This window comes from Apteryx mantelli, chromosome 2, assembly GCF_036417845.1.
Source record: "Apteryx mantelli isolate bAptMan1 chromosome 2, bAptMan1.hap1, whole genome shotgun sequence".
In the NCBI taxonomy this organism is placed as follows: Eukaryota; Metazoa; Chordata; class Aves; order Apterygiformes; family Apterygidae; genus Apteryx; species Apteryx mantelli.
In genome coordinates, this window is record NC_089979.1 from 153,632,755 (window position 1) to 153,753,388 (window position 120,634).

Here is a 120,634-nt window from a genome sequence, read left to right on the forward strand (position 1 = left end):
CTGACTCTCATTAGCATTCAGGTGTTTGTGTCAAGTGAATCTAGACAAAAGCTAATACCTGAAGAGCCGACACACACAGAGGCTGCTCTGGGAAAGTCTGGAGAAAGGTGGGCAATGCCATTTTGCAATGCCACTTGAACTCCATCTGTTTACAGAGAAACGTACCATGCAAAACATAGCCAGGCCCTCCTCAGCATTGCATGAACTGAAGGGAGGGGGGGAACCCCCTTCACACACATGTACACACACACACACCAAAATCCATGCAGACTGACTCTTTCTCATGTCTCTGGCTCCTATTCCTTCTGCAGATTTTCTAAGTGACTGTTTCTTTGCTATCACGATTGTCCATCACATCTGCTTTGTCTGGTGGCCTTCAGCGTTCTGCATTTAGTATTACTTTTTGCCCACACCAAGGATCTGCTCTCCCCTTCCCTGGTGAACTACATTTTAGTGCAATAAGCTGCAAGACTTACTTCTATTAAAAAAATAATTAAATAAATAAACTTGATTCTATTTGTAGTTCTGGGCTTGCTGAATGCAACATAGATTTACTCTTTCAAAAGAAAGTAGTAGCCAAGTACCTTAAACTCTCTTGTATGTGACAACTCCATTTTGGGAAGTTGTAGGAAACTAATATTAGAATTGCCATTTCATTCGCAAGGAGGGGGGAGGGGAAAAGGCCAAGTTCCCTCTGAACGTCTTTCATGGTTTTTTGTTACACAGTGTGATCTTGTTTTACAAGTGCTCTGTTTACAAGAATACTATGAAAAAAAAAAAAAATGTTCATTTAAGTTCCACAATCACATAGGGCCACTTTTGTAAAGGTCTGATCCAGTCCCACCAGCTGCTTGCCCACAAAACTTTGCAATTGTGAAGGCTAATTAAGATTCTTCGGAGGAACTCTCCTCTCCCTGCCGGCTGCCGAACGCCTCATTAGACAGTCTGTGCCTCCCCCTTTGCCCCAGCAGAATGCTCCACTGTGCTTAGTTTAAGTTATGGCTTGTGAATTAACCAACTGATTCTGAAAATATCATTACTTTGTCTCTAAATAAAGCTCTTTCCTTTAAGGGGGAAAAAGTCAGTGCTTCATATATGAATTATCTGATGCTCCAATAGTACCTACAAACTTCCTTCTCTCTCAGACTGTAAAAGCCAAGGATTTACTTGCCAGAATACAATGGATGCAATAAACAGGGCATTTATCATGGCTTTCAGGGAAGATGGTGAGGAAAGTTCAGGCCTGGCTAGTAAGCACGACCTACAAACTTGCACTCAGGAGGCTCCATTTACACGCACCTCTGATTTAAAAGCACTTTTAGTCCAACACGAAAAGGCTATATGCATTTGGCACATCTTTGTGCCTCTTTAAAATGAAGAAACTCACCACTGGTATAGATCAAGCAAGTCTAAGAGTTGCTCTGTAGTAATGCTATGAAGCTGAGCAGCTCTATTACTGGAACAAAATTTGAATTGGTATCAGTACGTAACACTAGGCCTCCAGTACATCTTGAGTGGTTATGTCTGAAATTGTTTATATTCAGTCTTAAAACAGGTTTTAAACTGGAGCCAAATCTGGTTTATATATTCCTCAGTTTGAGCTTTAAATTTAATTATATTTCATCTAATACAAATGGCTTTCCCTTGGGTTCATGCAAAAATCTGGTTTTGATTTTAAAAGAAAACTAACTGTAGGATCAGCAAGACAACATATTTCACCTAGTAAAGAAACTCAATGTGCTGACATAAAAAATTTCAAGTTAGTCAAGACAAGCATACCATCAGCTTGGACAGTCTCCTCTTCCTGGAGTGTTTAGCTACTCCTCTTTCAATAAAATAAAATAATAGTAATAAAAAAAAAAAAAAACTTTCACCTGGCCAAACTTAAAATGAGAACAGTAAGACTTAAGTTTTACTACACAAAAACATACTATATATAGTAATAACAAAAAGCTTTATTTTATGGGAATACAAGGAAAAAATGTTATGTTCATCCTCATTATCAAATTGTTTTTAAAAAAGGCATTCTTCTTTTGAATACAGAAACACTCATACAGAAAAAGTGATCTGTAATGAAGCAATCTCATTTAGCAGTGGGAATTCTGTTTTTTATTTTAAAACTGAAGTTGGTATTTGAATACCCTACAACAACAGATTTCAGCTGCGTTTATATTTTCTAGTAGACTGGGGCACACCTGCAACTCAGCACTGTTCCTGTTGGAAAGCCTGACAGGAGACTGAAAACACAACACTGAGATGTAGCTATCACAATTCTCACCCAGGTTGCTTTGCAACAAACCACAAGACTTCACCATTACCACAATAAGACAGTGAGAAAGCCACAAGGTAACTTGTCTTTTCTTTTATCTACGTAGAACTTCATGCAAGTCTTAGGGTCATGAAATTCTCATATTGTTCATCTGATCACGCTTCAGTATTTCACCACATATCCCCTTTGCTGTGGAACTTTGTTGTGAAAAGCATACAACAGATCAAAGGTGAAATAAGTTGGGATATATGAAATAAGTCAGCATATGTTTTAAAGACTGCAAATTTATATCCATAAATTACTTCTGCCCTCTCTGAATCTTATGACAGAGTTAAGGTTGTTAAAAGAAAGGGACTGGGAGATTCCTAAATTTGTCAGGTTATAAAGTAAGTGTTTGCCTTCTAATACGGCAGGACAACTCTCTGCTGTAAGCAGCATCCATGCTAAGCAATAAGATACAGCAGTCTCACTGTTTGAATGGGGTCCATGTCACCTGAACTGGGAATGGCAAACTGCAAAATAACTAATGGTTTTCTTTATTCAGGTTAGACATAACAAATATGTCAGATACAGCAGTTAGTCTAGAAAAATACATTTAAAAAAATCTTCAGCAGACCATGCTCCCTGTAACAAAATCTTTCAAAACTAATTTTTACAAATTCTACATTAATGTAAAAAGAAATTCTTAAATTTAGTATCATGGATTCCATCAAACATTATCTATCAAAACATGAGTTTCACTATTTGTAGATGTTAGAATTCATAATACATTTTTCTAATGTAACCTGTACATATTAAATAACCTAAAAGGCTCCTCTTGTAGTGCATTAATAATTTAGCAAGCACACTCAGCATTTTTCCAGTACCATTTGCATTACAGTTATTTGCCCGCAAATGTAATTAACATCTAAAAGTGCACACAGTAAGGTCCCCCCTCCCTCCCCATAACCTGCTTCGCTGCTGAAACCCAGACATCCATGGGAAACATTATGCTATTGTAGCTAATCTACCCATGATTAGAAATGTGTGACTAGAATGTTCTTAAACTATACAACAACTGAATTATATACAAAATCCAAAAAGACAGCCTGTATTTACATCAAGAAACTTCCACTACCACAGGATTATACCAAGAACTCGGTACAGTGTTACAGTCAGCATTTACTTAGGATTTTAGCTGTAAATCAGTATAACACAAAACTCAGGAAATATCCTGGGGAAAAAAAAAAGGAACATGTGTATTAAATACTTCTTCTATTATGCCACAAAAGAAATATCCGCTGCTGGATATTCTTACCAGTTCAGTGTTTGAAATAGTGTGCTGCTCTATAAAGCAACTTGGAAGTTCCAGAAAGACTGTGGGGAAAAAAGTAAAAGAAAAGAAAGGAAAAAGAAAAATAAAGTTAAAAAGAAAAAAAAAGAAAAGGAAAAAGAAAAAGAAAAAATGGGGAAAAAGGAAAAAAGAGAGCAAGTATCAAGTGAGGGATGAGATCTGAATAACTAAACCAAACTGTTAGCACAACTTTAAGATATTCATTGCATGCAGAAGCCCCATGGAAAGGTGTCATACAGATCTGTGTAGGTTGTAATACATAAGCTTAGGATGCAACTTCATGGAATTTTTTTCATAACCAGTTGACAGGACTTCTACCTATCAAGTGGAAAATTTTTTAAATAAAATTCCAGACTATCCAGTTTGAGATTAATACCTTTCCTCTCCCAAGAAATCCAGTGTATGAACCTATATTGCAATTTTCAGATGTTACTTTAAAAAAAAAAAAAAAGGCAAACTATAAACTTTTCAACTCACTTTTTACATTGAATTTTTCAAAGAAATCCAAAGTGTTCTCTTTAATTTGCATTCAACTGTTCAAACGTTTCTCCCACTTTCCCCTCCCCAAAAGTGCAAAATCAAGTTGCTGCTTGGTCCACAAACGTAGTACATCATGTACAGTGAGAGATTTGACTTCTGATGGATGGCTGCCAGCCCATCACTTCCAGTTTCCACTCTTAGAAAAATGTCAGCGTCCAAAGACAGAATTCAATTCCAGTAGAATTAATTCTACAATCTGATTCTGGTATACTGTGTGAACTGCTATGTTACCAGTCTCTTTCTCCGGTTTTAATAAGGTCGGACCAAAAACGATTGCTACGCTTTGATAGGTCATTCGGTTCTTTTCTCCATTTTCTACAACTCTAGAAGTGAGGAGTGAGGAAAAAAAAAAAAAAAAGACTTATCAGTGTTAGAGTAATGGGATGGCAAGAAAAAGAAACAGACCAAAGCAAATAAGTATTCACAATATTTATTTAATGACTACTCTTGCTATTAGGACATACAGCTGCTGTGATTCTCTTCTCTAAGGAAAAGTTTTGTTTTGAAATACTATTCTTGATACTCTCACAATCCCTCTAACATAAGGACTTGGCAGCAAACATCATAACTATGACACATATTGTCTAAAGTTGGTTTGGTTCTCTGCAAGCTTGTATAAATACAGACTGATATATTACTTCCATCAAGTCCAATATACACAAGAATAACATAATGGGAACTATCAGCTAGTAGTTTTAATTTGATTATTTAGATTATCAGCAATACAAAGCTTTTCCTTCCATCTGATACTTACCTTTTCAGGTGTCTAAAGAGTACCTGCATAGTGTCCTGATTTGGTTTTGGCAACTGTTTGATTAAATCTTTAACAGCATGGACACGCTGTCTTGGTTCTTGTTCTGCAAGAGGAAAAAGTGTAGAAGCAATATGTCATCATTTTCGTTTAAAACTTTAGCATAAAACTTAACAAATTGGAAATAAAATCTACTATTTTGCAGCACTAATATTAGATAGTATACTGCCACCTCCTGGCCAGATTGTATATTACTGACAAGCAATTTTAGGTAAGCCTTACAGATACTCATAATCAAAACATTCATTTTACTGTCTAAAATAATTAAGTGAATTCTGCATATTGAGCAGGATTTATATAAAAGTCACATGCATGTTTTCCAGACTTACTAATTGCATTGACGAAGTCATTGAAGTGATTATAGGTGAAGAGTGGCTCTGGCAATTCTCTGAAAAACATCTTTAAAGCTCCTGTAATGACATGTATATCTTCCCATTTACTGTCATTCAGGTCTAGTTTCTCATCTACAAGAGAAAATTAATAATCAATGTTAGAAATTTAGTTTAAAAAGCCTTTTTCCTTTTTTTAAATTAACTACTCTTCTTTCCTATATTTTTTGTTTTTAAAGCAGTGAAAACTTACTCCACTTCAGCCCCTTTTCTGCTGAGATACAGGAATGTAGCAGTGTAAAGGTGATGCAAAGGCTCTGTATCTGGCTGGGAGACTCCTTCTCAGAATTAGCACTGTGAGAAATACTCATGAGGCTGAATTATAATGACAGCCATCTGTGCTCTCTTAGAAGGACTAAAATAAAACATTGTCTACAGGTCAGTTCTTGTAAGAACTGCTATAATTTAGACAAATGGGCCTCAGACTGCTCAGGAAAGGGACAGATGAGAGAAGTCGCAATAGAAATTCCACCTCCGCTTGCAGACAGGGTCTCTTCTGGGCCACAATGGACCCAGATGTGGCCCAACTGCCTCTAGCACCACATACAGCTTCCCTACCATGGGGGCTTTCCAGAGGGGAATAGGAACTGCTGACATGGCACACAGCCAGTCCCTGTCAATCAGGAAATGAGCTGTCATATCACAGATGAGCTCTTGTCCTCTTCCTAGCTGCAAGTTACCTACCAATTCCCAGCAAACAAAACACTAAGTTACAGCTCCATTAAGAGGTTTTTATACAGAGAGCAGGGTCAAGAGGAGCTGAGGATCCCCATACTAAGAGGCAGTAGCAAATCTTGCCAAAAGCATTAATTTACAAGTTTAAAGCTAACAGAAGCTTAATATGCTGGGGGGGGGGTTCCCCATATGAAGGTAATTTGAAATTATTTTCTTCCTCAAATTGCATTATTACCTTTCTTTAGGATTATGTTCTAGCAGTTTCTCAGTGCTTCAGTTATGACCAAACTCCAGGATGCTAGATATTTAACTGATGTCTACCTATTATACACTAAATTCCGCAATTTAGAAATGATTTTACTTTGAAAGATGCCAAGCATTTCTCATGAAAGACCAAAGTTATACTTTAACAAAAATTTTTACTGAGTTTTCTATGAACTTCAACAAACAAGCTGAAGATAGATACAAGAATAGTACAGCTGAAAAAAACTTACCATGATTGACTGCAAATCTTAGCTTCTGTATCACTGCAAGATTGCCACTAACTCGATATAAGCCATCAACATCTAATCCTAGAACAAAGTTAAAATCCATTTTAATACCTTACATACTTACGAATTCTAAAATCTGCATTAGGCTGCTTATTTACAGGTTTGCTTAGCAAAAATAAAAACAAAAGCAATCCACGTAGAAGATAACAAAGAATACCTGAAAACTGTAGCTAAACTAGTTTTTTCAGTGGGCAGGGCACATCAGCAGAGAAGGTTTAGTTTGCTGACACAAGTTTGGTAGCATCAAGCTCAGAGTAATGTCTGAAACTTCTTATGTGTTAGAACAGAAGTAATGAGGCAACAGCTCCAGGTTTTCCCGACGAGATTAGGGGTCTCACTTAAGATGCTCTTGGCAGGTAGGCATGGGGAGTCCAACATGCAAGGACCACGTATTTTGTGTATGTTCCATTTTTTAATGTACAGTTAAGAAAATCAAATTAATTCATGCACAGAGAGCACCTCAAAGTTGACAAGTGACTGGTTTTGCATGGAGAAGGAATGATGTGCATGCACACTCATCACTATGCAAGGGATAGCCCTTGCGTTTACAGTGTTGTACACTTAACCAGGCAAAGAAGAAAAACTGTGTCCCTGTGGTTGCTACTGCAGATCATGAAAAGTGATTAGGAGGTAAAGAATTTAATTGAAATGCTACTTGAAGGCAACATGTGAGTCAGTGCCACTGAGAGGGTGAGTGTTGCCAGAATACCTTCAGTCCCTGCAGCTCCTCAAGGAGTTGTCTGATGCAATACAGCACAGTTACCAGCACCATCTGAAATATCCCTTTTCCCCACAATCCACTAGTCATTCCTTTATAGAAAGGACTGATTTGAAGTGTGTTGGCAGAAGAAAGAAGAGTTGGAGAAGTGGGGAAAAAGCTGTTCATTTCTGTCAGCTTCCCCTCAGGTATTTAAAAAAGGAAAACTTCACCACTATCTTCACTGCAGTCCTGTCTTTAAAAAAAAAAACAACAAAAAAACAAAGCAAAAAAACCCTTTCTCAAACTGCAAATCACAAAAGAGAAAAGCGGCTCACTGTTACAAGCGGGCTGCCAGTTTGTGAAACTGGAGTGAGGCAATGAAAGCAGTTATTCTTTCCCTTCCCACACTAAACAATAAAATAACAACATTTAGAAAGAAGGCTACAGGTTCCAAAAAAATCCTAAATGAAGTTCCCATGGAAGATGCCTTAAAATTCACTTGTAGTATTCCCCTTTAACACTTACACTGATTTTCAAGAGAATGCTCTCAAATGAACAGACTGGTATGCATCTGCATGATGATTATGGATATCCCATAACCCACTCTGAGTCATCTTTTCAAAGAGATACGGCAATGACATCAACAGCAAGAAACCATCAAGAAAACCAGTCCAGACCAGAGCCAAATCCAGCAGTGACAACCAACAGAGTTTTAACAAAAAAGCACAGATGTCCTTTACAGCAGACAATCCAGAATGTCACACACAGCTTTCAAACATAGCACTTTCTCAGTTATGTAGGAGAAAAATATTTCCCATGAAAGCAAATAAAAATTGGGTCAATATGTGGACAGCGATAATCTCCAAACTTGGATAAAGCGTCACCTAGCAATCAGTGTAACTGGATAGACTTGTCTTCAGGCAGTCAAAGTATATGCAGAGCTAGAACACAACTTTTTCATAAAAGTTTCTTTCAGGTAAGTTTTAATGTAAATGATTTTGTTAGCATGCTTAAGCCTTCCAAAAATTAATGGCTGTGCTTTGACAGTTTCTCTTTCATCTGAAAAAAATTGACAAGATGAGTTCTTCTATTGCTTCTTTTAACACCTCTTTCTTTAGACCCTTGCTGCCAGGAGACTGTCCTGCCTTTTCCTCACCTTGGAAGACACTGAAGTAGACCAATTTCTCAGTTTTAAGATTCCTCCCACTCCCAGGATGGGATCCAACCTACCTCCCCACACTTGGTAACTCATTGTTAACTACAGATATGGGTTTCAGATTATTTTTCCAAAGGAATCTATAGAATTTTAAGGATTAAAACATCCAAAATCAGATAGTGTGACGCACAAGAGATTTGGAAACAAAAAAATTTCACCCTACCATGTTCCTCAACATGCTCAATGCACAGCTTCACGAACTTTGGCACCGTGCTGTTTTCTCTTTGACACAAGCTGGTGAGATTGGAACCAAACACTTGATCTGGAACCAAGTAAAAAGACATTTACAGTGGAACAGGGTTCAAGTGACAGAACTAGTTCAGGTTAAAACAGTCTTCTACAAAGGGCAAAGACTACTGCATACAATCATCATAGCATTAAAGTGAAAACAGTTTAAATGAGTTCTCAACAGCTCCCAGTAAGAAAAGGTATCAGCAGTTATCCAAGTGTGAGTGCTTGAGTAAGGAACTTTAGCTCCAAAAATCATTTTAACCCATCTTGAAAGAGTTATATAGTCGTTACTGTAATGAGAAAAGGAAAAGGATTCACATGTTCTACTGTGTTGAATTCTTGTTCTGAGTATAAAATACATTTACTGTAATCTTTATTAACAATCTGAACAGAAAGATAAGAAACTTTACTAAACTTAGAAATTCTTGGCATTACTTGGAAAAAAACTGTAAAAGATAATCTTTCACTGCAACTACTGTCTAATTTACCATTAGATATTCATTTACAGAGGAAGGCTTTAATGTAGTCTAACTTCTAAATGGACCTTTACATCCATTCAGAGCTATGCATAGGCAACCCTGTTGTGGGGTTGGAATCTAAATATAGACACTTCTGCACACTGATTATTTTGACATTTGTCTGGACAATCCAAGGGGTGAATTTTCTATAAACTGATCTATATACTGAAGCAAAAGTGAAATAAGGTTGGGCAGAGAACAGATTCTTGTAATGTTGTGAATTCCTCTTGTTCAGATTTTATGTTATCACTGAAATCTTTCCCAGTCCTATCTCCACACTTTCTTTAAAGATGCTTGAATGACAGACTAACTCCTCAGTTCAGATCCATGAGACTACCTCTCTATTTCAAGAGAAATATTTCATAGTTTACAAATATAAAGGGAAGAAAGTTTGTTTTGTTTTTTAAATAAAGTATGTAAGTGAACTTCTTTGCAATATCCAGTAGGCCTTATTTCAAAGCTCGCTCAGGAGAGAAATTGCTCTTACATTTGTATCATGAATAGCATCTAGCCCATTTTTCATGTTTAGTAGTTTAAGCAAATGAACAACGTTTGCATCTGAGAACTGCTCTGGAAATCCACACAGCACACCAAACCAAATATACAACATCAAAACTTGCATATGTGTGAAAAACTTCACATTCAAAAAATGGTTTGGGTGGCTGGGAGGCAGGGAGAGGAGGGAGGGAGATTGAGTGAAGATTCCTTTAGCCTCACCCTGTTTGCCTGAATATGTAATTTCTTAAGAGATGGCACATGATTGTCTGGTTCCATTCAGACTGACAAAAACCCCTGTGAAACAGATGAAGACATGCACATGTGTTCAGCCCCATCCTGAAAAAACAACTTTTCCTTCCCTTGTATGGACAAATGACTATTGGCTAGCCAAAGCTTCCTGCTCAGCACAGCAGGCCAAATGGACTCTCTAGTTCAGAAGCTTTCCAAGTCCAGACAGGCGCCTGGGCCCTCATTTTTCAGTTCAGTTTTGCCAGTAACGAGCTGAAGAAAAGGATACCCTCCATGAAGTTTAGCAGCTAGTAGCATTGCTCAGAGGAATGGCAATCACCAACTCCACTATACAACCAAGACTTTTGTTCAGCCAGCTATGTACATGTTTTACTCTAAAACTAGACCATTTAAACCCCATTTCACACCCGAATCATGAAATTCAGCTTTTCAAACTATTTCCTTTATTTAAAATGTTCATTTACCCTTAATGTAGCCTTTTTCACGGACGGCTTGTAACGTAGGGCGCCGTGTAAGAAATTTCTTCAGCTTCGTTTTGGTCTTTTTCTGTTCTGTGGAATCTATACTGCTAGGTGTTTTCACTGCTGAAAAAAATGCATTTAGTGTGAATACTCACAAAATTAACATTGCGTCTATCTGCCAAAAATGCAATAAAAAAATTTTTTTTTTAATTTAAAGCTCAAACACATCAAGACAAAACCATTCAAATTTGCATTACATCCACATTTTTTTCCTTAACTTTCTGGAACTCATTGTATATACTATCCATTTTTCAAACTGTCAAGAGACACCACCTTCCCAAAAATCTTATAAAACTTGTGTTGTTTGTAACACTGATTAAATGGTAACTGACGTGTATAAATTGAGCATGGCATTTTAAAAATACAACAGTATTGCAAATCCAGTCCTGCCTCTTCTTGCAAATTAAGTATAAGGCCAGGAAGCAAAAGATGGAAAATAGTCTGCTCGATTAATATATTTCTGTGGCTAGGGAACAAAGAAATTAATTTCTCAATTCTGAAGTAATAATTAAAATTTATTAGTTTCTCTAAATGAGCTGTTATAACATGAATTAGCAACTCAGTGAAACTGCAGCTTAAGTTAAAAAGGTAATAGTGACAATATTTACAGATGCTGCATTAGAGACAAAAACTAAGGAATATAATCCAAATCAAACAGATTTGAATATCTGAATGGCTAAAAAGTCTTATCCCATTCCATTTTTAAAAGTTAGAGAAAAAATGTCTATTTCTGTGCATTTGACAACACACTGAAAATAATCCATTTTACTACTGCCAGCTTCTCCTATTGTTTGTGCTCCATATAGTAAGTGCTAAAGATGTTCGGCATTTTTGTTCATTTGTTTTTAAGTGTTATTAAGTAAACGCGAGTGAACAGTTGCTAACTGGCACCACTATACAGAGTGAACTATATCAAAGCCTCTTTCCAAACTTGAGTAGTTTCATTCTCAAAGGCCTTTGGAATTCTTCTTTTCTAGTAATGACACTGAAGTCAGGAAAAAATATCATGATGATTTTTCTTCTCTTTCTGTGTACTAATAGTTCTTTGGGGATTTTTTTTTTTTAATTTACATCCACTTCTAATCTTAATTTGTTAGACATAACTGAAATCCATCACTAGAAATTTTTAAACTCACAACGAAGTTTCTTAGAGTCTTTATTCTCTTTCTCTTTGTCTTGTTTTTCCACTCCGGGAGAATCTGGTACTTCATCTTCTAATGCTTCATCAGACTCTACTACCTATTGATTTAAAAAGATTCAGCAGTCAGTTTGTCAGCACATAGAATATAGCATGAACAACAGCATTTCTTGTAGAGTTCTACAGAATACTTTTTTCCCTTTAATGATAGTCAGTTGGTTCCTTCCTGAACTCTAGATGCTAAAAATATCTTCAAAGGTGATACCATTCTCACTGGCAAAGTGAATAATTAATAATAATAATGTTTTTAAAAATACCGCAGTGTTGCATACTCCAGACCACTGAATAAGTAAAAGCATAAACATATCAACTAAGTTGCACTTTAATTTGAAGGGCAATGTTAGCTTAATCAGCCCTCTTTCTTAGTTGCTTTTCAAAAGCTTTGGATAGCCCTTTTACATGCCAAAAGGTCAATATAATCAGCCTCCCAGTTAACGTCCCAGCTAAGGATTCTTCCATCACTGAGATCATTTGGACAGGATTCTCTTCAGGAGGCCTCAAAGCATTTCAGGATTATTAAATTTGCTTCAGAAAAATCACCATATATTCATATTACGGAACAAGTATAATCTAATAACTTGGAAGCTTCTGTATGTAAAAGAACAGCTACAATATTCACAGACTGGTTTACAAATATTCCGCTTGTATTGCCATAATAGCATCCTGAAGGAGCAAAGAGACTAGAACCTAAATAATAACCTTCTTTTGAGGAAGATTTCACCACACTGGAACTAGCCATTCTGGGAAAGGTATTTATGGCCACTACCATCAATTGGAAATTTGCTTCAGATCTGAAGGATTTGTGTGCCTGAAAGCTTCAGTACTCCAAATTATCAGGTAGTCTAATAAGGTACCTTTTATCTTTCTCCTTGTAATCTTTCGTCTTTCAGCTACCACCACCTGCCAGTAATACTTCACACTTCATCAAGAGTTCTGAAAACTCTCCCTATTCTACCATTTACCTCCTCAATCTAACATGTAATACCTGAATCCTGTCCAAATTATGTCTCAGCCTTTTCATCTTCATATACACTAAAGCAGGGAGGAAACAGCCTCAGTTGTGTTACATGGATCAGACAGGAGAAAGGTACTGTTGAGTGACTGCCTTGCTTGTTCATTAATGCTCATGACATTTTCATACCAGGACAGAATATTCAAAGCAGAAGATTAGGGTCCCAAACTGTGAGTGCTCAAAAAAACCTAAACTATTCATATTAGCCTGCTGTGTTTGGGTTCTCAGATGTGGAAAATGCTATCAGGGCTACGAGAAATGAAGGCTGCTGACTGACAAAAGCATCAATGTTAATTATCATCCATAGCCTGGAGACTAAATAGTCAACATAAATGCAGCTTATGGGCAGCCACCAGGCTTGTAAGCACAAAAATTAAGAATACACATGAAATCATCTTGAAATTAGGGTAATATTTTCTCCATCTTCTGAATTCAAAGATGTTAAATCTTGTTTGTCAGCATCAAGAGCAAACGCTTGACCACTTTTCTGTTTATAAGAAGTGGGCATTATGCAGTCTGGTGAGAAGAGATAATACATTTTGTCAGGGATTTCAATTTACACGCTAGTGAAGTCTTAAGTGAAGAATAATAACAAATTTTGACTGATGTACTTTACAAATCACTCCCCTGGTCATCCTTCCCCTCCAGTGCCCCTCCATCAGCACCTTTCAGGTCACTGGGACAGAACAAGCATTTGGCCGCAGAAGGAAGCTCACTTCTGAGCTGGAGACGTAGTTCACATCTCCTGATTCTCAGTCCAGTGGACCATCTTTCTTCCTTCATCACTATTAATTCTATTTCCCTAGTCATCGGCAGGAACTGCCATATCCTCAACCTCCTGCCCACACCGAAGAAAATCAGGAAACGAAGATGTAGATGAAGCACTCATGTAGATAGTGCACAAATTATTTTGCTAAATAATAGCACCCTGAAAACAGAGCCTTCACGATTCAAACACATACCTGATTGTTGATGGTATAATTAAGAACTTTATACCATTCATTAATAAAGCTGTCATTATCAGATTGAATTAAGAGCTCAGTTCCTTGGCGGGTTTTTAGCTTTAAAGAAACAAAAAGAGACATCAGACTTGGTAAACACGCAAGAATTTGAGAGTGAAATTATCTAAGACAGTGTAAACTTCTACCTGGCATAACTTTTAGATAATAAATACCAGCTCAAGAGCACTTACCAATAAAAACAGTAACAGTCTATTTATAACTCAAAAGTAAATCCCATAGAGGTACACTAAGAATGCACAACCCTTGCAAGTATTAATGTAAACTTACATATGTATTTGAGAGACAAGAGGACATATAGAATTTTAGAACTGAGCTAACTGAAGGTTTTCAGTTTAAATTTAGAGAAAGTATATTTAAGTAATTCTGCATTTAAATAAAATAACTCACCTCAATAACATTCTTTTTGCTGGATTTGTCCTTTGAAGCCCAATCAATCAATGCCCCTTTGAGATCCACAGTAAATTCTGGCTTAGACTGATTGACACCAAACTTCTGAAATAAAAGGAACAATGATGATGAATTTATTTTTTAAAAGGAACTCCTAAGGTGTACCAAGTCTTGAAATTCTGTAAGTGTAACACACTTTATTTGCAGTCTACACAATTTAACCCCAAAACAGTACTTTGCCACAAACCAACAGAGGCGATAGCAGGAAAGAAACAAAACAAAACAAACACCATGAATCCTTTAAGTATGCCTAATTAAAGCTACTCAGCTTAAAGTCTTTAAAATTAAATAACTTTAAATGCCAACCAAATTCCAGCAATTTTTTGTTCCCATAACAGACTTTAGTCAAGATAGTCCAAAGCATAAAAAAGAAAAAAAAAATCCTGGCTAACAAACAGTTTAACAAAAATCATACTGTCAGTTAAACAACATTTATATGCAAAAGCAAAAAATCCAATCAGAAGTAGTAGCTTTGCTAGATAGGAATCACTACGCTCTTAAATACAATACATTCCTCTTGCACTGAAAGAAAGCTTTCAGTTTTTACATTTTCAGAAGATTTATTTTAATAAATCCAACAATGCTTTTTATATTAAATTTATTTCATATTTTCCTTCAGTGCTTCCAATGCAGTACTGCAGCACATCCTTGAAAGTAAACAAAAATCAATTTCACTGTCTAGATATTACACAAACATCAAACAACCAAGTAATAATAATAATAATAATAATAAAGCATTTAGCTCAGAAGCAACCCTTCAAACAATTTGAGGAGAACATCAGTGAGCTACCTTTTCCTCCTAATTCTACATGTATCCTCAGTAAATTTTTAAAATACTTACTAGAATTTCACCCCACACAGTAGCTTTAAGGTGCCATTTATCAAGGAAATAGTGATCCAAACAAACAAAATATAGCTCTGAATAAAATAAATAACTAAAAAGGCAAAGTTATAAGCCAGTTGGTTTTGGTACAGAAATTGCATGTTGTACCAATCCTAGGGCGAGCTTGTAGCTTCAGATTCATCAAAAAGCTTGTCCTCTATTTCTTAAAAAATGTATATGCTGTGTGAATGCTCTTTGTGTGACGGCTCTAAGTGACGTAAGCTTCAGGACAAGCTCCTGGCTGCAAGCAGAAGGTTTCCATTCTAGTCAAGAGGAACTTATCTAAGGTGAGAAAAACTGCCTTAGACAACAGAACTAATATGCCTCTGATTAAATTCCCAGCAAGGATGTTAATTAATGCTAATTATGCTTTAGACAGGCTGTTTACCCCCGAAAATCTCCTCCCTTGGTTCCTAACAGCAATTAGATGCTGAATGGGAAGTAGCATCCTAACTTCCTTATTTTACCTTTAAAATATCAGGCTAGTGGAATATTTCAAGTTTGCCCAATGCAAAAAAAAAAAAAAAAAAATATTAGCATATGAAAAAAAAATTTCAGCTTTCTAACATAATTCTCAGATTCCTCATCCAAGAGCGTTTCTGAATAACCACACCACAGCTCTTGACAGAGGCCCCGCTCAGACATGGCATTCATGGATACATGAACTGGGAAGAGTCTTCTGCACCCTTATGTTCTCACAGTTGTGGGCAACCACGCAACAGCTCTCTATTTAAGATAGATTCACACAGCTACTTCACACATGACCAAAGTACACCAGCCACAAAACACTGCTGGACAGCCTAGAACAGTCTTGAAACATGCTGCAAAAGATCAAAACCTATTTATAGTGTTTGTGACTGGGGAGAGGAGACTAGTGCCAGAGACCTCTGCAGGATCGGGGGGGGTTGTTAAAGAGCCCCCCCCCCGAGGATACTAAGCAGCACAGAAGATGATCTGCTGTGCAGGAAGTCAGAGAACAACAACAGAAACTGTAACGGTCACTACTCTTTTGACCAGAGGGAAAATTTCCCTCCTGACTTCCAGTATGTTGTTTTTTTGAATGATGAGCAGGACAGCAAGATCAGAATGCACCTTGAAATACCAATGCACTCTGCCCATGTTTTTGGCCCGACTACCTTCAGCATCTCAGAGAAGCACAAAACTCCCCAAAAATCAAAAGCCACATTTCTCAGAGGGGGAAAGGACTTCTTCCCCAGGTCCTTCACACAGCCAGTGCTAAACCCTCAGCAGTGGGCTTCAAGGAGCGTGTGAATGGGAAAAACCCACAGTGCAAACAATCCAGCCTCCCTACAAAGCTCCTTGATAACACCAGTATATCATATACTCCAACTTAATTTCTTTGTTCAAAAAATTCAAAGTTTAGCATTCAGCCTGTCCTGTGAGCTTCCCTTTTTAGTTCTCTTCTACCCTGTACATTGGGAAGACCACTCAGGAACTTCATGTTGAGAGCTAAAGAAATCCTTCAAACTTTTGTTGTAAGTTTACTTATGACCACATGTACTTGCTTCATAACTTACCACTATCCTTTAAAATAAAAGGTTCCCTTTCTTCTTGAGTTTTGACCTGCTCCTCCCCAGCATTAACTAGGATCTCACCCAGATGCACAAGGAGTGGCTGTACTCCTTCTGAACTTCATTTGGTTTCATTAAATAACCCAGGTTCAATTTAAAAAATAAATCTTGTATTTCTCTAATCATCCCAAGTGTCCTTTGCATTTTCACTAAATTAAAGTCACTTTCCCTGGCAACTAGAACTGCACGCAATACCACAATGAAGTCTGATGAGTGCCTTGCATAACTCTTCCTTCTTTCTCTAAAAATACCGTGCCAAATGCAATATGAAGTCAACTGAATTTCCCTCTTTCATATCTGCACAAAACTGGTATCTTCTGATTGACTAAGAGCTCCTTTTTGTATGCTATAATCCCCTACTGATGAGTGTTCCATTATAAAAAAAGGCTACTATTATTTAATAGCCCAAATTCCATGCATTTCAGGATCAATTTCAACCCATTATATTAAGATAGAGTCAGCACAGTCATTTAATTACTCCTGCATGAGGATTCAGTAGAGTCTATGGCAAGCAAGTATACCTGATGCACCAGAGGAGTCTTATCCTGTCCTGAGGTTTTTTTTGTGAAAATGAGAAGCCAGCAGCCACTTCACTCCTGGAAACCTTCCAGGGGCGAATCCACCATACGGCTGCTCAGATGCTCTGCGTATAAGGGTTAACTAAAGGCAACTGGATGCTCCTGAAGCAAGCAGGTTTTGTTGGGAGCAGTAGTAGGGAGAAAACTTTTTCTTTAGCATCTGCTACCACTCAGTCATAAATTCTGCTTTCCCAAAACAGAGTGCACTGCCAAAGTCAGCACTAGCCAGAATAAATTCAGTTCTCACTGATTCCTCTTTTCAGCTGCCTGAACAGTTTGGAAAAGAAAGCACTTTGAGACAGAAAGAGGGGAGAGGTCTATTCTTGGCGCTGCTAGCTGACCTATATATGAAGCCATCCTACGCTCACTTCTGAGGGTTTTTGGGGGGCTGGGGGGTAGGAGGGTGCAACGATGAGATCTGCTTACACTATTTCCATGCCAGAGGTAACCTCTACTTTTTAGAGAGAAGGGATTTTTTTTTTTTCTTCCCCCTTCCAGACACAGTAGATATGAGCAGTTTAAGGGCCATGCTGAAAAATCTGCGCTGATACCAATAGATAAAAGGCCTCTTCAGTCTTGCCGGAGTTTGTGATAAGTCTTGGAAGCCCCCACAGGGCGAGCCATGCAGTCAGTACTGTGATACATTTTAACCAGCATTCTTCAGAAACAGAATTGGGTATTACTTATGGGAAGACTTTGGCACGTACATACGATACCTGCCATTCTTGTAATTTTGCTCTTGATTAGAGCTGGGTAGAACATTTAATTCCAAGTCTTCCTCACCTACGGATGGAAGGCAGAAATAGTACTGAGGGGACACGTGCCTTGTGCCTGGTAACAGAGCTTCCAAAGTTGCAGCTTTGGCAAAAAAGGAAATTCAGTATTCATAGAGACATTTCTGTTTCATCGGTTTGTGTGTTACCAATACAGAGTTTCCAGTAGCTGCATTGTGCTTTTTATATCATGATCAGCTGTGGCAGGTGACCAAAAATAACACACAAAGTTTCTCCAAGATCACTGAACAGCTACTAAACGGGTTTGAAACTTATTAAAATACTTTCTGGGTATGAACACCACTTCCTTTATTTCCACCTTTTCTGAGCAACTGGAATTCACTTTAATTCTTATTTTAAATCCAGGCTGTCGTTCCACTCTTCTTTCACTGATGTAACTGAAAAGCACACGCAAAAATATGATCTCCAGTAGTCACCTATGGTAATTTGGACTAACAATTTAGAGTAATTTCCATATATTTCCAGGATATTTGATGCATTTATCAGTACAGAAGAGGATCCAGAGTGACTAGTATTTTCAAATATGCCATTGAAGAATCATACTATATACTTTATTGTCACAGCAAAATGACGGAAGAAAGTTTTGCAGCTTGACTCTGGTGGAAGTATTTGCAATTCAAACTTTTCACAACAATCATCTGAGCTCCCGTATGCTCAACTGTGCAATAATGATGAATTGTAGTAATGTACATATAGCATCTTTGCATATAAACACAGCAGTATAACAGAGTAAAATGAATTTGCACAGTTCAAACTTGAAGAGCATTTATCTCCTTAATGTTTAATTGAAAAGTTGACCCACTTTCTGATTTACCACTGCCACCATACTTGATATTGAAGAGATGCAGCTATTACAGAAGTTTGGCAGATGAACCTTTCAAAGCAGTTACTACTTGCTGTCTTTTATGAAGCTGAAATGGATGTTACAACTCTCTCACACCAGAACTTGAGAGAGGCTTTCTTTCAATAGTTGAAAATTTAAATTTCTCTGAAAGAACATATATAAAAAAGAAGTCCGCAAATTTCCTTATAGGTAACAGCATTTTAAAGAATACAAAATTTGTACAAATTATCTGGCCTGAGCTCCCACACGCACAGCAATGCATCTGAAGATGAAAGGAAAGGCAGCTGCATCATTTTTAGCACAAGGTTAATTAAAATAAGCCTGCAGTTACTGGCCCCCCAGAAAACCAAGGCAGTGATCACCACAGTGGTCATTCTAAAAGTCTCAGGAATCCCAACTAAACTCCAAATTTATAGCTCTCTTCCTACTTTTCAGGGGGATACAACCAAGATGCTAAAATGGTTTTATAAGCCACCAAAACTTCAGTCCTCAAGAAGCCAAACTGAGACATTGTTTTTAATGTTTTCTTCATGATTTTTTCCACGTAAGCTTTAGTTTGATTCTGATTATATTAAAGCACTGAAAAAGGGAGATTAAAAACCAATTGCACAGCCAGCCAGCCTGTTTCATTCCTTCAATGCTAACATTATTATCTAAATGCCTACTTATCCACCTTCAGCAACAAACTACCATATCAGTTTCTGATAAGCAGCATTTCTGCACTTGGTATCTATGCCATATAACTATCTACAGATGCTTAAATTACAAGTAAAGCATCCTACAATTTACATCAGCTTTCTACATTTGATATATAAACAGAACATCTCTGAGCTCTTTTTCTTTCATCTTCTTCAGAATAAGACTTATATTTTCAGGTATTTTAATTATAGCTATAATGAACCAATATCATGTACACCATTATAACAAAGGCATCATACATATCTTACAAACATACTAAATTAGTTGTGTTAGAAAAAATTAGACATAAAATATCTGTTAAAAACTGACTGTATCATGCTCTTTATTAGTCAAGACATTAATGATTCAAACAGTAGGCAAATTTGGGATTACAGTTCTGGCACTGATGAACCAGATAATCTTTGCAGTTTGTTCCATTAGAATAATTACAAGGTCATTACAATCACTTGTGTTAATTTGTTTCTTAGACAGCCTTCACAAAATAGCAAACAGGACACATGAGGTGTTAAATGAAATGACAAAACAAACATTGGAGAAGTTCAAATTTACTTTCAAGATTAGTGGCAAATAGCCTTACAGTGACAAGAGGCATGCAACAAGAAAACATACAGTGATAGCTGAAACTTGGTCATAGTATACATTGGTGACAGCAGGCCGACGACTGAGAGCATTTTTCCAAGAAGAAAGCAGCAAGAGCGAGAGCTCAGGAATTGAGCCCCGTTGGTAAAATGACTTGACAAGAAAAAGGAGGAAGAGTGATGAAGTCACAAAACAATGCACATAAAAAAGATATGGTTATATCAATAACCACTCAAGTGCTAAACAATTATTCTTTTAAGATGAAGATAAAATGTAATTCTCACCATATGAAAGACTGTTAGATTTGATTTCACCATATTAAAATATTGACGCAGATCTGTTTTAAATATTCCCCAAAAATATTTCCCAAGCACAAAGCAAAAAGCATGTGCACTGAATATTTACTTATCTACCAAGCCAATTGTGAGTAGGCAAACAGATATGCAACACAAAATCCTTGAAAGAAGTTCTCCCTTAACATTTTCAACTTCAGTTTATTATATCCATATTGTTAATGTTTATTTTGCTGACAGTACTTAGATATCTGACAGTAGAGAGACCTGATAGTCTCACACAGAAATATTCTTATTATACAGTGACCATGATACTTTTGCTGCACTTATATTATCTAATTGATACTTTTTTTTCCACTGAATGACTGTATTTATTTGGAAGGTACAACACAATTTACATTAGTCTCCCTAAGTAATAAGCAGAGTTGCATGAGTGTCCTTTACAGATAATTCAGTGCACCACACATACATTCCTAACAATATCAAACATTCATAAATAGACTCTTAGCTTAGTGTGTGTTTTAATGATACAAATCATCATGCTTTTTGATCTATGGTTAAATTTGGAATGAGAATATTGATAGCTGTAATCAAATCTCTGGAACTTGACTGATTATGCAGGTGAAATAAATTATTTTCCAGATAAAATATATACATATAAAATTAAAATACATTTTGGGTCTTTAGCTACAAGAATAAATTGCAAAGCTATCAATTTACATCATTAATGTTAGTGTGCTGCAAAAAGTGGAAATAATCTTTATGCACAGAGACTAAATATCAAGCCTGGGATTTCCTGTTTTATCAAGTAGGTTGATGAAACTGAACTTGACTAAACTATGGACAATGGTTGAAGGACACAAAGGGAGGCAGAGGAATGAATTTAAATCACTTTCCTAATCCCAGTATTCCTTGCTTCAAAGCTCAACTTAAGGTTTGCCAATAATTCTTCAACATATTTTATTATGAAATTTATATAAAAAGGTAATTCACAAGTTCTGTACATTTATTTATTGGCATATTTTTCTCACTCATGAATATACTACTTACTTTTACCTAGTGTCCTAACGTTTCCAGGTGGGAAAGTCAGTTACTTTCAGATGTATACACATTTCCATTCATTTTGCTGTGCTTCCTCTTTTCTGCACACCTCCTTCTCTTTGCCCTCCCCAGTTAAGGTGTGAGCAGATCTCTTTCAGTCACAACATCCACTTCCTACTTCCTACTCCTGTGTTGTAATCCACGTTATCCTGTACCACTTTCACTTTTTCCTTCCCTTCTCCTCTCCCTTCTGCTTGACCATCTTGCTCAACCTTATTCCTTCCATTTTCTCCTATCCCAGCGTTGTTATTCATCTGTCCTCACCCATTTTCTGCAACCACCCCTTCTACAGAAACAGAGGGCAGAAAACGTCATCTACAATTCTGAAATGAACTTACTGCTTTATAAAAGAATGGTCAATACCAACTCACTACCACCCTAAAACAAAAAAAAATAAAAATAAAAATAAATAAAAGAAAAAGGGGAAAAAAGAAAGTAAGCCAAGTAGAAAGTTCAGTAAAGCAGTAAAGTGTGGCAGAAGAGCATATATTATTCACATGTAGTTTTGCTGGAATTAGCATGACAATTTGCTGGAATGATCAATAGCGTATCTGACCTTCCATTAGTTATTATAGGACATCCACATGTAGTTTAAAATCAGGATTCCCAAAGTGGGTAAGTAACCCACAGATAAAGAACAATTTCTACACCCATTAATGCAAGAATGCAGCTGGATAAATAGTCAATTATAAATGCTATTAAACCAGCGATAATATTAAAATTGAATAATTTATCATCTTGAGTGTAATATTAAACAACTGGTTCTTACTTGGGGAGTATCAAAATAGATACAAATGTTTGTAATGCATTATATAGATATAAAACAAAATATGGAATTCACAACAGCAAAGAGTAAGTGATACACAAGACAACAACACTACAAGCACACCTTCTCCCTTGAGCTTCAAAGCACTCCTGCCTACGCATCCTCTATTAGAGCCCTTTCCGCTTACATTATTATTCAGATATTCCAATGCAACAAGCCATGCAGCAGATTGTTTTCTTTATTATATATATCACATTCAAAATTACCTTGATTTTGTGAAATATATCCAAGAACAGTAAGACAAAAAGAACCCTTTAGACAAACACATTCCTAAGGAACACAAAAATACTTGGTGTGGAGTAAAAATTTCAGTCTATATACTTTTCATTCAGTTAAAATAAGCTACAGGACATCTGAATAGCCCTTTATCAGTTTTTTAAGCAAATGTAAAAATGTTTCTGAAATACAAGATAGCACATCTGGTTTTCTTCTCACTCTACATCACAATTGTTACATTAAGCTATTTTCCTGCCAACTTCTTTACATGCATGTGCACACACACACACACACACCCCGCCTCTAAATTATACATGCATCTTAGTATTTAAGTCCTACAAATAATACATGAACTTTATTGTGCTTAACGCGATTAATGTTAAAATGAGGTGGGAGGGGGGAAGGGGTTGTTCTTGAGCTTACCCAGCCAGTTCCGCTTCCTTGGGTTTTAGTGAACAGCAGTGATGAACCTTGTAATACTGCCCATGAAGACATCCAATTCTTTCTGCAAATATTTGCAAACAAGTATCAGATAGACTGACTTAGAGAGTAGATATTTACACTGTCAATATTGTTGGCCAGCTGACCTGTGTGTTAATATACTTAACCATATATCCAGTCATTAGTGCCATCAGTAAGTGTTAATTGCTATTATATTTGTGGAAGGGACCATATATTAATAGTTCCAGCCTGACCAAAGCCTAAATCAAAGAAAGCTAATTAGTAGCAAAAGCAGTTCAGCAGGAGAAACACCATACATGTATAATTTTAAAGAGGGACACTGAACCAAATAGATTATATCAAAGTACTGCACAGTTCTTAAACTGATTGGTCACTGCTCACCCTTAACTGGGATGCAAATGACCCACTTTGATATAATAGACTAATTTACATTGGCAATAAAATGTTACGTATCTATAAAATATAGAGTTGTTCCAGCTGTCTGACAAATTGTTTTTATGCCCGAGCACCTGTCCTGCTGAGGTTAAAAAAATAAAAAGCTTGTCAAGCCCTGCCAGGCTATTTCCACTGCCCAGACCTAAGTTATTATCGAACAGCTCTACGTGACAGGATGGCCGTGTTGCCTCTTTCTGTACAGCAGCGCAGTAACCCAGGTCAGTGATTCCCAAGGAGGGTGCCATAAAAGTGGTGACTATATACTGTACCAGTGGCAGCTTGCACGAGCCACTGTCCACTCTGTCCTCAGGGGCTTTCAGCTCTGGTTGCAAAGAGCAGCTCTGGGGAACCAAGACAGGGGAGCGCTGCTGCCCAGTGGCGCTGCACCAGGTCAGAGGCACTCAGGAAGATCAGCTACGTTAACCATTTAGTTATCAGCTATGCTAACAATTTAACCCGCAGGAGAAGGAGGCCAGCTAACACAGATCTAGATACACACAATACTAGACCTAAAAAATTAAATTCAAAAAAATTAAATGTAAACAAAAAAAGGGGCTGGGGAGCATACCTAAGCTAGACAAAGGAAAAAAACATACTTGTTCAGTATCTGATACCGACTATTTGCAAAACAGTAGAATTTAAGTTACACAGCTTTATCTGTTATGATTTATGCTGTAAGCGCCTCCCTGTGAGACAGATAAAGAAAATGAGAAATGAAGTCATTAACTATGGGGGGAGGTAACGGAAAAGAAGTCATTACCCACGGGGGGAGGGGGACACACCAATGTTTGGTGATATGTGGTATTGGAATCCCTTCACGGGTGGCCTGTAAGAATGAGTTACGTACGCATAACGTACACTCCTTGGAAATCAAGGGACATGAAATGAAAGCCTGAAGACCCCTTTTACATTGATTCTTTCAAAGTAAAGAGACAGGCTGTATATAACCTGCTTCGATAGATTCTTTGTCTAACAATTGCTCCCGATTTTAAAAGCTCTCTGTCAGCGGTATGCCGTCATGAAACCACGGCCCCGTACGGACAGCAGCTGAGCGCTTCCGACCAGAGCTATGGGTTCTCCAGAGACCCGGCACACACAAGCCTCTGGCTCTCTGAAGGCCAGGATCTTTAATTCACTGGCACTATCACATGCTTTACTCGGAACAGGGAAATGTTGTGTCCTACATAAATAACTAGGGCAAATTCAGACAAAAAAAAACAAAAAAAACTAATTGCAAAAATTGATATGCTGTAAATACTAGTATTAAAGTCAAAAATCTTACACAAACTCTTATGCACACGTACTTCTAGAAGTCTCCGGGTAGACTTACCGAACTTTCTTCCCATTATCTGTAATTTTTGTCACATTTAATAACCCATACTTCTCTTGACCCTGTAAGATGAAGTTAGACATAAATACAGAAGAAAATGTGTTTCTATTGTCATCAAGGCACTGAATTGAATCCCCCCAAATAACCACTTCCTGGCAATGAGCCACATTTGTCTACATTACAACTTCAAGAAACTGCAATAAGTGTATTTAAATATGAGGAGATCACTGAAAACAAAGTTTCTCTGGGAAAGTATTCATTCCCATCCGCAAGGTTAAAAAGCTTTCCTTCTGCAAGGCCTAGGTTCCTTGGGCCAGCCAAACTTAAACTCTTTGTGGTACAATCCAGTGGAAATTTTAAACATAAAGGTGCAATGATTTGTGTGCCAGTACATTGGTACTTGAAAAATAAGATTACTGACAATCAGCCTTAATTCTGAATTCTTCTGTCAAAGTTATTCTAACATAATTGCATATTTTAAATAAAACATGCTTGAACTGCATAAAAATATTAATATATTCTTTTTTAAAACAGATGAGTGAAACATCTCTTTGATGTCCTATTTTTTCCTACCCCCAAGCAAAAGATTAGAATTTTAAACTACTTAGTTCTGTCTTGTTGATGAAAATCATCTAAATTGGTCTGCCTCTGTATAAATTTGGAGATCAGTTCATGAATGGTGGAAAAAAAAAACATCGCTGAACAAGTAGGGTACTTTGCAAGTGTCAAGAGGTAAAGACATCTAGTTTATAAGAATATATAAAGACCGTTTGAAAAGAATATTCTATATTAAAAATGAAAATATATTTGTACCATTTGTGACTCTCAAAATAAGCTAATAAATTCTATAATTTTCTCATATCAACCCCTCTTTGTCCTACCAGTGAATGGTGCTAAAGGAACATTCAATTATTATTTTTTTAAATCAATTCCTTTTCAGTAACTGCAGAACTGTTCTTAGCAGTTCCTAATTTAAGAACTAAGCTATTAGCTGAAACAATCAACTGGGGAAAGAATCCAAATTAGCTTTATCCTAACAAAATGTCCTCAATTTTAGATCCAATGGAAAAAAGAAAAAAAAAGAAACACCCCCCACACACATTCTCTCTACCATTCTCTTCTAAATCTCAAAGTTAAATGGACTATAACTGCAGAAGAGGATACTGAAGAGAAATTTTTGCTGAAATACTCTGACAACACTCTTACCAAAGACATAGGTCTGTATTTCATGAACCCTATAGATTTTATCTACACGTTTTATGCACAGTAGAAGATGACATGCTTTCAAGGAGACTAATGTTTAGCCAATGCTTCAGACACTGCTTTGGTACAACACTAACTGCTACTCCTACTCAATCTGGTATCTCTATAAGCAAACTCTTTCCAAGCCAGTGACAGATGTACTTAATTTTCTAAAACTCACAATTTGCCTAGAAGAAATGAGTTAAAATTAAACTCTAAAACTAACACCTTCTTTAGATTACTTTACTCATGATCCATACAGACCACCACTAACGATCCTACGTGTTGCACCCTCCTAACAAACCTTTGCCTTTAATAAGTTGAACAGTCTATTCCTACCCTCACAGTGACTGAGCAACCCTGGGAACGTCCCAAAGGGGAAGAATTATTCAGGGGAAAAAAAGCAGTAAATATCATAATGCCCTACTTAGCAGCAACACTAGGGGGTACTAATGGGAAAATTAAAATAATATTTAATTGGAAAATAGGAGAAGGAAAGCAAATTAAGGATCAAAATATGCAAAAGGTTCAGAAGCTTTATTTGTAATATTTAAATCCCAGGAGAGAAAGACGAAGAAAACACGGAGTTTTTCTATGCTCTAAAACCAGCAGTGACTTCTTGTACAAAATACAATTTTAATAACTGAAGGTCTGTGCTATATTTAAATCAGAATATATGCAGCAATGATTGCTTGTGTGTAAGGCTATCAAAAACTTTTGCTTAGTAAATAAAATATGTTGATTTTATTGTGGAAAACAATATGAAAAGTCATAAGACTAGATCAGCACATATAAGGCAGAGAACCATTCCTCTGTGCACACAGTGAGGATGAAACAGGAGAAATCGTGCCTTTAATGCCCTGAACTACCTCCTAAAGAACTGCTAAAATCGAACAAGGGACACATTTCAATGCTACTGTAGTTCTTAAATTCAGAAGAGAAGTGCTTCACATTCTGAATTATTTCCCACCATTTAAAAGCAATGATCACATTTAAAATTCAAACTGAATTGAAAATGCTGTTAAACATTTGTAACAGAGCTGAGTGAGCTTAAGCTTCCACCAGTACCACAGAACTAATCAAGCTCATGTTTTCCTTCCTGTAGCTAATCTACTAAAGAAGACAAGACAGGGGTTACTTATGCTGAGTTCTCATGATTCCCAGGTCTTTTCAAGGAGATTGAAATACAAATAAAGACATTGCATACAAAAAACCATTACTGCCTACTGACAGTAAGAGGTTTTGAAGGGAGGGGTATTTTGGTTTTGCTTTTACCATCCAAGTTGCTAGGCAAGGAGACATAACTGTCAAGAGGAGATAAATCTGAGTCCAACATAACTTGATATAACTTTATTCTACTATTAATTTCTAACTCAATCTCCCTCAACGCCAAGCTGTATTTAAATCAAGCCTACCTCCTTTTCCTTTATTTCTTTTTTTTTTCTTTAAACACAGTTTAGATGCAATACATTCTTTTAAAATGTAAAACCTTAGCATAATTTTATCCCATTATTTTTCTCAACACAAGCAGGTTTGTCCTCAAAGTATCTAATTATATACAGTCCAGTTTCTACAACATCTACTTATATATTAAGACAATATGCATACTGACTGTGGCTTGATGCTTTGGTGAAGAATGAGAGGACTCATTTTCAGGAAAACTCGCCTTAGAAGCAGTTGATGATTCCTATAAAATTCAATAGGCAATACAAGTTATTCTCTTTCTTACAGTGTTTTTTTTTTCCTCAACATCAGAGATGCATAAATATGTACAAGCAGACAGAGAAATATATTTACATTCCTGGTTACAAGTTTTAGTTTAAAAAAAAAAAAAAAAGTTTTTTCTTGAAGCATACATGATATTCTGAAATATTTGTATTATAAAACTGGTTGCTAAATAGAGTTCTTAAAAGATTTAAAGACTGCAATCAAACTGGGTTAATAAGCACACGTCCACTTGAAAAAAAGTGTTAATAATAATTACAATATCTACTAAAGCAAAGCTTTCATCCTTATTAAGGAACAGAATTTTTGTATGACATTGCCATCAAATTGTAAAACATGTTCATAATGCTAACTTGTTAAGGGATACTATGTGATAAAATACCATGATTTTAAAGAAAAGATTACATCTGTGTGGTTAGCAAATATAAGATTAGTCCAATAAATATTCTTCCATGTAGGAGAGTACATACAAGCTCTATTAATATTTGTAAGTCAGAAAAGGTAATTCCCTTGTAATTGAGAACTGAAATTTTCTAGATATTGTTTTTTGTCTTAAACTAGACATTAATTATGGATCAAAAGAAAAAAGCACTAAGTCTCTGAAAACTTGAGAAATTGCCCAGCTGGAATCAAAAAGGCATGTGTGTTTCCTCTCAAATAATGATTGCTTTGCACAACTAAACTGCTGAAAATCTGGTAGAGAATTTCAAATAAAAGAAAAACGTCACTTGTTCTTTGTTATTGTTAACACATCCCCCTCCTCCAGCCCCCCCGTTTTTTAATACCCTTGATACGTCTCCCAAATTCTGTGCTACAATTGAGCAAAATGTTTGTTTTTCCAGTATTACATAACAGTTTGCACATTTGCACTTTAAAATCCAGTTGTAAATTTACCTGCACACTAACTCTTTTCCCGGTGTGCTAATAAAGAACATTAGCATTCTTAAAAACAGACCAACTGTTCCAGGCTTTCAGAATTCCATAGAAAAAGTTTTCACATTAAGGGTATTGATTTTGTCCCTTCCAGAAAGGTACAATTTTTTTCTTTGCTTACCAAACTATTTAGCTGGGTAAATCCTGCTGGCTATGCACAAATGCATACAACCGCCCATAAACAGTTACCAAGTATATTTGATATCATCGAATTCTAGTCAGCTATGGCAATCCATACATTACTCGAACATGTTTCAAGCACTCTTTTGACAGGCCCATTTTCAGAAAATTGAGTTATGTTGTTTTTCCAGGAAAAACGGAACAAGAAAAATAAAATGAAAACAACTTTCCTAGGAGTCAGCTACAAAGATAACGGGGGGTTGATGTTCGTATTTAGCCAAATACCAGTTGTCTTTTCTTCTAATTCACTCTGAACTTTACACAGCTTTCATACGATAAGCAGCTTTGGAACAAGAAACCTAGTAGATGTGGTCATGAGCAATTTCCTTTATCATGCCCCAGTTTAAACCAGTATACATAATAGCGTGTCTGCCAGTGGTGATAAAGCACGTACATTAGTGCACTAAACAAATCTACAGTCTACATGCCCTCCATGAAATACTATTTCATTCCTCCACTTCATACTTTTAATATTCCCAAAGCATTAACACGTGCTGTACATGAAACATACAGTCTCCTTACCGTTAGCCAGTGCATGCTGCCTGCATGCTCTGCAGCTGTTAAAATTAGAGAAACTTTAAGCTATTGGCTCTGCAAACATTGCAAATGATATATATTACAATTTGGTTACCACCCTAGACACTTGTTCGCTTCATTGGGTTCTAGGTCTTGGAACTCTAGCACTGGGTCTTGAAGAAAAGAGTCATAAAAAAAGAATCGCATAATAAACCATTCCATTTATTCAGTGTTTTACCATAGCTTCCTCATTCAGAGCAGAGGCACCTAGAGGCTATTCCAAAAACCAAACTAAATCTTATACCAGAAAACAAAAAAAGTAAAATAAAGTCTTTCATTAAAACTGAGGCCAAAATATTAAGTTTAGCTCCAAGAGAATCGTTCATACGTGTGAAGTATAAACCTGGCTACAACTGTCAGCTGTGATTTTGAGGACTCCATCCAGCCTCTTTTATGCAGCGACAAATCACATTTGGTACAGAAAGATGTTGTTGAGGAGGAGTACAGAGGATGAAGGAGCAGTAAATGGACCTCAGAATTGCTCAAGCTAAACTAATGCATACAGGTGCAAACTGTGCCTTCTCCAGCCAAGTCTGGTCCACTGGCTCCTCAGCACCACGTACGACATATTCTAAACTGACAGCTCAAAAGCTTAAGATAGAATCCAATAAAACCTCTTCTGAGCAACTAAGTCAAATCTGGACACCCACAACCCTCCTTTTCCATTAAAAAAATACTCCATTTCAATAAGAAAAGCTATTGAAAAATAAAGAAAACAACAGGCCGAGCACCTAATATTCTGGGCAGCAGATCCATTTTCATTACAGCTGCTTTGGTTTTGTCAATTTAAGTTCCTCTTTGGCATCTGTAATTACAGAGGCCCATTTACAGGTCTTTCTCCATTCCCCCAAGCCTACACTCATTTCACTTCATTTTTCCCTATAACTTTACAAAAAGGGAGCTTCCAGTCCAGTTCACTGGTATCGAATTCTGTGCTAAGATTTCAGTACTGCAAAATATTTTGCAGTTTCCATGAATCCCAGGATTGACCGCTGCGAAGTTACAGAAACCAGCAAGCCATCACCCTCCGCTGCTGGTTTCAGTTCCTCCCTACCGACATCCGCACTCTTCATGCAGCGACACAGTGCTGCAGCCCGAGCAGAAAGGACTGCAACAAAGCAAACGGGAGAGAGGCAGCAGGGCAGCAACGGAGACGTTCTGTCCCCCCTTTGCTTCAGCACATCTGTCACAGGATAGTCCAGAAGAGACCATCAAGAACACGCCCTAAGAATGCACTGAAAACTGCTTTTGTATTTCTGGACCTCAGTTCTTTTCAGACTAAAATCCCAACTCAACTCTGGACCGGGATTAAATGTGAGCGTTTTAGTGCCATCAGTACTGTCCTCCGTCCTTCAATAACAGTATCACACCCCTGCCGTAACCAAGCACAACTTCTTCTCCTTACTAGAAGCATTACAGTGGAGATCAGTTAAAGGAATAAGCCCACTATGTAATACTACTACTACTTCCATCTTTGAAATGCAATTTTTAGTTTAGCCAGTACCACTTGCTAAACACTGCACTGACTTTCCCAATAAAACATTTTATTTCAATTATTTATTTGCAGTCTGAAAAGTGTATTTATACTTGATGCTTCCAAAAATTAAAGTATTCAGATAGTAAATATCAATATACTTTATATGAGAACCATGATCACAACCATAATTTTTAAATTCAAATCCTGATTATGCTCCATAGCATAAACTGAATTACAGGAAATTCCCAATTATAAATAAAATGGCTTCACACAAACGCTGAACTAACACTAGCTAAAATATTTCAAGGATAACAAGAAAAAGACTATTATTACAAAGTAACAATAGCAAAGTTATCAGATAGACCTTGATTTTACTGAATATTTATACACAAAGATACAGAAGAAAAATGAGATTTCAGAAGTTAGTGCATACTGATTTCTTATAGAAAAGGCAGAGACAGTCAGTATTGCAGCATGCTGTTTAACTCACTCCTACCTTATCGTTGGTGTCCAACACAATTGTACTGTGCCTCCATTTTGTTAAAACTATTGGTTCTTGTAGCCTCCTGTCCAGACTCCTACTCTTTATTATATCTCTTTGCTGCTGTGGTGAAGCATTATACTAAAGAAGAGAAAAATCAAACTATAAGTAGAATCTAATTCATACAAAAACTGGACCATTCATACGTCTTAACAGTGCAAACTTTCAGATTCCTGATTTCACCCTAGAGGAGGAAAAAAAGCCTTCCTTTTATTTTGCATTTAACATTCAGATCTAACTTGTCTACAGTAGTCTTCTCTGAGGCAGTAATTAAAACTGGCCTGTTAGGACAGTGCTTTGTTTTGCCAAAGAGATATTTGATTTCTGGCGTAACAGCCTACTGCCAGTTTTCCAACCAACCAGCACACTGAGAACCACCAAGAAACTACAATCTTTCCAGTCACTATACGATCAGAATTACTACAGGGTTTAAACATTCACTCTTTGTAGTGCACAAACAGTACTATATCACCTGTTGAGCTCTTGTATAAGAAAAGAAAAATTCTGTAATTTTACAGTAAATCCTTTAGATAGAGACTTATGACCGGCTGTGGTGGATGCAATTCTCTTTGACCCAAAGGTTTGGCAGGCCTAGGAACAGAGACATTAGGCAGTGGGGACTTACTTTTTCAGAATGAACTACATCAAACTACTAAAAAGGATTTGTCGGTGTGGAATGTACTTAAGCACAGAACATAAATATTTAGCAGGAAATAATTTTAAGATTCGGGGGAGCTATAAAAGCAGAAGAGATAATGGATGTATCAGAACAGAGCTTTCTAATAACTCCACAGCATCCAAAGATGCACAAGTTGAGAAAATGCGAAGTCCACGAGAAGGACCCCACATTTAATTAGACCTCAGGATTGCAGCAAACACATCATCAGTTGCATAGCCATTTTAAATGATCACCACCAACATACATGTAGTATTATAAAGAATTATGAAGATATTTAAAACAAAGTTTAATATGAAAATAAACAAGAAAAGACAGCATTGATAAGTTCCCACACACACACACCCCAACAAGTTGGTAAAAATCTCATTCTTTCTATTCAGTGTTCGAAGAGTAAAATCTGCACATTGAAAGAAACAGGAGGCAGTATTTGTGGAGTCATATACAGGACTAGAATCCACGGGGTAAGACATAACAGAGGAAAGTCAAGGGTTTTATTAAAAAAGGCCAAAACATTGATCTTTAAAAGCACACTAAATTCTACAGTATTGCTAATAATTTACTGCAGTAACCTCAGAGCCTCAGGTCTTCAAAGACAGAATAATGCACACTTACAAAGTACGGTAAGATTAAAGCTAAATAACATACCACAGTTATATTTAGTACCCAAATAAAGAGTCAACATTACTACTGCCTGCCATGGCAGACATTCTGCTTGTGTTAGCAGCTTCGTATTTTACTATGAATAGAGCTCCAATAAGTCAATAGATACTTAAATGGTAAATGATAATTTTAGCAGTTCATTTAAATTATTTCAATATGTGTAACAGTAATTGAATGGATATTGCAGTACTAAGAATAAAATTTGGTAGTTCCTGTACAAACACTGCACAGTATTGGTCATCACTGTAGAGATTCACATCTGAGATTGCACTGACATGTTTATTTGCTTTGGGTTCAGCACATCTACATTCAGAAAACAGCTGCTACATTACAATGGTGAAATGTATGCAACTCTCAGTTTATTTCCCTTTTTAATAAAAGCTGAACCATCATTCATGCCTCAGGGTATCTAATACCAGCATACTTTCTTGTTATGGAATCCACCCTGCAGATAACTCAAACCGTATCAGCAAGCTAAGCATTATGCAGCAAAATTGCCCATATTACAACTAAAAGCTAAATAATTTTCAGTGAAGCTACGTTTAAACCGCTGCAAACAGTGTTCTCTGCAGCAGTTCTAAATCATTTAAGTGAACAGGTCAAATATTTCTTGCTATGAAACAGAACTATCTATTTCAGAACTGTTTATGCATTTCAGTGACACTGGTGAATATTACTTATGGAAATTCTTCATACACTTTGCATTTCATTAACTTAAAAAATTTGAATTCAAACAGTCAATGACTGATTATAAAGCAATTTATCTTGAATTTAAATCTATGTTAAGGGTTGTAATATGGGCAGAGCCTAATTACAGGGGATCTATATTTAAAAGGTGCCTTTGATACCATCACAAGCCATCAGGAGTTTACTTAGCTAACAGACAACCCCATCTTGAAGGAGAAAGGACTTGCAAAGCAATATGAAATTCCAGTTTTACAAACTTATTTAGCAAGAAAGCAAAGGAACTCATCAACAAAGCACTGCTAACAACTCAGAAACACGGAGCCCTGCATCTTAGCAGCTTAAATACTTTGCACTGGTGATATAAACTGTGTTAATAACCTGACAAGTTTTCAGGGGAACATTTGCCATTTTTTCCCCCATTTTCTCACAACATAGGTGTATAGGTGTCAAGTATACATTTTTCACTCAAGTGTTTATGCTTTCTTTCCTTTCTCATTACAAACAGTAGAATGTACTATTAGGGGGAAATAAATCAGAAAAAGCTTATGTATTTCTGGACTCAAGACAAGACTCAATCTTTAAAATAAATAGGTTCTGATTTAAAAGAATTTGTATGGGATACAGGTATTATTTCAGACTCTGCATTGTCCAACTGAACTAGCCATGCTCTAGATCCCTCTGGCTAAAGAGATCAGGGTGATCAGGTCAGATGCCTACACTTTGATGAACACCCCCTCTACTCTTTGATCTCATTTTTTCTTTAGTATTCCCAGTTCAAAATGCCTTGCAAAACAGTTTCAGGTCAGATTCATTTATTAATACTCTATAGCACTACTACCTGCAGAAGCTGTTCTTTGTTAGGGGCACTTACTGTGATATTTCCCACATTTTATTAGCAACACTAAGTGACCAAGTAGGGTTCCCCTTCTCTCGTAGGGAATGGTATTCTTACATAACTAAGTAGACTTTCTGTGCCTACACTTTGGCATAATCTTCAAGACAGATTTGGCACGGGTCATTCATTTTAATAAAATTGACATGTTCCAGATTACACACTGCCTAGTAGCATGGTCACTATGACACCATGTGCCTTAATCTCGCACCATCAGAAAGTGCTACTATTCTCTTACTTCTACAGCTTTTGATAAGCTGGCACAGCGTTCCAAATATGCACATTACCATTTCTTGAAAACTCTTCTCCAAACTCAGTTTCGGTACCCTTACATTAATCCCTCTAGCACATAACCTCAATTTGCTCCCCATTTCATTGCCAGTTTCTTCCATCAGTAAGCAAGGACATCATTAAAGTGCTCATAATCTGTCCACATACACCAAGCGACACAGACTTCTTTTTATAACAGGTATTGGTGTAGGGTAAGGTGTTGTAAGTTTAGGTCACGCTAGGTTATTCCCATTGTTGAATTAATTCAACACCTTCACCAACTACTTAAAAGCTTTCTTTGCCTCAGTTTAAAATTTTTTAACCCTCTCAACTGGCCAAGTGATTTACATTTAATTTTAACCTGATAATGTGGCATGGCTCAAGGCTCTGTCCTAGCCTAATTGTGAGTGAAATAAATATAGCACCTCTGAGTTATTTGTAGCAGTCACCCCCCATTCTTATGGCGATAACACAGATCTGTCAGCTTTAAGAAACAGAAGAACGAAGATTTTTCTTTGTTTGCATTAGCATCATCCATAGCCAATTGAAAGGAACTGGGTGGGTGAAAGGAGAAAAGAGTGGGAAGCGACTGAGAAAGAAGCTTGGTAAAGGCCAGAAGTTAAACATTTTACTCTACTTTCCTGCAGTCAAAGATTAGAACAGCAGCATTTAAAAGTATTCTGATATCCTAGAACCCTTCACCACTCTGGATAGTCTACCATATTACCTGCAGTTCTCCCAGACTGCCTGAAACTGAAGATTAAAAAAAGAAAAAATTGTGTGTATGTGTGGTTGGGTTTTTTTTGTTTTAGTTTTTTTTAAGTGTTGCTTCAGAACAAGAACATTTTATCTTTGGCTTTGAATTAACTTTCTCATTGGTGTGATTGACGTAACACCTATGTTACAGGCTTTCCTTTTCTTATTGACTAAATCAATAACTAAAACTTGTTTCTTCACAGAAGAAAGACTCCCCATTTTTTGCTATAATATATCTGTACGGCAGCAGAGTTTGAGGCATCAGCTGCACTAAAGCAATAGAATCTGTCCATAGTGGGAAGACAGCTACCAGAAAAAGCAACTAAACCTCTAACGTAGAAGTGACTGAAAGACACTTTTGGATAACCCACTTCAACTGCTCTACAGTCTTGGATGTTCACTGCTTGACCTTCTACCCTCAGAATTGCCTCAGATTGCTGATCTTTGAAGACTCAAGAACAGCTCCAAGTCAGTACTGATTGCCACAGGCATTGCTCCTTTGCTAGCTCAATTTCTACCTAAGCAAGAATTGGGGGTACTTTTCTCCCCTTCATCTTATGGGGGGGCAGGGAGAGAGGGAGGAGCAGGAGCAATGAGGAAAACCAGCCCAGGTCTCTTGGATAGAAAAATACATATGGGAGGGATGACACTACCTTCTTAATCTTATCTCAGGTTTGTCATAATACACAGCTGCAGTTACTACAGTTTTGTCCTTAAAAAACTCTCAATCCTCCGATCGACTGAGACAGCCTCAACCTTCTCTGAACAATCCAACTTTTACAACAAGAATGTGAAGATTACTCACTACTGTTAAAGACGAGGTTTGGTGTATTGACTTGCAGTAGATACTAACGCCAACACACATGGTGTGTTATCTCAAATCAAGTAGCACTGCTCGGAACAGGACCAGTTTACATATGGGTAGCAGTAACAATTACTCTTATATACACCGGAAGAAATTTAGGTGTACTGGTTACCTTTCATATCTGTTGTAAAGCAGCACACATTAAAATCCTGCAATCAAGGACAGGTTCAGTGCTTTGCATCCTACCTGTGGAAGGAGTAATCATAACAGCTAATATTGTGCTATGATATTTTCAAAAACAATAGATTTACCATCTATGAAGCAGTCTTCAGGAACAATATTTGAATTACTTTGAATTTTTTTTTGAATATTACCAGTCTGCTACTTACTCAGTAGTAGCCTAAAACCTTTCATGCCTATTTCAGATGCATAAGCTATTCATTCGAGCAGTGAAGCATCCTAAACCTTTCATGCAGTGCCACTGTAGACAAACCATATAACATCTGGGATCATTCTACAATTTAAAAAAAAAAAAATCCTGCCATTTAAATGACAACTAACCTTAATGCTTAGAAGAACTGCAGTATTTTTGTAATTACAAGCGACAGTTAACGTCATTAATTTCCACATGAAACTGGATTGTCTAATATAAACTAACAGCTGATAAAGTAAATACAGCTCTTTTCCCCCCTCAGCAAATGAAAAATGGCCAATAGACGCTGAATTCTCAAGAAGAGTTCTTGCTTCTCATCTCAAATGGAAGCATTTGCCTCGTCATAGGATCTACTACACTGGATCAGACCAAAGAGCCATACAGTGCAGTATCCAACCTCCACAAACATCTACAATCAAGTGTAGTACCTATGCCTATTATTTTGAAGTCAAATACATCCTCAAGTTGGTGGTTTGATATTACATGAATTTTTGCAGCTGGGAGATGGTCCAGGAACTTCTGCACCCTGTTATCACCTGGTATTACAGCACCTCCATGAAAAGGAAGAGAGCCTCTAAGATCAAGAGCGACACTGTTTCTTACCAGTTTAATATCTGACAGGCCCTCAGCAAGAAGGCTTATGGTAAAAAGGCTGTTGGGAGCTGGGAAATGGCCCAAGGGCTTGCTCTAGCCACTCCATGCATCACCCCAGTATTGAAATGCCTCCAAATGAAGACAGTCTCATGCCAGCTGCCTAAGTAAAGGAGGAAGACTACAGAGCTCCTTTTTCCATATAGCTCCCAGCAGTCAGCAGACCAGGAGCTGTTCAGCAGGCACTGCTTGGTGCGCCCTCCGTTCATTTAGGGAATTAGTTTTGGAACCAATTCATAGGGACATTTACAACACCTTGCGATATTGAGTACTCCAGATTTACTAACCACTGAGTGAACAACACAGTCTTAAGCTTGCCTCTTTTTCCAGGCTGTACATCTCCATTTAATCTCTCCTCATATGGAAACTGTTATACACTTCAAATAATCCTTAATATCTTGTTTTGTACTTTTTTCTAGTACAACTACACACTTATTGAAATGCAGAGACTAGAACCGCATGCAATATTGAAGATATGGGTGCACCATACACTTTAGAAATGGCATACTTCTTCCTGGAATTTTTTTATTCTATTTTTTTCCCCCATAGTATTTCCTAATGATCATTACTTGGATTAAATCGGTATTTTCAGAAAAATACTCACTAGGTTTCAAAAAAAAAAAAGTAATAACTGCTTTAGAGCCTGTCATTGCACACGTACAATTCAGTGCATTACTCTGTATTTGAAGGTACTGAATTCTATGCACCATTTTACCAGTCACTCAATACTGAGACCTTTCCACTAATCTTATAGTCGATTTTGATTCTGACTTCCCTGAACCACACTGTACAAGCAGATTTTTTTAAAATTAGTCCACAATCTGAAACTTCCTTTTCAAGTGGCTTTTGAGAAAAGAGAAAACATGATTACATAAAATAACAGAATATTTCTGATCAATGCTAAAATCTGCTTTTCTTTCAAACCTGCAATTACTTCCTGACTCTAATACATTTTTTGCCATGACAGTAAGCTTGATCAGTCTTATGTGGGCTTGATTAAAATCTGACAACTAATTTGCCTTGCATCATCTTTACTTTTAATATGTTGGTGCTTTAGACTCCAAAGCAAAGACCACAGCTGAAACACTGAATGCAATGGTAGCGTGGTAGTCACTGCATGTGGCCTTGAGACATCACTGCCTGCACACACACAGTCAAGAGATCGCATGCAAATTAAATTTACTTAGGTTAGAATGAAAAGGAAGTACAAGGAAAGTGACAGGAAAGTTCACAGTTCACCATTTTTCTTTTCTTTTAAAAGGAAGACAAGCTCCATTCACAGTGTAATTATGCAGCTGGCATGTTTGCTGCTGAAAGAGCCTGCTTAGAAGAACCTACCTGTCATTAGCCCAAAGATCTGATGCTTCCAGTCATGCAAAGAAAGCTGCAGTACACCTGAGCTGATACACCGGAAACCAGCTTAATCTCCACTATGCTAGAGTCTAGAAAAATACATTTGGAGGACTGCAATTGCAGCTCTGATCATAACAGATTTTTACCATACTCCATTTTTAAGCAGGACCTTAACTCATTTGTAGTGCTGAAAGGAGCAACAGGAGATGTCAACAAACTGATAAGCTTAGCTCTATAACTGATCTAATGCAAAGGTTTTTTAATGATTAAGAATACATCATTGCTTTATTCCAATATACAGAAATGAGTTAACTGTCAAATTGTACTTCTCACTGCTTGCTTAGTTTGGTATTTCCACATTCCTTTTCTCCTCATCTTTATTTTCTTTCTCCATTTGATTGCACGATCTCTTCCTGATACTACTAGCATCTTGTTTATCTTTCACAATTTTTCAGCTAGCACACTGCGTGACAGTGTTCAGCTCCCGAGCTGAGAAGCCATTCACCTGAGTGTCAGAACGGAGGTCCCTGAGCTCTTACTTAAGGCTAAGAGTGAAGAGGGTGAATTAACAGACTGCTGGTCTAAAAAGATATCCAAAAATAAAGATCTTCTACCTAGCGCCTCCCCTGTGGATACAGTGAGAGCAGCTAATGCTGGACTAACTTTTAAGAGAAATGCAATTATGATATCAGAGTTTGTGTAAATATTAACAGCAAAAGCTACAAGTTCACCCCTGATGCTTATAGTATAAGCATTTTCTTTTCACGTCTACTCTTGAACTAGAGAACTCGGTCAGAGGATGCCTGTAATACTATTATACTGTATGCGAGCCCAGGAATGCATTTTGAAAACTTATTAATCTATATCTCATTTTTATTAGGCTGTCCTCTCTCTTCCTCAACTATTTTTTCCAATATTTATTATATAATTTTCCTTGCTTTTTGTCATTTTGATAGTTTTTTTTAGTTTAGAAATTAGACTGTTCTCATTTCTAAGATCAATTTAACTTTTTTTTCCTTAATACCGATTTCTCATTCGTATGAACTATAAAATTCATATTAGAAAACTATTAGTTTTCTGAAATAGGGCTATGTCTTTCCTCAATATGATTTAGATATTATTCATTCACTATGTAACAAATAAAGCTATTTTATCATAGTGAACAATTCACAAAAGAACTATAGATGCTGTTTTCTTTTTTAAAAAAATAATCTAAGAACTGACAACTGAATTCAGCAGAATGCATACAGGAAAACAAAGTGTTTTGCAAAGTGTACTGCAAGCTGTGGGTAAATATTATTATCCAGTTTAAAGAATAATTCAGTATGTTTTTCAGTTCCACTACAAAAACCCAGGTCACACTCTTCAAAAGTCTTAACAGAATTTTCAGGAGCTGTCAAAGCTACTCCATCCAAGACACCATTTTTAGCTAGAGGCATTCTGCTATTCACAGGTGTCATTTCATATACATGACTGAAGGGGTTTCTATGAGACTGTCTAAAGTAAATTGTTTTCCAACTATTTTTTCCACAGGAAATGTATACCCTCTCAACTTTTTTTTTTTTTTTTTTTTTTTAAACACACACAGAAGAATACTGGAGGTGTTATTTCACAGTGTGTTCACATTTACTCTTATATATACAGTTACATGCTATAAAAGTGAAGATTTTTTATAGTATAATATTAGTTAAGCTATTATGTTATTTCTAGAACTAAAAATTATCTGAAGGTTTGCAAGTGATTTCCAGATGGTGTAGAAAGATCTAACAAAAGAAGTCTTTTCTTTTTCTAGTTTAGCAGCTGTATATGATCATGTAAGCCCACTGATTTATTGCACAACAAATTTTGAAAGATAATATATGAACTAAAAATGTTGGGGGGAAAAGTGACTTAGAGTATTAGTACAGACTGCATCTAATTTCTTCTTAAAGATTTTTTTCTTCAAATAACACTGTTAGCTTTCATATAAAGTTCATAAAAATTAAAAACACAAAAAAGTTACAAGTCTTTCTATGGTCTTCTCTCTCCTCACTCATAACAGTTCTCAATATAAATTTGTTTTTTCTTCAAAGCAGCTCTACAGTCTACATTGTCTTTCCAATCCATTTGTTCCTAAGCACTTTTGGAACCCGCTTCAGTTAGTTTTTCAAGAGACTAATCTTCAATCACACTTTAAATACTCACAGGTTTCTAACATTTCTATTGTATATTCTTTGGATACATAATTATAAACACTAGCTAAACCTTTTGATGAAATTTTCAGTCTACTCTACAACATTTAAAAGTTAAAAACTAGAGATTGCAGGCAATACACAGGCCATTGGCCTGTGATCCAAAAATCAATTGTTCATTTACTTCTATTAACCTTCTATTTGTGGCCACCCAAGAATTAGTAGTTTCAAGATCATTTAATCAAAAAATATATATTATATTTTGTACAAATAACTCATAAAATGAATTTTCCTTGAAAATTATTTAAGAGCAATAGTTGATGATTTTCATATAAACAAGAACTAAAGCATACCAAACCACAAACTCTGAGGCAGAGGCTGATTCTCATTCTGTAGGTGGTCATTAATACAAGAGAGCCTTAGGGGTTGGGTTATAAGCACTGGACTACGGTGCATAAACACACCATCACTAGACCTTGTCTCTTTATACTAATATGCCTCAGACAACAGCTCTGGATTATCTGTGTGACCTCTTGCAGCTGGATTAAAGCTAACTCAATTAACTATAATTCAAATCCAAAACTGTTTTAGAGGAAAGCAACTTTGTCACAGTCAAAACTTTCTGCATTACAAAAACAACAAAGACCCTGGAGACCAGGGAGAAAGTCTGGAGAAAGGAAGACTTTCCTTTGGTTGAGGAGGATCGGGTTAGAGATCATTTAGGAAAACCTGACATCCACAAGTCCATGGGCCCTGATGGGATACACCTATGAGTGCTGAGGAAGCTGGGGGACGTCATTGCTAGGCCACTCTCAATCATCCTTGAAAGGATGAGGAAAGGAGAGGTGCCTGAGGACCGGAAGAAAGCAAATGTCACTGCAGTCTTTAAAAAAGGCAAAAAGGAGGAATCAGGGAACTACAGGCCAGTCAGCCTCACTTTGATCCCTAGAAAGTGATCAGTGTGGTGATCACTTTTCTGAAAAATCTGTGATCAGTGGCACAAAATCTAGTTGGAGGCCTGTCAATAGCAGTGTCACTCAGGGGTCAGTACTGGGGCCAGTCTTGTTCAACTTATTCATCAGTGGCCTGGATGAAGGGACAGAGTGCACCCTCAGCAAGTTTGCTGATGATACAAAACTGGGAGGAGTGGCTGATACCCCAGAGGGCTGTGCTGCCATTCAGAGGGACCTGGACAGGCTGGAGAGGTGGGCAGAGAGGAACCTCATGAAGTTCAACAAAGGGAAGCGCAGAGTCCTGCACCTAAGGAGGAATAACCCCAGGCACCAGTACAGGTTGGGGGTTGACCTGCTGGAAAGCAGCTCTGCAGAGAAGGACCTGGGAGTGCTGGTGGACAAGAAGTCCACCATGAGCCAGCAATGTGCCCTTGTGACCAAGAAGGCCAATGGTATACTCGGGGGCATTAGGAAGAGCATTGCCAGCAGGTCGAGGGAGGTGATTCTCCCCCTCTACTCAGCCCTGGTGAGGCCACATCGAGTACTGTGTCCAGTTCCGAGCTCCCCAATACAAGAGAGACATGGAGCTACAGGAGCAAGTCCAGCAGAGGGCCACTCAGATGATTAAGGGACTGGAGCATCTCATATGAGGAAAGGCTGAGAGAGCTGGGCCTGTTTAGCCTGGAGAAGAGAAGGCTGAGAGGGGATCTTATCAATGTGTACAAGTATCTGAAGGGAGGGTGTAGAGTGGATGGGGCCAGGCTCTTTTCAGTGGTGCCCAGCAATAGGATGAGAGACAATGGGCACAAACTGAAACACAGGCAGTTCCGTCCGAACATGAGGAAAAACTTCTTTACTGAAGTGAGGGTGACTGCACTGGCACAGGTTGCCCAGAGATGTTGTGGAGTCTCCATCCTTGGAGATATTCAAAAGCTGTCTGGACAGGGTCCTGGGCAATGTGCTCTAGGTGACCCTACTTGAGCAGGGAGGTAGGACTAGATGATCTGTAGAGGTCCTCTCCAACCTCAACCATTCTGTGATTCTGTGTGATTCTGTGAATGAAGTACCCAAGACACTGTTTGCAAATAATAACTTAAATTATGCACAATGAACTAGTAACTGCTTTTGGTAAAACCTGCTCTACCAGAATTTCAGACCTCTAATTAGTCTAATTAAGCAGCTAATCAATAACTATGTAACTTTTAAAATCAATAGTTACAGATACATTGTCAGGTTTATAGATGTCACAAAATTTAAGATACCTAACACATCACGTTGACATAAGAGAATCCATAAAAATAATTTAACTTTTCAGTGACTCAGATACAAATTCTTTTGTTGACATAACAAAGAATGCTAGTACATAGTTTCATTCATAAATCAGTTTAAAAGTAGTGTTTTCATAATATCTGTGCAAAACATTTATAGATAAAGGTTGCCCTCTTCTAAGGGAAAATGCCTTAGGACACTGATTTTTCAACTGATGGAATAAAATAATTGAGCAACATGTTCTTCTGTATACTTATGATGCACTTCTGTGTGAATCACTTTTTATTGTCATATTTCTATTTAGCATTGAGCAAACATCCTAGTACCAGGAAAAATGTATACAACTACATCATTATGACAAGTGCCCTAGGTTTTGAAAGTGAAAATGAGAATTTAATAGTATTAGGTACATCCTAACACTGCCAAGTCTTCCTAGCTCTGTCAATTACCTACAAAAGCTCCGTTTTCATTCCAAACTGAATAAATAACACAACACATTTGCAGTAAAACTATCAGTGTCATCTTCACAAGTGTATCCTCAAGATACTGGACAAGTCCGTTGAAATTTTTGGTTTTCAACCTCTTCCCACAATAAAAATAAATAAATAGAAAGCACAACTATATAAAATCCAAACAACCAAATTCAGAAATACATGACAAAAATTTGGAAGGTACTAAAAACAGACTATAGTTTTTCAGGAACATTTTAGAATTAAAAACAAAAAAAACCCAAACCCCCAACTTGTTTCCCCCTATCTGTCATTATCACAGCAAAATCACAGATATACTGCAGCCTTAGATGAAAAGCTCAGTTCAGTAGAGATGCAAGATCTTCCTTGATATCTTAATACTGTTACCTACAGGTATTTTGATGTCCTTTAGTATAACGTGTTTTTCTCTTCACAATCAGAAATTCCACAAAAATGCCAGAAATAACTAGCGGCAATGTACAAGTCCTCCTGTTGTGAATAACTCCCAAAAGATCTCACAGAACATGTACTGGGGAGGGGGGAAAAATCCCAAGTTGTCCAAGTTTCTCTTTTAGGTCACTCACCTTTGGTAACTCCCATTCCGATCGAGAACCATCAGCACTGTAGTAGTACGGTCTACCTTGTTCATCTGCATGTTTTATCCACTGCAGAAAAAAAGGTAATGACAGGAAATGTAATGAGAGTGACAGTCATAACATAGGAAATCTCTGATAGTCTCAAGGTCAAGAAGCAACAATAGCAACCCATTTTACTTTTCAGCTCCCTGAATCAGATGCACTATCATTTTTTCATTCTGTAACTTCCCAGAAAATAGTCCTGCAATATCATAGTTACTCAAAGTCTTGAAGACTCACATAACCTACCTAAAGAAGTTGTGATAGAAAGGTATTTTTCAAAAGATGACATATCAAACACTTCTCAACATTATGATGTCAATTTAAGCACGCAGTCTTTGCACCAAATCTGTGTCAAGACTTTATACATAAAATTACAAAATTACAGGAAGCTCAGTCAAGGTCCCCGATAAGGCCAACCAGCAAGCTGCTGATAATTTAAGAGATTACTGCACAGCTTGTTAAACAATTCAACACTGATAACAGCAATAGGCACATGAGATGCAGTTCCTAATTCAGTCATGAAGGAGATAATGCAGCTATTTCTATAACCTCTACAAGCAACTCCCAGAACCACACAAGAACTACAACCACCTAGTTCTGCAAAAAAGACAGAAATGTAATGGGCAAAGATCTACAAACTGATCATACAAAAATATGCACATGAACACTCACAGCATGGCTCTTGGGTTAAACAGGCTTCACAAGGGTTACCTTCCAATAAATTCTTTCCGATAGGAAATACTGCTTTCTATCAATCTCGGTGTAATTTTTTAAAAACTTCTATGTGTTTCCCTAAACAGAGGTAGGTGCTTTATGTTTTTAGCATAACTAGATTAAGCAGGATAAAAATACAAAATTCTTTGGGGCAAAAAAAAAAAAAAACCTACATATTTGCAGATTGTGTGAAAAATCCATTAAAAGACTGCACCCAGTGCTAACAGAGGTAAGTCATTTAAAAACTGACATAAAACTCAACTATTTAAAAGCTTCTTTAAAAAAAAAAAAAAAAACTTGCATACATCAACTGAAGAGCTAGTGCTATAATATGGTAAATATAGCACTGTTTCAAATGACACTTTTTGAAGTTAAAAAAAAAAGAAATCAAAACACAACTTTTGTTAACAAAATTAAAAAAAATAGACAAATCTAAATTATTGTCATTTTTCATACATGGAAGAAATTTTTGTGACATGCCCAGAATCACAGAAAGTCGTCAGCAGCAATTCGATAATTAGAATAGAAGTCTGCTGATACTGCTATTAACTTAACAACTAAATTTGACTACATCTGAAAACACTATTGAAAGCCTCTAAAAAAAGTACAGGACAAAATTTGATATTAAAGCAGCATTATTTTCAAATTGAAACCACCCTATCTGGAAGCCATATGCAGAAAAGAACAACTCCTTTTAAGAGACAGCAAGAAGAGCATTATATTGGTAGGAACTTCAGTCCTTAAGTGTAACAAAGAGGATAGGGGGGAAAAAAAAGATTAATGATATGTTCATTTAAAATGATCTGATACCCAACTGGAAATAAGAAAATTTTTCACTGCATAGTAAAGGAGATACATAAGGAAAAAAAAACATTAGCTCAGATGCCAAAGTTCTGGGCACATTTACAAAAAAAGAAGGCACCACTGAGGAATGTTTCTTCACCCCTAGAAATAAAAACTCTATTTCTAACAGTGAATTTACTGAAAGGATTTAGAACACTTGTGACGAGAAGAAGGAAAAAGTACCTTTTCATTAGTATAGTCATTGGTATATAAGGTTTGACCATGTTCATCCAACTCTTCTGACCAACCCTTTGGAGGAGAACCATACTGACTATCTGACTGGCTGTAACAAGAACTGTGGTCGTTTTCTTCTGATGAAAGAGGCTACAAGTAGTCAGAAACACACAAGGCAGTTTTAAGAATGGAAATGCTTTAAAATCTGAAAGATCAAAGATTATTTGGCTAGAGAGAGAACAGTAGTGATTTGCAGGGAGTTCACACTTAAATCTTACAATGGAAAATAAGAGATGCATTTTTAAAGCACAGAAATATTTGATAACTGCTAGGTAATTCAAAACATTTTCAGAAAAACTGAGATTATAGTGATACAGCTTTATCTATTCCATGACACCAGCTTTCAACTATCCGAATTCATACTACACCATACAAGAGTTTCAAATCAACTAGTTTTCACTCCAAATTTTTTCCAATATAAATTTTATTCCCATAAATTTACATCGAATGATGAAAAGAGTTAGCTTTAGTAATCTATATTGCACAGAGAAGCTGGAAGACCTGATGCCTTGGTTTTCTTGCAACATCCCAGTTGTTCATACCTAAATCCTTCTCATCCCTTCCCAAACAGTATACAAAACCACAATAAACATTAAGAATAACTTGAAATTCCAGCTGCATCTGTTTAAGTCCCAACACTTCACAATACTTATGCAATGCATCCTAAAATATTAGAAATTTGCACACTCATTCTTCCAGCTGTGACAGATGGGACAATGAACAACTGAAAAGCCAGATATTATACCAACTGAAGTCACAAGTACCTGAGCTGTAAGATTATCTTCTGAAGGTAGAAGTGAATTATAATATAAAGAACAAGAAACAAGATTGACATGCAAAGTAAAAAATAATAATAATAATAAAAGTTTAGCACACACACCTCAGACAATTTCTGTCCCATAATACTCCTCATTCACCTCCTTCCTAAAGTAATGCAGCATTACTGGAAGTATCCATTCCACGCATCAAGGATCTTCCTGCATGTGTTTCATCTCCAACAACAACAGTATCACAATGCCACAAAACAATCTCCCGAGGAACTCGGGGCAGATTTCTTTTGGGACTATCTAGCTCCCAGGCTAGTAGCATGCATAGCTATTAAGAGAGAACACATCTTGCTATTTGAAAACGATGATAGTAAGATATGGACAAAAGTTCTACAAGGCAAGTATAAGGGTTATAAGGAAAACTGCAAAGCAGGAGAAAGACAGAATTTCAATTTTAAGCTATATAAAAAATCCCCTCCTGAAAAGCTTGTCTTGCAAGTCAGACAGTTTTTTAAAGACTAAGTATTCAGTGAGATTTCCAAATGATTATTATATAGGGTTGTTTTTTTTTTTTTTTTTTTTGTCCTGTCATTCGGAATAGCTTACAACTTGCATGAGAGGGACTCCCTAAACAGACATGAGCTTGCTTATCAAGCACAGCAAAACCTATCGGAAGTCTTTCAGTCATTAATAAAGTAACATGAAAGATGTAAATGTCTTCAAGGGCCTACAGAATGTGAGCATGCATCAATGTCACCTTTCTTGCACATGGGGGAACATGAAGGCCTGAACTGCTAATTTTAAACATGGGGTAAGGGAGTCCTCAGTCACCTTTTTATAGTTAAAAAATTGAATTTGAGAAATTAATAATACTGATTTGAACAGCTGTTTTATAAGATAGATATACTATATGCACATAATGTTTTAATGATTAAATATCATGTGCAATTTGTTCAAAGTAGAGACTTTGGACTTTTCTATTTACAGGAATTACTGCCAAATAACATAATGCATTTGTATTTGCCTCTTCCAAGCAACTTCTGATACCAAAGTACCACCATACACATTTAAAACTAACACAGAAGGCTAACAAGTGAAAATCCTGCTAGGAAAGAAAGGGGGGAAAAAAAAGTGCTTGATAAGAAGGATTGTTAATGTCCATCTATCTGCAATGCATTTGTATAGTAATAGTCTGGCTGTTTCGAGGCTTAACTAAACCCACCTACTCTACAATCTAGGAATTTAACCTTTGCAGATCTAAACATGAACAAAATTCCTCAGTTGTTACGCAGTTTATCAAGCCAAGGCTTTGTTTATCCCTCAGCTAGTAGGACAACTGCTAAAGCTGCTTAAATAGGGGTTAAAGAGGACTCTGTAGTTTAACTCTGGCTGAACCACATTCGACAATTTTCAATTTCACTTTCAACACTTCAGCATTAACTGCCTACATGCTCTTCACCTCACTGTCATTTAATATACCCTCCATGCTTCTTCCCAGAGTCCCCTTCCCAATGCCATCATACCACACTTTGCTGAAGCCATCGTAAGCAGCCCACCACCAGACCTTACACCTCCTAGCAACAGAGCTGTGGGACGAAAGAGCTCATTACGAAAATGCCCCCATGTCACCTTTTCTATCATCTTTCTTGTTGTTTTTCCATTTACATGGGAAATTCTTCACGGCATATAGCACCTAGAAAAAAGGAAACACTCTCAGGAGGCATTTCTGGTCTCCCTTCTATCACTTAACCTGTCCAGATCTGAAAGTGTTCCTACTATTTCCAGGGGGGGGGGGGGGGGGGGGGGGGGGGGGGTTATCATTCCAATACATTTTGCTGAATCTTGAAACAAATAAAAAACAAGGAATTAAAATATATTTTGGTCAGATATTTTAAATGTACAGTTTTCAATTTAAAGGTAATCCAGTTGTCTTTATACAGATTATGTACTTCATCGATCTCTACTTCATGTTATGGTCGCCTAGGTACATCTTAGAGGTTTGCCTTTCTCCTCAGATATGCCAAGGCATCTCATTTCATACGCATACAGTCCACCTTAATTAAATCAACTGACTGTCTGACAGATTTCTCCCAGTTAATGTTTAGCAGTCTTTCTTTTCTCAAATACTTTAAGTCAGTACCTCTAAAATACTTTATCCATAATTCCAAAATCTTTTGTAATTTCCTATACTCCCTGTCATTAGGGTTTCACCATTTTCCTCCCAAGCTGTAAATAACTGCCATAACTTCCAACTGTTTTTTTTGTGCCATCTGTTAAGTCATCAACTTCCTTGCCAAAATTGAGTACAATTTTACCTGTTATTAGTTATCCAAAAAAATTCCATTTCCTAATAATGACATTCTAAGACCAACTACAAGCTACTTCAGGTTCTAATATTTTTAAATTATAAACAGTCCTCATATTTACTCACCTTGCCATTTTTGTATCTAATAAGATATAAGTTACCAACTCCTCTGAGGACAAATTATTAGAGATGTAACTGGCATTTAACATTCCTGCATATGCTTTTACTACTGTCTAAATTTGAAATGATTGAGGATAACTCAGACTAGACCTGTAAAAGTCAATTTAACTTACTCCATTAAAATAAATTACATCAGTTTTTACTAATTATTACAAAGACTGAAAACTTGGTAAACAAAATTATCTGAAAGCCAAATGCATTAAGCATCACAAATTAATTGAAGAACTGAGCTGTCTGCAAAATAAGATATGGGCAATAAAAGTAAGGGTTTCTCAACATGCAACCACATGATGAAGTGGTGGTACAGAGGTATGAGATATAAGACAGTCAGATGCCTCATTTGCAGATGAGAGCGGAGAAAAGACAAAGACTTATTGGAAGTCCTCTCCATGAAAAAAAGGAAGAATGATGACAAAAGAAAAACAGTTACATTCATTGTTGAGGAGAGTTAACACTCCAAAAAACAATTATCTCACCCGTAATAAGAACCGAGGCCTTACACAGCAAAAGGTTGAGTGAGAAATTAATAGACAATTGCCAGAGATGGCAAAGCGACAGTCAGAAACATTTCACAAATTTCACTGTTGCTGCCAATAGCCAAAGACAAGCCCCCAAGGCTGCCAGTGAAGAGGGGTTCCTTTTTCCGTTCTTGCCCGTTTCCGGCACTAGTGACCCAGAGACAGACTTCTACAACAGGACTCTTAGCAATCTAAAATTTTAGAGCAGCTCAAAATTAAAAACTATACAAGAATAGCAGCTCAGGAGGGAATCTGTCTAAACTATATATATTTTTAAAGGGTATACAAAAGTGAAATAAGTGGAAGATTTGTTGATAGATGTTTGCTTTGTCTTTCAATCAGGAAGCTGATTACCCTAAGTACTATCTGAATACAAGAGTACTATTTTAAGAGTACTATTTTAAGCATGTTTAAATAGTAATCTGCATCTCTCAACCATTACTTTATCTGAACCACCGCAGGTAAATTAACACCATTGCCTGACTCTCCCTAGCAACCAGTTGCACACAATATATCTGCACTTTAAAAGATTGTTCAGGATAGTATTTCTAAAGTAAATAGCTTTGTACTAAGTTTTAACTGTCTTAAGCAAGATCTGTGGCAAAGCAAGAAGACAGCTTTCAAAAGTACGTCATGAACAAAAGATTCAGTGTAAAAGGTTTGCATAAATGACAAAAGAAATCCATTGATCTACTCAATGTTTATTGTCTGAATGCAATCTCGTCAAAAGCTCCTTAGCCAGACTGCCAAAAGCTGGGATGAATCCTTTCCACCTCCTCCTCTCTTCCAAGCATTTGCACCATTGGACCAAGACACTTGGCTATGCAGACCTTTTAGCATGGCAATTTTTGTGTTTTAAGATACCCAGACATCATTCACAGAATGAAGAAAAGGGTTTTCCTCAAAGCTAACTTAAAAACTTTCATAACAAATATTGCTCCTTTAACTGCCTTTTCTCTTGGTTGTTCTAAAGTTCTTATCTAAGGTTCTACACAGAAGTCATTGACAAATGTGTAAATTCTAATCTCCTAAGCAAATGCTAAGGTAAAATGCCATAACAAGTCATACAACCAAACTCACTTTTTTCTATTCACTATGATTATTCCACCTCTAAGAACTCATGAATGGAATATGATTCAAGCTTAAACAGTCACATATACCCCCCTCCCCAATTTTTTTCCCCTCAAGAGAAATGTTCAGTTGCCCTTTCCACTCCTCCCCCAAAATGCTGCTTCTGAAAGCACTGTCATGCTCAGAGCTCTGAATACACCGAGAAAGAGAATGCACTCCATGGCACAGAAGTTACAGTGGTCTCATCTCATTATCAAATCGAGTCCTATTAGGTTCAAAATTTCTTAGTAGTTTCTGCCTTTCTTTAAAAGAAAAACTGCAATACTCAGCTGAGGAGCTGTAAAGCATTTCCATAACTGTAAGTACTGATGTTTTGGATCTCTTGTACACATCATATACTCATTAGTACACATAAGTGAACAAAGAGATAAACTGTTTGCTTACTACATCATATCAAGCCACATGGCTAAGCAGACAAAGGAAGATGCTCCTTGAAACCTCAAAATTCAGAGATACGTGACTGGAGATTAAATCATTATCAAATTCCATAGAAAAACAGTAGTCATATGCATTACAAGCTCATTGTTTGTGATCGCCAAGAGAACTACCTCATGATCTGCATGGCTCTGGGAATCCCCTTTATTTATGCTTGCATCTCGGGCCCAACGTGGAGGTTTCCAGGTTCGTTCCTGCGTTCCTCTGTTGTAGTAATAATAGCGTCCTGTAGTATCTTTATGGGTTTCCCATTCCCCATTTATTTGGACTGGAGCACTTGTAGGTAGTGGAGGAAGGGCAGACTGAGATATTTTCAGTTCTTGTAAATTAGCATAAACTGGTGAATCAGGCCTCCCTTGGCTTGGTGGAGTTGTTGGCTATTAAGAGAAGAAATGTATTAATAAGAGCAAATGAGTTTTACAATGCTCCCTTACAAATCAAAATATATTATGCAGTAAAACAAACCAACAAACTCCCTTTCTTTTTGTTGTTATATATAGAAGAACAAAAAACTACCACAAGACATTGGGGCATGAAAACATTAGATTGTTAGCTATAAGGTTAATATCACAAGCTGCATCTACTTAATACTGAAACAATCTTTCAGCATTTCTCCAGATGACAGCTGATAATTATGTCTTGCAATAGATTTGAAATACACTGGAATCAAAATAATTATACGCTTGCCTTGTTAGAAAACTTCAGCTTTACAGTTCAAGTATTGCTCAGTGACTATAAGTAATGTGATCTCGTTCGAGGTGAAGTGTACTGTTTTTTAGACACCAGTTGTTAAGCAAAGATGGTTCCCCAACCTTTTCCCCTCCTGCTATATAGATGGTGAATATAAAGCAGCACTTCTATCTTGTCAGCAAGATCTAAACAAACACTTCAGTTTAAAAGATAAGCAAAATGTTGTGACTCAAACTCTGGAAAACACTGGATGGCTTACCTGTAAGCCTTTCTAAGTAGATGCTTATTGAGAAATATTTTATATAATATCACTAACAGTATTCTGATTACCACCCCTTTCTTACAGAAATTAAGTGAATACTCTTATCTACCTAATTTTATTCATATATATGAACACAAGTAGAATGGCAAATATCTACAAGAAAATAAAATATCAATGACAATGCCTCATTAATAAAGAGTTTGCTAACATGAAGGTCAGCAGAAAACATGGTTAAATGTCTGCGGCACTCACCAAAACTATGAATACTTTTAAATAAGTTACAAGGGCATTTAGGAAAAAAATATCCTTTCTGGTGTTCAGTTTTTAAAACAGACTACAACCATATAAAACACACCATACAGAATGTAACAGCATGTGTTTTCACTAGAACTGTGATTATAAGACTATGGTTCAGTAACAAGCTGCTTCCAAATTGTATAAAGTTTCCTGTTAATGCACAACTATTTCTCTATTTTAGGGCATGCTATACAGGAGCTCTAAAGGAAGTAACAACATAATTTATACCATTCCTTCCCCTTGCTTAGTTTTAAAGTGAAGCCTTGCTGGAGGCAAGTCCTTGCTCCTCTTGTTTCCTCTTTCAAAGGAAAAAAAGAACATCCTGCTTTACATAAAAGTTCTTTTATTATGTGCTTTTAAACATTAAAATCAAACTGCTAATCTAGGCCACATCTAATCACAAATTACTGGGGTTTGCTCAGGCAAGACAGCATATTGTACCACACAACCAGACACAAGCTGATTGCACCACAGCTATAACCAAATATGGCTAATACCCACAACCAAAAGGGGAAATTGCTGGAGAGGAACTTAATAAGATTAAAACAGGCATAGACTTGTCCTGTGCATCTTTAAAATAGAAAAGACAACTTACTAGACATGGATATAACAAGTACAGTATATTTAACAGGAACACAAGGCAAATCACATGGGAAAAAAAATAATGAGAAGTTGCCCCACCGGCAAAACTAGTGAGCCAAAACAAGTATCCACTTCTGTCTAATTCAAAGAAAAAAAAAAGTTACAAAACTTGACAGAAACAGTAAAACACTTTACTACCTCTCTCCCTCTCTTTTTTTTTTTTTTTTTTTAATATAAGAAGAAAGAATCACCCCACTATCTTCAGAGATGAGTGGATCCCACTGGATGCCATGAGAACAACTCTGATTAACTTCCAACGAGACCCTGCTCAAAGCCTCCCCTAGGCTGTACAGTCCCTGCATCTGTTTCTTCATAGGCTTGGGGAGCTGCATTTCCCACCTAAACTGGGCTACCGTAACTGGGCTTGTCATCTGAACCAATATATACCTGCTCTGGAAAACATAAAAACCTCTAGCTTCTTCCTCTATTTAAAGGAAGTGGCAAAAGCAACATTAAGTGCCCTTGCTGCTACCTAGGCATTTTACTAAAATTTGGAAAAAAAAAAAAAAAAAAAAACTAGGGGCAGGGGAAGAGAGAGTTGATCGATTCAGTCTCTTCCACAAAAAGGACAATGAGAAAACTTTTCTTTCTGTCTGGTTTGCGTTTACTAGTTGCTTTTTTTTTTTTTTTTTAACTAAGAGAATGAAGAGCATTATTAAAATAACAGTTCTGGGTATTAATAAAAGTGTTTTCCAAATATAAAGCTGATGACACAGTATGCTTAATATTGTTTTTAAACCATTTTCTCAAGCCACACACAAGAAGAATGTGGCTGAGGAATTTCACATGCCAAGATTTTCAAAGGTTTCAGCATTATGACTAATGCAGCTCCAGATGAGACTGCAGGATACATGTTATGCTAGGACAACAGAGGAAGCTGATGGCCAACATACTGCTTGCTGTGTAACTCAGGCAACATAGTAGGTAAAGTTTAATGAGCATTGGTCTTCTGAATGCTTAGTATTTCTAAGTTCAAAATACCAATTTCTGATTTTCAAGCAGAAAAGCCAGAGTAAAGAACATAATTTGCTTTTGTCCTGAACAAACGCAACAGTTAAACCACCCTGCCAAACAAATCTCCAGCTACTTTCATTGCCTGCTGCTCTCACTCACCATTCCCACAAAAAAATCTTACAGGAGATTTTTAAAAGGCACCCTTGTAAGTCATTATTTTCAGTGAAGAAAAAAAAAAAAAAAGAACCCCTACGAATCTAACTACAAGACACAGCTCAGCTCATAAGTACATCTCTGAGGGACAGAATAATCTTATCAGAGGCTGCTCCGAACAACCACGCGGCAGGCAACACCACTTCCTCATACCTCAAGGCAAGCAAGAAGTCCTCCGGTGTTGTCTGCACAACGCCTCCGTTCAACAGCACTTCTGCTTATCAAGACTGATTTTACGCAATACAAATTTATCATTTATTGATGATAAAGGCAATTCTTAAAAAGCTCCAAATTCCGTGAAATTAGCTCTAATGTACTTTCTAAATCAATGTTGGCAGTAATGTCAAGCAATGTCAATCCCACCTTTTTTGAGAGAAAGAGTATTAGAGAGATGCACTTCCCACTAGATGTCACTGTAGAGCTCCAGGACCTCGAACAACTTTGCAATTTCATTTAAGGTGAAAGTGTTTTGAGTTAAAAAGAATTTGTATTCTGCAAAAACCTTCAATAGTTAAATTAATTTTTTTTGACTTGAAACTGTTTCTTTCATTTACTAAATCCATTACTTACTGCAAATTTATAAGTCTAAATAGATAAAATATTAACTACATAAAATAGTTCTAACAACTTCCATGAACTTTTCCCCAAGCCAGACACGTACAGTTAAGGGAAACTTAAACGCACATTAAACATTTCTGTATGTATATGAGGACTTCCAGTTAGAACTTCCCTCCCTGAGCTTCACTGTTGCACTAAAGAGCTCAGAAAGCTCATAAACATGAAATTAAAGCTACCGCAATTTGAATGAAAATTCTACAGCCTGCTAAGCACTCTGACAACTGTATGAATATAAGGATCTCTCACTAAATTCAATAATTTTCTCTATTTCAACACTGTAGAAATCTGCTGCATTTAAATTCAGTCTTAATGCAGTATCTACACAGAAAAGTCTGCTAGCTGTAAACCCTGGTAAATTGATAATGAAGAGAGTTTCACGAAGGCAGGACAAAACTTTCAGGATCAACACAAAACATTCTTCAGATGTGGACTGTACACACAGCTTTTCCAGAGCCTAGTTTTTATACTGACACAGTAGGAAGCAGATACGTGCCTTTAAATAAAACAACTTGTTAATCATTCATGAATGCACAGTCAACATTTTCAATGAAGGCCACAGACTATCAGGCCTCTGAACCTTACTTCAACTCTACGCAATGAAAAGCAAATTTACTATACTTGACAAGGTACATTTCAATACCAACGTGTGCATTAGCTTCTCAGAGAGCACCTTAACTTTTAATGTTATTTTATATAAATGGGTTTTAGGTGACAGTATTCATTCAAGCATTCAAAATTAAACTTTAAAAGAAAAGGTCCAGTGCACTCCAACAGTATACAACTGCAGTTCTGGGAGAAACAAGGACCACAGATCTCTACTTAGCTAGCCGCTGCCCAGAAACGTATCACTGCATGCGGCTAGAACATCTTGCATCGAAAATGCCAGCAATTAAAAGACAGAAGACAAAATTTCCTTGAAACTGTCACCTACATTTTTTCCTTTTACAGCACTTAAATCCAAGGCAAAAACTGCTAGAAAACAACCGCTTAAAGTATGATTGCAATGCTAGCTTTCAAAACGTAAGCTGCTGTAATACGATTTTGCCTGGTACACAAATAAATAGCTTTAGTTGTCTTGCTACTGTTTGCAGCTTTTCTGAATATTATGACCTTGAAGATAAGAGCTTCCATTTCATTAACAGCATTCATATTGCTGAAAGTCATCGCCAAAGTGACCAAAAAAAAACAAACCCTAAATCTCACCTTAATACTCTTTAAGAAGTTACATATAACAGATTGTCCACACTCATGTGGAAGAGCAACAGAGCATGGAAAGCAGAGGGAATACTGCCTCTTCGCAGCCCTGGGAGGAAGGAAAGGGGCACAGGCATAGTCTGCAGCATCCAGAGACAAAATCCCAATTTCCTCAGCAACTGGGCTTATTGCCAAGGTATTGCTACTGTCTTCTTAGTAAGGCCTGGGACTTTAATACCAGCTTTATTAGTCAGGAATGATATCAAAGAAATCTGAAAAACACTACATTTTATCTTTCATCAAGTGACAGCTGTGCTAGGAAAGAAAGTCTTCAACTAGAATAATCAACTAATCTCCTCTGTCCTGTTTCTGCTCTTGGCCTATGTTTTTACAACCATGTTCTGGCTCACACTGTCTAACACATTCAGGCACATTTAAAACTTACTGTGACACCGAACAATAGGAGAGAGATTTTCCGCAAGTCTTCTGCTACTTAACAGGTGAGAATAACAAACTAATTCGAAAAGCTAATTTAAAATGGGAATCCACAGCAATTCTTTATGCAGTAACCTTCTCTAGCCTAATACCTAACTGGATAATTCAATGAGTAAGTCTAAGCAAAGCATAAAACAAAGACAGTGAGTGTTATAAGCCTATTAATAGTTCACTGAAATTAGGACAGGCTCTACTAGTGCAAATATTATTTAACAGCTTTAAAGTTTTCATGTTCAGTTGATTTGACATTATAAAGCTATAGGGAAAAAATAAAATAAAATTCAAAAGTACATCCCTCAAATACATTTGCTTAGTAAGGCCATTCAACAGTTAACTTTTAAGTGGGTCATTTTAAACATTTAATTAGATATTCTCAAGAAAGTAACCTAAAAAATGGCTAGCCAATAACTTTTCCTCAGATTAAAAATAATAAAACTAAGCATTTGATTTACTTCGGCCAATTTTATTTTTTTGGTCATTTCACATTTTACTTCCATGGAAGTATAGGCAGAGCTCTTACTTTGTCCTAATTGTACGTAAATAACTACAGAAATAATTTTAATGGAAATATTTCTATTAATATTTTATGAAACTAGATTATGAAACAAAGTGTCTTAGTACATAGAACATGATGTTCTGCCAGAAAGCTCTTGTGTTACTTGAGCCATTTAAGTTCCCTTCTGCTTTAGCTCTCCCATAACAAAACAAACATGTCTCCCAAAGCTGCTGAAAAGAGAAATCTTTATCGGTGATATTGGAATGCCTTATCAATTAAAAAAAAAAAAATTATAGAAGCATAGCAAAAAGCCTCCAACACTTGCATTTTGAGGACAATACTAAATAAAAACTTAGAGGGACACAGTGAACTGTTTGATTAATATCAAAGGAAAATACACTCCCCTTTCTTGGTAGCCTAAAACAAGTGACTTAAAACACTAAGTTTCATAGTCACCTAGACAATGATTCATTACAGCGTTCTGCAAAGCTCCTGCAGCACAGGGAGCCACGAGGCTTGTTCTCCCGCCACATCTGCAACCAGTTACGAGGAGCCCTGGAAAGCTGCTCCAGCGAGGCAGCTCCCATGCGCCTGGGCCTGCTTGCGGGCTGCCAGTGGCCTGGGACGCTGAATAGCAGAGACAGCACTCCCCCATCATCTATCATAACCAACTGAGCAGAGAAAAGGGACAGAAAGCCTTTTTTCTGCACGCTTTACAGATTTCTCACTCACATTTATATAGCACTCATGATCATCTCAATGAGGAGCACTATTATATATGGACTTACGAGTTTTATGGCAAAATAGGAAATATATAATTGATCAAAGGACTGCAATAGTGATGTCAAGTATTTTATAAAAAAACAGAAATAAGATCTTACAATGAGATCCTTTGTAAAATATGCACAAAGATGACAGTGTTTACCATACTTGTACTTTGCCACTTGCACATTCTAGCTTTTCCCTTTAATAAAAAAGCTTTTGTTCAAAGATATAGATGAAGTTGCTTTTCCTATAGTAGCGAATTTAAATAACACTTAAATAAGCACTTTGCTTCATACACGCTTATACAAAAAGCTTACCCAGATTAGAAAAAGTAGTCAAATTTAACATATAGAGAAGTCAGCCAGTAAAACTCCTCCACTCCTTTTTTACTCCGTCTACTACTTCATACATATTGATACTCTTCAATCGACATAACGTAGCATCTGTATCATACTTCACAACTTCAGCCAGCATTTGAACAACCTGGCATGTGCATCGTAAATGTATAGTAATAGTTTTTACACATTTTTTTTCCTCCCCTCACAGCTTCATGAAAGTGGTATAAAGTTGGTTGTGTAGTGCAGATGTTTGAGGAAAACGTTTGTTTTGACTTTTAGTTTAACTGGTGTCAATTCTTGACCTCTAGGGAAACTGAAGTACATGTCTGAATGCAGATTTGCGAAGAATAAAGCTGTTCGGGTATCACTGTGATATCTAAGGATTAAAGGATATTACATTAAGAAAATACCAGAAAAACATAACTTGTTTCCTCCAATGCAAAAACTGTCCTGTAACATCCCAACAGCTACTGCTTCTCTGAGGCAGTAGTATTCATTATCACCATCCTTACAGCTGCATAATACTTCTAAGTAAATGGAAAAATTCTTCCACTGCTAAGAGAAACCATACAAAGCAGAAATAGTAACACTGACACATTTTACAGTTATTTAGTTTTCTACATTATTTGATTGACATTTTTGCAAAATGAACTTGAAGCATTTTAAGTACAAAAAGGACACGACAGGGCAACAGAGAAGTTTCCTCCTATTGTTCTGCAAGTTATCACCAGTGCCACCATGGAGGACCTGTGTCTAAGTACAGACAGCGCAGGCTGAAACCCATTAGGTCTGTTTCTTTCTTGCAGAGTCACATTTGTGTGTTTCGGAATCACATACAGCGCTTTGACAAGGAGGTTCTCAGTCAATAAACAAGTAGTTCAATAATAAAAATGCAGTTTTTCAATAATACTGATGAAGCAGACATTGCTATCACAGGAGCACAAGTTCCTTATTCTTCTGTAACAAATGTGAAACAACTAAGTGTAGAATCTTTATGCAAAGTCTCAAGAGTAGTGGACAGCTCTCACTTAAGTCATTTATTGTTTTAACCATTTTAATGTGTAGCCCTACATCTTCCTTGGAAAAGTCAAAGTAAAAAAAATTTTTTTTTTTTAAGATAGATTACTAGCTTTGTATGGACTTCTATGTTGTCAACATTACAGTATAAAAGCACATCTAAAAAGTTAGCACCTATAAAATATGACTGGGAGGATGGGGAGAGTGTTATTTGAACTTACAATAGGTTAATGGTCAAAAAAGTCTCCATTAGTTTAAGCCACTTCAAACGGAATAGCTATTTTTCCTACATTTTACAATTCAAAATTACAGATCCAAAAGCATTCAGGGGTATTTTTTAGGGTACAGTGCTTGTGCAAAACAGTGTAAAGCTGGGCACCCATGGAAAGGGCAGATGAGAAAGCAAACATCACCTCTAATTAGATTCACAAGTTACTGAAAAGTTACTGAAGCTATATGAACAAGCACATTCAAAAAGCCTAAAGGACAGCTTGGGCACTACGTGATCAAAGGTGTAATGAAATTAACTAATACCACTTAAATTTCTCTCCCCCCCTCCCCCAAAAAAAAACCTCATTAGAACAGAAAATATAGCGTTCTACTATTTGAAAAAAAGAGCATCATTAAGAACTAAAAAAAAAAAAGCAGCCTCACTTTCCAAATATTTAAGTTTTCTTAAAAAGGAAAGAAAACAACAATTTGCAAGACACTTCCAAAACACAGCAGTCATCAAATCTGTGTTCTGTCAAAAGGGCATTCAATCCCAAACACTTTACAAGAAAATGCAGAACTCCCACAGAATTTACTTACAGCTGTTGTCCTTTTACTCTGCTGCAAAAGCAGATTTCACTTGTGTGAAATTCTGCTTCAGTAAATCTTGTGGCAGCAAGTTCTGCAAACATTTGTTACGCTAGTATTTCTTCGTCAGGTGTTAGCATAATTCCAAGATGTTTTGTTGAACTTAACTGCAAGGTTTTAAAGTTTTTAATAACATATGCAGCTACAAGACATCACCAATATTCAAATGGTATGAAAAATCCTGCTGAATCCATATACTCATTGCTATACTGAAAATACAGTAATAAATTAAGAAAGCAAAACCTAGTCAATGCACAGCTAACAGGCCTGGAAAATAATCAATGTATGGCATGAAATCAGATACTAGAATAATTTCTGTTGGCTTAGCTTACTATGACTTAACAAGAATATATTCGGTTGTGTAATGAGTAGGCATTATCCTTTCCGTAACAGGCAGGCAGCTGCACTTCACACAGTTTAATAGACAGCTGCTACCCCCCACATCCACTTCTCAGACTCTTCTCAAGTTATTATCTACAACTATTATCAAACTACTGCATTCCCCAAATCTCCCATGGGCTGGTTACTTGATTAGAACGTCTCACTATGAGAGAATTCACTTCAGAAAACAGCTATTACAGCTATTTTCTTTTGCTTTTGTTAAAAAATAAAAAATAAAATCCTGAGAACCAAGTTTCAACACTGAACAATTTATATACCGAGACCAACATCTGGAAAGCATGCTTTAAGGATTCTAAATGGCTGTACAATTTTAAAATATGACTTGAAGTGCCACATTTTACATACTGTTATATTAGCTTTGAATCTCTGCAAACCAAAAATCAAATTATACACCCAAAGTCTGGAAAAATTATGATAAAAATGTTTCATCAAGTAATTTAGTCATACTTTAAAATAAAACAGATCTAGGTTAGAGCATTTGAGTCTCAGGATGCAATTGTTCTTACAGTCCGTATACACAAAGTCACCAATTTTTCCATATTTCTGACTTCAGACAAATTATTCAATGGCTGCCCTTTAACTCATCAGAATATTTACTATAAAAAATTGCTTTTCTGCTCTTCTTTTTTGTATTTTTGAAACTGTTTGGTTTGCACATCTTAACAGAAAGGGAAGCCAAGAGAAAAGTAATCTGCTGTTTTAAATGAGTTAGTTACCCTAACTCCCCATGCACTGAAGAAAAGAATTTCCTTTGTGCATAAAGGCAGGAGCCACAATGACACTTCTGCTTATACTGAAAGTTCAGCAAATACTTTTGCTAATTCAGTTCATGGCACCAGATTAATAGAGCACACAGTTCAAAGGACTCAGCCAACAATTCAATGTTTAGAAAATACAGGGGGGAAAAAATTCAGAAAAAAAAAATAGACTAATACAGTTTTAGGATACTGCTAAGCTGGTAGCTGGTGGCAGGTAGATCACGAGGAGCAACCCCACTTCCCTCCCCCTTAGCTATGAGCTACTGCTGCCCCTGTGGCATCAGCACTGATGCTCAGGAGAGCCTGCAGCAAGCTGATGGAGGAAACTGGAGGGGCAGAAAGATAACTCTTCCAAGTTGGGTTTTGGGTGGTTTTTTTTTCACCTGTTTTAAAACAAACATTTAGCCCCTTTAGGATCTTGCAAAGTCATTAAAGAGCCAGAGAAGCTCTTGAAGTGTCTTACTAGCTAAGGAGAGTGAAGGGCAGGACCTTCTCTTTCAGAATCTCTTCTAGCTCTTAGGTAAGTTTAGTTGCATCACGAAACCACATTTGAAGGAAGCTGGGAGATGGACAGTCTTCCAACACCTAAAACAGAATCCGTTTTAAAGACAATAGGAAGTCGAGAGTTGCCAGTTTCTGCTGGGGACAATAAATAACTGGCTTAATCTTAAAAAGGTTTACTTAGGTATGGGGGAAAGTGGACAGGGTAAAAGGAATGAAACTTTGGACAGTTTAATCAGGAAAATAGGGGACTCTTCTTCCTCAAGGTTTGTTTGAAAGCAGGTTAGCCCACAACTTTCAGTGGTGGTTTTGGTATACTTGCTTCTGTCTCAATGCAGGGAAAAGGACTACTTCGCAGAGTCTTCTCTATTTTTATTTTTCTTGGAAGGTTTCAACATGTTCTTAACCCTTATTCTGAAGCACAGCACATTTTCATCTCAAGTTAGAAACAGAAATGGAGCAAGCTATTGAAAATGTACAGTAAGAAGCTGTTTTCTTGTACAAGTATGCACAATAAAATGCTGAGCTCAGGTTCTTGCTTCTTCATAGGAAAAATTATCAGCTTATAAGAAGCAATGTAGTACAAAAGATGTGTTCTTTAATGCTCTAATTGCTAAAGTAGAAGAGGCCACATGCAATCAAAGGAAGAACTGCCACAAAGCAGCTCAGAGAATAACAAAGGATTAAGCTAAATAAGGACAGCTGTTCCTATAAGCAGAGAGTATGAACACATTAATAGTATGAATGATAAGAGCAAAGAATAGAAATATAGTTTTGCCTACTAGCCTAATTAAGTCCTCCACTTGGAGAGAAAAAAAAAACTTGACAGCAAAAGAAACAAAGTGACTTTGTTAATGTTTAGAGAAAAGCTGTTTTAATGTATATTGGAACACATGCAATACTTTATATATGCAATATAAAATATTTTCTTCACAACCACACAAGCCCTTCCAACCACAGGAAAAGGGTATTGAACTGACAGTTGAAGTAGCTATGAGAAGAAACTTCATGATAAGCTTTACCCATGATGACTATCTCAGGAAACAGGTAAACCAAGGTACCTGAAAATCAGCACACCTAGGAAATTCAGCTATTGCACAGACTAGGACACGAGTTGATTGTTTACCAGCGAGGCACCCTCTGATCCTGGTCATGCAGCGTCAGGTACGATGGGAATATCAATTTAAGCATGAAAAGATGCTGTATTTTCTCTCCTCTGCAAATCTCCAGGGTCTATCAATCCTTAAAATAAGTTACAACCCAGAAGAGTTATAAAACATTCAGAAACATACTGGTAAAGAAAGGAGAGATTTATTTCAAAAGCTGAGACAATTTTCTTCAGTTTGGAGGAAAATTACATGGATAAAGCAAGAAGCTTCCACACTTCAGTCATGCATTTCAGACACTCCTGTAGCTCTGAGAGCCGGGTTCTGAAGAATCAAGCTTCTTAGATTTCACACAAAAACATGTCCCCATTTACTCAGCCAAGTCAACTCCATCATGACTCCTGTCCTGTTCTGCAAGGTGGTTAACCAAGAAATTTAGTAAGATGGCAGCAAAAGAAACCAGACAGGAAAATATACACAACACTACACTGTGCAAAGTTAGTATGTAGATTTTTCAGAGCAGGTAAGTTCAACAATGGACAAACCCACATTTGTGTTTTAAGACAATCATAGAGGGCAGTGAAATCATGCCTATATTAAAGAGTCTTCTAGAAAAGAACTTAAATCACCTGAAGCAAAATACTGAAGACTGTCACACAACTGGAAACATCTGTACTTGAATTATTCTTCCTTAGTTACATATTATCACTTCATGACCATCAGCAATGGAGTTGGTAAGTCAATTCCCAGATACAATTTGCAAAACACATGAAATGTGAAATGACAGATGGCAGTACGCATGCCCTGCATACCCGCATGTTCGATGAAGAACGATTTTACTGAGACCTGTGGCTATTTCCCACTTACTAGCTTTCACAGCTGCAGCACTGACTGGAAACTTCATGTCACTTGTCTTCCCTGAGAAGTTACAAAATGCAAGTTGTTTCATCATTCGCTTATTCGTAATACAAAATACAGCTCTTGCAAACAAAGTGAACTGGGTTTGGCGGGGGTTGTTTTTATTTTTTGTTTTTTTCTCAAGTTTCTAGGCAACTGCAGGGCAATCCAAACTGAAATATTTTAGCTTTTCAGAACTGGTTAGTTGTATTTTTTTCTGTTTCAAATATCAAATCACAGAATAACTGAGGTTGGAAGGGACCTCTTGAGATCATCTAGTCCAAACCCCCTGCTCAAAGCAGTGGCAGGGCCAGCTAAAGCAGGCTGCCCAGCACTGTGTCCAGTCAGGTTTTGAGCATCTCGAGGGATGGAGAGTCCACAATTGCCCCAGGCAATTTGTTCCAGTGTTCGATCACTCTCGCAGTCTTTTGTTCCGATGAAATTTCCTGCATTTCAGTTTGTGCCTGTTGCCTCTGGTCCTGTCACTGGGCACCACTGAGAAGAGTCTGGCTAGGTCTTCTTCACTTGCTCCCATCAGAAATTTAGTATTTATACACATGGGTAAGATCCCCCTGAGCCTTCTCCTCCGCAGGCTGAACGCTCCCAGCTCTCCCAGACTCTCCTCACAGGAGGGATGCTCCAGTCCCTTACTCATCTTTGTGGCCTTTAATGTAGCCACTAAGACAAAAAATTCTGTGGACTGGGTGCTACAGCAACTGAGAAAAGAACCATAAAAAAGCACAACATATACAATGTATAGCAAGTTACTACACAACCTTTTAAAGGAATTAGTGAAGGGATGAAGGCAATGTTACATAGTCTGAAAACTTATTTTCTGACAAGCAAAGTGCGTGCCAAAATATTCAAAGAATAATAATGAATGGATTTCTCAACAGTGGACTAAACCCTCTTCCCAGAAGCTCTGCACAGCAATTCATCCTCAAAAGCCAAAAATAAATCTGAATAACTTCCAAAAAAAAAAAAGTGACCTTCCTTAATCATACAAGTTACAGGTTTCATACAGAAAATTACCGTATGATGTTCTCTGGTATGTTTTACAAAAGATGTGTCAGAACAGATTCTAATGGTTCCTTTGGTCCTTAAATATGTAGTATTGTGCAATTCGAAAAAAAAAAAAATCAAAATTTAACATTCTGCCAAAAGTTTGATGACTGCAAGGAAAAAGAAAAACCCACCGCCATAAACACTGACAGCCTTTCTATTGCCACCCCAGCGTGACTACTTTTGAACGGGAAGCCATATAGTTTAGCAGTCCAACACCATGAGAATCAAGAGATTACAGGTTCATGCCACAGAAAAGCCACTTGATTTTAAATAAAAATTTAGGCTTTTTGAGAATTAACAACTCCTCATAAAGTCTTCAATAATCAAATTAAAATGCATATTTAATATTCTGGCTCCTCCGATCTACTTAAGAAAACACCTTCGCTTTAGTATTTCCAACCGTGCCCTAGCAATAAAACCCAAAACAAAGGACAGTTAAGCAGTACAGAATGTCAACCAAGTTTCCCATAACATATTCCAGTATAAAAAAAATTATACATTGGACTACTGTTTCACTGTAACATTTTACATAACCTTAGTGACTAATCAGACTATGCAGTTACTTCAAATATCACTGACTTTGTGATATATTTCAGGTCTCTGACACCTTAAAAAAATAAAATAAAATAAAAACCACAAGCCACTACCTCACATTTGGCATCCTAGTTTGAAAATTCTTATTTAAAGGCCTGCAACTATCTGTTCAACATAAAATGTTGCTTTTGCTATAGAAATCAACTGCTAAGTAACAGTACACAGAAATAAAAATTGAAAAAAAATAAGTCTTATTCCAGCTTTCTGTGTTTATTTCACTCCTTCAGGTAAGTGTCAACAACTAACCTGAGTTAAATGTTTAAAAGAAATACTCTTGCTTGTTTGCAGGCCCTTCTCAAACGAAGTCTTCATAAGATGGAAGATCTCTTACAAAAAGATCTCTTACAAAGATCTGTAAAAGAGAGGTACAGCCTGCCAGAAATATCAAAGAGATTCAAGTATTTCGATATTTCAGTGAAGGCTCCATCTCCAAAGGTCAGCTATCGCAGTCAGATCAACCGGAAAGTGTCTCTTCGCGATGTGCCCAAAGGCAACATCCTGTCACCCCATTTAGGGTACTGCCTGCAAACCAGGGCCCTCCCGATTACGAACAGTGCTGCTGGACTTAAGCTGTAACAATCTCTCTCAAAGCCTGGCTCCAGAAGTGAGATAAGACTCTCAGCTGTAAGAGATAAATGAGTTAATGCAGCTGTGAGGGAATCAGATCCTGCAATAAAAATGGGAAGCTTTATTCTTTGCCACATTTCTGACTGCATCACAGACCGCCAGTACTGTCTAGCCAGTAGCAAGCTGGCAAGTGGGGAAACAAAGAGACCTTCCAGTTTCTCCCATGACTATGGAGACTGACTAGTTCCACAAATTAATAAGAGAGATAAAACCAGGTAACATAGTTAAACTGGCTTTCTGCCACATAACACCAGTTTTCACCATTCACAAGTAAAAATGAAAATCTCTAGATATTGGAGATTCATTCTGATCCATCAGTAAAATGAAGAAGTGATTAAACTGCCACAAAAAATAAAAACGAATACTGCCTCTACAGCAAAAGGCAGAGAAGCAGTAAAAGAAAAAGCAGGATTGAGGTACTTGGCACCAGCCCCCCTGAAACCTACTGCTGAGGGTCTGAGTGAACAAGGCCACGCTGACACCCCGTCCATCACGTATCCCAGATTACAAAGCATTTCCTAAACTACAGGGGGAAAAAAAAAAAGTAGGAAAAACCTTACTAAAAAAATCTTTGGACTGAAATAAAATGTTGCCAGGAATGTACTTTACATAATAAATTATAAATTAAAATTATGTAGAAAGTTTTCATGCAAGAAAAACTTTCCTTGGAAAAAGAAACAAGTAGGTTATCAGCATTTTGTGTAACAAGAGTACAACAAATGCATTCCTGTGTGTTACGCGAGGGAGTTTAGAAAATGCTGTCAAACTTCATTAAGTGCAATGTTATGCTACTTAAAATTACTGAAACATTCCAGACTTTTTTTTTTTTTTTTTTTTTTACACTTTACTATGCAATAAAGCAAACCTATTAGCAGTATGTTATAGCTGAGATGGCAGGAATTTGCTAATAGTTTCATGCTGATTAAGCAAGCAGCAGCAAGCGGGTGCCCTAGCACTCACTACCGCAACCACCACCCTCCCCCACGCGAGCGAGCAGGTTGTAACTCTGTGCTCAGCATTCAGAGGATCAGCTGCAAGGCCAAACCTTTGGAGAACCTTCTCACCACAACGGCAAGTAGAATAAAGCATCACAGCACCATCCGCCAAGCTCTTGAGAAAAATGCTTTTGAGGATACGTATGCAGCAGACTTTCTGCACTGAGGTACACAGCAAAGCCTAGCACTTAAAGCTTTTCTTAAAGCTGACAGAAAGCAGCTGTTCAGCTACAGAAAACACATGGGTTAAAATGGAAGCTGAACTTTCTGGTAGTCTCCAAGAAAAATATATAAGAGGGTAAAGAGCATGTTATTTTTCTACTACATATGACAGTAAACGATGTGTCCTTAGACTTTTGTTGCATTTATTTCATGAGTTAGCTAAAGGAGCTTATCATGAACAAGTGAAAAATATTTAAAGTATTACTATTTGTGGAAAACGGGATAATTTGCCATGAGTAAAACAGAAAGGAAAAACAAGATGTTAAAGTATTTAAAATTGCTTTATAAAAGCATTTTCACAGAAATGCTTTGCCATTGATTTCCATGCTTTTTTGTAAAGAGATTTTCAGTATATGCATTGAGTTTCTCTAGCAAGGTAGCTATTGGCAACTGCAGGCATTCGAGGAGTTCAAGGCTCTAGGTCCTATGATGGTCAGCAAAAGAATTAACAGAGCTGCGATTTGATCAGCCAGCTATCCAGACAGCATTTTGAAACATCGTTGTCATTAAATAAAGCTTATTTTGACTGATGACTGTTAAAAGTTTGCTGTTCAGTCACAGCTATATTAAAAATGTAAAGCTTAATAGGCTTTGAAGTAAGATTACCCCAAATTCTTTTGTCTTCACAGAAGTTGCAACTGAGTATATGTGGCGATTACCTATGTTTTCTCAACAACAGTAAATGAAATTACTAGAATTTGTGTTTTTAGAATTCCACTGAACTCAGGGGGTTAAAAGATGAGCAAACAGTCTGGCACAAAGTCAGTATAGCAACCCTAAAAATACATACAACTGAAGCCGTTCAACCAGACTCAATGTAGCATGAGCCATGCAGCCACCATGCATCTCAGAGGAACAAGGAAGAAAAGCCCTAGGAAGATTTTACACTGCTAAAACACACGTGCATACTTTATGCTTTATCATACAGAGTAGGCTAGGAGCAAAAGCAGAAGTTTTATGCCACTTTTAGCTTTTGGCCATACTGACATATAGAGAAATGAAATTCTAGTAGTAGCAAGAAGTTACAAATATCAATTAAAGATGTCACTTCTGTCACTACTAAGCATACCTTTATTGAAGTGCTTAGCATAATACATTAATATGAAAAAAAAATCCTCACTTAGAAAGGATTTGGGACAAGAAGCTGTTTAGCATGGCTTTGATCGCCCGTTTGATAGGCTCTTTTCTCCACATAAACCTTCCCCCAAGCATCACCGGAGCAATATATGATACAACAAATATTTGCACACACTATTTATAATTTTTAACATATATAGACGTGATTTCAATTAATGTGGGTAATCATTTGACTGTTTAAACTAAAATTAGATATTAAGCTCCCACTTATTAGTTTAGCTCATTACTAAAACAGATTATTTAAAACATCTGTATTTCAAGTCAAATCTCTTTTACCTGGCAAATTTCAAGCAACAGTGAATAGCTAAGTCTCCCTGTCTTTAAAAACGGCTTGCCACATATCAGTCCCTTTACTGGATCATCCTTTACCAAATCGGCATTTGCAGCCAATATCATCTCACATTCTCACTGTATAACACTGAATATAATCAATGGGTTGCATTATAGACAGCAAGATTTATAGAAGGTATAAGACAAAGTCACTTGTGAAACAACTTGGAGCAGTGATTGCTACTTAATATTCAAAGGAGTCAGCAGGATACTGCATTTCTTTGTCATCCTTACTGGCTTCCAGTGCTTTGGACCAGGACATTCACCATCCTGCCTGAAGGAAACCTTAAGGCAACAAGCAAAACGGGGCAAAAGCATGATCTCAGCTATGCATTTAGAATTAAGTCAACACATGTTCCTTGGTTTTTTGCAACATTTTAGATTTGCATTTTGTGTTTAAACCTCTCTGAGCAGGAAAAACACTAATGATTTTGGATGCCAACATTCATGTTATAAAAGACACTGTTAATTGACCTTACCCCCCTTTAATGAGGTTTATTAGGAAAATGTCAGGTACTTGTGTCAAAGTTTACAGCTTCACTGGAAAAGCAGTTCAAAATTAAATTCCCATTATAAATTGGGCTCTTAACAGGACATCAAGCTGGCTACTTATATTGTCACCTCCAGTATACACATATGCTCAGCTTTTTAGTCTGCATGATAAAATTTTCAAATAAACCATAAGAATTTTGTGTATACTAGTATCTGTCATTTATGTTTTCAAATATATGGAAATATGGAACTGAAGAGAAGAAGAAGAACAAAATGCCACAAGTCCTACTAAATTCAGAAGACACTGCTTCCACAGTGGATTTGCTCCAGAGCACAATCAAAATTTTGAAGTTTTGCTAGGCTGCTCAAAACCCCTCATGCTCATATGTATTTTATGACTTAAGACAAACATCATCTACTATTACATGATGCGCAACTCATTTTTTTTGGTAATGAAGAATCAGGTACAAAGCCAAGCCTCATGCCAGACAGGACATACACACACCTGTTTAAGACAAGATTTCAGTTTCAAATTCTGAAAGATTTTAAAGACATAATAGGATGAATAAAATAAGTGCTAGTAGTTGGCACATTTAGATAAGAGATCCTTTATCAAAATTTGAGCAAAGTAAGAATACTAACTTTACTAGCTGTTTAAGGCCACACACAAAAAAAACTATAAATAAGTTATGTAGCTTCTACTTTTTTTTTTTAAATTCTCCTCTTTAAATGAGCTAGAATAGGCTACGATAACTCAGAGTTTAACATTCTGATTCCATTTTGCAAAGTGTACAAAACAGTAAGACAAATTTCATTAGAAATGTATCCAACCCACAGCACATAGCTTCAAGAAGTTAGCAGAGATTTTTAAGATCACTTTTCAGTTTTTGTTAAATGCAGAAGAGCTACACAATTGTACTATTAAAGATTACTATCTCAAAATCCCAGAGACATGCAATCATTTTACTCAGCAACAAGCTGTATGTACTAGTTGAAGCAGAACTAAGTACAGCAATAATTCTCACAGCAATCTAAACCAGGTTGCATCTTTTTTTTTTCCCCCCACAGCAACTAAAAATATATGCAATTGCCCTATGACTGTACTTCTTAAGTCTGTTTCTCTATTTGCAGACAGTTTGTTGGCGCTCAGTTTTAGGGCAGAAAACATGAAACTCAGCCACACATTTCCGTACTTTCTTCCCCTTTATTTTCCTTACTCTAGCAAGAATTTCTTTCATTTTTAAGAACACAGTTATTTCTGTAATTCAGTATTCAGAGTAAATAAAGCAGAGAGCAGGAAAAGAACATGAAATTCTTGAGACCAACTGTGGACACAGCTTTTAAACAGAGTCTTTCAAGCTACAATGACCAGTTTGTCTTCTCATTCCCAGCTGACTGCCTAGTTAGCCATTATCAACTGGTGGTGTTCAGTGAGAACCACCCAACATCAGCTTTGCACCTTTCAGCAAATGATCAATGGGTAAAAGGTAGATGAATCTTCTAATCAAAAGGAAGACCTACCATCTGGTAACGCAGTTGCTACAGATGAGTGAGAATGAGACTTCCATTGCAGAACTTGGAGCTTTATCATTACATGTTTTAGTTTAACTTAACTGCGTCTTTCCGAGCACAGTTATGACCACTAGGCAAGACAGAGGAATTCACAGAAGTGCAACATGATTTTGCTCTATCATTTCCACTCACTGAATGAGTGAGTGGAAATCACCTTGGCCAAGCATACAGTATTTAAAAAAAAAAAAAAACAAGTCTCATCAATATTGATTACATTTGTTACCAGAGCTGAAGATTGTTACAAGAAGCCAAGGAGGAGTCATGAAACAGACAGTGAAAGAGCAAACAGCCACAGGAAGGGTTAACCCCAGGTGTGGCCCTTCTCACTGGCTACTAAATACCAGAGGAAAAAAAATCTTTCCTCAGAAATCAATTGCAAGGAAAGAAATTGCCAATGTAACTTCTTGTTTCCCCCTAAAGTTCTGTGTTTGTTTTAATAAGAAAGTGTGCTGAAGATATGCAACTGCGACAACCTGCTGGAACGCACTCTGTCTCCAGCCCTCATAAATGCTATATGGGGTTTCATCAAATCATGAGCTTGGACAAAACCTGCAGAGTCTGCAGAGGTTTACAAAGCACAAAAGAAGAAAAAGTTTAGAGCTAGATTTTACCAAAGCAGTTGGGATTTGGGTTTTTCTGTTTTTTCTCCATAAAAGAAAAGAAGTTGAACATGGGAAAACCAAGTTTTTCCTCTACTGATAGTTAAAACAGCAATTTAAGAGCATATTCTCAACATTTATATAAAATGAAGCAGAGAAGAGGGATGCAGTGCAGTTTTTACACACACAGTTAACTTAATTGGAAAGTAAATAACAAAATTACAGGAAAATTTCTATCTTGGTACATAACAACCCACACCTTGCTATAAGAACAAATGTTCTCAAACTCAGGGAGAGGAGGAACGGAGACAGGTCCCTTAAGGAGAGAGGCATGGAAGAGTACCAGGAACGTGGCCCTCTGAGTTGGCCAAGACAAGAGGAAAGAAAGCAAGTAAGCCAACAGTGGCAGTTCATAACTGTGAAGGTAGCAATGGATCACTAATCAGGATCTGCCGCCGGCACAGGTACGAGCAGCTGAGCTGAGAGCGAGCGAGCGAAGGGGCTGGAAGGAAAATGCAGGGCGACGGCAGGGCCGCTGGCAGGGCCTCGCTTCCTCTTGCGGGGGAGCTCAGGCTCAAGCTCCCTGGCTAAAGCAAGGCAGCCACAGAGCCAGGCTGGGAGAAGCGTTGAAACCCTCTGGGATATCTGTGTAGGCAGGGAAATGGAGATTAAGAAGTAACAAGGGATATGGTGCAAGGAGTACAGGGCCTTAGGATAGCATGAAGATACCATTAAGAGTTAGAACAGACCACCTGAGAAGGAGGATAAGGACAGATAAGACCTCAGCCAGGACACATGTCCTTCACCCCCTAGCCCCCCTCTTCCCCCGCAATACATCAGATACTGATGGTTATATCTCAGGAAGTCACTGTGCAGGAGTGCACCTCGAACATTTTGGGGGGTGCAAATGAGGATCAAATTGCTACCAAGGAACAGAAGAGTGACTCCCAACCTAAAAAGTCAGGGAACTACTGTAGCAGAAGAACTGCCAGCCTTGGTTAGGCTGGTTACAAAGCAGTTATGTTTTGCTCAAAAATACAAGAAAACAAATACACACACACGCACGTACATACACACACATACAAATATATTCCCCTGCATCTAAAAGCACTATGCAATTATGCATGACACAGATACCAATTAGCTCTTTGAACTGGATGCAGATAACCAGGAATTGATATGGACAGTGCTAAATGTATTGACAGACCCTCAGCAGTGGGGGGGGGGGGGGAAAGGGGGGGGGACACCTTTATTCAATTTCAGTGGGAAAAATAGTCGAGTAATTACTCAAGAACCTCATTTTTTCTAAGCATTACAACACTTTCCCATAGATCAAAGTTTCTTCTAAAATAACTTATCAAAAAATATCTTCCTGAATTCTTAAAGAACAAACAATGACTAAAAGCAACATGGTGTAAAGTTTCTGTTGTCGCACAAATCATTTCTAAACACCACCCTGGCAATTTATCGGGCTATTTAGAAAAGAAATATGTGTACACAACACTATTACATATGCTGAACAACCAGCTGAGAGTAAGCAAACTTTTTTTTTTTGGTAAACACTTTTTTTTTTTAAATCAGACATAATGTTTTGTCAGAGTGTTTCTATACATTAGCACATTTGTAGCAGAAGTCTCATCATATAAGTGATACTAAAAAGGCAAGTGTGTCCTTCCACCTGTGAGATTTGCAGAGCTTTGCACTTGACTATTTATATCTATTCAATTTGTTCTAAAGGAGTATGGCCTTTGCTATTACTGCACCAGTATTTACATACTTGGTCACAACACTGCTTAAGCCAGCACCATTCCTCCTCAGTGCTATACTGGCAATAAATATTTGTAGAGTCATGTGGCGACTAGAGCAGCAAAGTGCTGCAGCTGAAAGAGAACACAGGAAAGTAAAAGAAAGATGACAACTGCTTATACTGGCCACCACTAAAAACATACATAAAACTCCACTTTTCAGTGGTGAGCTTAATGGAATACAGGGAAGCTACTTAATTTAACTGGATGATCTGAAGATCACCCAAAAGCCTCAGGCAAACCATTTAAAAGAGGAACAATTAAAACTGCGTCAATTAAATTCAAAAAAGTCATATGTAAGATTAAAGAGAGGCGTCAGTAAATTCTAATCGTGAACTTTGATTACAATCAGAAATTGAAGCCAGATAACAACATCAAAAAACAACTTAAAGCAATAAACCCAGCCCATTCAGACAGTTCCTCAACTGCTGGCTTTCATTTACAAAACTGTTTTATCAGAAGGAGAACTGGAATTCATCAAAACATAGACTTTGCTTAGCAGAATACCTATGCCAGTCTTCAGAACATCGTTGTTCTCAATGATGCTCTCAATCTCTGAAGAGTTTACAACAGAAAAGACAGAGCAAGGAGGGAAAAAAAACTAGAGAAAGAAAATAAAGTATCAAAAATGAGGTTATTTTACTTCTCAACATTCTTAGCCATTTCAGTAGCAATACTTACAATATACTACCTACTTAATTAGGAGTTTTCTGTATGCAGTACTAACTGTGCATCCACCAGAGTGAAAGTTTTTTGCATGGTTCTTATTCAAAGCCTTTGACATCTACCAAATTTTCAAGAATTAATGCTTTTCCTACACTCCCTTATCTTTCTGATACCAGGGACACAACTGTGAAAGGCACTAGGTTAAGGAATAAGAAGGACCAAACATCCATCAATTGCAGTTGCCAGGGAGGCATGGGAGGCCTGCACTGACATCCCAAATGTATTCTTAGTCTCAGTTGATCATAGCTCAAGTGTCAGCTAAGCCACAGGAAAGGGTTCTCTTCTTGATAGCCCTTGATAGATTTTTCTTCCACGAAAGTATGAAATCAATCCTTTAACGCAGGTGAGCTTTTAACATTCACAATTTCCAGTGGTTGTAATTTCCAGAGCTTAGCCAAGTGTTACATAAATGTTGTATGAAGAATTTCCTTTTTTGTTTGCTGCCACCACATTAATTTCATTTCATAAGCTGCAGTTATTGTATTGAAAGATACCATGAACAATCACACTATATTCAGCTTCTTCAAAGTCAGTCACATTTCCATTTCACTCCTGTGTTTTCCAACCTGAAGAGCTGCTTCTCTTCACACAGGCACTGTTCTATGCCTCTGTTCATACTTTTCACCCTTCTCTATGCTATTTTCGGCTCTGCGAGAGCTTCTTTTCCCCCCCCCCCCAACTTCGCAAGATGAGGGGGGCCAAAAACTGCACACAGTATTTAAAACACAGAAATACCATGGGATTAGTTGCAAAGTTCTGCATTTTTGTTTTGCTCTGTTTCCTACTACCAACATTCTCTTTGTTTGTTTGACTGCTTCTTTGCGTTAATCTGACACTTTTTCATAAAGCAATTTAGTAAAAAGTCAAGATCTTTCTTGAGAACCAGCTCAGAAGCCATCAATTGCATTATATAAAGAGCGACTAAATTCAAAATTGGTGAGTATAATCTACCACGGTATTTCCCAATCACTCACCATCACAGAAGTCTTCTGAAACTCTTGATCATCATCAATTCTCACTATATTGGAAAAAGACTCCGTCAACAAATTCAGCATCAAAATAAAACCTACGCAGGAACAAAACGCCTTTCTCTGATCATGTTATTTTTATTAAACATATCCAACAAGACACATCAGAGAAATAGCAGCTGTTTGGGCACTAGATATGCACAGATTTTATTTTCCTTTTTTAAACACAAATGTCTCTACTATTCCAGAGAGAACAGCCTATCTGAAAGAAGCGTTGTGCATTTTACTCTGTCCAGTCATACGTTCCCCATCATTCTGCCGCACTGAAGTGAAACAAGTGATACTTTCTCTAACATTCTACAAATTAACAGCATACTTGTTTAATACACAAGCACTGCAATACTAAACAACTGCCTAGATAGTAACTAGGTTAAATGATACAGAATATAATTGTTTACGTTCACAGTTACGTAACGCATAAGAACAAGATATGATCCCATATTTTCCAGCAGTGTGTGTGTTTATTACAAAGCAGGTTAGAGTTCATCCTATGTCTGCAGGTTCTCAAGTTAAAACTGACAGAAGAGCTGCGCATGAAGAAATCTCCAGTATTTCCAACTTCTTTAATTTAGGCAGCCGTCAGCCAAAATATCAGCTCGCTTTCCTAGCGCTGCTTTTCTATTTAAGCATTTACTCTGCCTTCCATAAACATGCTGCTATTATTAATGCTAAGGGTGGTATTCTGTACTACCTAAAGAAAAGGCAGGTGGGACAGCAGGCACTAAAACTCATATTGCACACTAGAAATGACACTTTTCTGGGTGAAAATCAGAAACCTTAATTCCATATTATGACTATTATTCCTTAAGCAGTGCAACTTGAGCTTCATTTGAGCTGTTAAAGAGTTCTACCAGGATCAAAAGCATAAGTTTAAAGCATTTATGAATGGAAGCTGATGTTCTGGAAGTTCCACTTCATCATTTTCTGCATGAAATTAAGGTAAATAGGGGTGGAAAGTCAGAAAACTGTGTTGGCACTTGCAGAATTTTAACAGTGCTCTAGACCTGTGTTCCAAATCTGAATTCATAAGACAAAACTGCATATACCAAGCAGATTTGCGTCTTACGCAGCTGAACATTCAGACACCAGCTTTTGTGTCAGTATTAGAACAAGCCTGCCAACTAAAACACATTTTTCTCCCAGATTATGATTTTTCCACAAATGTCTTGTGGCAATAATACTTGTTTTTTGAAAAGGAGGACAAGCTATTTGCAGCAGGGAAGTTCAGAGGAGCATACGGGCTACAGGCAAGGTTAGTGGGACATCAAGTTTTCTCATTTTAGGGCACCTAGTTCCAGAATTACTCATCCTGACATAGAGGGACAGTTATCTGCTAGCTGACTTACATAGTTGTTCCACATTAAAAATATTCAGATCTGATCAAAAACAGCACTCTTGCAAATTCAAATTATCCAGACCTGCTAGCACAGAGTAAGAAAAAAGAAAGAAAGAACCCCCCCCCCACACACACACACACACACCATTCCTGAAAGGTTCTGGAGAGATAGCATTCAGAGTTCCCAATACAATTCAGAAAATATTTCGGGTTGATTAGGGTTCTACCAGCAGTTGGTGGGGGCGGGGGGGGGGGGGGAATGACCTTAGTGTTAGTGCTTTACAAAATTCCTTAAATTATAGAGCTTTTAGTTCCTGTCATCAAAAGTTATGAAGTGTTCTTCACCTCATTATAATGGGCCTATTTCAGCATTTAACATAGTTATTCTAATGCTGATTTTAAAAAGTTAAGAGATTAAATGAGGTTTTAAGTACCATCTTTTTAAAATATTACATTATACATACTCCCACAAGTCTGCAAACATGTTCAGTTTCATTAAGCATAAATCTTTTATAAAGCATAAGAATTAAAGTTTAAAAAAAAAAGCAGCACATTTCTTATAATAGAAGCAAATTAAATCTGGGGCCTACAAAACCAGTAGTTATTTAGAGGGTTCATATCTGACCAACAAAAATGACTGGTGGAAAATCATTAGTGTTAGGTATCAACTAAATGGCAAGACAAAGCCAAGAATGCCAAGATCTGCAGAAGAAGCACTCTCACACTTTCTATAGAAACACAACACTTTTTTTTTTTTTTTTTTTTTTTTTTTAAGCTGAGCAAAAACAAAGTTATAGCAATTCCCAGAGAAACTGCAAAGGTAAAAGAGAAAGAGCTCCATTTGTAGGATCTTTACTACTCAGAATTAATCAAAGCAAAACAGTCATCCTCGTGATAATCCCCTTCAGTGCTTCACAGTTTATGCAATAGTCAATTACTAAAGAGGATGAAAGAACAATCTTTGCAAACAGGTCACTGTCTATGTTTACAATGATTAAAAGCAGCCTGCTGTTAGCAGTATCTTTTTAATAAGCATAAAATAGTAATATTAAGTCAGTGCAAATATTTTAAAATGTTATATATTCCATGTCTTTTATGACAGAAGAGGAGGGAACACTCATCCTCACCTGAAACAAAGTATTTTAGGTAAGTTATGCATTAGCATTGCTGAAAGCAGATTCTAATGCCTGTCTGTTAACTATTTTATCTGTCCTGCAGTACCATTCTTACATTCTCTTGTGAGAGGATGTGAGACCACACCATTCTCTCTCTCTCTCCTCTTGGCATGACTTCCAAACTTATCCAACTCTTTCTCCCTGCATATCCTCTCTCAAAAAAATTAATAGAGTTTTACCTGCAATCACTGAGCAAAGTTCCTTTTCAAGACCATTTTTAATTTCTCCCAGTTTTGCTTCAATTCTTCTTTCCTGAGAAATTAGGTATGCCTAAATATAGAATTATTTCTCCAGAACAATTACTCAGGACTCCATATCACCGTAACCTCCCAGCTGCTTCTCAAGTATTGTCCAACCTCAGCTACAAAACTCTCCTCTCAACTTCCTTCTATCCTAATGTTAGCCCCTCTGAGGAGTATTTTCTGCCCTTCTCACAACTGATACCATTTTCCTAAAATTTTGAGTAATGTCATTAATTCTTACAGCTTCAAGCACTATAAGCAGTGATTCTCAAGCCTATTTGTGCACTCCTGATCCAGTCCATTCAAATCCAGTTCTACTTGCAGCTACCATCTCCACCAGAATGGATTGCTATTAATTTAAATCTGGTTAAATTGGAATTTGTTTCTGCCCAAGCCCTACTTCCTCTAATTATCTCTATCCCTCCTACGATTCAAGTCCGTAAGCAATCATCTGATTCTTAGAACACTTTATGCATCAGAGTTGCACCCAGTTGTTGGTATTTCTCTGCATAAAAGAGCACGAGCATTCATACCCATTTCTGTTCTCTTGACCAGGTCATTTGCTCATATCTTCATCAGCAAATTCTTTTGCTCTCACACTGTCACCTCTCTATCCTTCATTTCATGCAAGATTTCAGCTGCTTAAGAAAAAAAAAAAATCCCTTTCTTTGTGCAGTACATTGGAGAACGTGGCTCCTCCAGCATTTCCACAGCCAACAAACCTCTGAGCTGGAGACTGTCCAGCTACAGAAGCTGCACTTTAATCTTGGAAAAGAGTTGTAAAATAATTTTCAGAGAATAATGTAACCATTTCCTAGAATGATCTTCTCATAATACAAGCACTCCTTTGCATCTCATATATTTGTACTCAGGATACAGACAAAAAACACTGAAGGCTGGACTAAGGATGAGTATTATCATCTCAGACTAATCCATCCCTTAATTCTACAGCTGTCTGGAAACAGAGCCATGGAGCTCATTCGATTTAAAGTCTCCTTCTCCAAAAAGACACAAATACAAAAAACAGGCTCCTTAACTCTCAGTCTACCTCTATATCTGCTCTGTCCTGCATCAACACTAACTGCCTGTCAATCCAGATAGCTTAAACCATGAGTTCATGTAGGCAGAAAATTTCATCTACACAAACATATTACGGCCATTCTAGCCTCCACTCTTACAAATCTAAGACAAAATACTATTCAAATCTCATTGTAACTTGAAGTTTTTTATGACACAGACTGCATAAAACTAAATTCCGCAACAGGCAGAGAGGATGGAGATCCACAGTCAGCTTGTCCTGCAAAGTGAAAGTTGTGTTTGTGTGTGAATGCCTGGAACTTGATGTTCTCACTACAGACAGAGCAATAAAAACAGCTTTCTAAGCCATTAATTTCTGCACAGCTGATTTCTGCTAAACAATGCTCATTATTGAAAGAGTTATAAAAAACATGGGGCTGTTCCAGTGGAGAAGACTGGCACTCATAATATGTAGACTGAACTAACAGTGACATCAGTGCTACTACTGCTTTAAACACTATGGCTACTAAATGTCTCATATTTTAATTGTGTTTAAAAAGGCTGTGATTCCACATGATGAAATTAAGTTACTTTGGAGTTTTAAAATAAGACAACTGCAAAACATATTGAGCATCCACACTCTTACTGTCCAAGACGAAAAACAGCAATAGTTTCACAGCAACATTAGTAAAACAAGGCCATGTTTTTTCCGTAGATGAAATGGGAATTTTCCTCAAAGCTTAAAAGTATGGATCCTAAAAATGTTACATCTTCAGACCTTGCCTAATACAGTGAAGTCTGTAAGTATATGTGCCTATCTGCCCCACTCAAATCCAAACTTATAAATAGGTTTTGGTGTTGAGTCAGTTAATTGGGACAAAAAGTTGAAAATAGTAAGTCTGATACCAATATTGACAAAGTCACCTGGAGACTAAACCACAGGCCATATATTCATTATTGTTTCCCAAAACACACTCATGCAACATTAATTTCATCTACTTTAAATACAGAAGGTGACACATCAAGTTATATTCAATACAGCAAAAGGAATGGACTTGACATGCAATATAAATGTAAGTATGGTAAACTATTCAAAGCAGGATATAAAGAAATGCTCTCACTAATTTGGCAAATAGTTACTAGAACAGTAGATGGGCTAACAGACATGCCTCTAAAGTAAATATCAAACAAATATTTTATCCTTACAAGTTTTAAGTGGCTCAAACCAACTATAGTGAGCTAGGACACTGCTGTAGAGAAAGTAAAAGAAAATTGATCAATCCTCACATTAGATAAGTATTAAGAAATGGAGGAATTAAATACAGCAATCCTATTTACTCCTTATTATTTGAGGGGGGAAAAAAGCATAAGTGAAATTAAATTTGTCATAAAAGTTAACTAATATTAGAGGCATTAAGTCCTGTACCTAGAAAAACTCAGAATTTCAAGAAAGAGGTCAACAGTACAATAAGATATATAAAAAAAAAAATTCCAAGTGATTGATATGCATAATATAAATGAGTTCACTCAGAGTATAGTGAGATAAAAAAAAATTCTGAGTGTTGATTAATATGTATAATTAACATATATATGTATGTATGTACATATATGAGCTAACACAGTTGAAGACTACATAAATCATCCATTCCATCTTTCCCATATGCACTCATGTTAACTAAGCAGCATCGTCTTAGTGGTGTCTTATTAGCAAACTGGTATCAGTCCACAGCTCTCCATGATAAGATTTTTATTGCTAAAGCTAAAATCAACTTTTACTTGAATATGACACTTAAAGTGAGATCCTTTCATATTCTGAGCAGATGCTGGCAAGGTTTGGTTTTTTTTTGGGGGGGGGGGGGTTGATTTAAAACATAATTAAAAAAAATTTTTTTTTCAACCATTTTCCTAAGTAAAAAGGACATCAATGCTCAGTTTTAGCCTAAGGAGGGAGTATATCATTCTTGAGATTCTTCCATGCTAATTAATGAAAACTCATGTTTGAGTTTTATCCAGAGTAAAGTTGTAGGAAGCAGAATTAGCAAGGCTGACTCATTACAATAAGAGTCTACAAAAAAATAAAGCTGGAAATTAAATTCCATACAAAAGCTAAATGTACCATTTTTAAACTATTAAATTCACTAATACATTAATTTACAGCTCATAGGACTGTCTGTACACATACTTAGAAAAAGCTGACTACTGTAACTGGCACCATTATCTTCCTCTAGTTTCTAGGCTTGTTGGACTTTGAAACAAGAAGTTACAGCAGTAGGCTCCCTGACTCTGGAAGAGAATCACTGTACTACCTAAATTCAAGGTCACCTCAAAACAATCTTAATAAAGAAAAAAATTTAACAGAAATATTCATATAACATTAAATCACAGGATAATGTAAATCAAATTAATCAAACTATTTTTGCAAGTAAGAGATGCACATCAATTCTTTAAATTTGAATAATCAGGAGGCAAGACTTTTTACTTGAATATACTTTTTAAAAAAATCTTAATTTATTAGGAAGAAAAATCAAAACAGTAGGAAAATAATTACAGTAATACTTGAAAGAAAAAACAGAAAACTCCACAAATCTACAGAGATCATTTTTTAGCTTACCTGCACTTGCTCAGTGGAGCTACTACTGAGTTCATCCCCAGATTCAGAATCTTGATGGATTTTTTCTGAGCCTTCTCCTGCAGAATCACAAGATTGTTCATGCAAGAAGCTAGTTTTCTCTATTTCCAAGAACTCTGGACACGGGAAATGGCCCACAGAGAGGGCTCTATACTGATTGGAAATCTTGGGAGACTGCAATTCATTGTTAAGTTTTCCATTATTTTGAGTAAGGTCCAGACTCAAACCAAGAGTTTGACTGGGGCTATTGTTTGGTCCCAGATTTTGATTGGCATCTCGAACTAAGCAAGACACTTGAACTGGAGAAGATTTTCCAAAACTAGAAAGCTCTGGTAACTTATTCACATTTTCTGTTGATCTCTGTAATCCATGTGTCAACTTCAATGCACTATTTGGCAGCATACCTGCTTGCTTAACAGGTGGCATCAGTGCTTTTCGTGTTATTTCCTTCACATACTGCGCTGGCACATAAAAGGGTTTGGAATTCTCGTCCCTTTTGACTTGCCACCAATCATCGTTAGTCTTTTTCACCAAGATGTATTTCTCCCCTTGTTTAATCACAATTTTCTTGTCCTTGGTCTCATATTCATAGTCATACTCCACTTCAATGTACACTTGTACTGGAAGTATCTTCACACCTTTGTCAGCCATTTCTGTTTGAAAGATTTCACCTTTTCAGGCAAAAGGTAAGCCGCATTCTGTTTGGGAAGTAGTTTTTTCCTGCTTTTAATCAGAGCTGTAAGAAAAAGAGATATATACATGTAATGAAATAATTGTCTAAGAGCACTTCAGAGGAAAATAGTTTCAAAAGTACCACTACATATTCAATTTATGTCGACATCAGACTAATAAATTAACAAAAAATTGCAAGATTTTCAGACACCTTTCTCAGCCTTGAACCAGAAAACCAGTAGCGAAACTTGGTAACAAATTTAACCCTCATATGCACACAAACTTCTTGCTATCTTCCAGTTACCCATTAAACCTGTTGCTTTTCTTACTAAGCAAAGTTGATCATGTTTGGGGGCTTGGGGAGGGTGAGGGACAGCTCCGGGGGAACAGTTGAGTCAATCTCTTGCTTACATACAGGCTTAATTTTGCTTAAAAAGCAGAACACTAACACGTGAAGAAATATTTAAAAGGAGAGGACTATTGTTTGCTTATTTCGAATCCTCTTTCTGTTCAAGAGTCCTTCAGAGTGCTCAGAAATCCTTACAATTCTCCCTGCAATGTTACACCCCAGTCATCAGTTCGGCGTGGGCTAGCAGTCCTTGTCACAGGCGTGCGGCATGCTCTCCAAAACCTGCCAACCTTCCCCTGACAGAAGAAGCTGTTCACTAGGGAACAACGCAACCTACTCTGTCTCTGGATACAGATTACACTGCCTCTGCATCCAAACAGTCTTTAAAACTGGTAGTATAATTACTTGTTATTTATTTAAATTGCTAGCATAACTGCAATTTAAGCGAATTTTACCTATAACCATGGCAGTATTAAATAAAAATATTTAGAGTTTCCGAGATGCTTTGATTTTAGTGGTCTAAATGCTACCATTTATTTTGCTTTTAAAAGCACTTTTAAAGATATTTACCTCACAGAAAATCCAAACTAACCAAAAGTTAGAAGAGCTTAAAAACAAACAAACTTAAAACCAAAACATAATGAAACAGGAATAAGAACCAAAACCAAAAATGGACAATAAATAGATTGAAAGGATAATAAATGAAAATTTTGGAAAGAACTTTTAGCATCTCATAGTCCCGATAACAACTGTATTCCCATCCATGAACTCCAAGTGTTCTCTGTTCAATCATATAGCATCAAAGGCGCAATTCATGAGTTGGTAAGAACGAATATTAACAACTTACACTGAACACTACATAACAAGTTAACAAGAAAGATCTGATTTCTTACTCTTGAAAAATCAAGCATGTAAGTAAGAGTGGAAGATTCATAGAGTGGAAGATTCAGACAGAATTTTCAGATAGAAATGCTGCCGTGGCTAATTTTAGAAAGATTAACAAATACATCTAAAAAAAAAAAAGTTTTTCTCATGAATAAGGCAAATAATTTAGAAACCTGCAGTTCTGCAAGTTCAGACTTTATGATGAGATCTGCAGAGCTCATCCTGCAACACAGTGGAACTAATGCTATTCCATGCAGGCACAGAGATGCAGGTGAACTCAGCTACCATACTAGGGCCTAACTGCAGAAACAGTCACTTAGTGATAAAAAAAGACTTCTATGGAGAATTGAAGCAGAAACTCCTTTCTGTAATATTTATTCCATTTTTCTTTGACCACTTCTGCTATTTGGTCTGATTCTGGAATACAATACATTTCCCATTTAAATCACTAGGAAAAGAAAAAACTAAAAAGCTGAAGAACACAGCCTTAAAAGAATCACCTGTGTTTAAATGGTCTTCCCTCCCCTCCCCTCCAGTCCATCTTGTTTTACATCCAGAAAGCAATTCCTACAGGTAGCTTTAAAGCTGTAATTGTTTCCAAGACTCCACATGGAATCACAAGATCAGACTTTATTGGAGGCCTAGGCAGAAAGAAGATAGTACCACATCCAAGCAAAGCTGGCTACAACAAAAACAAAAGAAACACAGAAGAGTAGAAAAAAAATACTAGGACTGTCTGTTTTACTCTCTCTGCCATAAAGCTAGACATTTAAATATTTATAGTCTATTTACAGTATTAGTACAAAATAACTAGCTTACCTGCTGTTTTACATAGATCTACAATTGTTTAGCAACTGTAACAGAAGGTAAACATATACAAATTGTAGCCATTCTCACTATTATCCTAGTTTTGGAAGCTGTCTCATTCAAATGCTATTTTTTCTTGCCACTAAATCTGAGTCATCCCAACACCTTCAGAACTGTTACCAATCCCTTTCACAGCCTCAAGGTCATACACCAGAAAAATGCAAGTGTTTCCGAGTTACAGTCTACCACTAAGCTCTGCTGTGTTTGAAATGAAAAGGTAAGAGGACTCACTCACAGAGTTTTCCCTTGTCCCATACAGAAACCAGAGAAAAAACATCAGCCTATGTTTTCCCACAGGGCTACCAGGGATTTAAAAGCTTGGATTTTTTTCATTTCTCTTTTGCCTACTCCATATATCTATTCAGTGAGGGAGAGAGAGGAAAAAAAACAATCATTACATATAATTATACACATAGACATGCACGCTTAATGTTGTTTCAAGAGAGGCTCAGTACTCGGTGAGATTTCTTAATATCAGCTTAACTCCACAAGTCTACAAACAACTACCCTAGTCTTGATTTCACAGACTCAAATGCAGTAAGGTTTTTTTTTTAATGTTATTTTTATTTCTTCTACCACAGAAGACAGACTTCCTGTACCCTACCTGTACCCCAGCGGACAGCTACTTATAATGCTCTTTCAAGGGTCCAAGCACCCATCTTGTGAACTTGGGCTAAAGAGGCATCGCAGCCTTGGCCAGACCGCTGCTGTAAAGGGCGCAGAACGATTAGAAGCAAGCGCACAGTATTGACACATGGAGCATATGACTTTATTGCACCCCTGGTCAACAACTGAAGTGATACTGTGGGACAGACTTTGTCACCTCACAGTATTTTTTCCTGTTCCATTACTTGTAATGCAAGACGACACCCACTTCAGGAAAGAAGGTTCAAGAACCTTAATTAGAAAATGGTAAGTATGAAACAAAGTTATTTGCTTCCACAGAGGACATCTGTAAGCTTTAACACCTTAAATAGAGTCTTTGAATTCTCTTACCTGATTAAGAGATTAATAATTATGAAAAGACCCACTAACAAACACATAGGAAAACATATCATGAACACCAAAAAAATCAGACTCAAGCCACACTTGTCTTTCACTAAAGTAAAACCTGAATGCTACAGGTAACTCATTTAGGGTGGACTACATCCCCACACGGAAATGCATTCCACCATTTCGCAGAGCATTTGCGCACACAGAGAGAAAGCACACTTGTGATTATATACGTGGCATTGGCTGCTCATCATCTAACTAAGAAACCAGCTGCAAGCCAGCACCCAACTGTTCTCCCTACACTAAAGAAACAAGCTGTTAAAAGATCTTTCACTAGGTATTCAGGCATAGATTTCTTCAGGCTCCAATTTCCGATGGGAGCCGTTCCCAACTCTTACTCAGCTCAGACTGAGTAAAACTGGCAATGCTTGGTATTTACAGAGGTCGGCTCCTCCCTTCCCTTCCGCCTCCCAGCCCTACCTGGAGGGTGCTGCTGCTCCCCTGCCCTCCGGCCGCCCGGCCCCCGCAGCGGGGCCTGCACCCCGACAGCAGCGCAGCACAGCTCTGCGCCTTCCCGGGAACATACCCTCCCGCTCTCGCCCAAGATCTCTGGCCAGGGGGAATTAAACGCTCAAAGAGGGAATAAAGACAAAGTTCTATTTTGCATGGTAGCACTTGACACTAGAGAGATTTTACATATTGCTAAACAAAGTGGGATCTTTTCTAATCAAGCCTGAACTACTGCAATGACATCTTCAAACATTCTTAGACTGGTTTGTTTTGGATATCTTTATATTTGTTTAGAAGTAGGCCTTTTCTAGTCCAGAGTAACCCTATAGTAACATATTCACCTATTTAAAGTACTCAACCATAACTGCAGAAAAATGCTTGCTAAATTGATCTTAAAGCCCATTCAAATGGTCTTGAAAGCAGCATGGTCCTAACATACACACATATTATACATAAAATATTTATATATTTTACAGTCATGCCTAACTTCAGCATCCTCCTAGAACTCGGACCAAAACAAAACAAAAAACAAACAAACCAAATGCAGCACGTACACAACAGATGTTTCATACCTCTCTTTTGAAGTTATCATACACAGAATATTTTTTTTCTGATCTTCCAGACCAGATTATTAAAACTTTGCAAGGAAGTCTTTTTCTAGTTCTTTTATTTCCCTCTCAGAAAAACCTTAATCTCCACGGCTATGGAATTTTATTTGCTTCACAATACAAGTGATAAGTTACAGAAGAAAATTGAGGATTTCAACTGATCTCCTTAAAATTCTTCCTGTGACCTTGTTCATGATGGCCTACAAAGCAGCAGCAGTTGACTTGTGTAATCTTTTTCCATTTTCAGTATCAAACTTCACCCATTACTGAAATGAACCCTTCCATGATGCTGATACAGAAATAAACTCAATTACTGAAGCTAAATTAGGATGAATTCTTATCAATTCAGGCCACATAAAATACTTTGGCTGCAGCTGACTAGATTCATGATTTTGTCCTCCACAGTCAGTTTTGTCAAGGAGATACAGTGCATGCCCATTTCTTGGGAGACTGATCCCACAAAAATCTTGGTTTTCAGTCAGAGTTTGACCCTATTTATACCTTTCTTCCAAATGGGCACCATTCTTTATCTAGCAGAACTAACTTTTCAGCCAAATTTTCAATTCAGTCAGTGACAACCAACCCTCACTGAACTAGTGCCTGTGAAAACATCTGCAAAGTGTAGGTTTTTAAGTATGCAAGCTTGGAGTAGCACTTGTAACACTCATCTAATATATGCAGAAACCCACTCTCTCTTATCACAGAGTATCACAAAGCCAAGTTCTTCATATGCTGAAATTGCACAAGAGACATCGACTTAAGATTTCACAGCAATCATTTTTAAGCAAGAGTCATTTAAAAAAATATCAGAGGCAAATGCAAACAACAAATATAAACAAAACACAGGCAACTCGTAAACCTTTGAAAACAAGCCGAATCCTTTACCCTTTCCTCAGAAACAAGCACTATTGAGATCAAGTACTGTTTCAAACACTAGACTCCCAGAGCTCTGACTTCCTTAAAAATTAAAGGCATAATAAGTAACCATTTAATAATTGCCTACTGACTCAGAGCCCTGAATAAGTGATGTATTTTAAACAACTGTCAGGGCACCTCTTAAAGCCACGCTACAGCTCTCAGCACCTTAACGAGCTTACGGAGACCCCAGCCACCACTGGCTCCGTCGCGCCGGGCGCTTTTGTTAAGTTGTTGACTCGACCGACCAGCCATAAATAGCTCAGCAGATCCGAACCTGCTCGCCGGGGCCCGGCACGCACCGCCGCCGCCTGCGACGTACCCACAGGGCACCGAAACGCCAAACCGGCGGGGCCGGGGGCGCCGCGGGGCCCTTTGTTCGCCGCCGCGCCGAGCCGCGCCAAGCCGGCAGGTGAAGGCGGCGGCGCGCGGCCCGCCGAGCCCGCGGCTTCCGGCGCCCCTGGCAACGCGGGGCCGCTCGCCTGCCCGCGGCCCCTGCCCGCTGCCCGCGGCGGCGGAGGGTCGAGCCGCGCCGCGCCGCGCCGCCCGCACCCCGGGGCGGCGCTCCCCGGCGGTGGGGGGAGGGGGGGCAGCGCCACTGGCTCCCCACCCGCCCGGGGCAGCGCCGCACCGAGCCCGAGCCCGAGCTCGAGCCCGAGCCGTCAGAGAGCGGGCGGGGCGGGGGCGGGCGGCCGCGGACGTGCCCTCCGCCCGCCTCACGGCCACCCTACCCTACCCTACCCTACCCTACCCGGCCCGGCCGCCCCGGCGGCGGCCCGCGCTCCCCCGCCCCCTCACCTGCCTCGGCGCCGCGCCGGGCCCGCTCCCCGCTGCGGCGGCGCTGGCGGTTGTGGCGGCGACAGCAGCTCCCTCGCGGCCCCTCCGCCCGCCCGCCGGAGTGTCAGCCCCAGGGCACGGCGGCGTCACCGCTCCCGCGTCACGTGCCGGGCGCGGGGCGGGGCCAGGCCGGACCAGGCCAGGCGGGGGTGTGTCGCGGGGGGGTGTGCGCCAGGCGGCGGGCGCTAGGGCCGTGGCGGCGGGAGCGGCCGGGGGGTGCTGGGCGCCCCGCGGCGGCGCTAGGACCGGCTCGGACCGGACCGGACCGGACCGGACCGGAGCGGGCGGCGGCCGGGCCTGCGCGGGGCGGGAGGCACCGGCCGCAACCGGTCCGCGTGCCCCAGTGGCGGCGCCGAGTCCGGCCCCAGCGGTGTCGCTGAGGGCCCGAGGTCGGAGCGCGCACGGGCTGTCCCGGCCTTCTGGCCCCGGTCGCGCCTCCGCCTCCTGAGGCGATTCGGGGCCGCCGCCGGCAGCTGCTGGCTCGGGTGGCCGTGCGAGGTAGCCAGCCCTGTCCGTACCTCGTGGAAAGAACAGGTGGAAAGGAAGTCTCTGCCCCTTAAATGATCTGACCAGAAAAGAGTAGCCATAGTCGTAGTCGTTATTCAGAGCCAGCCGGCCTGGTATCTCCAATTACATCAGTCAGCGATCCAGGCTGGAAGCACTCGAGTTTTAAGTAATCTTATCTTTCTCCTTAAAAAATAGTATCTAGTCCTCGTGGTTGCAAAGGCTGCCTTGAAAGCATGGGTGACCCTAAGAGATGGGGTGGTGAGGGCGCAAGCGGCCCGACCTGGCGGCACTGAGGCGCATGCACGGCCTACTCTATTCAAGCTCACTGCAATTTATCTACTGATATGCCTGAGGTATACATAAAAGCATCTCAAAAATCAGTCACAGTAACCACACTGTCATTATCCTTCCTTACTGCTAAGGCTTCACTAGGGTGCTGCAGGATATGGCATTAATGATTCAGTGTGAGGCACTCTTCCCTCTGAGTCAGTGTTGAACTGATGCTCCCACATACTGTTGACATGCATAACAGAGCTGAAGGTGCCAGGAGATATGTAATTTTGAGTCCCTGCCCAAGTACAGTCATGAAAGATTCCATACTACTGTATTACAAATGAACTGTCCAGCACAAATTCCACTTTTAGCATCTGTTACACATTCTGCCTGTGAAAAATAGCCCTATAATTTCACTGGAGTAAAAAGAGAGTTCAGAACATTTATTCATCGTGACTTGCTTTTCCTGGAGATGTGCTAGCGCAGGATGGCTATTGTACTGACACCTCAGATAGGACTATATATGTACTTTAGCTGAAAAGATCCAGTACATGGAGTGACCTCATGAATTTCAGATCAAAAGAATCACTAAATACAAATGCTGTACACAGTATAAGTGAGTTGTGGGAGAAACTACAGGAGTCTCTAGTTCTTGCATCTATTGCATTCTGAATATTTCTATATTATAACTCACATACTGAATGTACTGAATCTCTGTCTTTGCAGACTGATTCCACGTTGAAAGTCAGTGTTTGATTTGAGTCTCTCTGTCCTGTCACCTCATATCTTTCAAAACCATTGTCCACATTCAACTGTGTTTGCCAAAAGGGAATTGTCTTCAAAGATAATTAAGCTCCTACGAGTTCTGGGAAAACAGGCAGCCATAGAGGAGTGCAAGAGAAGCCACATAAGAAAGTAACATTATAAATGGCACCAATCATGGAGAAAAGGTTGACCCAATACTTGCAATCTTTCATAAAACACAAAATCCTTTGGAAACAAATTTCATAGTTGTGAAAATCCAGTCTTGGAAAATTGAATATCTGGCATTTGAATTGGACATGGAAAGGATACTTATTCACCTTAGATTCAAAATTTAGAAATATCAGGTTCACATGTATAAAAACCTGAGTCCATTAAATTGGAAGGGCAAAATCCCATTTTACTTTTTTGCCATTTTTTTCCCCTATGAGTCCTCTAATTCAAATTTCTACAAGTTCAGCTGTCCATTATTGTACACCTCAGCTGCAGTAATCTAGATGAGTGTGATATTCTGACTCATTTGAAATGCATGTCTAAGATGCGTTGCCATCCTGTTATTCATAATGCCAGAATTGATGTTAGGCAAGTAATAAAAATGTGCTGCCTAAATTGTGATCATTATTAAGTCCAGGTTGTTAATTCATTGTTTATCTCCCCTCCCCCCCACTTACCAAACAGACTAATCTTGTTATGAGGTATGTTGATTCTTTCTTTCAGAACCGACTGAAAAGGCAAACACCAAAAGCTTTCTCGCGTCTAGCAGACAGATGTTGCAAGTATCCACCTTACTCATTTTGCTTTCTCATTTGTTTTTCGTTCCTTTTTTTCAGTGACTTTTTCCCTCTGTTTTATATTATAACCTAGATAGTGATATGCAATAGAGAAACCATTCTGAATTTAGAGAAAGAATTGCACTTAATTAAGGAAACAATTCTGATATAAATAGAAAATATTTTTATTTCACAGTAGCTTCAAATACGACTTCACAGTTTATTTTTAAAAATGGTTCAATTTGTCTGATACAAAGTACATCTCCTGGGGCATCTACTGTCTACTCTGCTCCTATTCTCAGTTTTTTGACAGGCTTCTAGCCTCTCACCTCTATCTAAAAATAGTTCTACCACCTACACACATACATACAATCAATTCCTCCTTTCTGTTCTTTCTAACTGCTACAAAAGCACTTTTGAACAAAGTGCAGATACTGTGGGTTTTTTTCATGAACTTGTCAATTTACTCCCCATCTCCTGACTCAACTAACAGATGAGCCATTTTTATTTATGTAACTGTGCATTATAAGGAAAATCAAGTGAAAAGGGAACAAAGAAAGCAAATAATTTAAAAAAGAAACCCAGATTTCTCTGAAGTTCAGCAAAGAACTTGTTCCACCATTATAATACCAAGGAATGTTCTCTGCCTTAAGGAGGAACGGTTGATCAAAAGTTCGGAGAAGATGCTTGTTTTACCATGAAAATTCAGAGGGCAATTTGTCTTCCATCTTTGCAGCAGATTTTTTTTTTACACCATGTGAATTAGAACGGACTATGTTTAACACCTACCTTTTTTTCTTGTTCTGTTCATTTGCCTTGTGGGCAATGTGATGTTCAATATTTCTATATTTCTCTGAGTTCATCCAATGGGAAATGTTACAAAAACTCACATCTAATTATTGTTTATATAGCAGTCTCAGTTTCAGACTAAAGACCAATTTGGTACAACTATCTGATTGTCAGCCTTGTTAAAGAACAAAGTAGTATTTGTTTTGGTCCAATATTGGTCGGAGTTGGAACAATTCTGTTCTTTCCAAAGGGAAGCTCATTAGTTACCTGTTAAGTAAAATTGTGTATCATCTCTTTTCTCTTTTTGAGCATAGTATTCTAAAATGTATCACTTTTGTGTTGAACATGAAAGTATTTCTCTGAGTCAGAGGACAAAATTTAAAATGGAGAAAAGTACCCAATGCTTTTCTGATAGAATCACTAAAGCAAATAACGGGTGAAGAAGGAAATTTCTTTGTACTACCTTGACTTAAGACCTTGCCTTAACACAGAAATACAAAGCTAAAACTTTGTCAAACCAGTCAGCTCTGCACAACTAGTTTTGTCTTGATCTAGGCAATGCCTTCAGCTAGCAGACAAAACATACAAATGCACAATTAATCCTTTAAACAGTGATGCCTTTCTTGGAGTAAACCTATAATGAAAGGTATTGACATTCAAAAGACTGCAATGTAAATGTCCCTTTATACCCTGGAGAGTTAAGGAGGGTCCTTCACCAGTCTGTGTAGTTTCTAAATAGCTTTTTTTTTTTAATCTAAAGAAGAAGGAATAGTTACATTTATGAATTACTGATGAGCAGAAACAAAAGAAATACAAAGATATTACATCATAGCTGTGCCAAAAGAATAAAAATAAGCCTTTTGTGTTAAATGAAATTTTATTCATATTGAAGTTCCTTTTTTAATAATGCACAAAATTCAGAGTTAAAGAAGAAACATGAGGTTGTTTTCGGTTCCCCAAATCATACGAGTTCAGAATTCTCTCCAGTGCAAGGGCCCAGTGTGGCTGAGCTAGCGATGTGCTCACTTCTGGACCAGACATTTTGGAGTCCAGTCTGAAACTAGGATTTCAAAATTATGCTGAGCTTTACTAATCCCATACACCAGCAGAGGGTTCACAAGGCTCCATGAAGTTCCCATGGGCTGTCAACACAAAGTTGTCCAAGGTTGTCCAGTTTACACTGAATGTTGTTTCTAAGGAACAGCAGAAATAGATCAGACGATAGATAGGATTCATCTCACCTTAATAGGCATAACTGAAAGTTAGAGGAGAGATTCATTTTGCCTAGGTTGAGGTGTCTATTAGTATGTATCTACATCTAAGCTAGATGTCTAAGCTGCCTTTATAAGCCGTGGAGATCTGTTCATTACAGTCGAAGGAGTATGGAGAACACTTCATCTTCAAGCAGGCACCTACACATGGTCATTCCAGGTGCACTCTAGATTCTGTTGATGTAGTTAAACAGTGGAAAGCATTGTCATGGAAATTGGTGAAAGCCAAAAGTTTGCATCGTTAAAAACAATTAGACAAATTCATGAGAGACTTGAGTGAGGGCTGTTAAATACAAAGACAGTTCTACCTTGATAAAAGCTGCAGATCAGTGAAGCCTGGGAGAATATGCTGTAGAAATATCACCATAGTCTTCCCCTGTTCTTATACCCTGTTCTTAGAGTCAGTTATTGGCTACAGTCAGAGGGTACTGAGTGGGATGTACTGTGCTTTGACAAAGTACAGCTGTACTTGTCTTCTGAATTACTCTCAGGAGGTGCCTGTCTTTCCCTACTAATTATAGAGAGACCATAGGAGACTTAGATGTTGAATTTCCATCTGTCTAAAGTGAATTTAATCCTACATATTCTCAAACAAAATACATAGGCATGTGTTATTTTTCAGATTTTCACTGAAATCTTTTGTCCTAAAAGCATGATATTTTTTTCTTAAAGACTCTGCTTGGTGACCATGCTAGCTCCTGGTGTTGGTCTTGAAGGGGATAGAACTAGGGAGCCACCCCGATGAAAGAGGTTTCACTCTGTGGATCCAGGTGATTCAGAGAAATATTTCATTTGGTAACTGGGATATTCAACTCAATAAACAGTCCTGCAAATAACAATCTAAGGCTGTGTCTGTGCTTGTAAACAAACAGGGCCAGCCACAGTGTTAAATTATTAGCATGGTCCCCGGTATGGTTTTGAAACGTGCCAAACTGAATCTCTCAGACAATGCACGAGCAGTTTGAGGATTAGCACAGACTGGGGACTGCTCCCATCAGGCACTTTGGATGCATCCACTCTGTTTTTCAGAGTGAAAGGGTTCGGCTGATGGATGTTGCTAGTCTGCCTCAGGGCCAGAGTAGAGCCCTAGCCTGTTTTATTTCCTGGTACAGGCATAGCTTTAGTGTCCAGAGCTGTATATGGTACCGGGCAAGCTGCTGCTGCATGTAATACTCTATGTGCAGAATGGCTGTCCTATTCTTGCTGGAAATAGATGTATGATGGAAATTAGGAGAGGCTTTCTAATCATGACAGACAGAGGAATTGAAATTACTGTTGCTGGTAGTGGCAAGGGTAAAAAATATCTATCTAGTTTTAATATTCAGCTTGTCAGTCCATGAAAGAAACTATTTGACACAGTGGTTTGAAATAGTTGAGTGGTGCAGTCCATCTCCTGGGAGGTTCCCAGCCATATCCTTTCTCCTGTGTTTAGTTGAATACAGCAAAGGTGGAGAGGGGTTTCAATTACTCTCTGTAAATATGTGAGGGGACAGACCCAAAGGAAAAAACACTGACAAAAGCTTTTCTCTCTAAGCAAAATGGATGTAAATTGGCCTTTAAATTAAAAAAAAAAAAAAAGAAAAAAGAAAAAACACTCCTTGCTGTCAGGAGGGTGGAGATTTTAAATGGCCTTCAGTAGGAGTGCTGGGAACAGGAACAATCTAGCTCCTTCCAAGATGCTGTTAGATACATTTAGAGAAAAGATAATGTGGCCTGGTTGCTTGAGTCAAAGGAAGGGTGAATGGTGAACGTGCAGGCCCCTGAATTTGCTGTGCCTGTGCCTCTACCCCTGAACTGCAGAAGCTGGAGGCTGCTCTCTGGCAGCGAGGCCAGCTGGCCCGCAAAAGGCCCTCAGCCATACTGAAAATGCTCCTATTCTTCGGAGTCTGCTTTCACATCTAAACTGCCCACTGGGACTGAGCTGTCATTGCAGGAGGTGTGTGGGCCGTAGCAAGCGAGCCTCCAACCAAAACTGTAGCAAGGATGGTTCCCACAACTGAACTGTACAGGCAATCAAGTTCCAGTGCCTGTGACCATGTTTAATTTACTAGTATAGATGTCACCTTTTATTCTTGCTTCTCCAGTTCCTTTGTTCCCTTATAACTCCTGCATTATCTCTTGTCTGTTTAATTCTCTATTTCGTAAAAGATAAACCCAATCTTCTGTGCCAATACATACAGAAAGAGGCAGGTACCAGATTATGACATTTCCATGACACACCATATTTGTTTCTTTCAATTTTGTGTTTTGCTTCTGACAAAAAAAGTTATTTCCAGTCCCTGAGTGGGCTGGTATGAAGGAAACTATGTGCTGGCTCCGAGACTTTAGTTATTTCAGCATATCACAGCCATTCCCAAGGAGTTGCTGCAGTTCGGGACCAAACCCTTTCAACTCCTGTCGCTCCTTCCTCAAATAGAGATTATCGTCAGGAATCCAAGTCCTTGTTTTGTCTTATGTTTGCTTTTCTGCAAGTTTCTCTGCTCATTTTCTTTGCTGTTTCTGTTTGCCCATTTGTTTTCCACTGAAAATGGAAAAGAAACCCTTGCAAAATATTTCATTGCTCTGAGGCTGGAGAAGCCATAAGTGATACAGCCAACACTGCCCTTAGTTCTGTTGTCTCAGCTGGTTTTAGCCAAAAGTGAGTCATTGTGGTTTTTCACTAGAGAGCAAACCATGAAAGAAATTCATCAAAAGACATTGGCTGGGCTTTAATTATTTGTATTTTTTTTTAATAGTAAAATTGATTTGTCATTAGCAAGAATGGAGAGTTGTAGTATTTTGACCAGAGCAGTGCAGGTTTTGAGCACCAAGCTGATGTGTAAGACGTTTGGGCTAGATCATAGCGTGACTTTATGGTTACTGCAGCATGAAGAAAGGGGGGAAAGAAAGACTGTGTTGGCCGTGGCACAGCATTGCTCCCCTTTGCCATAGCCTTTCTCCAGTTCCTTCTCCCCCAGCCTCAGTGGTTCACTGTGCTGCAGAGGCAGGCTGTAAAGAAGGTGCAGCCAGACTCTTCTGAGTGGTGCCTGGTGACAGCACAAGAGGCAGTGGACACAAATTACGTATAATACAGCTGTTATTAAACCAATCCCAACTCACTCACTTGTTATTAAAACCACTGATTCATGTAATTGCAAACTTTATTTTGAAAAACAGGTTTCAATTTAATAATTGCTAAAGTTTTCAGTGCCTGGACGTGATCCTGTGCAACATGCTGTAGGTGACCCTGCTTGAGCAGGGGGGTTGGACTAGATGATCTCCAGAGGTCCCTTCCAACCTCAACCATTCTGTGATTCTGTGATTCTGTGAAATGTTAGTGGCAAATATTCGTGAGCGGTTTTGGCAGGGAGAGAGGCTTGTGTCTGCTTTGAACCCCACGGAATAAAAACATGTCCAAAATATGGTCATTTTAGCCAGTTCTAATTAGTTCAGTCCCTAATTAGAAAGCCTAGAAGCACTGTTCATACTAGGTCATGACTTTAGCAATACATAATATGTGAGTTCTATCCACTGTTTTACATAACTGAGGTCAAGATCTTTTCCTGCAGGGCAGGAAGAAATATGGTGCAGCACCTGTCTGCCTAATGACAGCATCGTGCTGTGTAGGATGCTGGTTTCGTTCATGATGAAACTATGTCCTAAAAGGGAGGAGTCCCAGAGCTGTAGAAAACAGCTGAGCCAAGATAAAAGCTGTGAACACCAAACCAAGTTCACAAGGAAGTAATAGCTGTATGTATAATACAACTGATAAAAGAATACCTAGAAAGTGCTCCCAGTTATGAAATAAGAACTGCACCTTAGGGATGAATAAACTCCAAAACCAAGGGAGAGGTGTTCACTGGCTTAGTATTTTGTTATCATTATGTTTACAGTTAATGAAAAGGGGGAGAAAGTTGTTAGGCTTCCTGCCAAGACAAGAAAAGGAAGGGGAAAAAGAAGATTAAAAACAAAACTAGCCTTCAATCTGGGTCGAAACAAATTCAGCTGTGAGAGTTTCTATGCCAAAACAAAGACCTTGTAGTTTAGTTGAAATGAAGCAGAAACAAGATTTAAAATCGTGTTTACCGTTTCCCTCAGATTAGCATCCTAACCATGAGACAGTCACTTTAAAGTGGGCCACCTTCAATCTCTCTGCTCAGCCCAGTTTTGGTTTGTCAAAAATATACGAAGCCATTTAAGCAAAGGACATGAATGCTTCTTAGCTTCATGTCTAGGGCACTCATCTGGGATGGACGATATCTGAAGCTCAGTCCCTCTGGCAGTGAATATTTAATTATTAATGCAAAGTGAAACAGCAGCAACAGGAGAGACTGCAAGCACCCCAGAATATTTGATGGCATGGTGGTTCACGTGTGAAGAAGTACTGAGAAAGAGGTGACAGAAGAGACTTGAGTCTCCTAAGCAGACACTGCAGCCGTCTTTCACATTTAGAATGAGCCTTCAAAGAGACACCACCCCCTCCCCGAGCTGTGATGAAAATATAGTGACATTTCTTTTTCTTTTCCCTCTCTAGGCAGCATCATTCAAATGAATTCAGGTCAAATTTACAATAGTTTTGGAATGAATGAAACTATGTTTTTGGTGATTTTACTATTCACTGGAAAATATATCATCCATACTTATTTATTACTTGTTTAATGGAAATAGTTTAAGTGCCTTAGTAACCACAAATTATCACTGGTGAAACCCAGTATTTACAGGCATTTTGTCTCTTGATCAGAAAATAAAGCACAAAATAGTCAGTCCTGGAGTGGGTCTCTCAAACTGCCATTGTCTGTGTCAGTCCCTCTGGCACTGAATGCTCTCACCTCACTGCATCAGCTTTTCTTACTGAATAATAAATTAAACGCAGAACTGGTAATCTTGACCACATGCTCCATCCATGCCACAAACAGGATGTCTCATTAGGTGCTGAACACACAACAGTTCAAAAATAATCATGAAACAAGTTGTTGCTGTGGATGCCAAGAAGCTGTCATGTCAACAGAAGTCAAAATAGGTCTGTTGGCACAGCGGTGGGTAAATAATAAAAAATTACTCTATTTTAGCAGATACAGGTCTTTAACTATTGAGCTTTCAATTACATTATTATTAAGATCTGAATCACAAGGCCACCAAAACCAATTATCTTTCTCAGCCCTTTTTGTGTGCTTCTTGGGAGTGGGCAAAGGAGATGTAAAAAGGGAAGAACTGCCTCAGTGTTACTCTGCGTGTTTTGTGAGCAGGCATTACCCATTCTTTCTTACCACGTTATTTTGCCTTTTTTTTTAAGTGACTGAAAAAATTAAAATGTTTTCTTTTATGGGAGGGGCCAGTACAAGAAAACATGATAAGAAGAAGTACAACATCATGGTAAAGAGAAAGCAGATCAAGAGTTTCCTAATTACTCTGTCTCATAAAAAGAAAGGAAAAAAGAAGGGAACATTCAGTGATACTGAAATGTTACAAATTAGAAACTGAGAAAGTTTTTCACACAGCCAGAACCTGCCACTTGTTGCCAAAATCTTTCACTGAGTCCAAGAGTGTAGCAAGGTGAAAAAAACAACAGGAGCTTTAGACAGGTAGCGCTGTAATAACAGTGGTTATAAACTCTCAGGTTTTACAACATAAACCAGTCTATAGTACCTCCCCCTGGTGAAAAGAAACCCAGGGTATGTCATCTTATTTACTATTCCTCCAAAACAGCTTGAATTTTTTGACTTTTAGAGAAGGGATAATGGCGCAGATGGACCCAGATCTGACATTATGGAACTGTATTTATGTTGCTTTCTGTAATCCCAATAAAATAATAATTGTGAGGCTTTGAATCTTGACAAATGTTTGACATCTTGACAAATGCAAGATATAGGTTTATCACATAAAATTGTCACTTCTAGACGCATACATGCTTGATTCCTGAGGAATCATCATTTATAGATTCTGGATTAGCCAACCTGTATTGTTCTCTCTGGTTTCATTGTTTATTCTGCAAGAACACAACAAAGTTAGATCTGACAACAGCCAATCTCACGTTGACTAGATGGCTTGCAAAGTGAACAGGATGATGAGCAATAAATCAGAAGACAGAAATTCCTCCATGGTATTTTCAGGAGCTATGAAATAGCCATCCCCAAGACTACCTGAATTGTTTCGTAGTCTTCTTAAAGCTTCATCTTCTGCAGTCACCACTTTTGCCTGCAGTGTCAGGGGCTGTTGTCCTTTCTAGGTCATGCTCCAATGATGTCCCTTGCGTGACCAGCCACCAGACACGTCCCCTGGCAGACAGCACAACAGGAGCTGGGTCACCTTTGCGATCTAAGGCACAGGTGAATGAACAAGAACACACTTAAAAAAAGTAAAACTTCAAAAAGAAACAAAGGGAATGTGCAACTTGTCTCTCTCCTTTATTTAAAATTCCCCCACAGCAATTATAGATGAATTATGCACTCTTCCCCTCTCCTGTGTATGCACTTTCCTAGCTGGCCGGATTTTAGTGATCTATTATTCATTGGCTGGCTCTCTCTCTTTCTTGCTTCTTCCTTCTCTGGGGCACCCCGGGGATTTGGTGGTGCTGGGCCAGAGGCTGCCGCCCCACCAGTGCTCAGGCCGCGGGCCGAGCGCCATCCCCTCGCCCCACTCACCCACTGTGGGTTATTGCCATCTGCTGGAAAAACTGGGCGGACCACCCAAAAACCTTGTCTGAACTCCTGGAAATAAAGCCAGGCCATTTAAATTGTTAACAGCAGGCATTAACTGGTTTTGTCATCGCTGCTTTGAAATGTGCACGCTTCAAAATAAGCATTTGCTGCCGCTGCACGCTTTGCTTGGCTCGGGGAAGCTGAGCCAGCGGCAGGGTTTTGGGGCAGTGCCGGCGGCATCCCGGGGGCCTCTGGGAACGAGCTGCCCCAGGCTGCGGGTGAAGCATAAAGCAGCCATGGCCCAACAGCGACAGAAGTATCGCACGGAGCGGGGCTGTTACACAACCGGCAGGCTGGTTTTTAAATACAGTTCTTTACACATCCTTTGGTTAGATGTACAAGGAGCCTTTTTTTTCCCCCCCCAATGGTTAATTCCAAAAACAAGTGCGAAGAAACACTTTTAAAATCCCTCTAAGCAACCAGATGTTTTATCAGCAATAAGATCCTTAACATCTTACAAAAACAGAAAAAAATCCTCTTGAAATAGGGATGCGCTCCACTTTCAGGAGCTCCTGAGTTCGAGAAAGAGCACTAATACTGCCTTTCTCCAGCCTCTGGCAAACCACTTCCCTCTCCTGCTATGCCAAATGTGAAAAAAATCTACCGCACATTATGGGATCCAAGCAGATGACTACCAGTACACACTTTTAAAAGAAGCTTTTATACTTTCCTATTGTGTGTCTTTATGTTGAAGCTCAACTGATATCACTGTCAAAGGAAAATCAATTAATCTCTTAATGTGAGATGAAATGACAGCTCCAGTTTGCTGTGTTACCTTTTTTCCCTCACTGTATGTTAGTCATTTAATATCCCACAGACAGATAGCTGTTTTTATAGAGATATGCAGATTACTTTTTATAGTTCTAAATCTTCCTTTACCTATTTACTTACAGTTCCAAATAACTTTAATTGGTTTGTCAGATAGCAGAAGGCTAAGTAAGGTACGCAAGGAGGTCATAATCTTGACCAAGGAAAATAGAATTCAGATGGGAGACAATTAAAATTACTGGACAAGCCTATGGTGTATCACAAAGGCTTAGTTCATATTATAGATAAAACTGTAAAATAATTCCACATGATAACTTAAAAGAGGATGGATCTAAGAATCCAAATGCTTCCCCTGGAATAATTTTTAATCAAAAGTTCACATATTTAAATAGCCTCATTTTAGTTTCCTGAATGCTTGGCTTGGTGTCAGTGCTGGGAAATTTAGGAAATTGCTAGACCACAGACAGTGTTCAGATAAGCCTTCTAGGCTGAGGAAATCTGGCGCTCATTTGTCTCCAGATAAATCACAGTTTGACAAGATGATCTGCTGGTTACTTTTTTTCTGTAAATTCTGCATTTTTAAATTCTGTGATTGCAGAGCGAGAGAAGGACAAAAGAGCTTGTTAAACTCAGTACTCATAAAAGCCTTTGATTTGTTCAAGACCTTGTCTTATTTTCCAGCACTTACCTGTGAAGGCTACTAAAACTTTCCTGTAAATTTATTTTTAATCCTCATAAGGAGAAACAGAAAATTGATTCTGTTGCAGGGGCTTCTCACACTAGAATTTTGTCACATGTGTTTCATCCATGAATTTATTCTTGTTAATTGACAGTACTAAAATTCAGATTATTATTTTATTGTCCACCAGTGTGCTGGAGGCTTGTACACGTCTTTAAAGGAGAGTATATAGTGAGACCCACAGGTAAGTAAGGAATTCAGAATTGTTAGCATTTATAGTCTGCACTGCTGTGAATAAGTGGCAGCAGGCGTAACGCAATGCAAGGTGGATCCCAGGCTGAGGAGTTAACACACGATACAAGAAAGAAGTGGGACAGGGAGAGGCAAAGATCCTGTGGGAGCTGCGCGGCCTTGCTGCTGGAAACACACTGCATGACAAAGAAACACACGGCAAACTGATCGGAGCTGAGGGAGGGCACCCAGCTTCCCCACTCCCCTTGTTTTCTTCCAGTAAGGCTCCAGCTACAGACACAACAAAAAACACTGGGACTGACTGACAGCATTGGCCTTACACCGCTCGGTTCAAGGGATGCTTTACTGCAGTGTTTCATTGACTTTTAGCAAGAATTAGTCAACTAATGCACCATAAGCACACACAGTCTACCCTGTCAGTGGCCCATTTAGAGGTATGATTTTTTCTTTTTTTGGAGTTATTGATTTTAGAAATGCTTTAGAGTAGGAGGTAAGGGAATGAAGTCAGTGTAGCTGATTCCCACAACTTTCTCTGCGTTTGCTTGATGTAGTGGCCACCTGGCCGACACGGAGCGGCGTTTGCGACCCCTGGGCTGGGCGCAGCCAGGTTTCCCCCTCCCTCCCTCCCCTCCGGCGCAGGCAGAGTCCGGGCAAGGACGGACCCGCTCGCTGCCTCCCCTGGTGCTGAAGTGCCTTTGGGGTGGGAGGCAGAAGGAGTTACTGCTGGACCGTGCAGCCCGGCGGGACCCCGGCCGAACAGCGGTGGGACGCGTTGGCCAGGCCAGGGAGCGGGGGCTGCCGAAACGGGGGCAGGTGCAGAAAAGAGGCATTGCCCCTGCGGGAGGAGGCGACGGGGCAGGTGGCAGACTCCTGCTGGGGCTCCTCCCTGAGCCCCCTGGGAATTACTTTAATCCCGGGAACAGCACAAGTGCCGTCCAGTCCCTAACGCGCCTGTCCCACGCAGTGCAAGGCTGCCTTGGCACGCGGGATTAAGATACCAAAGAGCTGTTTACAGGTGCCTGTTTCAAAACCTGAAAGATTTTATATAGCATGGTAGGGATTTTTCAGTCGAATCTAATCCAGGCCAATGCCATGCCATAACCTCCTAATTGTGCAGTGGGATCAGGCTGCCTAATCCTTAATTAGATCTTTGCTTGGAAAAGGTTTTATCTCACTTGCAGCATGGTCTCTATCTGCCCAGAGGAGCTTCAAAATTGCTAGTGGTAGTTAACTGGTGGGCCTGGGCAGTTTCTTAAAATGAAATTGTAAATTCTGCCCCAAAAGTAATTTCAGGCATCCCCAAACTATTCATAAATTTGATCCAAATAGTTCTTTCTGGGAAAAAAAAAAGTCATGATTAATTGCTGGTGGTAATTCTCCTCACCACAAGCAGGTCTGCAGACGCAGGCAAAGAGAAATCTGTCCCCGCAGAGACCCGAGCCCCCAGGCCTCCTGCGGGAGCGTGCCGTGCCCATCGGCGCATTGCAGGGTCCCTTCCGCCCCTCGTCGACGCTCTTCCAGCCTGCACGGCCGAACAAGCGCACGGGGCTGGGGCTGCGTCGGCTCCCCGCTCGCCGGCCTCCCGTCGGCGCCCTGGCCGCGAGCCCGCGTGCGGGGCCACCCTCGGTCTCTGCTCTCCTCGGGCAGCCGAGGGCTCATGCCGAAAGCCCCCGTTTCTCCCCCCGGCCATGGACAGTGTCCAGCCACTGGGCTCAGATTCGCCGTTTCTCCCTCGCCTCTTCCCTCGCGGTCCAAACCCCTATTCACCTGACTCTTTCGTTTCAAATCAGCATATTAAAAAGAGGACGAGGCCAAAGCTTGGACAGCAAACACTAAAAAAAAACAAGGAAAGGACAGCGTTACACTGAGATTTTCCACACAGGGATCAGTTTATACTTGCTGCATGGAGCAACTCCCGTAAAAGCACCCGGGAAAGCCCCACGCTGCTCTGCCTTTTATTTCCATGTTTAATACAGGAACTCACATCTGTGGTGTCCCTATTACAGTCAATATTTATTTTTGTCAGGAGGGCTGGCATGAGCAAAAACAGGAAGCAAGGAATCACCTTCCCAGGATAGGATACCCGATAGACTGGATCTTAGCTTTAGGATATGGGAGACATGGATTTAAATTTCTCTCAGGAAATGGGAAAATCGAACGCATCTTTTCCACCTGCTGTGTGAGGTGCTATTGGTGGAGGGCACATCTGTGTATGTAGGAACAGATTTGTGTACGCAGCTTTTAAAAAAAAAAAAGCAGAAAAAAATTGTTTTGTTTTGGGTCAAATGGAATGGTTTGTGTGGAAAAAAAATCTTTTTAACCTACAAGAAAAACGTGGAAGTTTTACATACTGTTCAGTCTGATGTGTATTTCTTTTGCTAACATCTCAGTTCAGCTGCTGAAGCGACAAAAAATCAGTAATTGTCTCAGACCAGCGCGTAACGCTGGGAGGGGGCAGCGTTCTCGCCCAGAATACTAATGGCAGCTGCAGGTGTCGTTTCAGTGACCTGTGGAAAGCCTGTAGTGACAACAGGATTTGAGTCTTCTTTGGTTCTTCCCGTACTACTGCCTCAAAAATGAAAGAAATCAGTGGTCGCTGGATCAGGCCCTACAGCTGCGACAAGTGGTAGAAGCTGCTTGATAATATTCTGTCAGGACTCAGGGATTTAACAATAACAATTAATTTAACAATCAATTACTATGTGAATAAAATGTACAGTTAAATTCATCTCCAACTGTTCACAGTAAGGGGGGGGAGTAAATATTGTAAGAGTGTTAAGGGATGGAGGCTTCAAAAAGCTGTTCCCAGAGGCACCAGAGGAGCTTGGGGACAGGTCTGGAAGTTGCAGTCAGTTTGAAATACCTTGGAAAAACAGTAACAGAACACGAGGAACCTGGCCTATGAGGGTAGGAGGCATTTGGTAAAAAAGACAAACTTGTTTTCTTGCAAATCAAAAGAAAGAGTGATCCTATAACCTAGAGTTTCTTTTTGAAGTCCATAGCAAACAAACTCATTTGCAAGCTACAGTGATCCCACCTGATTTACTGTGGACCTGTTACAAGAACATAGGAAAGCCCTTCGGATATGTATATCCTCCCAACCTGAGCCTGATGTTTATCTACCAATACTTTTCATGGTGATCGGCCCATTTTATACATTAAATATTCGTTTCAATTCTGATTTTTCCTTGATTTTTTTCCCCCTCTTCCCATGTTCACACAGCCCCGGGAAGCAGCCTGGCAGGTCGCTCTGCTGCAGGGAACAAGCGTGCAGTGCCGCAGGGAGCAGGAGCCTGGCCGCTGCGCTCCTCGGAGGCACCGGGGTGAGACCGCAGCTCGAGCTCTCCTGCGAAGACACGGGAGTTCCCCGCGCAGAGCCAAAGCGGGGCTGGTGCGGGCCTGCGGGGCAGCGAGAGGGCTAATCCCAGGGGCTGCTAGGGCAGTTTACGAACAACATTTGGAGAAAAACACCCATTATGTCAGAACACACCAAGAAGATTTTTTTTTATTATTTTCAAGCAGCGGGTACTGGAAAAGGGTTTGATTTTACTGAGGTCACTTTTTATTATGCTCATCGCTGTGGTATCGAACATAGCTAATCCAGCCACAGAGACAACACACCAAGGGACTGCAAAGCATCAGGGACTGCTGTTTTTGACATTTTCATGTTGTCATATATGCAGTTTTATGCTGAAGACTGTAGAGCAGTGAAGTCAAGATGTCCCATTGTATCCAGGCAAATGCAATCATTGACAGTCACCTCCGGGCAAGCGCAGCAGGAAGGCAAACGCAGCACAGCTACGTACCAACATCCCAAAAGCAGGATCACACAACACCTCTCTCTGCACAACATCTCACTTCCAAAGGGTTTAAAACCTAATTAATAAATCAGAAGGCACTGAGGAAATAATAGCTATCAATGTAAAGGTATGTTCCATACTTCAAAGGTGATCATGTTAAATTTTTTGACAACGTGAAACAATTTATCAAGGAAAGATGTTGTTGTCTTAGTCTCTACACGCAGGTCCCTCTGCAGGTCCATGCTACAAGTCAAGGTGACTTCAGCACAAGCTGAAGCGCCCATGCCATTGCTCGAGCCGGGTTACCCAGGCTAGCAGGGGAAATGCAACAGCACAGGTTTTGCTACGGCAAGGACCAAGCCTACCGGGGACGCCGCTTTCGTCTCTGCCTGCCCTGGAGTCTGTATCTCTGCATATGCACAGCCAAGGGTCACTGTGCTAGTTCGATTAAGGCCAGATCCGATGTACTGTACAACTCCAGTTGTGGTACGGATTTGTCCGTTGTGCCCAGGCGTTGGCAGCTATTGTCAGGCTACGTCCCAAGCAGCAAGGCTTCACGACTGCAGCTCAGCTTCCTGCAGAAACTCAGGCCTGTCATCAGTGCACCTGCAATGGCAAGCGGGTGGGGAGGGAGCGCCCAGCCCGGGCTCACGGGGCAGAGCACTTGTCTGTTCGCACTTTGGTTAGTACGCAGCTCATCTCATCTTCTGCAGTGTCTGGCGGTGACCATTCAAACACCCCAAGCACGTGTATTCACTGTAACTGAGACAAAATGAACACACGGAAATTAACACCCAGCTTGGTTCCCAGTGGAACAGATCCGACAGCGTTCCTCTGGCTCCTGTGTCAGGAGCAGAGAATAGAGGCATCGTCACCAGCCGGGCAGTTCTCCTGCAGGATGTTTTTGCAATGGAAAATATTATTGGTAGCTGGGTCACACACTTAGTCATGGCTCAGATACCTCAGATCTGGGACAGGTGCTTTGGATGTGTGAAAATGAAGGCAGAATAGCCATGAGTAAACAGCGCTAACTCCATGGTTTCAGTTTGCCCAAATTGCTAGGCAGCAGGTAAGGGCTGCTAGATTTTGTAAAACTGGCTTATTTGACTCAGCTAGCAAGAGATGATTTTGTGTAGATCTCACGCTTAGGAACCCTCTGGCACAACAGGCGACAGAACACAAGATGTTCTGCTTGCTTGACGTTTGAAGGACAGGTGAGGAGATCTCATCCCAGGCTGCTGTCAGGGAGACACCCTCCTGAGTCACATATGTGCTATATTAATAAATCCGTCCAGTGACTGCAGTGGAGGGAAGTGGTGCCATCACTGTCCAGGGCTCTTGCATGGGTTGGCGGGTTAGAGCCCTGAGTCCTCCTCTTCCCCACTGTCTCCATAGAGGAGGGAGAGGCTTACGAGGGAGGGAGGGAGATTTTGGAGGTTGCACAGGAGGACATTTCAAGTAAGGAAAGCTTGGAGCAGGAGGTTTAGTATTCACTGACAGATTTTTGCAGGGACAGAGCAGGTTCTGGGGTTACTTTATTATCCACAGATGTGCTTCAGTACAGAAAAATTGCAATCTCTTTGCAGAGTAGGTTGCAAAAAAGTTCCTGAGAGATGTAAAGAGTCCTGCTGTTGGGAGGAATGGATTAATGGCAGAATGGATTAATAATTGCTCAGGGACAATTTGTACAAGCTGAGAGGCATTTTTGGTATAGCAGTTGCCCTGAAACTCTGGACTTCCTAATTACCATCAGAACACTGCCATTGCATGACCAATACTTGGCATGTGAAAGAGCATTAATTGCATATTTCAAATCAGAAGTTGCAACTAATTACTATTGTCCTGACAAATACTTCTACACTTCCTTGTGTTCTCATGTGTAGGATTGATGGGAATAAGTCAGATATTTGACCTGTCCAAGTCAGTCATTCAGGTGTAAAATTATGACAAATCTTAAGTAGAGGTAGTGTCACCAAAAAGGCCATGGGTCAACTGGAGATACCTTCCCATGTCATGGTGTAAAAGCAACATTTGTACGTACTTTTGTCAAGTAGGAAGAGTGCATTTTGACCTCCTGATTTGCTAACATAGCATTTTCCCAGCTTCACATTTGACCTAAAGGTTAATCTAGTGAAACATTATTATGAATAATACTTCTCCAAACAATTTAATTTCGTAACTTTTAAAGAGAAATGGTAGCAGAGACTCCTCGCAGCTCACCATTCGCGAGCCGGCGGAGCCGAGGCCAGCAGCACACAGCCTGCCTGCAGCGTGCCTCGGGGGCTGCCGGTGCTCCTGGGGCCAGGGCTCTTTCCACTGAGTCACAGATTCTTTTCACGCTCCAGTGCCACAGGCTCCTCCCTGCCCAAACACCCTCTGCAAACCTCCTCCGTCCGTCCCTGGAGTTACCTAATCGTGGTGCAACCAAAGTTATGGCTCTTCTCACAGGTGACACACTGGACACTGTCACAAGCAGAGAAGAGTGCTTGAAAAGGGCCCGTAAAGCAAACAAAATGTCCCTAAACCGCTGTGTCAAGTCTGGTACATCTTTGTTTTACTGCAGGAACGGTGGTGTTTGCCAAAGCCCTTCTACCCGCGACCCAAGCCTCCGGCTTAGTCTAAACATGCCCATCGCTGCCCCTGGAATCTGTCAACATCCTGATTAAAGCTCAGGCAGTAGCTGCTGCTCACAACCATCAAGGACGTGACTCACCGGGGAGCGAGTGAGCAAGCTGTCTTGCTCCACGATTCAGTCCAAAACACAATGCCCTTTCCTGTTTTGGGTGGGGTTTTTTTAGTATTCCCTTTCCTTTGGGCAAGTGCACGCCTCCTCTTCAAGGGGAGATAGGGATGGCCTTGGATGCAGCTCAGCTTCACGCAGCCGAGTCTTGCAGACAGAAGCAAGACAGTCAACTTGTTTCAGAGCTCCCAGGAAAGCAAGAAGAAAGCAGCTTAAGAGGTAGACTGAGAGCAAGGTACTCTAGTGTAAACACAGCCCCACTACCCTCATGCCCTCCATCAGCATCTTAATTAATTATTAAGATTAATCATTTAAAACTAATTAATAAAAGATAGCCTATCTCCGCAACTAACATTATGAGTCTTTCAGAAAATCATTCTGTACCCCCATTTGGGATCTGTAAACAGAGAAAAGAAGTTTGGCCTCTATGAAGTGTTTTGTAAACTAAGTGAAATAAAAATGTTGCTGCTTTTTCCCCCGGGAGCCATTTTCCATGTTTATGGCAGGAGTTTCCCAATATTTGTTTGTCTGCTTTTCATTTCTAAAAGATAGTTCAAAAGTTTTGGTGTTAAAAGTATCGTCACAGAAATAAACTGTACAGCATCTCCAACATGTGACACTCTTGGGTAATCTCAGTGATGGTATTGCACACTCACACACACACACACACACACACACTTCAAGTAAAAATGAGGTTTTGGAGGGGAACACGTTCCACATCATTCTCCACAAGAATATTTAGAGGGCAGGAGGGACCTGCAGCTGTTTGGAAAGTGTTAGTCTCTGCAGCGTGAGTCAATACTTAGTGACATGTATTTTTCCAAGAAAATCCGAGACAGGACAAGATTTTCCGCTTTACTGATGCTCTGGGGTGCCTGTGCAGAAAGAGCGGCAGCAGCAAGCGGCTTCGCACCACCGTCCCCAGGTGCGAGCCTGGCCGCGGCGCTGGTGTCACCCGCCAGCGAGCCGCCCAGGTTGCCGGCTGCCCCTCGGCCCGGCCGCCAGGCACGCAGGCACCGGCGGGCAGCGCGGCGCTGCCGGCGGCACGAGCCGGGCGCAGCGCTGGTTCGGCCCTCCGCGCTTTCAGAGGCCGGCACGCTCGCTGGCTGCCGCCCGCCGCGCTCCGCGGGGCAGGCAGCGGCTCTGCCGGGGCGGCCGTCAGGACCTCTGCCAGCCCAGGCTCTGCCTCGGAGGAGGCCCTATTAAATAAACCGCAAGCCCTTCTGACACTTGGCGTGGCTCCCAGGCTGCGCCGCGTTGCTTTATGCAGCTGAAGCCCCGCGGGGAGGGCACGGGACTGGGGCTGCTGCTCCCTCCCTGCCAGCTGCAGGGCCTCGAGGCGGGCGCTCGCCGCTGCCGCCGGGCAGGACAGACCCCGCCGCCGGCCGGAGCCTCCCTGCCACCGGCGAGGCTCCCGCTGGCGTCGGCCTCTGCAGGTTGGGACCACACGCACAGTGTCAAAAGCCTCTGCCTGACCTAAAACTCATGTCATAAACTGAATTAGGTCATTGCATCCACGGAGCATCCACCAGCCATTTTCTATATCAAAGGATCAGCAAAATAGAGCTATCTAGAGGAATAAGAAATCCACATGTAGGTATACATATATATATTTGCACACACATATGCACACCAACATATATATATATATATAAATATATACATATAGCTAATGTGCATGTCAAACCTGGATAAATACTGCATACAATGTGTAGTGCTGTGAGTTGCTTGAGGTATTTGAGGTATTGGAGATAGCAGCTTGCTGATCTTAATGAATATTTTGTAATTAATGTATCTTGGATACAAATTCACTGATATAAATGATCATATAAGTAATATGTGCAGAACATAAAGCTGCCACCCCTGCTAGATGCATTCCCCTGCTCTCTCTCCTTCTCTATCCGGCCTTTTCAGGCTCCAAGCCTAGAAAATAATCCCACTACCCAGTACTACTGGCAGGAATTGTTACACATGGCTGGAAATCAATTGGGTGTTGAGTCATAGGGGAGATTTGGGCTGCCACAGGACCCTTTGAGGATTCACAACATCCCAGTTACACAGCGGACATGGAGAAGGCAAGCACCTAACCGCAAAGATTAAAAGCCAGTGCAGCGAGTATGAAGGGGCCCCTGGTAGACACTGGAATAGCTGCCAGTGAGGGCAGATTCCAGCCCCTTTCCATGCAAGGGTTTAAACACCTCTCTCCAAATATTCTTTATAACTATCTAATCCTGTCTTTTAAAAAAACAAAGGCAAAGTTTTTCAGCTCTTTGAAGGTATAGAGGAAGTGGGGGTAGGAAATCCTCTCTTTGGACCCATGCATGAATCATGACTTTCTGTTTTGGTTCATTTAGGTTCTGGGTTTTGTTTTCCTTGCTGCTACTTCCACCCACGGGTTTTGTGGTTAAAATGTCGGCTAAGTTGTGGGAAACCCTGGTCCAGCCCCTTCCTTCACCCAAGACCAACTGTGCACTCTCACTACTCCGCTGAAGCTCTCCCCTTTTTTGTATGAAAGCCATAAATATTTATTGGGTCAAATAAGCATGATTCTCTGGTCTAGAGGTCACCACTCATCAGCAAAAGTGGAAAAGACCTTTCCTGCCCTTGCTTCTGTAATTACCGAATGCAAAATGCTGGAGCATTCCCTGCGGCACGGTCGCCACAGCAAGGACTGCCACATCCTGGCTGTAGAGGGGTCTGCCTGTCCCCAGCGGTGCTCAGTGCGGTGGCAGGGCGGCGTGGGGCGACCCCCAGCTGCGCCCCATGCCCGTGCCTTCCCGCGGGGCGCAGGCTGCCGGGAGCACCGCACTTCACCCACGGGACCATGGGGAGATGCACTCCTGCGGTCACAGGCACGCAGGGGCTTTGGTGACTTCAGGCATGGAAATGGTAGCAGAACTAGGGCCTCTCAGAATGAGGGCAGGGTACGGTGAATACACCAAAATGTTGGATTTTGAAGGTGGCTCAGGCTCCTCTTGGATGTGTGCAGTGATGTGTACATGTGCGTTGCTGTAAAATGAAAACAGGAATTTAAAAAAAAAGGCGATGTCTCATTACTGTTGCTCTAAAATGTCTGAGGTCTGTAGGAGTCCTAAACCTCCCACTGGGAACTGGATTTTCTGTTGATGATCTCGTTAATAAGATTGCTCACTGCTGTTAAAAGCAGTAGGCAAACTTTTCAAGCTCTGTTATGTTAGGGGTCCTAAGCTAGGCTAAGGCAAAGAAAGATTTTCTTCAGGGGCTTCAGAATATTTGGCCAGAGGCTTCTCCTGGGATAGCATTAGGGTAAACGTGGGGGCAGCAGAAGAAATTAAATTGAGAAAAAAAAAATTATGAACCTTTATTCCTTTCCAATCAAACACAGCACACACTTCTCTGAAGAAATTCCCTTGCCTTTCCCCCAAACCACATAAACCAATTCTTGTTTGAACTTATCTCTAAGCTTTTGTTTACTCTTGATTTTATTTGCTCTTACAAACAAACTTAACTGGTCTTCTTCTTCTGCTGTCGCCGGTATTAAATTGCAAGCTCCTCACAGCAAGGCAGTCGACCAGCTGAACTGGGAGCAGCTCGACCATGCCAGAGACTGCTCCTCCCTGGTAGTGGTGGACCCACTGCCTGACTACTCCTCCCTGGTGGTGGTGGTGGACCCGCTGCCTGACAGCTCCTCTGTGGTGGTGGTGGACCCACCATCTCGCTTCGCCAGATTCCTGCACAAAGAAGCAAGCGAGGTACACTCGAACCAGCAGAAACTGATAACGGCAGGAATACTTTGCAGCATCAAATCTTTGGCGCAGCCATAGCTACATAAATATTTTCCTCATCGTTATCTCCTTCCCTGAGGAGCTCTTTGGGTGCAGCACGAAGACAACATGTCCCATCCAGTCAAACACCGCCACCAGGGTGAAGGGAGCGAAGCCCTGGTCTGCCCGGCCTCCGCTGCCTCTCTCCCTCCCGGCTGCAGGACTTGGCCTGCGAGCACACACTCCTGCCCATGCACACACGCGTGCACACACGCACACGCTTTCGCGTGGGCGAGTCCTGCAGACACCGCGCGCTTGCCAGGGCTCATACACATCACCGACGTTTTTTCTGCACTCCCACCAGGAAGACTGTGATCGTGCCCATGAATTTTTTTAACCCCTTAGCAGTGTGAATTAGGGCGTAGCTAATTCCTGAGGACTTGTGCCAGGGGTTGACGATCTGATTCCTTTGGGAGGAACTTGTTCTTTTATTCAGTAGCAACAAGATCTTAGAGTCCAAAATCTTCACGTGACGACTGGTCAGGATTGCCTTTAGCCCTTAGCAAAACGTATACGCAACCCCCCTGCCGCCGCTGGCTCCGAGAGGGTGGTGGCGTGTCCCTGCTCTCCGCTCTCCTCCCTGCCCGGCTCTCCCGCCTCCTCCCGGCCTCGAGGAACAATCCTCGCCTTGTTCCCGCTCGCCGGCCGGGCGCAGGGACTAGCACGCATGAGCAGCCGCCCTGCCAGCCCCATTGCGCGGCCCACACTGAGCCCCATGCTGTCTGCCCACGGCCAGGCAAGGAGCGCGCCCGCCCCACTACCGCCACCACCACCACCACCGCCACCGCTGGTGGTGCCCCAGCTGTTGGGGAATGGCCGTGGCCATCCGCCAGGGTGGAAGGTGATTTAAATTAACCCAGGACAAACATTGCAAAAAATTGTTCTCAGGGAAGATTAAAATAAGAGGCTGGCCCATAAATGCAGCTTTACTGCATGGTTTGTTGGGTGGAAACGGCTGGCCTCCACCCACAGGGTAAGGGCTGCACCACGTCCTGGTGGGGCCATGCACTGCAAGCTGGTTACACAGAAGTGGTGGTCAAATAGGCTGCGGTGATACATATTTGGAGCAGCTGTGTCGCTGGCTAATTAGCTCTCCAGCTAACTTGATTTCAACTAAAAATGAATATGAGTCCTGCGGTGTCCTGCCAAGAACCTTGGCCTTGCCAGAGCCTCCATGCCCAGGGAGACCTCCCATTTATGGAGTGGGGTTTTGGTAACACAGACACCCACAGAGGAGCATTATTGAGGCCACCAAAGCATTTTGCAGTGATCACCGACTGGGGACCTGATTGGAACAGCTTCCTGCCACCTCCATGGGGAGCAGCGGGGAAGGAGTCTCAGGGGTTTGCTGGTGACCATAACCTGGTGGTCTCCAGCAGTTCCAAAGGGCTGACGTTTTTTCACCTGCTCAAACAATAATTTAGAAGGCTAAATCTCTTGAAACTTAAAAAAGATACCATTTATACTCTTAATTTCTTGCAGACCTAGAAGAGGTAGGCAGCCACAGCTCAGCTGGCTCTGCCTTCTGCTTCCTGCAAAGGCTCAGAGAGGTCTCCTACTCGCACTGTATGAAGCCCTTGGGGATGCGTGGGCCACGATGGCCTCTACCCAACCACTTTACTTGTCCCACTCAAATTCCTGGTGGCCAACACCCACCCTCTTCATATTTTCAACTCCAGACAATCTTCCCCTACAGCTACCTCAGATTTCTCCAGATGTGCCCCAGTTCTCCTCATAACCCCACTCCTGACACAAGTCTGTCCCAGCGTCATCATTTTCAAGTACTTGGACAATGCTGCTGTTAAGCAGGATGAAGAAGCAGTGCTCCATGTCCCCTCAGAGCCCAGCACCAGACCTGGATGCAGAGGGAAAGGTGATCTCACGTCACGGGCCAGGCTACCTACAGCTCCCTGCTTTAGAGAGGTGCCTGTGCAGGCATTGCTGTGAAAATCTCTAAAAGGAAGAACCCGGCAGTGTTGGCAGTGCCCAGGAAACAAAATCACTCCCTCCCAGGGGTCTTTGGGCATCTGAGAGCATTTATAGAGATTTATAGCTTCAATGCATGTCATTAACACTTTGGCACCCTTTGAAGTGCATCCTGCCCCTGAGAGCCCCACCAAGCACTGCTGCCACGTGCAAGCATGTGAGGTCCTCCTGCCCGTGCTGTAATGGAGGGAGGGCGCTGAACACATGCTCTGCAGTGCTGCTCCTCCGCCTGCTTTCCTTCAGGGGTTCATGGTGCCTCGCTCAGACATGCCGCTGGGTCCATGGTGTCTGCAGGCCACCAGAGGAAGGGAGCAATGCAGGAGAGGTAGAAAGGGCTCTCAAGATATTGTGTGCATCCGTGCTATTCCCTTTCATGAGCTTCTGCAGCAGATGTAGCTGTCAAAAAAAGATGTAGCTGTCAAAAGGTTTCCCATCCATTATTTACTGTATCAAATTAGAAAAATTGGTGCCAGTTACAGAAAAACTGCTCTTTAGTTGCTCAATAATTTAAACGGCCTGCTCCCCCTTACCTGCTTTTTGTTGAGTTATGTTGACATTAAAAAAAAAAGTTGTTTCTATAGCTACCAAGATCAGCTTCCAGCCATGAGATTATGATCAATAAAACATGTCAGATGTGGCTCCAAGAGCTTTTGTTAATAAAAAAAACAAGTGTGATGAGAATCTGTAGAATAATTCTAGGGGGACATGGATAAGATGCTTTAAAAGCATCCATTATTTAAAATAACTGTTCTGATGAAAAGAAAAAAGCAACTAGCACCCATAAGATTTTATCCCAAGCTGTGATTGAAGCATTGCCCTCATGGAGAACACATGCTGCAAAATAGCCTTTCAGAAACACGCAGCATCCACAGCTGAGAGCGAGATGAAGGAAAGACATCTAGCCCCTCTTTGCTAACCGGAGGCTTGCCTGTGCTTCCACTCATGCAGACCTGCTGACATTCAGAGGAACAAAACCCTGAGGCAAGCTGTAATAATAAAGGCTGAATTCCCTGTCCTTGCAAATCTCTTCCTCTCTGCAGGTTGTCTCAAGATCTTAGTATCTTGTACCTTCTAGAGTGTCTAAATATCAGTTGCATTATAAATTCAAATGCAAGTTGCATTCACTGTTGGACCTAATGAAGCCCCATCATAAGTCACGCTCCAGCTATGCATCCAACATAAGGGGCAAAAGCAATAGAGGATCCAGGGGAGCAGCATCTCCGAGGCAGCTGTCGCAGTTGTCCAGGGCCAGCAGTTCCATTCCCAGGCAGCCGGGTGGGCAGCGAAGGCTCAGGTCACCCTTGTAGCCCCCGCAAGCCCCAGGGTCTCTCTGCTGCAAACATCCACTCCTGTCCGCAGGAGCTCTTTTACGCCCAGCTGCCAGCCCCAGAAGCTGCTCCTCTCACCAGCCCTGCCTTATCCCACGTTGCCTGACTCTGGTCAAAGCCCAGTGCTCAGGTTGTGTCTCCACCATTTGTCAGGTTGGCAGCTATGAGGACCTGATCCTTGCCAGCTTCATCACGCAGGTACATGGAGGTCATCCTCTGCTTCGGCTCTGCACACACTCATGCTCCCCTACACGCGCTCCTGTGCAGACACAGCTCCCCTCTCCTGACAGCTCTGGGAAAGGCTCTAGCTAGAACTGGATGAAAAGGAGAAGAAAAACTTTTATTAAAATCAACACATTTTTATCCATATTTTTAATCTGCTTAGGCCTACTTTTTACACATATTCTCTCATTTCCTGGTTCCCAGCTCAATTGCACCAGAAGCTCCAGGTTAATAAACTCACTCCAGGCTAATAAACTCACTCCAGGCTACGAGGGTAGTTTTAGTCCCATTCAAGCACTCTGCATCTCTGATTAGCCCATAAGAGGCTAAGCGTTTTGCTTTCTGCCATACTGTCACTGAATTATCCTGTGCTGGAACTGGATGCCACTGTTTGTAACCATGGGAATGAAACATTAATTTAAGACTATCTGCATTTATTACAGACCAACACCATTGTACAGGGCTGCCCAGGGAAACTGACAGTCCTCTCAAATAATGAGTGTGGGGGGAAAAATCCATTTATCATCTGGAATGCCTCTTCCCACTTCTCTCATGCTGTTTATGTGTCTGTGGATCAATGGAGACATGTCAGTTGGAAACAAGAGAAAAGTGCAAAAATGTCTCAGAGTTTCATCTATGAGTACATTTAATAGTGATTCACCCATTGCACAGATGAGGGTTCTTTTTCTGCATCTCGTGACACTGTTTTGCAGTTCAAATAAAAATCAAATTGCAGTATCTGCAAATCTCTTCCTGCAAAAAATGTTTACATAAAGAGCAGAATAGAATAGAATAATATTATGGTATTATGGTAGAATAATATTATGGTATTTATTCAGAAATATAATATGCAGCCTTTCACAGTATTTCATTGTCAGCCTTCTTTCTAGGCACCTCTATGTGACAGAGGAGTTTTTGCACCACCCTTTTCACATAAAGCTACCGAAAGGCACATAGAGGATCTGCTCCTGGTGTGTTTCTCTGTAACAAACGGCACTTATTCTGCATGCCAGCAGTAGAGCTGGTTGCAAAAATAATGGTATTAAGCATAAAGGCTGTAGCCTTTACTTAAGTGACTTTGCAAAGGTCATGCATCAGGGCCTCAGCTCAGGAAAGTCAGTAGGGTTTCTCCACACAGGCAGGGTGGATTAACTGGAAGCATCAGCCCAGGCTGGGAGCCGCGCGGCTGAGTGGCTGCCCTGCAGGGAAGGACCTCGGGGTTATGAAGGACGCGAGGCTCCGTACGAGCCCCCAGCCTGCTCTCGCTGCAGAAGGGCAAGCCGCGTGCTCAGCTACATTAGGGAAAACATGGCCAGCAGCCCAAGGGAGGTTGGCTTTCCTCTATACCCAGCACTGGCGAGGCCAACCGTGCCTTCAGAAACACTGGATAATAAAAAAAGTGGGTGAAGCGTCCACTCAGTTCAGACACACTTGGACAGTGGATGTGTGATGGAGAAGAGGTTTGTGGGATGGGAAAGACTTTTTCAAAACATAGTTAAAACATGTTCTAAGGAGGAAAAATATCTAGCAACTTGAAAAAAGCTAACAAAACTTCAGGCATCTGACAACACAGCTGCACCACACTGTCACCCAGCTGCTGTGTGTCTGCTGGCAAGTGAATGTGAGAAAATGTGGCATTTTGGGGGGGGGGGGGGGCGGGGGGAACAAAAATAAAGAAAATGCTGATAAGAATAATGCAAAAAAAGTTCAATACGTTTAACACAAAAGAGCTAAGCAACCATTGGAGATAATTAACATCTGAAAGTAAAATTAAATAATCCTTTCAAAATGATAAATCACCTCTTTCCAGTAAGCGCGATTCCCGAGCCGCTCGGGGTAGCCCAGCTGCCGGGCTCCCCACGGCACAGAGGGAGCTTTCCTCCCTCTAGTGGCTACTCACCAATCCCGCTTTCTTACCTTGCTCCTCGAGGCACATCCACATGCAGAGCAGATGAACTGAACTGAGAGGGTGCCTGGAACCGAGTTTCCCCCTGCCTTTGCCAGGATGGCAGATCCTGCAGGCATGGAGCAGCCGAAGGAACGGGCGCGCTGAGCTGAGCTGAGCCGAGCCGAGGGTGCTGCCACTGCTTCGGCGAAGGGGGACGAACACTTGCAGGGCAAACATAAAACACATGAGATGTGAGTACATGAGGGTTTTACTCACCCTAAACTTCCAGAATTGGAGATATTCGAGTTTATGCCTAAGGCCATGGGGACTGAAAATTTCTCTTTTAAAAATAAAACTCGCATGTTGGGGCATTGCCACGATTCCAGAACCAAGAGAGCTTAAGGGAATTATACATGCGGCACAAGTGTTTGCCCCGGTGAGTTCCCAAGCCTCCCGATGCCATCCCTTCTCCTGCTCGAGGAGCGGTCTTGCTCCTCTCTCACAAGAGGTCTGGGCACCCTGCTCTAGGGGATCCATCTCGAGCAGGGCGCTTGGCCTCCAGAGGCGCCCTCCAACCCCAACCGTTCTGCGATTCTGTACGACAGCTGTGGCTCACAACTCCTCATGATCTTCTTGTATCAAGAAAACAGCCCTTTTCCTGGGCAGCCAGAAAGACATCAGCAATGACAGAAGAAAAAACTCTTCCTTTTTTATTGTAAACCAAAACTGAGACCTGAAAGTGTCATACATCAAACACAAAACTCTTCCTCCTATGCAGTTTGGCCTGCACGTGCTCCACTGGAGGAACCGCACTTTGGCTCCTCTCCTGTCACATGGCCCTATGAGATAGGGTCTCACACGGGGGAGAAAAGGAAATCGAGAGGGCCATAAGAGCAGGAATAAATATTTCTTTCAGGAAAAGCAGACAAGTGCCCCCTTGCCCCAGCAGAGGGACGAGTCGCTGGTGCTGGGGGCCCCAGGAGGGCAGGGTAAGGCTGCCCGGGCTCAAGGCGGAAGACGAGCCGGGGCGATGAGGTCGATGGCAGCAGGGGCCCACGCTCCCGATGGGCAGAGGGGCTGGACTATGCCGCAAACAACCCCCCAGGCTTGGGCGTCTTGCACAGCACAGCTCTGCGAGTGAAAAAAGAACAAGCCGTAGTTTTAAAGACACCTTCTCTCAAAGCAACTGCTAACCTTTTTGTCAGAGCTCTCCCCTGCCCTCCTGCACCAGCCAGCGCCTCCCTCTCGCCCCAGCCCGGGGCTCGGCCGCTGCCACCCAGCTGCAAACCAGACCCAGAAACCGGCCACGGCCAGCAAGGCCTCACAAGGAGCTACCTTTGCAGTGAGCTTCCCTGGGCAGACTACCATCTGTCACGCTTTCTCCAAGAGATATCACTAGTGTTAAAAGCATTCAAAGACTCGTTTGCACCCACTCATGAAGAGACCGGTGTGAAATACTCTGTAAAGAGCTGGCTACTAACAGGCTGCTGAATGATCCCCTAAAACTTCTCTCACAGCAGCACAACATGCCCAGGACCACTCGGCGCAGCATCTGCCGAAAAAGGTGAAAAGAGGATAGGATAACACAGACATTTACACTCTTTGCTAAGCTAATTTACTTTTTTAATACTGCTGCTGAAATAAAGCCAAATCAAGCACCCACTGGCACAGCGACTGCCCAAATAGCTCCAGTATTTTGTGATCAGCTAGGAACCATATTCTTCTCTAAGTGACCCTACCTCTACAGAAGACAATTTGCATTCATTTACAGAGGACTATAGGTGCTACTTCCTATGCAGAAGAGATGCAAAAATACCTTTGTGAAAGCAAGCGTTGGGGGGGGGCCTCTGAGCCCTTCTCCAACCCCAGTTTTGTGGATTCAGGAATGCTGAGAATTTGGGTTATGCTGCTCTCTTTACTTGCTGGAGGTACATATCAAAACAGCCCTCTCGATATCTTAGGTAAGCAAGGAACTTGATAAATTTAGTTTCATTCAGTAACATAAATATGTCTACACTATATATAGAGGATATACATAATAAAATATAAATATACTGCTGAAATATATAGCTGCAAGGTATAGTTATTTCTCTTCAGATCCCGAATTACTTGCAACTGGAGTACCCAAGATGCAGATACACCATACTCTGTTGTGCAAAACCTCATTCATCAGCCCCTTATTTTCATTTTGAAAAGCATATAGGCTAAATATCAATCTCATGTGCATGTTTTACATTGTTGTTTTTTTTTAAGCTAATTCTTCCTCTCCCAATTACACTGGATAGCCTGGAGTTGACTGATACTCTCTGCATCTTCAACTTCCGTAATGAAATATTAAAGGGCATTAGAAGCTGAAGTCACTCTCTCTTCCCAGTCCCACTTCACTTCTCATTTCCTCCAGCAAGCATTAGTTGAAAATAAAATGGTGAACTGAGTCCTGTGGGAAGTTCAGGAAGATTCATCAGCTCAGACCTGCATAGGCAAAAATTCTGACTTACCCATAAGTCTTAAGTAATGATTTTCAAGACTTTTTTTTCTTTGCATCATTTAGTGAGGTTATGTTACATACTTAAGTGACTTGGGAAAGTTTTACACATAGCATATGTAAACATAGTGATCAAAAAAATGTATGCTGACACATTCAAAACTGATATTACAACTTCTTGGTTCACTCAAGAGAGAATCCATCCCAAGCCAGTCAATAAAAGAAACTTAGAGAAACTTTGGGCAATGTATGTTTCCCTTCCTGCTTAGGTTTAGGTCAATTAATTCCAGTTACCAGTATAGATAACTGCAGTTCTCCCTTGTAGGAGATGTAACAGAATATTTTTTCTTAGTTTCAGCGGTAATTTTATGTCACCTTACTGTTCACAAAAGACTTGAGAGAGAAAGGAGTTTTATTTGCCTTTTTTTGCTTTTTGCAAGTATCCCTTAGTATTTGCCTGCAAATGAGAGGGTTTGCATTGGTAAGGCCCTGGCAGAGAGATATCTATACAAGAGGGAGCACCTTGGTGTAACTGAACCCTCTTTCTCTCAGAGGACACACTATGAAGTGTTTGTCAGTGTAAGATTAGCTCATCACTGAAGAGTTTTACAGATGCAATTTCTTCCTCCAGGGATCCCTTCTCTTACAGCACATTTAAATTGAGACCAAGCCTCCTTTATGCATTATATGTATGTGTGTATATATAGGTATACATATATACACATCTGAGCTCTATGAATTTAGCTAAATCATTTTCTGAGAAAGTTATCATGAAGATGATTGCAGCCTCACATAACTAGACTGGTCCATAAAAACATCATCCCAGTAGCACTCAGAAAAATCAGAATCAAATGTTTCAGACTCCTGAGAGAGAAAAATTAGTCTTGAGGTGAAAAAGAGACCACCTAGGAAATAGACAACAACAACAACAAAAGAGAGAGGGGGGGGAGAGAGAGAAGTCTGGGAGGCATAACATATTGGACAGGGATCAATCTCTCTCTAACACAAGATTGAGAGGTCACTAAATCAAGAGCCAAGTTCAAAAAACAAAATGAGGCTCATGCAGCAACTGGTAAATCAGGGGAAATCCTTTCTAAGGGACATCGAGACAAGTTTATGTGGATTCCAAAGAAAACTGTCCAAGTACATGGAAAAAGAGCTCCTTAAGCAGTACCATTCAGACAAACCACACCAGGCTCACGAAAGCGCCTGAGCTGAAACCTTGGAGAGGACTATTGAGAGAAATCATGTTTGACTGTTGTAACTTTTCTCTTATGAGCCCTTTTAACAGCCACCTCTGGAAACAGATTCAGCAAGATGAGCTCTTGAATCAAAACAACTACTTGGGTTGTCAGACTGGCAGAATGGAAGATCATTTCACTTCCCTCCTTTGCTGTCTAACTGGGACTAGATTAAAGCACAAGCATCCACTGACCAGCCTAAAAATACTGTTGAGTCAAAAGTGCTTCAACACCATTAGAAATTGATTTGTAGGCTGAGCTGCTGTAAGCAGACACATGTTCTTAGTCCATCCCAAAACAGGTAAAATGCTTTTTTACCTCAAAAAGTCTTTAAAACTGTGCTTTAGGTAGCTCAGCAGCTTA

The 120,634-nt window shown here is 39.7% G+C and overlaps 1 protein-coding gene across 8 annotated transcripts; it reads right to left on the reverse strand.

Annotated features, from left to right (window-relative positions):
* Nucleotides 1-2,789: 2,789 nt before the first annotated feature.
* ARHGAP12 (Rho GTPase activating protein 12) lies at nucleotides 2,790-88,078 on the reverse strand. Of its 8 annotated transcripts, none has more exons than XM_067291858.1 (18): nucleotides 87,996-88,078; nucleotides 81,377-82,130; nucleotides 51,414-51,677; nucleotides 45,914-46,054; nucleotides 44,120-44,200; nucleotides 31,442-31,567; nucleotides 27,667-27,741; nucleotides 24,813-24,874; nucleotides 23,009-23,090; nucleotides 14,121-14,222; nucleotides 13,674-13,772; nucleotides 11,638-11,740; nucleotides 10,445-10,564; nucleotides 8,648-8,746; nucleotides 6,512-6,589; nucleotides 5,283-5,417; nucleotides 4,897-4,999; nucleotides 2,790-4,465 (listed from the first exon to the last, which is right to left on the reverse strand). In XM_067291858.1, the coding sequence occupies exons 2-18, from the start codon at nucleotides 82,043-82,045 to the stop codon at nucleotides 4,291-4,293; spliced, it is 2,514 nt and encodes an 837-aa protein (XP_067147959.1). In that variant the 5' UTR covers nucleotides 82,046-82,130; nucleotides 87,996-88,078; the 3' UTR covers nucleotides 2,790-4,290. The 8 variants fall into 8 exon arrangements, with proteins under 8 accessions (XP_067147959.1, XP_067147960.1, XP_067147957.1 ...); XM_067291859.1 differs by having other exon boundaries at nucleotides 10,445-10,561; nucleotides 14,121-14,225; XM_067291856.1 differs by having other exon boundaries at nucleotides 14,121-14,225.
* Between the last annotated feature and the right edge of the window lie 32,556 nt (nucleotides 88,079-120,634).

What these genes read in the sequence shown, in the direction of transcription:
- ARHGAP12 (XM_067291856.1), bottom strand. Translation starts at nt 82,045, where the DNA reads ATGGCTGACAAAGGTGTGAAGATACTTCCAGTACAAGTGTACATTGAA. An exon ending in GCTCCACTGAGCAAGTGCAG is followed by an intron (nt 51,678 to 81,376) that starts GTAAGCTAAAAA and finishes TTCTCTTAATAG; the next exon opens with CCAACAACTCCACCAAGCCA. An exon ending in CTCTTTAGACACCTGAAAAG is followed by an intron (nt 4,466 to 4,896) that starts GTAAGTATCAGA and finishes CCTCACTTCTAG; the next exon opens with AGTTGTAGAAAATGGAGAAA.